This window comes from Gobio gobio (assembly GCF_949357685.1).
Source record: "Gobio gobio genome assembly, chromosome: 12".
In the NCBI taxonomy this organism is placed as follows: Eukaryota; Metazoa; Chordata; class Actinopteri; order Cypriniformes; family Gobionidae; genus Gobio; species Gobio gobio.
This window is the reverse complement of record NC_137105.1, coordinates 43,051,561-43,173,456: the sequence shown is the minus strand read 5'-3', so window position 1 is coordinate 43,173,456 and position 121,896 is coordinate 43,051,561. Positions and strand designations below refer to the sequence as shown.

At 39.1% G+C, this 121,896-nt stretch overlaps 2 protein-coding genes across 5 annotated transcripts; one reads left to right on the top strand and one right to left on the bottom strand.

The window, feature by feature from the left end:
- Positions 1 to 2,934: 2,934 nt before the first annotated feature.
- rtn1b (reticulon 1b) lies at positions 2,935 to 60,428 on the bottom strand. Of its 4 annotated transcripts, XM_079831385.1 has the most exons (9): positions 59,800 to 60,428; positions 41,317 to 42,048; positions 39,294 to 40,094; positions 9,386 to 9,593; positions 7,370 to 7,508; positions 6,257 to 6,326; positions 6,085 to 6,131; positions 5,925 to 5,983; positions 2,935 to 3,993 (listed from the first exon to the last, which is right to left on the bottom strand). In XM_079831385.1, the coding sequence occupies exons 1-9, from the start codon at positions 60,020 to 60,022 to the stop codon at positions 3,951 to 3,953; spliced, it is 2,322 nt and encodes a 773-aa protein (XP_079687511.1). In that variant the 5' UTR covers positions 60,023 to 60,428; the 3' UTR covers positions 2,935 to 3,950. The 4 variants fall into 4 exon arrangements, with proteins under 4 accessions (XP_079687511.1, XP_079687513.1, XP_079687514.1 ...); XM_079831387.1 differs by lacking the exons at positions 39,294 to 40,094; positions 41,317 to 42,048; positions 59,800 to 60,428 and adding an exon at positions 21,084 to 21,296; XM_079831388.1 differs by lacking the exons at positions 39,294 to 40,094; positions 41,317 to 42,048; positions 59,800 to 60,428 and adding an exon at positions 21,111 to 21,275.
- A 10,977-nt stretch (positions 60,429 to 71,405) lies between these two features.
- ppm1ab (protein phosphatase, Mg2+/Mn2+ dependent, 1Ab) lies at positions 71,406 to 82,201 on the top strand. The gene is made up of 3 exons (XM_079831002.1): positions 71,406 to 71,767; positions 72,201 to 73,073; positions 77,270 to 82,201. Exons 1-3 carry the CDS (start codon positions 71,642 to 71,644, stop codon positions 77,411 to 77,413), a joined length of 1,143 nt encoding a protein of 380 aa, XP_079687128.1. The 5' UTR covers positions 71,406 to 71,641; the 3' UTR covers positions 77,414 to 82,201.
- The last annotated feature ends 39,695 nt before the right edge of the window (positions 82,202 to 121,896 follow it).

Below are 121,896 nucleotides of genomic sequence, written 5' to 3'. Positions count from 1 at the left end.
TCCCCACACAGTGAACAGTGTGTGTGTGTGTGTGTGTGTGTGTGTGGGCATGTTTTTGTGAAATATCAGGACACAAATGTGTATAATGACATGGGTATGACACAGGTATTACAAAAAGAGGGTGAAATATGAGGACGTTCCCCATGTCCTCACTTTTCAAAATGCTTATAAATCATACAGAACAAGTATTTTTTCACAGAAAGTAAACTGCACAGTCTCCTGTGAGGGTTAGGTTTAGGGGCAGGGGCAGTGTAAGGGGATAGAAAATACGGTTTGTACAGTATAAAAACCATTACGCCTATGGAATGTCCTCACATTTCACAAAAACAAACATGTGTGTGTGTGTGGCAAGTCATGCCTGAGAGCGGATACAGATTCTGCTGTTGTCCAAGTTCATCCCACCTGTCCCTGGAGCGAAAATGTAGCATTTGGACAACAGGTACACTGGGCACACCCAACATTGCCCGCTGACAGATGGGAAGCTTCCTTATTCAAGAGAATGATCTCAAATCAGCATTCATTATTCATGTACTGTAACACAACAAACATCACTGACAGGTACACTTTTCACTTCCTGAGGCTATGCAATTGTTTTCTCCACTTCCTGTTAATGTTCTTAACACTTCTTAAACGTTTTGCACTTTCCCCAGTGTTAACGGCTGACCTGAATGAGGATGGCCCGCTCAATCCCTGCGTCCTACTGTGAAACTGTATGACTATAGCCTATACGTGAATACGCACACACACACACACACACAAACTTGTTTTTATATCCTTACATAGACTTTCCATCGACAGAGTGGTTTTTATACTGTACATACTGTATATTCTATCCCCTAAACCTACCCATCTCAGACATTTTGTTTTCTTTTTACATTTTCAAAAAACATCACTTGGTACGATTTATAAGTTTCCTCGTGGGGCCCAACCGAATGGTCAAAATGTTTTCATTTTACTATCTTTGTGGGAACATTTGGTCCTCACAATGTAGGTTAAACTTTCTGGGGACTCTCCATAGACGTAATGGTTTTTATACAAACTGTATATTCTATCCCCTTACACTAACCCTACCCCTAAACCTACCCATCACACAACACTTTATGCATTTTTACATTTTCAAAAGAACTCTGAATGATTTATAAGCTTTTGTACCCACCTAAATTTAGGTCCCCACAGTGACACGAGTCCCCATGAGTCTGTGTGCATTCAGGTTTAAGTCCCCACCGGGATAGAAAAACATGTCAACACACACACACACACACACACACACACACACACACACACACACACACACACACACACACACACACACACACACACACACACACACACACACACACACACACACACACACACACACACACACACACACACACACACACACACACACACACACACACACACACACACACACACACACACACACACACACACACACACACACACACACACACACACACACACACAGGTTTGTTTTGCTAAGTGAGGACATTCCATAGGCGTAATGGTTTTTATACTGTACAAACTGTACATTATATCTCCCTACACTACCCCTAAACCTACACTCTAAAAAAAAAAAAAGGTTCTATATGGCACTAAAAGAGGTTCTTCGTCGTAATCATAGAGAAACCACTTTTGGTGCTATATAGCACCATATCTTAACATGTTCTGTATATGGTAGCGGTGCTATATAGCATCTTAGCAAAAGAACCGCTGAAGAAGACACTTAAAAAACACTTAAAAAGTTTCCCCTATGATTACGAGCCAAGAACCAATTTTAGAGTCATATAGAACCTTTTCTTTTTATAGTGTATCCATCACAGAAAACATTCTGCATTTCTACATTTTCAATAAAACATTGTTTAGTATGTTTTTAAGCTATTTTAAATATAAGGACGTATGAAATGTCCTCATATTTCATGTTAACGTTGTAATACCAGTGTAATACCAATGTCATTATACAAATTTGTGTCCTCATAAATCCCAAAAACAAACAAAAACACACACACACACACACACACTTCACTGTGTGGGGACTCTCCATAGACGTAATGGTTTTTATACTGTACAAACTGTATATTCTCTCCCCTTACACTAACCCTTCTCCTAAACCTACCCATCACACAAAACGTTCTGCATTTTTACATTGTTCGCTTCATTTCACCGCGGAATCATTTGTAAACAAGACACAGGTCGAGACTGGATTTGCAGACAGATTGAGATTAAAACACAATGCTGTGCCTTTTATATTGGATCCGACAGGAATGGTGCAACACTTATGTGAGCAAAACATGTTTTTTTGACATGTGTTAGTATTACATTGTTACAGATTGTTTGATATCTACTGATTATGTTGCGGAAGTTTTGAACATGCTGATTCGTCTGCAGTGAAATTTCGCTGATGCACGTGCTTGCTTGGCTTGTGTGTGTAGGTGTGTGTGTGTTAGTGATGCGGATATATCCACCGATCGGGCGGGCCAAGTAATAAAAAATAACATTCATATTAATTGCGGGTGGATGAGAGATAAATAATAGTGTTTGTTTGATAAAGACATTTTGCGAACCCTGTGGGCGAATCATTCCTGTTGCCGTTTCCCCACATTGGAAGTTTTTCAAAAAATTCCCCACATGTACTGACGGGGGAGCCGAAACTCATTACTATGCAAAACTGTTATCCAATCATTCAGTTCTCAGTGTGGCACGCCCATAAAAACCGAGCGTTCCAGGAGAGAGGCTCAAAACCGGGGTAGAAAATAGCCTATTAGTTATTCATTTTGATGGTTTTGAATGTAAAAACCACGCAAACGTCATAAGCTGACCTCAGACAACAGTATAAAAAAATTAAAAAGCCAGTTCATGACCCCTTTAATGTCATTGGCATGATTGGTTAAGACAATATTTAAAGATAAAAGATGCTCCACGAAACATGAAAGTACATTTAAGAACATTTATTTTCGCATTCAGTATTGAGTACAGCTTAAGTGCAAATAGTTAAGAGTCAATGGCTAAAAGAATGAACAACACTTAACAGTACAAAGATTGACAGATTCTAGCTGGCAATCACTCACTGAAGCTTCCTTCTCCTCCCTCTCTTTTGTTTTATCATTTTCAGGGAAAAAAAAAAGATCAATGACAGCACCTAAAAACATGAATCTCAGTAGTGAAGTCCTACGAAAAAGAAACATACTGTAATGCTATAGTGAGCTGACCATATCTAATCAGAACATTGCTAAATAGTTGCGTTTGTGCCCAGATATCATGAACCTCAGCAGATCCATGCGTCTAGCTGACAATGACGATTACTGTATGTTAATCATGTTTACAGATATAGTGATGGAAGAGGAAAAGCCCCACCCAATGCCCTACACGCAAAAAAGCTTTTTTTTTTTTTTCTTTTTTCAAGAAGAGAGTGTCACTGGAGAGCAATAAAGCTGGAGAGATCCTTCACATACTACAGAGATTTTCAGCACTGCTGAGAAAGCACATAAACTTAAAGGATAAAAAGAGAATTCATCAGCACTTAAGACTCTTGACTTCATGCACTTTATGAGCAACACATACAAAAAAAATCACATCTAGTCTTTTTGCCGGATTTGAATAATATGTTTCATGGTTACTTCTACAATTCATCAAGTAGTTGTACTTCTGACTAGATCCTGAATTGAGAAAGAGCACGCTTTGCTTTTTTTTTTCCTTCTTTTTTTCTATGGTTACAAGGCAAGGATGGGACTTCTCCTGCACAGCTTTGTCATTGCTCTAGACGTCACAATGTGTACAAAGTAGAACTAAGTTCCAGTGATGTTTATTTGTTTCTGATGTGTGTGTGTGTGTGTGTGTGTGTGTGTGTGTGTGTGTGTACAAAGAGGAACCCTTTCTCATCATTCAGCACTCCCTGTAATGGGTCAGTCTGGGGCTCAGAACCTCCTCCAAAGGGGCCCTGTGGGGCCGATTCATTCAGCCTTTCGTTTGGCCCCAGGAATCTTCTCCTGGATCCTGTACAATCAAACACACACAATTATATTACTGTATATATTCAGTATGATTTATTTTAAGCCAATAAAAAATTTATTCAGCAAGGATGCATTAAATTGATCAAAAGTGACAGTAAGCTTATAATGTTTTTAAATAAATGCTAACACAAAAATATTAAGCAGTACAACTGTTTCCAACATTCATAAATATCAGAAATGTTTTCTGATCACCAAATCAGCATATTAGAATGTATTAAAATTAGGGCTGTCAAAAGATTAATCGCGATTAATCTCATCCAAAATAAAAGTTTGTGTTTACATAATATATGTGTGTGTACAGTGTATAATTATTATTTATATATAAAAATACACACAAGCATGTATATATTTAAGAAAAATGTATTATATTTATATTTAAATTATTTATATTTATATATAATATAAATTATATAAATGTATATACAGTATATATATGCAAATATTTCTTAAATATATACATGAATGTGTTTGTATTTATACATAATAATTATACAGAGTACACACAAATATATTATGTAAACACAAACTTTTATTTTGGATGTGATTAATCGCGATTAATCGTTTGACAGCCCTAATTAAAATATAATAAAATAGAAAAAACTACTTATAAATTGTAGTAATATAATCACAATATTACTGTCTTTTTTTGATCAAACAAATGCAGCATTTGTAGAGACTTTATTCAAATATTATATTATATTTAGTGCTGTAAATCGATTCAATTTTTTCCCTGTGATTAATCGTGATTAAAATAACTTACGTTTTCATAAGTTTTAATATATTTTATAATGTAATAATTTCACAGTTAATATCCAAAATAATGTAGAAAAAAAACATAAAGCCAGTATATTTTAAATACTTGTTAATGGCATCTTTTTATGAATGAAGGCCAGTATCACTGATATTAATACTGCTACTGATGTCTCTATGAAATTGATTTCCCCCCATAATTTTAAACATTAATTATAGCCATTCAACATTACAGTGTAATTGAAAGCTATACATTTTTTAATTAGGCTTCAAAATATAACAACTTTTAATTTAAGTGAACTTAAAACAATCCTCACATAAACCCATAATAAATGTCATATCTACCTGTGGCCTTCATACCTGTCTAACAGGTAGGAAATATACAGAAATTGAATAAAGTTACCAAACTAACACACAAAAAAGTTCCGGACAGCAGCTTTAACTATTATAACCCTGATAGTTATTAAATACTATGTGTCAAAAACCGTTCTTAGTCTTTCCTCCTGACTATGAATTAAATGGGAATGAAATTAAATACAGTTTGTGTAACCAAAAACGTATATATAATGCTTGACTTTTAATTATAAACAAGCTTGAAATACACAGTGACTCTTATTTTGAAATGCCTGCGCCTTACTATTGTAGTTGCAGGCTGCTCTTTCAAGTTCAGATGAGGGAGATAAAATATGCTTTGTTACAACTGTCTAAAACATATTACTATATAAACACCGTAAAGTAAACATTGTCATTATTCATCAGCATTATTTCATAAACAATTGCCTGGCATAAATGTGCGCTATTCTTTGATTGAACCGCCCGAAGCGTTGTTGCGTGAGCCTGAAGAAGCACAACAGCGCCGTGTTTTCCCGCGGTTAGATCAGCACGTTACAGCGTATTTAGGCCTTGTTTGCTGTACACCTTGTCACATATCAGCTTTTAGACATTGTTCTATTTTTTGTTATAAGTCAAAAATGACAAGGAGGCCGCTTCACGCAATACAAAGTCAATGGAGACTACGTATGTGTGTCACATAGATGATCATATAATGTAACGCTAGCCAAAAGATGATAGAAAAACACCTTGATTACGTGAAATATTGTTAATGCGCTTAACTGATTGATAAACTGTTAAATTGATATTATAATGTTTAAAGGGAGTACTTACTTTCCGACCACAGAGTTGACTTGGGTCCTTATTAGGTCCAGATACTGATCAATCTGTGCCTAGAGACAGAGAAAGATTTAAAAAAGTGAGTCATTGCAGTCATGGCGCTTATGAATTATACATGATGCTGTAGTCATGGTGACAAAAGTGCCCCTCTGACCTGGTATTTCTCGTAGACCACAGGCATCGAGAACATGGACACCACCACTGAAGCAAGGTAAATGTTAAAAGACAGAAGAGTGCATGATGAGTAAATGCATTCGTCATCAAAAAGCATACATTCATCCATATTTCAAATTACAAATACATATGGAACTGAAAAAACTGCTCACCCATAATAAGAAGAGTGAGACCATTGAAGAGGGCTCCCACATAGGTCAGCAACCACATCAGCACTGCAAACTTGAGGCAAACAAAACCACTAGCAGTTAACACACACACACACACACATCACATGGTTTATGATGTATTTATGTGGCAGTATTGTGACAAGCTGAACTAAAGCATTGTAGAAGTCACTGACAATCAAATATAGCAAGAATAAACCAATAAGTTAAAAAACTGCTCTAATGTCCTATAAACTAACTTTTGATTTACTTATACAAAATATTGTTCCTTCTAACTTGAAAATGTAAACTGAATATTCCTGAAATGCACATTTCTGTTTCATAAAAGTTTGGGGTCAGTAATATGTTTTTTTGTGAATAAAGTAATATATATATATATATATATATATATATATATATATATATATATATATATATATATATATATATATATATATATATATATATATATATATATATATATATATATATATATATATATATATATATATATATATATATATATATATTTTTTATGAGTTGGGAAGAAAAATTACATGTCAATGCCCTCGCAAAACGTTTACGCTCCCCCGAGAAACAAAACTCAAAAGTTTTGAGTGGGAATTCAGAAGCTTTGAAATGTATTTCTACCTCCCATATCATATTTATTTTCCATCCTCATGTCCCTTTAGGGGCTCCATAGTTTTCAACATTGATGATAATAAGAAATGTTTCTTAAACAGCAAATAAGCATATTCAAATGATTTCTGAAGGATCATGTGACACTGAAGGCTGTAGTAATTCAGCTCTGCCATCACAGAAATAAGTTACATTTTAAAATATATTCAAATAGTAAACATTTATTTTATTTTATACAAACATTTCACAATATTACTGTTTTTGCTGTATTTATTATTATTTTGATTCAAATAAGTGAGCATAAGAGACTTTTGAACGGTAGTGTACGGCCTGTTTATAAAAAAGTATTTACCTGATCACCTCAGATCATTTCTGTATTTTCCTATCAAGTATCAATTCAAGAAAAAAAGTCAAAGGTCTATCGAAACCTGTGATTTGAAGGGGATGACCTGGTGCATATTAAATTGAACGGATGTTCACCTTTAGTGAGTCCACCAGATCCTGCACCAGGAACAGTCTGCGCAGTTCTTTCAGTGAGCTGTTGATATAATACTGGACGTTTTCAGCATACTTCTGCATCTGATCATGGGAAAGTGACATCTCCACATCCAGATAAGTTCTGCATCCAGTAATAAAAGCATTGTTAGTAACTCAATGTTTGGCATTGATTGACACACACACACACACACACACACACACACACACACACACACACACACACACACACACACACACACACACACACACACACACACACACACACACACACACACACACACACTCCATAGACACAATTGCTGTGTCCCAATTCGCCTACTTATACTACGACCTAAAAGTATGTACTCTTTTTGTGAAGAAAAAGTACATACTTTGGAGTATGTAGCAGAAGAGTATGAAAGCTTTGGGATATACTACTTCGTCATCTACTCTGTCGCTTAGTTATTTGCATCCCGTCACCGTTTAAACTGCCCTGTCAATCATCGTCACAGTAGCCTGGATGCCAGCCGAACTTAGCCCCGCCCACAACATTTGAGGTCAGGAAGTTCGGTCTGGACTTGATCCGTTGTGGAGCAACTATGCTCGAACCAGAGCTGTTCGGACCAATCAAATTGTCAGGGCGGGCTTTATACGATGATGGACAGATGATAAACAGTAACGTAATCAAACACGTCACCAAAGAGCGTTTGGGTTGAATTGGTTTTAATCCTAAGCAGAGAACTTTACTCTATTTCTCTCAAAAATGATGATCGTGTTGGTAAGTACTCCGTGTATCCTTAAATTCTTTTTTACAACACCGGCAAAGATCGTTTACACTCATCTTCTTGTTCTACTTCTTCTTCCAGCGTGCGTGTAGTCGAGTTTTGTTTACAACTATGCGTTGCTCCGCTGCTCTGATTGGTTGTAGGTCTATCCAATTGAGTGCAGAGGCATTTTCTTTCCTGGTTCGGTTGAAACACGGCCCCATAATCACAGCCCAATGGAGCAGTATCAGACTCATATTCTGACTAGAACTGAGTATGACGACGTCAGGCTATCGTCACAGTTAAAATCCTCCACATCAATTTAATTTCCTACCATATCGGAGGGAAATGGAACACGTTGATCTATCATTCATGAGTCTTTAATGCAGAGACTCTCCTCATGTGTTTGCAGTTTAAATATAATGATGCATTTAAAAGTTAATGACCAAACATATCATTACAAAAGTTCTCAATGGTGCTGTAGGTGAAATATAATGTGGATAACATTGAATAAATATCTTTTAGTCAGGTTAGATACTGATAATTCACTCAAAACCCCTTTATCTAAACCTCTCTGCTTAACAATGGACTCGCACATCAGTCATGTTTGTAGTTTTTTAACACTTTTTATTTGCATTTGTAGTTCTAATCGAATCCAACTCGCAATGGGTTGTGGGCAATATCAAGGCTTTCCTGTAGCTCAAACAATAGAGCAATGGCGCTAGCAATGCCAAGGTCATGAGTTCGATTCCCAGGGAAAGCAAACAAAATGTAAAAAATGTGTACCTTGAATGCAATGTAAGTCGCTTTGGATAAAAGCGTCTGCCAAATGCATAAATGTAAATGTAAATATCAGCCGTTAGAGTGCGCGTAGATCTGCACTTCGAATTCTGACCGGAAATAGTAGACCATCCGGGTCTCTTTGGAATGCTCTTTTCAACATACTATGATATGGGACATACTAATTCTATTTTCGAATACTATTTTGGACGGAAAGTATGCGAATTGGGACGCAGCAAATAATTTTAATACTGTACTAACTATATATTCAGAACCCTAAACCAACCCATCACAGAAGACTTTCTGCATTTTTTCATTTTCAAAAAACATCACTTGATATGATTCCTAAATTGTTTCCTCATTTGAACCAAAAATGTCCCAACAAGGACAAGGATTTCAGATATTGCCATCTTTGTGGGGACATTTTGTCCCCATAACATAGGGTTTACCAGGACCACACACACACACAGCTTACTTGAAGGGATGTCCCTCATCTGTTTTCTGCACGGCCTGCAGCACGGACTTGTAGACTCTGAAGCTGATGGTGGCGGAGAGGGCAGCCAGGGCCAGATAGGCCACCACGCTGACCACGCTGAACTGCGTCAGGGAGAAAAGCAGCAGCAGAAAACTGCCAAACACCAGCCCACTCTGCTTCAGGTTACGCCAGTACAGCAACTCCATCGCTGGATAGGGAGACAGAGAGAGAAAGAAGTTCAGGTAGGGTCAAAATCATGTACATTTGGGATTGGTGGTGGTGGTTTACAGTATGCCACAAATCTGATTGTCATTGATCAGCATTTAAGACCTACGGTGATGTAACGACCAGTGAATCACTCTGCATCAGCGCTGAGTCAGTGATAACACCATTAAACATGATAACACAAACAGGGGAGTACTTTAAAAAGGCCTGGATTCAGTCTGCAGAATGAGACAGAAGGCCTGTGTCCAAATATGTGTATGTCCCTGCTTCACAATATGCAATACTGCATCTGCTTCAGAAGTGTGAAACAAGTGAACAATTCACTATCCCATAAGGCTACGGGAGCAGAGGAGATTAAAGTTCACCCAAAAATTACATTTCGGTCATCATTTACTCACCCTCATGTCGTTCCAAACCTGTATGACTTTCTTTCTTCAGGGGAGCACAAAAGAAGATATTTTGAAGAATGTTGGTAAAGAAACAGCTTTGGTGACCACTGACTTCCATTTTATGGACAAAAAAATGTTCCCTCTTTTGTTATGTTTCCCTGATGAAAGGAAGTCATACCGTTTTGGAATGACATGAAGCGTGAGTAAATGATGACACAATTTTTGTTTTTGGATGAAGTAAGATTTAAAATGTTGATGTAGGTACCAAGAAAGTTCTTTGTGGTTAAATTGTACTTTATTACATTTAATTTAAGTTATAATGTTTGACCTGTAATGTAACTTTACAGGTCAAATAATGTAGCCTGACAAGCCAGACCCACATCAAGATGTTGGGTGTGGGAACACACCATTGGCAGGGCTCAATCCGAGGGGTGGGATAAACAGTTATATTTCAAATTCCCTCTGCACCCAATAGAATAGCACAGGTGAAGTGGAGCTAGTTGATAGATTAAACTTTCGCCGTATCCGGTCGGCAAAACTCCTAACAAATCTTCCTTTCTTAAGAATGACTTCAGTGCCGTTCCTTGTTCTTTTCTCAAAGGAAAGCTTAACTCCAAGTCTTCCAGAGTCGCGGCCGATTCGAAAGACCGCTGTTCGCCAGCTTATTTGTTTACAAGTAGCAGAACTGTCGCAACTGTGACGTCATTATGTTAAGCCCGCCCACAGACTCTATACACGATGTGATTGGCCTGACTAGAGTTTGGTTTTTCCAGCTCACACGCCAATGGAGAGTTGCTAGACTACCCTGACTCCAAATTACATTTGCTGCCGCTAGGGTGCGTCTAGATTTTCTAGGTCACAAATAATGCAGTTTTATCAACAACAACAACAAAAAAATATGTAAGAGAATTATAATATTATAAGCTTCACATTTCTGTTGTTAAATCCTTGAAAAGGAATGTCATTGCAAGCATCTCACTGTAACCTCAATTTTTTTTCTTTTAAAGACGAGGGATGTCAAAATTATTATTACTATATTTTCAGCATTATACCACAAATGTTGATTGAGCTCAACTTGTATTGAACCTGTAATATTTCTTTAATCCCATTTTTCTCATGTTATTTATAAATGTTTTCAAATTCATTATGAAAGTAGTCAAGGTTTTTTTTTTTTATCAGTTACTGTCAGAGCAATGTCTTTCCATGTCCCTAACTGTCTCTGTGGCATTTTCGGCACAAATTCTCTGAAACACAAAATTCTGGCTAAGTGACAGCACGGTGGCCATGACAACAGACTGGAACCAGGTGCACAAATCTGGCTCTGCGTGGTGCCTCTATTCAAATGTTATATGTGATATATACTACATATGTGTCCATATTTAATCTCCTAGAGCAAATGTGACGGTAACGCTATAATTAATGTAAAGTTATATTGTCTGAAGCAGAATGTGTGAATGGTGAACTGTATACATGATAATGATCGTTTAAAAAGCAGGGTTTTAATGCAGCCCAATGACCTGAAATAACTGTACTAATTATGCTTAATAACAATGTTGGGGGTAACGCATTACAAGTAATGCAAGTTATGCAATCAGTAACTTTTTTTAAGTAACTAGTAAAGTATTATATAATAATATAATATAATGATAGTGTAACATATTACTTTTAAAAGTAACTTTGCCCAACACAGCTTAAGCCACATCTTATAATAAGTATAATAAAGTACTTACAAATCATTAACAAACTATTAGTTTATAGTTAATTAGTTACTATATTGTAGTCTCTACATTGTTAATACCGTATATCAAAAGGCTAATATACAAATAGTGAGTTCTTCATTAATATTCATTGTAATTAAGACAATTATTATTGCTTAATTAGCTTGTAGTAAAGGACGTATTAGACAGTATTATTTGTTTAATCTTTTTATGAATGAAGGCCAGTATCACTGATACTAATACAGTTACTGATGTCTCTATGAAAAAGATTTTTTTTTTTTTTAAATTGGAAGTGATTGGAACACTTGAATTCAATGATTTGGAGGGGTGCCCCAATACTTTTGGCATTATAGTGTGAGTATATATATATATATATATATATATATATAGTAACCGCATGTGGTCTCGAGGAGAGGCGCACTCGGCTTTTAACAGCGATGATGACGAGGCTTCATTTTATTCAGGTGCCACCAGTCCTTATTGTTTCAGCACCTCTCCTCTCTCTCACACCCACTCCAGTAAGGAACCTGGCAAAGGGTGGCGATTTAAGGGATGGGGTGGCGGTGATGAGAAGTATATTATCATACAACATATTTTATTATATATTAATATACAACCGTTTTTTTGGTTATTGAATCTAATTGGCTGAGAGCCTTTTCCAGCTGTCGGACATTCTCCCAGTATCAGCACTGGTACCGTTTCACCGTCTGTATCACTCCACTTGCGACGATTGCCATGGCGGTCCAGAAAATTCACTATATTATTTACAAATACTACTGTTATAGTGTCACAGAATAATATAGTTCAGGAGTTTTTAGGCAAGAATGTAGTTATTTAGACCTCAAATATGTGACTCGTATATAAACATAGCGTCTATTTTACCATTTGTTTAGCGTATATATTAGCACACTTTGATCTACGGCACTCGGCCTGCAAGCCGTGCTGATATACAGCCATATTGCACTGCTACTCGTGTGATATTGCTCATATACACATTGGTATATATATACACACTGGTATAAACATTGATATGTGGTAATATGGGGTTTCATTGATTTGCCATATGTGACCATGGACCACAAAACCAGTCATAAGTCGCACGGGTATATTTGTGGCAATAGCCAACAATATATTGTATGGGTCAAAATTATCGATTTTTCTTTTATGCCAAAAATCATTAGGATATTAAGTAAAGATGTTCCATGAAGATATTTCGTAAATTTCCTATTGTAAATATATATATAAAAATGTATTATTAGTAGTAATATGCATTGCTAAGGACTTTATTTGGACAACTTTAAAGGCGATTTTCTCAATATTTTTGCACCCTCAGATTCCAGATTTTCAAATAGCTGTATCTTGGCCAGATATTGTCCTATCCTAACAAACCAAACATCAATGTATTTTTTCAGCTTTCATATGATTGACCCTTATGACTGGTTTTGTGGTCCAGGGTTACATTGTCATTTTCATGCCAATAAAAAAAGTGTGGCAAAGGATTCTGTAAACAACCTGCTTTATAGTCACATAGCATCAATCCACTGATTTACCACACCCACTCCAAAGCTCTCCTCACTGACCTTTGTTTTACATCCAATTTAAGATGAAGCAAGACTGAACACAAGAGATTAAAAATTAAGCAGCTTATCTACTTTACAATTACAACCTAATGAGCAGTTCGCTCTAATCACAGGTATAGTGAGCTTCAAGGTCTAGACAGAGTCCTGTGATCATTTCCCTGGATGGGTGCCTGTCATCCTCAGTGCCAGAGCTGGAAAACTAGAGCATTATTTTGGGCTGTGCGAAGTTAGAGCTTCTCCTAAACTAGCTCTACGGATCTTCACAACAGCATCATGCTCAGTGGGATTCTTTGTTTGTGTTATTAAGGTGTGGCGGACACCTCTTTATGCAATATACACGGCCTCCTGCGTCATGTATAATTCATAAGCATATAATTCTACAGCTCATTATAGTTAATGATCAATATTCAGCCCTATTTTATGTATCAGAATGGAATAAGAAACATAGGTCTTGATTAAACCAACGCCGTGTATTTCCGCTCAATTTATTTTCAGGTAGAAATCAACAAACAATAGGACACTTGCTCAATTACGCCCACTCTTTCCCAACATGCAGCGACACATGCTTGTTTATGGGGTCATTACGGTGAGTTCTGTATAAAAATGTGTCAGCATGAAGTTGGCAGTTGAGCTCTGAGATGAAGGGAGCGCGGTCGCCACGGAAACTGGAGAGATGGGTGCAGTGGAGTGAGCAAGGATGCAGTTGCCATAGCGATGGAGCTGCCCCCCCCCCTCGTCTCACAGAGCGCTGCCTGCCAGACAGAGTAATAAGGTGCTGATGAAATGATGGGGGAGGGGAACAGGAGGAAACATGACAGACACACAAGCAAAGACCCTCTTGCTGAAACAGCCCATTGCTGACAACAACATGGCCCTCGTTCGTGCAAGACCTTTGCTTTTTATCCAGCTAAAGGACAACAGCTAACAACAGTCTGGTCCTTGGGGGCAAGAATGGCTAAATATAGCTATTGCTGTGTGACTGCACTGAAAATCTGTTTTTTTTCCCCCTTTTTTTTCATTGCTGTGCAGTATATACAATATTAAGACTTGTTTTCAGAGAATACACCCAGTAAACAGCATTGGCAAATTTACATTTTAACCATAAAGACGTGTAAATTTAATCAGGGTGTATGCTTAAAACTAATCTTAATATCTTACTCAATTTTGCTTCTCAAGTAAATTTATATTGTTTCATTGTAATTTTACAGGGAAAAAATGACTGTTTAAACATTATTATTTGATAGTGTGGTAAAAGTTAAATTACATAATCTCTTACCCGGTTTCGCTTCTCAAGTAACTTAATCTTAATTATGTTTAGGTATTTTGCTGAGAAAAGACAAATAAAATCAAAATAAATATATAAAAAATATGAGAAGAAATCTATTAAATGTATTGAATAAATTACATTTAGCTTCTTAAGTACATTTTGATTTAAAATGTTTAGATATTAAATACAGGATATTTAATATATAAACATTTTAACAATTTAATATCTAAACAGGACAGAGAGATTTAAAGGGGTCCTGAATTGAGAAATCAACTTTCCCTTGAACTTTTGATATATAAAAGGTCATGGTAATATAAGAATATCCTGTAAGTTTCCTAGCTGAAAACTTCTTTGTTAAGAAGATTTGCTTTTATAGTCACCAGGCCCAGGAAACGATCGATTTCAGAATATGCCATACCTTGACGTCATCGTGTGGTGAAACACCGCCTTAAAAGAAGAAGACCAACGCCTGATTCTGTAGCCCCATCCACCGACTCGTGCTTGACATGACATAGGACTACATAGAGCCAAATTGGATCGAACTTCTAAGCAGTAAACATACCGCATAAGCTTAATTCGGATTCCAATATTATGAATGCATGAATGAACTTTATTTTTAATGAATATCCAGCTCACGTGGGTAAGACATTGAGCGTTTGTTCCTTCATTTCACCACGGATTCGTTTGTAAACAAGAGACTGGATTTGTAGACAGGATGAGATTACATGAATGAATTAAGCAACACACTAATGTGAGTAAAAATGTGTTTTATATGTGATAGTATTGCATTGTTAAAGATCGTTTGATATCTATTGATTATGTGTACGTGTCTAACTGAACATAACTTATCACGCTGTCAAAGGCTTTGAGGTGCTGTTTGTTCAATGCGATTCGGGATCAGACTCGGACATGTATGGGCCAGGGCTCGCAAAGCCCAACGTCCCGGGGCTATGTGTTTTCCAGACGGGCTACCAAAACGTAAGTCCGGCCTGCCGACGGGCTATCTTAAATAGTGAAATAACATTCCTTTCTTGATGTGCGTTGTTCACTCTCTTGACTTGATATTTTAAGGAAAAATACAATTGCGGAAGTTTTGAACATGCTTATTTGTCTGACTCTGCAGTGAGGCGTGCGTGTGTGTGTGTGTGTGTGTGTGTGTGTGTGTGTGCAATTCACGGTTATATCCACCGATCGGGCAGGCCAAGTAATGAAAAAATAACATTCCAATCAATCGCGGGTGGATGAGAGTTAAATTATTGTGTTTGTTTGATAAACATATTTTGCGAGTCCTGTGGGCGAATGATCATTCCGGTTGCCATTTTCCCACACACTTTCAAAACAATTCCCACATGTACTGACAGAGGAGCTGAAGCTCATTAAATATGCAAATCTTATCCAATCCTAACCGTGGGCGTTTACTTCCAAATCTTCAGTGCGGCACACCCATAAAAACTGAGCGTTCCAGGAGAGAGCCTCAAAACCAGGGTAGAAAATAGCCTATTAGTTATTCAAAAATGTCACAAGTTGAACTGTATAAAATTTTTTTAAAAGCCAGTTCATGACATCTTTAATTTTTTTTTCAGTGTTGGAATTAAAAGATGGATATGGCTGAAAACACTTACAGGAACTTTATGAGAAATATGTGACCTTCATCCCCTAAAATTAAGTTTGAAATGTAGAAGGACAGTAATCTAAATCCAACTACAAAAAATGTTAAGCCTTTTTTAAAGATTTTTAATAATAATATTTAAAAATAATACTCAAAATTTAATTAATACTCAAATTCTTTATTTTACAGTGTCCTTGTTACACGTTACATGTACTTACCATAGTAATAACAGTAAATACATAAACACAACTAACCCTCAACCAAACCCTAATCCTACCCTAACCCTATAGTAAGTACATGTAGTTAATTATTATTACCCAGTACTTAAATATATAATTACACTGTAACAATAACACCTTAAAATAAAGTGTAACGTAAAATTCCATCAAATTGAATTGAATAATCCTTACATAATTTAACTGAATAATTGATTAATGATTTTTCAGTTATTCAATTAAATTAGGTAAGGACTATTCAATTCAATTTGCTGAAGTTAAATTGTAAATCTTAAAAAAAAAGGTGTGATCCAAATTAAACCACAGGTTCTAACAAACCGTCCTTGTATAAGTTATCAAAAATAGGACTACACACAAGAGAATGCTGTTTAACACAAACACTTTATGACTTATGTTATGTGGTTATATATTGCAAGCCTGAATGCAGATTAGATTGCATGCTCCATTGTAGAGACAGCCTGCATCTGACATCAGTGGATCATACTCTTACAACAAAGAGATCACTTCAGACAGCCTATGACTAACAATATTACACACTAGACACTAATCTGGATGACCGCAATCTTGGCATGGGACAAAGAGATGCAGAAAGACACCAGGCAAACAACATTTCTCTGCTAGCAATAACGAAACCTCTTTTAAAGAAGCGTCACATGGTGTGACATCCCAAACAGCCTCCAGATAAACATAAAAAAACACTTTTGGTAACACAGTGAAGGAAACAACGGATGCCACAATGAGACAGAAAGAGATTCAAAAGTCTGCAGTAATTAATGGCTCTGTTTAATCACTCCTCAGACTGGTTCATCTTACTGCCCTATATGGGACAGTATAAGTCTATAGGGCATATGTATACTCTTACAATTGTAATACTTGAGATATTAAGCAAACTTAGAGTTTAATATAAATATTCTTGCTTAAGCATATGCTGGATAGTATGATAAAACTCTGTATAAGGTTCTGTCCCAAATAGTGCTTTAAGCCCTTGCGGTCCTCCACCAAATCCACTTTGCTGACATTGCGCACAATGCGACACCAGGTAAGTGTTTTTTGCTAGTTTCAGCCTGACGCAGTTATCATTTTCTTGTCCAGTGCCACGTTGTTTAAATAGCAAATGCACTCGCGTCCATCTGTTCGCCCATGGGCGCGCTGGTCTGAAAACTAGGTGTGTTCAGGCGCATTGCTATTTTGAGGCAACTGAAAACGATGCGCCGTGGACCAACAAAAACCTGGTCTAAACTCAATAGCGCAGTGTTTTTTTGTGCTATTTAAAGGGCGCAATAGTAATATGCACCTATAGGCGGTTGCACAGTGCACGTGCTCTCTGCTTATTACACACACAGGGACGCGCAGCAGCACAAACATTTTTAAATATTAAAAATAAAAGGATTCCTCTCTGGAGAAGCGTTCAGTCTTTCTGCTTGCAAATTCCACCAGGTAAATAGCGAATCCGTGATGGCGAGAGCGCAACTGTCTTTTAAAGGGAATGGGAGATGAGACTCTGATTGGTTTAATGCACATTTTGCCCAAAACACACCCATGACTCATCAAGAGACTAGGGACAAAACTTTCAGAACATGCGCATGGCGCACCAACAGTTTTTTTACGTCGTAAAACTAGCAAAAGTGGATTCGGACACACCCTAAATGCACCTGCGCCATGCGCTTCAGACCATGCATTCAGATAGTTGAAATAGGGCCCATAATGCATATAGCTTATTGGGTAGCATCCTGCCTTAAACATTGAGGGCTCAAAGGCGGCACTCTTGAGCTCCTTCTGAAACCTAAAATGGTGGACTTAAAAGTCACCATGAAATAAAAATAGACAATTCTTGTTTTTTTAATTGAATATTGCAGTTATAATTTTTTTTATTTATGTGCCCTTAGTCTTTAATCAAAATAACTTCCTCTCCCTCTCTCAGCGACATCTCTTCTCTGAGGATGTTCACTGGCATGGGGACGTGACAACCTGTCACTCACATGACACCTCAATGATTCAACCATCCAATCAATTCCCAATAGACAAAATCAAGTCCCACCCTACAATTGTTTCTTGTTTGAGAAGCTGTTTCACTCAGATAAACGTCACAAAAGGGAAGAAAAGACTTTTGCAACTTCTGTTTCATGCCGACTTTAAAAATGTGCACTCAACGACCAAGTCCACAAGTGTACAAGTACACATCATTTTGTACACGGACATGAAAATGAAAATTGTCATCATTTACATGCCCTTATGTAAGTTCCAAACCTGGACTTTCTTTCTTCTGCAGAACATAAAGAAGATGTTTTGAAATTTTTTTTTTTTTGCCTATACAACTGGAAATTGTACAGTCAAAAACAGTCGAAACATTCTTCAAAATATCTTATTTTATGTTCAACAGAATAAAACCATACATGTTTGGAAATGACGTAAGGGTGAATAAATGAAGATAGAATTTTCATTTGAGTGAATTATCACTTTAAGCAGTGTTGCTAAGAGACAAAGCACAACACATATATCTTGGACAATGAGCTTCTATATTATTATGGGATCTTCTGACCCCCATAAACAACTTAAGAGTCAACAAAAACCATCTTTCACAAATGTAAGTACCACATTGATGCGCCTTGTAATTTTACCAAGCAAAATTAGGTTTGAAAAGGGGGGTGAATACGCAAAAATAGACCTTCGACCTACATAACATTGTCATTGTAGTGACTCCTAACAAAAATGGCTGCTATGTCCTGCAACATCATATTCTGATCACAAGAGGATATGGTTCCAGGATCTTTAAGATCATATGACACTGTGCTAAACCTGGCTGACAAATGCCTCTTATATCCTCTTTTAAATAACCACTAGTGTTTACCCCATCTTGAATTATAAGCTTGATATTTCCAGAGCAGCACTATAAATTCTTAATCAGAGATCAATTAATTTGACTGAACTGAAACACTAGAGGGTTTGAGTTTGCGGATGTATGAAAACATTCCAATCGTATCTGATCCAGTAGATAGGGTTCTACGTTTTTATTAATAAGAATAGTGCTATCTAACACATTTGGCAGTGTCAAGTGATCAAATCTGTTTTATGATTCACAGTTAATTGAAGAACTGGCAGAGATCATTTTGGACTAGTACCAAATGACCATCAAGGCGGTAACAGCCAATGTGGCCTCTCATGCCACAGTTTGGACTAAACTGCATACTTGGGAGAAGACTGTGAGACGAAACAGAAACTGCTGACGTAAGAGAAGCATGCACCTTTGCTGCGGTTTGTCTTTATAGCATTGAATCAATACCTGAATATTAGCAATCCCGAGTGAACAGGCAGGACCATAGAAAGAAACGGCAAGACCCTGTGCTGACGCATGCAGATAGATAGATAGATAGATAGATAGATAGATAGATAGATAGATAGATAGATAGATAGATAGATAGATAGATAGATAGATAGATAGATAGATAGATAGATAGATAGATAGATAGATAGATAGATAGATAGATAGATAGATAGATAGATAGATAGATAGATAGAGTTTGCAATCACTTTACTATAAAGTTAAATTCAATAACATTCGTTAATGCATTAGGTTTCATAAACTAGCAATGAAAAATACTTTTATATTGTGTATTAATCCAAATGTTCATTTCTACATACACTAATACTTTCATAAATGAACATTGAGCTACATTAATGAATGCTGTAATTGTTAGTTCATGATACCTAACATTCAATTCAACCTTATTTTAAAGTGAGTCAAAAAACTAAGTCAAATTCAAAGACAAGACTGAATGCCATTAATACTTAGATACTATCATAAAAAAAGTAAAATATTCATCAGAATAGACCTATTTGTGTTGATAAGCCCTTGAACTGTCAGCGATGCGAAATGCTCAATGTATAAATAGCCACTACCAGAGAAACCCTCCCTCTTAAATTGTTCTAGTTTTTTCCTCACGTTAGAGTCTCTCTAATGTGATAGTCTAGGTATTGGATTGATTAAAGGGATGGATGCATAGTTGTCTTCCAGAGGATAGTGAATGAATGGCAGCAATAACTCACTTTTAATATACACATAAAACACCTGCATATGTTTACTATTCTTGTACAGAACAAGCAATTTTCAGTATACATAGAAGGTTTTACATTTAGGCAACCACCACGAGCTATACATTCAGGTAGCCACACCCTATACCTCTCTCTTTCTTCTTTTCCTTATTTCGCTTTCAGGCTCCCTATGCAGCCTGAAGGCCTTTATGATCAACACAAGATCAGCCAAATGCAAAAAAAAATACACAAAGCATTTAACAGCTCTTTATGGAACTATCCGCATCCAAATACCCATCTGACCTCCAAATGAGGCATTCATGCACATCACGGGCAATTCATTCTAATCAAACACACCCAGAGTATATGAATTTGGTATGGAGCCACTAAATAAGGAGGGGGGAGAAGAAGGGCGTGCCCAGCTGTCTCAAACCCCACCGGTCTGCCGCACATATGGTGGTGGCCTCGATGCGGACAAAACGTGAAAGTGTGTCTGAGCATCTTCCAGAATCCCACATGCACCTCCCTCCCCCAAAAAGAATCCACCAGCCCTAATAAATCATCCGCTTTCTGTCCAGACATGCACATGCATCCTTGCATCCCGTGCACCCCCAGAACCCCATCCTCCACACGCACTCACAGTACCCTGGCACTTCCAGTTGCTCCAGAAACCTTCAGTCTTGGTCGAGTCTGCGGCTGCCATGGTGCTGGCCTGCATGCTAGGCTGGGTGAGGGGAAGGACTGCGAAACGCTTTCTGCTAACGCTACTGCTACAGCCTCTCCGCTCCTCGCTCCGAATCTGTTGTTATCCCTCTCTCTGTTTCTCTCTTGCTCACCGGTTCACACCAGTGCATGAATGACCCATAGGAGGAGGAGACAGAGAGGGGAGGGGAGGCAGGGATGGAGGAGAGGAGGACTGGGAGTTTATGGTGATAGTGCTGCCCACTGGTGGAGGAACTGATTTTGTTGAAGGCAGACATTTGGGGGAGGGGCAAAGCATGATGATTGACACCTTTAAAGTCGGCATAAAATGGAAGTTGCGATAGCCTTTTCTTTCTTATAGGACTGCATATGGGAAATATGGCTTTTCAAAAAAGATTTGATTTGTCCATCGGAAATTGACTGGATCATTGTGGTTTGCTATTGCTGTGATCTCATGTGAGTGACAGGTTGTCCCGCCCTCATGCCAGTAAACGCATCATCAGAGAAACATTTTGTTACAAGAGGGAGGAGAAGTTTTTTTGATTTAAGATTATGAGGGCATAATGTAAATGGATAAATCATTTACAATAAATACTGCAATATTCCATAAAAAAAGAATTGTCAATTTTGATTTCATTGTGCCTTTAAAAGGAAATCAAGATAAATGGAAGCTTTAGCGTAAGTTCTGCCAGGAAGACTTAATTGTCATGTCACTTTAATTTTATCTATCCAATCACATGCTAAATACCTGGGTATAAAAGATCGGTACTTACTCATGTCTGAGTTCGCAGATGCTGACGCTCCCATTCACTTGACGATCCGGGCGTTCCGTAGTGGTCGATCGCTGGTCCTACGATAACTAATAATGTGTTTACAGTGGCGTTCTAAGTCCATGTCAGCATTTCATCTGTTCAATGGGTTACCGCAGTAACAGACGCGAGTGCTTCACTAACAAGAGCAAGTCTCACGTCAGACTCAGATCAATCGCTTCATGAGGACTATCTGGGCATGTTATCAAAGACACGGCTGTGGTTTCATCACCATTCTGGCGACATCACTACATCAGCATTTATCACAGTGATATGCATATGGTTATGCATTCCGATGCCGATTGGGTGTAGTATATTATTTTTTTTTCAACTTTGTCGCAAGCATGTCTGTATAGAGCACACACATGCATCGTGTGAGACGCGCACAGGTGTTTGCCGGTCTGCTCGTGCAACGTGATCTCTCGTTGTGACTCGTTTGTGCCCATAGTGCTCGTAAATGATTCGCATGACACCGGTTACCGCTATAGATAGTATTTTGTTATAAAACTGAAACAGAACAGATATGCACAGCATATTTTGACTCTATCATTCTCCCTACGAATGCAAGGAAAATTAACACGGGTTTTAAAGCAACATGCACCCAATTAATCGGGGCTTCATGTTGAACTGAAGTTAAGCTGAAATCGCGATTGGGTTCAGTGTTATCAGATCATTAAAATTGAATTTAAAAACTATGCTGAGCAAATAAGCATATTTAGGTACAGCACCGACATCAGTGCTTTGATCCGGTCTGATTCAATGGCGTTAGATTCATCTTCCAAGTGTTGTGAGTTCGTCACATATGCAATTTAACTGTCACAACAAAGTTTCAAGCTTGAAGTGTTGGCTGTCATCCAGCAGAGTACATATTTTGCTCAAACATACGGGGCACCAAGCGTTGGACCGGCTTCCTTTCGTGATTCGATATGGCTTCCTTCCCTATGAGGAAGATCTGTAGCGTTCTGTGCTCATATAAAGGTGCTGTTTTATGTTCAATCTTCAGGTGCTACATGGAAAGCCTAATGAAATACTCATCCACCTATTCAAAGAAAAAACATCTCAAATTAATTTTCTAGAAATTAAACAAAAGTGTGCTTTGATGAACACAGAAAAACACATTTTGATGGTGAGAACAAGAAAATATATGTAATTCGCTGAATGGAAACATTTCGTTTTTTATACGTATTGTTGAAGGTTAACAATGTTTGCAAGATAAATGAGTTTAAATTATCTCCTTGATACATTCTTTGCATTATGATACTTTTTGATGTTGTGATGGTAATGACGTTTTGCAGTGCCAGTTGGCAAATGGATATAAAATACTCAAATTACATTTAAGCTCAGTCGTGGCCATTTTTATATCTTTACATCAAGCATGTAAACATTGTCTTGACATAATTTTAACAAAATTCAACCAAATTTCATTCATCAAAATGTAAGATGGCAAAATAGCCCCCAATTGAAGAATCACCCTTATATTTCTAGAAACTTAGAATTTGGTGTTATGTCTCCCTTGGTCTTCCGTGCTAGGACGCCATGGCTACATTCATGAATAAAACATATGTGTATCTCGCTTGTACTCTCAGCATCATATGTTGGGTAAGGTTTGCATACAAAACAAGGTTGACTTGATATTCGATAGCAGTACTAATTTAATTCCTTACTCAATCCGACCTGTTAACATAAGATTGCATCTAAATGGCAGCACGGGAATACAATTATTCAAATCTTTTATGAAAATAGTGAGCAGAGTGCACTCCTTTATAAACGCATGAAACTGCCAGATGCTTCAGTTCAGATAAACTCAGTGGAAACTGCTGTGGTCAATCTGACTACACCGAATCATGATCTATTGGATGTTCTACTATTCGTTGGTCAAACGTATGCACTGGAAGGCAGAATTAGCGGTTAGAATAAGCTCTGAACCATTCAATCCTGATTGTGTGTTTTGTGTAGCGCCTCCAATTGGGCATTGTATTCGAGTGCCCAACGGACATTACATTTATGCATTTGGCGGACGCTTTTGTCCGGGCACCTTGAGTTGCATTCAGGGTGCACATTTGGCGTTTTCGGGTCTTGCTTTTCCTGGGAATCGGGCCCGCGGCTCGGCGTTGCTGGTGCCATGCTCTACTGTTTGAGCTACAGAAAAGACATGCCTGTGATCAGTTACACTCACACTGAATTCTATCGTGACTAAAACAATATACAGGGGAGTAAATATAGCATTGACTGTTGCACAGTCTGCATATGCGTATTGATTTCTGGCTGCGCCGCAAACAGCGAGTTCTCTCGCAGTAAGTTTCTCTTCACTAAAGCTGGCACACACGGTGCGCTTATAGACATTGTGATTTGTTGCTTTTCAGACTGCGATCCTGATGCCACCCTGGGGGATCTCAGTGCATTTACAGCAGGCTGTATGTTAATCAGACGCACGAAGACGTGTCTGGAGTTTTACATCAACTAATTCACTAAATTATCATGGCGTTGGGGAACATGTCAAACTAATTATTAAAGACATCAGATTTTATTCTAGGAATTTTTAGGATTGCGATATTGTCTCATACTGCCAAACGTGGCTAAAATCACACAGTATTATCCTGGCTTAGGTATCAAATGAAGATTTCGCTTCGATCTCTTCCATAGGTTCGGTAGCGGTGTCGGTTCCTATATAGCTAGTTATGGTTTTATTAGCTAGTAAAGCTTAAACATATAAAACATAATTTTTCCTTTTGCAAGGGCATCGTCCGGTGTTCTCAATCACATGCGCATGTTATGTATTTGTCATGCTGTTCTGGTTTATTTTCTTTTGGGTGTTCTCTCAGCAGGTTGACGGTTAGATGGTGTTCTATCAAGATGTGAGCGGGAGCTACGCCCAGGGGTTTAGAATCCTCCTAACTGCAGATGGAAAGATGTGTGATCTCTAACTCGCCTGTGCATGGGCCATTCTTTCAGATTGGTGTTGCTACGAACATAGCTCAACGCGCAGAGTTGGCATCCTCTACTAAGGTCTCTCCTATCAAGAAGCATTTGAATGCAGGATTCCATGATGGTCAAGATGGTTTCTTCAGCAATGCTTAAACCATCAGGCATGTTCATTAAACTCTCCCATAATTCCAAAGGTAAAACTAGGATTACCTACTTGTCTTAACAAACATCAGGTACGTTCAAAGCTTTTAAGGTTGATCTTCCACTTACACCGATATTCCGATAGAAGCCATGTTTTATAAGCCTTTCGGCTTCATGTGTCCAGGGAAAATCACTTTAGAAACTAATCAGTTTGATTCTACTCTCGGTCTTTCCTGTTCTGATCGTCACTTCTCACCCAATTTCTTTACTCTTTTACTTAAGCATTCTAGAATGACTTTAAAGGTTCTGGTATCACATGAACAATTTCTAAGATGAAGAATAATTACTGTCCCTTCACTTCTAAGGTTAAATATCTTCACGTTCATCCTAAGACTTCTGACCACTCCCCCCTATTTTATCTAATGGAGCACCTCTCTCTAAGGCCTGGTTCAGACCCACTTTTATACTGACTTAAAAGCTGCAGTTTACCTCCTTCTCTTCATATCAGACTTTCTACAGCTACGACAGCGGAAATTCTAGGCCAGCATTTAAGCTACCGTGAAGATGATGTTCTTCTGCATTCAAGTCTTATATAAGACAGATTCTAAAATCATCCTTGAAGCTCAGCAAGCTCTCCAGTAATGGTTCTGGTAAATCCCTATGCAACTACTGGTGGTGGTGTTCCGGCCAATTCGGCTCGGTACGTTATGATAGCATGGTCTTTCTACTATATCAAAGATGGCGTGTGGCCCTGCGGCCTTGTCTCTGTGGTCTAGCAGACTGTGTGGCCCTGCGGCCTTGTCTCTGGAAAGAAAAAAAAAAAAAAAAAAAAAAAAAAAAAAAAAAAAAATAGAAATATATATATATAAAAACCTGTTACATTTATGCAGCAACAGATATGAATTGCTCATGTGTAGTACTCCTCTACAAATTATAACTTCAAGTTCTGTTTAATCATGAAGTGGCCTTTAGCCATCAGCAGGCGGCGTTCCATGTTCACGCTTAACATGTTAACTCTTATTCTTCTTCTTTGTAGGAACTCCAGGACACAAGACCGGTGGGTCTATTTTATTTACCTTTTTTCGTGTGGCCCTGCGGCCTTGTCTCTGTGGTCTAGCAGACCGTGTGGCCCTGCGGCCTTGTCTCTGTGGTCTATCAGGCCGTGTGGCCCGGCGGCCTTGTCTCTGTGGCCCTGCGGCCTTGTCTCTGTGGTCTAACAGACCGCGCGGCCCTGCGGCCTTGTTTCTGTGGTCTAGCAGACCGCGCGGCCCTGCGGCCTTGTCCTTGTGGCCCTGCGGCCTTGTCCTTGTGGCCCTGCGGCCTTGTCTCTGTGGTCTACCAGACCGTGTGGCCCGGCGGCCTTGTCTCTGTGGTCTATCAGGCCGTGTGGCCCGGCGGCCTTGTCTCTGTGGTCTAGCAGGCCGTGTGGCCCGGCGGCCTTGTCTCTGTGGCCCGGCGGCCTTGTCTCTGTGGCCCTGCGGCCTTGTCTCTGTGGTCTAACAGACCGCGCGGCCCTGCGGCCTTGTCTCTGTGGTCTAGCAGACCGCGCGGCCCTGCGGCCTTGTCTCTGTGGTCTACCAGACCGTGTGGCCCGGCGGCCTTGTCTCTGTGGTCTATCAGGCCGTGTGGCCCGGCGGCCTTGTCTCTGTGGTCTATCAGGCCGTGTGGCCCGGCGGCCTTGTCTCTGTGGCCCTGCGGCCTTGTCCTTGTGGCCCGGCGGCCTAGTCTCTGTGGTCTAACAGGCCGTGTGGCCCGGCGGCCTTGTCTCTGTGGTCTAACAGGCCGTGTGGCCCGGCGGCCTTGTCTCTGTGGCCCTGCGGCCTTGTCTCTGTGGCCCTGCGGCCTTGTCTCTGTGGTTCAGCAGTCCGTGCGGCCCTGCGGCCTTGTCTCTGTGGTCCAGCAGACCGTGCGGCCCTGCGGCCTTGTCTCTGTGTCTAGCAGTCCGTGCGGCCTGCGGCCTTGTCTCTGTGGTCTAGCAGTCCGTGCGGCCCTACGGCCTTGTCTCTGTGGTCTAGCAGTCCGTGCGGCCCTGCGGCCTTGTCTCTGTGGTCTAGCAGACCGTGCGGCCCTGCGGCCTTGTCTCTGTGGCCCTACGGCCTTGTCTCTGTGGTCTAACAGACCGTGTGGCCCGGCGGCCTCGTCTCTGTGGCCCTGCGGCCTCGTCTTTGTGGCCCTGCGGCCTTGTCTCTGTGGCCCTGCGGCCTTGTCTCTGTGGTCTAACAGACCGTGTGGCCCGGCGGCCTCGTCTCTGTGGTCTAATAGGCCGTGTGGCCCTGCGGCCTCGTCTCTGTGGCCCTGCGGCCTCGTCTTTGTGGCCCTGCGGCCTTGTCTTCGTGGCCCTGCGGCCTTGTCTCTGTGGTTATACATGTTTTATATATAAATATATATTATATAAAACAAAAATGGCCAAATGTACATTTATGCAGCAGCAGATATGAATTGCTCACGTGTAGTACTCATCTACAACTATAAATTCAAGTTCTGTTTAATCATGAAGCGGCCTTTAGCCATCAGCAGTTGGCGTTCCATGTTCACGCTTAACATGTTAACTCTTATTCTTCTTCTTTGTAGGAATCCCAGGATACAAGACCGGTGGGTCTATTTTTATTTTTCACCATTTTTGGGGGTAGGATAGGCTCCGTCCAGGTGGAAGTATTCTTCCACTTATTCTTGGGGGTCGGCTGCGCCTCTGCCTTCGTCTTCAGGCAGGATATGCAGAGTCCGGACCCTCAGATTGCGAGCTACGGACGGGGCCTATGCCAATATACTTTATTGCTTGCTGGGTTGTTAATAAATGGATAATTGTCACAGTATTTATTCTCCCGAGTCTTTCTGGCAGAAATGGAAGCTTTAGCGTAAGTTCTGCCAGGAAGACTTAATTGTCATGTCACTTTAATTTTATCTATCCAATCACATGCTAAATACCTGGGTATAAAAGATCGGTACTTACTCATGTCTGAGTTCGCAGATGCTGACGCTCCCATTCACCGCCATCCTCCCCACCACCTCCAAGTCAAATCCTTCCCTACATCCACCCCACCACCACCAGGATGGTCCCTTCCATACCTCACGTGGGGGTCGGCTGCGCCTCTGCCTTCGTCTTCAGGCAGGATATGCAGAGTCCGGACCCTCAGATTGCGAGCTACGGACGGGGCCTATGCCAATATACTTTATTGCTTGCTGGGTTGTTAATAAATGGATAATTGTCACAGTATTTATTCTCCCGAGTCTTTCTGGCAGAAATGCGGATTAAAATAAAACCTTGACTGTCCCTAGTCACCATTCGCTTTCAGGAGCAGCGTGAACGTTGCTAAACATCTATTTTTATGTTTTACGTAAGAAAGAAAATCATACAGGTTTGGAATGACGTAAGGGTGAATAAATGACTGTTATTTTTGCGTCACTGTTTTTTTAAGACCCAGCAGACAGTTGGGGGTGTTTGAAATATTTGTTTTCCTCTCTCTTTCTCATCTTCAGTCTTTTAGATGGGGGACTAATCCTAACTAATCCTCTTGAAAAGGTTAAAATCTGGTGGTAAACATTGCTGCACACTTATTTGGCTCATTCAGAGCAAAGGCTCATTCCGTATTCAATGCATCACCTCTGATGAATTTCACTCTAGACTGCTATAACAGTGAGTGTGTGTATTTGTGTGTGTGAGGAAGGAGACAAGCCTCATGAGATACGGAGAATGACTCAGCGCTCTCGGTTAAAGGAAACAGGATGAGCTCACAGGCAAGCGGACAGTCCTGTCCATTGGTCAGGGATGGTCTGGCCAAACAAGGCTGACTTGTGGTTTATATTTTATATACCTACAATGCAAAGTAAAGATTAATAAAAAAAAATTACAACATCACCAGGCTTGCCCACTAAAGCTGCTGTAATATACACTCACCTAAAGGATTATTAGGAACACAATATTTGCGTCATCTGAGGATTTTTTCCAGAAATAAAATGCATAATTCTCTCGTCTCAAGGGGATATGAGGGGGGAAAGTACCATAATTTAAATATACTACCGGGTTTCTACTGATACAAAGCTTAATGCTAAATTGCTGAAGTAACCCTTTAAGGTCTATAATCACCTAAAGGATTATTAGGAACACCATACTAATCCTGTGTTTGACCCCCTTTCGCCTTCAGAACTGCCTTAATTCTATGTGGCATTGATTCAACAAAGTGCTGAAAGCATTCTTTAGAAATGTTGGCCCATATTGATAGGATAGCATCTTGCAGTTGATGGAGATTTGTGGGATGCACATCCAGGGCACGAAGCTCCCGTTCCACCACATCCCAAAGATGCTCTATTGGGTTGAGATCTGGTGACTGTGGGGGCCATTTTAGTACAGTGAACTCATTGTCATGTTCAAGAAACCAATTTTAAATTATTCGAGCTTTGTGACATGGTGCATTATCCTGCTGGAAATAGCCATCAGAGGATGGGCATGGTGGTCATAAAGGGATGGACATGGTCAGAAACAATGCTCAGGTAGGCCGTGGCATTTAAACGATGCCCAATTGGCACTAAGGGCCCTAAAGTGTGCCAAGAAAACATCCCCCACACCATTACACCACCACCACCAGCCTGCACAGTGGTAACAAGGCATGATGGATCCATGTTCTCATTCTGTTTGCGCCAAATTCTGACTCTACCATCTGAATGTCTCAACAGAAATTGAGACTCATCAGACCAGGCAACATTTTTCCAGTCTTCAACTGTCCAATTTTGGTGAGCTTGTGCAAATTGTAGCCTCTTTTTCCTATTTGTAGTGGAGATGAGTGGTACCTGGTGGGGTCTTCTGCTGTTGTAGCCCATCCCCCTCAAGGTTGAGCGTGTTGTGGCTTCACAAATGCTTTGCTGCATACCTCGGTTGTAACAAGTGGTTATTTCAGTCAAAGTTGCTCTTCTATCAGCTTGAATCAGTCGGCCCATTCTCCTCTGACCTCTAGCATCAACAAGGCATTTTCGCCCACAGGACTGCCGCATACTGGATGTTTTTCCCTTTTCACACCATTCTTTGTAAACCTTAGAAATGGTTGTGCGTGAAAATCTCAGTAACTGAGCAGATTGTGAAATACTCAGACCGGTCCGTCTGGCACAAACAACCATGCCACGCTCAAAATTGCTTAAATCACCTTTCTTTCCCATTCTGACATTCAGTTTGGAGTTCAGGAGATTGTCTTGACCAGGACCACACCCCTAAATGCATTGAAGTAACTGCCATGTGATTGGTTGATTAGATAATTGTATTAATGAGAAATTGAACAGGTGTTCCTAATAATCCTTTAGGTGAGTGTATATATATATATATATATATTAAACAAAGTGATATTTTGAAATAGTACAATTTAAAATAACTTTTTTTATATTTGAATATATTTTTTAAGTAATTTATTCCTGTGATGGAATTTTCAGCATCATTACTCCAGTCTTCAGTGTCACATGATCCTTCAGAAATCATTCTAATTTGTTGATTTGGTGGTAAAGTAAAACATCTTATTATTATCAATGTTGAAAATGGTTGTGCATTATCTGTTCTATAATATTATTTCAAGATTCTTTAACGAATAGTGTTCCAAAAAAATTAAAAAGAGACCTGGAACCCAGCCAACACTAACCCTAACATTCCCCCTGAACCGAGCCAGTGCCAAAGGACCCAAAGCCAGAGCCCAGAGCCCAGAGCACATGCCAGCCAAGTCCAACTAGGTGATGAAGGTCCCTGTATCTGTCCAGGAGCTCAAGCCTGAGCCAGGGTTTGTTCCGGGGCCAGAACTTGCGCTCTCTATGTGTAGGGGAATATGAACCAGAACCCACTGCAGATCAGGAACCTGAACCTGCCAAGTCTGACCAAGTATTTGAGCTGGAAGTCACATCTATTGCTGACAGATTGTTGGTGGAAGTGGCTATTATAGAACAGAGGACCGACCATTATCCTACCCCAGAAGTCCGTTCCTCCTCCTGTGAACTCCTAGATTCCCTGATCCCAGGCCACTTTCAAGTCCTGTCTCAGCCTCAGGTCCCGCTCAGCCCCAAGTCCCCTTCGACGGCCAGTTCCAAGCCTCCCACTCCCTCCTCCTCTGCCAAGGCCATCCAGTTCTTCGGCCCCATCTCCGCTGGCTCCCCTCATCCCTCCAGCTCCTCCTTCACTGGCTCCACTTAGCATCTTGTATCCGCCTTGGGCTTTCAATTACCCAGCTCTGCCCTGGTGTTTCGATCCCGTAGCTTTACCTCAAGCCTACGAGCTCTGGACTCCGCCATGCTCTGCTTCACCTCAGTCGGTCAGGCTTCTGGTAACACCCTGTAATGTTAGGTTCATGTTTGTACTTTCTTTTTTTCTGCGTGTCCTTTGTTCCCACTCCTCATTTGATTGTCAGAGCGATTTATTATATCGTTTGATTTGATTCACCTGTTCCTTGTTTGCCCTTGAGTTACTTTGTATATAGCCCTCAGTTTGAGTTGTTCTTTGTCCGTTCTTGCATCCAGTGTTGCTTTAGTGTGTAGTGATTTTACAGTCTCCTTATTTCTCCTGTTCTCCTGCATGTGTTTTTAGTTTGAAGAATTAATGTCTGCTGCAATTAGATCCTGTCTAAATTACTCTCTTGCTGCAACCACCACCATGACAAATGGCTGGTAAAGTCATAAATAACAAATACCCTCCTTATTTTTCACATAAAAAATTAAATAAACCATTTAATATTAGCCATGAGCCATGTTTTTTTTATCTTAAAGTCTTAGCTATAAATCGCTTAATCATGGTCTCTGATTCTAGTCATGGTGGGATGACAGACTGTAATGAGACACTTCAGTGCACAGAGAACCTCCACCATGATCCCATATGTATGGATGGTAAGAGATAACAATTAATTTATCATGCAAAGGAACAGCACATCATTGCGAATTATGCATTATCTTTGACACGTCTAACTCAAAGGTTTAACATTTAACCTTTTGAGTATTATTGTACAAAAAAACAGAGTCCAAACAAAGGAAATTAGCTGATATGCCTCAGCTTCCAGTGAACTCATCACACATGAAATGCCAGGGGCATTTAAAAGATAAATAACTGAGAGACAGAATGAAGCATAAAAGAAACTAGAGGCACACATATAAATAACTGCTTATTTTTGCCATTTTAAATGTAATGATTAATGATCGGTTTACCTCAAATGTGGAATGACCTTGCAAGCCTTTACAGAGTGAATTGTAACTTGACCCCTCCAGTGAAATCGGTGTTAAAATAAAATGTTTGTTACAGAATGTAAGGGGAACAGCTGCTGTTAATGATATAACTTCATGAGGAAAATGTGATGAATGCAAAACCTGGTTAAAATCATAAGAGACTGCAGCAGTAAAGGAAACCAGGGAATGCAACACATCAAAGAATCCTGAAAGAAAGATGTACTGTTTTCAAATGGACAGAAAGATTTCTGAAGGATCATGTGACACTGAAAATTGAAGTAATGGCTGCTAAAAATTCAGCTTTGCCATCACGGGAATAAATTACATTTTAAAGTATGTTAAAATAGAAAATTGTAATCATCTTTGACAATATTACAGTTTTACTGTATTCTTGATTAAATAAATGCAGTCTTGGTGAGCATAAGAAACTTCTTTCAAAAACATAAAAAAAATCTTACAGACCCCAAACTTTTGAAAGGTACACATACAGGCCAGAAAACACATCAGTTTCATACACTATATTGCCAAAAGTTTTGGGACGCCTGCCTTTACATGCACATGAAATTTAATGACACCCCATTCTTAATCCGTAGGGTTTAATATGGAGTTGGCCCACCCTTTGCAGTTATAACAGTTTCAACTCTTCTGGGAAGGCCAGTCAAGTTCAACCACACCAAACTCGCTCATCCATGTCTTTATGGACCTTGCCTTGTGCACTGGTGCGCAGTCATGTAGGAACAGGAAGGGCCCATCCCCAAACTGTTCCCACAGATTTGGGAGCATGAAATTGTCTAACATGTCTTGGTATGCTAATGCATTAAGAGTTCCTTTCACTGGAACTAAGGGGCCAAGCCCAACCCCTGAAAAAAACCCCACACCATAACCCCCCTCCACCAAACTTTACACTTGGCACAATGCAGTCAGGAAAGTTTCGTTCTCCTGGCAACCGCCAAACCCAGACTCGTCCATCAGATTGCCAGACAGAGAAGCGTGATTGGCCACTCCTGACAACACGTCTCCACCGCTCTAGAGTCCAGTGGCGGCATGCTTTACACCACACGCTTTAAATGCATTGCACTTGGTGATGTAAGGCTTGGATGAGCTGCTCGGCCATGGAAACCCATTCCATAAAGCTCTCTATGCACTGTTCCTGAGCTAATCTGAAGGCCACATGAAGTTTGGAGGTCTGTAGCTATTGACTCTGCAGAAAGTTCTGCATGCCGCAGCATGCGCTGACCCCGCTCTGTGATTTTACTTGGCCTACCACTTCATGGCGGAGTTACTGTTGTTCCCAATTGCTGCCTCTCCTGAGAACGACCCATTCTTTCACAAATGTTTGTAAAAGCGTCTGAATGCCTAGATGCTTGATTTTATACACCTGTGGCCATGGAATTGATTGGAACACCTGAATTCAATGATTTAGTGGGGTGTCCCAATACTTTTGGCAATATAGTGTATTATAAAGATCAAAATCTATATTTTATACAAACAAAAATGATAATGCCGTCTCCACTCTGTGGGCCGACAGAGAGACAATGACTGCACATGGTAAACTGAGCCCTCTGCTGGAAGAAAGTAGCAGTGATATCCATCCTCAGTGTGTGTACATGCGGTTACAAGAGCCATCTCTTTTCTAGAGGCTTCTGTGAGACATTGAGCACAAGAGAGGAGGGGGAAAAGGGGGTGCGGTCAGACAGGCTGTGGCACCATACCTAATTTTCAGACCGCCATAGACACACATACAATGGTCTGTAGGCAACAACAGTAAAATCAGTCTGCTTTTACAAACAGTTCTCCATGATTAAGGGTGTTATAAAGAGGAATATATTGACTGAAAAGCATCATATGAAACATTGATAAGAATTGATTATAAGAAAAACATAACATTCGCGTTATGTTGAATTTCCAATTACATTAGCACTGCATGACAGGATTTAGAGCTGTCTGCCATCCACCGCGATACATATTATTTAACAATGTCCATCTAAAAAGAATGAAAGTCTGAACCCCAAATGAAACACATATGATAGTCTTTTTATCTCACTATAGGATCTGTGCAATGCCTTCTCCTCCCACTGCAGTGTGGCTATGTCACCACAAGACGGCAGCACTCACTGGTCAAAAACGTAGCAGACAGAAACTGACCTGAACCACATGGGGAGGCTTTGTTCTGAACTCTTCAAACAACAGTCCAGCTCAAAGCATTAATGACGTAATGACTTCAACAGACAAAAACAAATGACGTATCTTCATCCACTGCTTATTTTAAGACAAAACTAACATTGATCATTTAAAAATATATTTTTTGTTTAATAATTATAATGGTCGAATAATTATGTTAAAGGGGCACTTCAGTGCTGGGAAGATGAAAGTGTATTTAAACTGGGTTATTAATGTAGTAGAAATTTGAAATTATTTTTTAATTTGGTGCCTTCTAGACTGAGGAAAGACAGAAAATGTATTTTTGTCTCATGTGGATGAAAGACAACAACTCCCAGAATGCACTTGCTTCGCTGCCCTACGAGGCCACTCCCTACATTGTCGTTTTGATCTTCATAATAATAAAATAATTTCGTTCAGTTAGAGAATAAACACTACAATTAAAAACTGAACGTGTCTTTTCAATAAAGTGTGAGTGAGCCGAACGAAAGTCACGGCACAGACGCAGCAGGAGTCAGATTTCATTCATCACGAGAGCGAAGTAAGAGCTGAGCAGAGCTGAGGTAAGCGCGGCTGTCATTCTCAGCTCGTGTCCAGTCTGACGCGTTTTCAGATTGCATATGGAAGCTAAACTTTCATAGGAACTCATTGAAAAGTTGAAACACTCACTTTGCTCCGCACCGCTCCGTTATTAATGCCCGATCCGAGCGGCCGTGCGCATTTACATTCTGTGAGTGAGATCCAACCCCTATGGGCGGGTTGAAAACATGCAGAAATAGCTCCTTCTAGTGGCTGTAGTCTTTAGCCTCTGGCCAAATTTTTTTTTTCCAGAAATAAACTGCATAATTCTCTCGTCTCAGGGGGATATGAGGGGGGGAAAGTACAATAATTTGAATATACTACCGGGTTTCTACTGATACAAAGCTTAATGCTCAATCGCTGAAGTAACCCTTTAAGGTCTATAACTATATTTGTACATGTTTTTTTTTTTCAAGTGAAAAATACAGCAAAATAGTGATTAAGTCTATATACTGTAAACAAAGCCATTTCATTTTTTATGATTTAGATCCCTCACTACTGGGATGTGTTCCAAACACTGAAAGAATGAAAATGTTTTCAATAAAATTGTAGGTCAGACACAGGGAACTGTGTAAGAAATTTGTCTTGTAATATTTCATGTGCATGACCTTCTGGAGGTCTGGAGATTATTAGAAATATTATATCACACCGTGTTGTATTTCTCTGGACTGATGCTGTTGGATGACGAGAGATCTTAGTGAAAAAGCAGAATTGACACATGTGAAGTAAACAGTTGAGCAGGAAATGCCACATTAGAACTGTAGGGTCACACAAAAACTGTATCCTAAATTTAGAAATAATATCTCTCCCTTATTCAATCTTTTCCCCCCAATGTGAATACAGAAATGCTTCCCTTGCTAGATCAACACTAATTGCATTTACATGCTCAGTTTAATGGAGATAGAGTTTTTGTGTAGTTGAGTTCCAGGCTTCATCTGTCTGTATATACAATGAATATTGGAAGGATTAAATCCAAACCAACACCTCTGTCTTTCAGTGCATGCGCACAATGCTGTGGATAGTGGTAGATGCTGAGTGAACCTGAGCTACAGTCACATTATCTAGGTCTGTTAGTCCGTTGGACTTGTACGACTTAAGTTGGACTAAATAAATTATATGACATTTTAAATACACAAAGTATTGTTTGTCTGACTTAAATTAAACTTTAAAGTGCATGTAAACGTACTGATATCTGAGAGAACCTGCAAGTTAAATACCACAGTTAATGTATATGAGGTTAGGAAAATATTAGCTGTAAACTGTCAGCTGGCCTGTGCATGCCCAGGATTGACTGATTCCCAAGGGACTGAGGCATTGAAATGTGTTTTTTCCTGCTGTTAAAGCCAAAGGGAGTTTCCTCCAAACAGGGTGAGGCCAATAAGTGTGCGTCAGTTTTTTATTTTAATTTTAGTGTATCACAGACTTCTGGCCTTAAAGTGATACTCACCCAAAAATAAATTTTCATTTCATTTACTCACCCTCATGTCATTCCAAACCTGTATATCTTTCTTTCTTCATTGGAAGATGTTTTGAGAAATCGCATTTTTTGGTCCATACAGGGCTGTCGCTAGTGGGGTGAAATGTGATGACAAATCCTATGATTATTACCGAAATTCTTCAAAATATCTTCTTTTGTGCTCCACAGAAGAGAAAAAGTCATACAGGTTTGGAACGACATGAGGGTGAGTAAATGACAACAAGTTTTTTTTTTTTTTGGTGAACTATCTCATAAATTGAAAATGATTCGAATTTAAAGAGTAATTTGTGCAGTTTTATATTTAAAGAGGCCAAACACTCAAATTCTTACGTTTACATGCATTTTAAAAGATTTTTCTTTTTAAAATGTCATATAAGTGCTAATAAGGTGCAGTCACATTAGTAAAATGTTGTGGACAAAAAGGTCCATTGTATATTGTCAATAGTGTAGTGATGTATGGAGCACGGATCACAGAGAAGTTACTGTAAAAACAAGTGTTGGTCAATGCAGCAAATCCATGTGATTAGAATTGTAATGACATGAACATTTGCTGAACGACAATAAATGTGACCGCACATTAGGGATGTGGCGGTGAGGAAATTTTCCCTACCGTTAATCGAAGTGTGACAACACCGGTAATCAAGGCCGTAACGGTGTCTTGAACATTGGGGGGACCAAAATACTTGTGAAGTAGTCCATTTAAGCTATTTGCAAATAATATTTTGTTTCAAAATATGCACACATCCACTCTTGTGTCTAATCTGCCAAAAACGCAAAATGTTTCTCGTCTCGTCACATTAAGTTACGTTATGCATGACATGTGTAACCCCTCCTGTTTCAACCACCCGCTCCAAGTGGGACTCGAACCCGGGTCCGCCAGAATGAGAATCGGATGCTCTAACAAGGAGGCTAAGGCTGCATCCCTCTAGTGTCAGTCGCTAGAGCATCTCTTGAGATCAGAGGAGTGAAGTTCACTCGCACAGCAACTACTAGCTGGCCTCCGTTACACATGGACCATGTAAATGATAGAATTTTCAATTAAAAATTGTGAAATTCCATTAAAGAAAAGTTGAGTAGTTTGCATCACTGTATATTATTGTGGGTAGCTGAACATAACTATCGTGAAACATTTGTCAAATATTAAATGTTTAGCTACTTACATCTTATTATGCACTTTTAAGTATTACAGTTTAAAGGGATAGTTCACTCAAAAATGAAAATTCTGTCATCATTTACTCACCCTCGAGTTGTTCCAAACCTGTACGTGTTTATTTTTAAGAATGTTTGTAACCAAGCAGATAGAGCAACCATTGACTACCATAGTAGGGAAAAAAATACTATGGTAGTCAATGGTTGTTCTATCTGCTTTGTTACAAACATTCTTCAAAATATCGTCTTTTGTGTTCAGCAGAACAAAGAAACTCATACAGGTTTGGAACAACTCGAGGGTGAGTAAATGATGACAGAATTTTCACTTTTGGGGAACTATCCCTTTAAAATCTAAAGCATTGCGTTGGAATTTGCACTGGTCTTTGGTGAACATTAAGCCCCGCCTTCTTTGATCTGATTGGGTATAATTTTAACATTGACGAGCGTTGTTAGACCACTGAGGCAGTAATTTAATTGTAGTGTCTTAAAGCAGCACAAGGTAACTTTTCAACCTTCATAATATATTTTCAAGACTCTTGTGATGATACATCGACTTACAATAGGTTGAATGACACGTCTGCCATAGCCTGACGGGGTCTGTATCGTTTTTAATCGTACTTTTAAACTTCGGGTTTCGGGTAGTAACCCGAGAACAAAAAGAACTACAAAATTCGACTGCTTTACGACATATACGTCACTTCCACCACCACCCCCACTTCCTTAAATTCGGACGTGCGAGCCCAACTATCGTTTGTTTGCCGGATGTTATAGTCATGGCCGAAGCAGCACAGAAAAATAAGAAAGCAAAGGTTTTGTCGGAGGAAAGCAAAAAGAGGAAACGAGAAAGTGATCGGATTAAAGGCAGGACGAGGATCAACATTGGGCCAGCGTTTGCTCGTTGGTGTGAGCTGAAGGAGGAGGAGGGGTGCCTGTAAATACGTACATAAGACGTACAAAATCATATTTTAGGATACCTAACATGTCTGTGATTATTTGTTTATTTGTCTTGCCTCAAGCTATAATGCAAATCGATTTTTCAAATTTGCAGATTCATCTATGGTAGATTGATATTGTAATATTGACGATATATGGTTATTACCTACTACTCAAACATTGAATTGAAGTATAATATAGATTCTGTAAAAACGGTAACCAATAGACTAGGCTACTATAATGACACTGGCTTGTAAACGTGAGCATCGCGATCATTTGGCGTTTAAAAAAAAATTAAACCCATGAAATGATATTCATATGACATGCTGAAACATATGCCACTGTACCTGGGATGAAGACATTTCACACGCGACGCAAGCAGAACACCTGCATGTGAACTCCTGCAGTGTTCAGGGCTATCATAGTTGTCATGTCAACAAATGCACGTGCGATGCATCCCCTGATGTAGGATGACAGAGTTTACGACAGTAGTAGAGGACAATACTGTTTCCCAACTGTAGGGGGACCCCGAGAGCAAAAACTACCTAGTGCTGCTTTAATTGCTTTTAATTGTAGTGTCTTATATCTAACTGAAGTATATGATTTGTATTATTATATAAATTGAAAACAGACAAATATTCAATTACACATTGTGCCACATATACTCTGACAGACAGAAGAAGATTCAACTATGCAAAAGACCCTCTGTAGCTCAATTGTAACTAGACGAAAATGCAATATAGTGACCGTCAGAACTTGTGTCTTGAGGTGACCATTAGTGTTTGGGGAACATGTGTTTACCTTTCTCCCTGGATAGACCCTGGAAGACGGCAGGTGGTACAGTTGTTCTCCCAGAGCCCCTGCGGCCTTGACTGGACCGCCTTCTTTCTTTCTGGTGCACCTCCCCAGCAGGATGCTCCACCTTCAGCTCTGGCAGGCTCGGGCTGGGGGTTATGCTGCTGGATTTAGGCTTCTCATCCATGGTGGAAGTCTTCTCTTTAGGAGCACTGGTTGGGGCCGGAGCGGTCGGAGGAGGTGTAGTGGGAATCATAATGGGTTCTTTAGTTGCAGAAGTCAGGGTTGTGGGTTTTTTGACCAGCTGTGGGGTCTCCTTGAAGCCCTTTGTTGAGTCGTGGGTCAATCTTTTGGGACTTTCCTCACCGCAGGACTCCAGAGCCAGTTCACTGTCCAGCTCTGCTTCACGCTCCTCCCTCAAAATGCTGTACTGCATAGCAGGGCTTGGGGCAAACGCAGGAGTAGAAGACAGGACAGGCGCTGTAGAAGGTACTGTGGTCGATGGAGAGGTGCTGGGACTCTTACTTAAGCTCATGTAGCCAGAGCTGGGAGCTCGTGGACTAGGCTCTTCAGACACCAGCTCAATCTCAGAGTCGCCAGATTCTGCGCTGCTACCCTCGACATCATGCGTGGAAGGGGGCAAGGTGGGTTTTGGGGGAGAAGTCTTCATTTCCATTGGGGAATTGTCTTGCCTGTAAGCTGGTTGAGAGGGTGAGGTGGGTGGCGCTTGAGACTTGTCTTGGAAGGAGCTCATTATTTTAGTTTCACCAGTCATGATGTTTGGATCCGATGGCGAGTCAGACGGTTCTATAAAGAAAGAGAGGGAGAGAGAAAGGAGAGGGAGGGTTTTTAAGGTGTGTCTTGTGGCCATCTGCTCTGCCAAGGCACTCAACAGTTTAAGCATATGTGTGATACATTGTTAAAGAGGTGTAATGTACAGCCAGTAAAGCCAATGAACCACTGCTCAGACTATATTTGGGTGTTTCTTCAAATGTAGGTACCGCTACTCAAGCCTGACTATAGGGATGTCACCTTGAGGAAATTTTCACACCGGTAAATAAACTTGCAACAACACAGATATTAGTGATAACACAGGGAAAGGGGGTGGATATATTGTATATAATTTGCGCGGATCTAGTAGCTACTATCAATAGGCAGGGTCTTGAAATCGCTTTCGAAAAAGCAATACATTCAATGAGGCGGCGGTACACAATTGACGATGTGTTTTCTTGGTGCGAAGCTCCACCTAAGAAGACTTCTTCAAAATGGACTGTGGTAGTGCTGAATCGTTCAAGCTCAGTGCTGTGCTGAATCGTTAGGGATTGTAATACCTAGTCCTAGTAAACAAATGGAATGTGCGCCTGCTTTTCACTTTCGCTTTCAAACTCATGATCATGTATACTCTGTTTATAGGGAGCGACCGTACTGACCACACATTTTACAAAAGAAGATATTTGTCAAGCAACAAATCCTCCGCCATCGTCTTTTCAGTCATCTATCCTTACTCTCATCACGTGATAAGTGAAATCGGACTCCTTCTGCACTATGCTGGGACTCGTGCTATATGGAGCAGAGCAGACACTTTCAGTTTTTAATTGTCCAACTGAACTAAATGGTTTTGATTTCTATAAAAAAGCAAAGCGACAGTGGGGCGAGTCATGTAAATGAATGAATCCGTGGTGAGCATAAACAAATCTTACTAACCCCAATCTTTTGAACAGTAGTGTACTCTGAAAACATTATCATTGGGCCTCACTGATATTTCCTTTCTGGCGTGTACTTTTTCATAAGGTTTGGAACCGTTTTTGCTACATTTTCTGTAGGATCAGTTGGATTTGATGTTATACAGTTGCTCATTTGTCTATCACTATAGATAAAAGCGAAACTAAATGAACACATTTAAATGTATGAAAGTTCCCACACTGACAAATACACCTACACAGGACCATAAGGTCAGCTAGCAGAGGAATTAAATATTGTGTAGTGGAGACATTGCAGTGAAGTGCTTGTGTGGGATGATGATGCTTACCTGTAGGGGGTGAAGATGACTCAGGGCTTTCATCCTCTGGCTCTGAGAGGGTGACGGTGGGCACTCCCTCCAGCCCCAGACTCAGGATATTCTCCTTCTCTGACCCTGTAAATGTGGGGCTGTGCTGGACCGTGGTGGGCGATAGAGATGTAGGTGGCGTTTCTGTCAGGGTGATCTTTACTGGACTGGCACTGCTGCCAGTACCTGGAGACCTATAGGGCTGATAATCAGACAGTTCTTCATCAGATGGTTCCTCCACGTAAGGGAAGGTCTGAGATTCCAGAACTGCTGCAGAACCAATGTCCTCCACATCCACTTCTACCGGTGAAGGGCTCTTCTCCAGTTTAGTGTACTGGGCGGGATCTGAGAGGCCGCTCATCCTCCAGTCCTCCAGGGGGCGCTGTGAGCTACAGGAGTCCTCTTTACGGCTGATGTCCATGTAGTTGTAAGAAGAGTCAAAAGCTTTCTCAGAGTCATGTATCTTGTGAGAGCTGTCAGTCGGGTCTGCACTGGATTTTATCTCGATGCCGGAGTCCGAGGTCAACGTTAGGGAATGGGATCCAGAAATTAAGTCATCAGTATGGGATGTATGTTTGTCATCAGATCTGCCTAGGCTGCCAGAGAAGTAGGAGGTGTCCTTATTTGAGACATAGCTTTGATTGGACAAGAGGAAGGTGTACAGTTCATCCCCGTCATCAGTGGACTTAATCTGGAAGTTTGAATAGGATTTATCTGCATGAGAGAAGAAGAAGAGGATGAGCAAGCATTTTACATAACTTATTTTAACATACTTGGAGCAAACCATGTTTAAAAAATGATTCTGTCAAATCTAGTACAAAAAAAATTGTCTAACGCAAAATTTTGCGAAAGAACACAAAAGCATTACAACAGATTTTTTCCCTCTCACCTCATTATTTTTCATCACCATGTAAAGGATAGGTTGTTATCCAATTTTAGTTTTTATATATCATTTCCTTTTATATGTTTTGCATTTGTCTCAAAAACAATGGATTATTTTCATATTTTGATTTGTTTAAATCTATATTTTATGTTTCTATTATACTTCATTGTACTGTTCTGTTGTTTACACAATTGTATTATTATATTGTTAAATAAATGCAGAATCCTAAATCCTCTATCTAGCATAATGTTCATCACAAAGCTTCTTACATCAAGTGACCTCGGGGTGAATTTGACTGTGTGCATTGTGTTGTTTGTGAAATTCAAATGTTATAAAGAGAATGAGTGTGTTTCAGGTAGTCATTTTGATGTTCTCCAGAAGGCTTTAGTGGGGTGTGGCAGTGACGGCACCATCGCAACCCCCTTCCACACCAACTGTCCTTGTCTCTAAGTCCTTCTCATCACATTGGCTGCTCTTCGCTTTCTTTCTGTCCTTCTCTCTATTATTGTGGCTATTTGTGGCAGATGACAGTTTTTCAGTTCAATGTTTATCTGAAGGTCGACTGTAGAGGTATCACATAAGGGCAGAATAAGTATACACGCGCGCACACACACACACACACACACACACACACACACACACACACACACACACACACACACACACACACACACACACACACACACACACACACACACACACACACACACACACACACACACACACACACACACACACACACACACACATTTACATTTTAAAACCAGTGTAATACCCATGTCATTATACAAATTTGTGTCCTCATAAATCATATAAACAAGCTCGCACACACACACACACACACACACACACACACACACACACACACACACACACACACACACACACACACACACACACACACACACACACACACACACACACACACACTCACACATTGGTGCATCTATCATTATGAGGACATTCCATAGGCGTTATACTGTACAAACTGTATATTTTATCCCCCTACTACACCAACCATCACAGAAAACTACATTTTTCATAAAACAATGTTTAGTTTTAAGCCATTTTTATTACGTGGCCTCATGAAATTGTCCTCATAAACCATGTTTACGTTGTAATACCAGTGTAATATCAATGACATTATACAAATTTGTGTCCTCATATATCATATAAACAAGCAAGCACACACACACACACACACAAATATAAATATTTTGTCCCCTTACCCTAAACCTACTAATCACAGAAAACATTCTGTATTTTTACATATTCAAAAAACATGGATTTCTCTGTTTTTCTCATGGGGACCAAAAATGAAGAATTTCAGATATTGCCATCTTTACGGGGACACACACACTGCAATATTTCAACCAGGGATCAGAAAATCAGTCTACAAAACAAGAAGGAATATACAGTGAATATACAGTTTAAATATACAAAAACAGAGGATCTCCAATATGTTACTTTCTGTGTAATGTTTTCATTGTTAAAATACAGCATATCACCCTTCCTATCACAGTTTAATGTGCAGAGACAAGGGTCAGAAATGATCCAAGCTTGAGTCAAAAACGAAAACGTTTGCTACTGACAGTGCTGAACGTTCCAGACATTTAAGATGTGCGAGCAGAAATGTCTCTGTAATGTTTTATCTGTTATATAAAATGTTTTATAATATGTATAATATTATTCATAATATTATATTCTAACAAATATTTTTGCTGTTCCAGCAATCTGTGCCTATTAATCGGCAAAACCTCAAGATATCCCTTTGAAGGTTAACTTAATGAAGGTTAACTTAAAGGGATAGTTCACCTAGTTTAACTTAAGGGCGAGTAAATGATGACAGAATTTTCATTTTTGTGTGAACTAATTTTTGTGTTAAAAATAATGTCATATTATACATTGAGTTATCTGTCTTTCAAAGCGTGTGCATTAGCAACACAATCATTGAATCTGATCATGCTATAAGTGAATGGATGAATGAACAGATGGAGAGGAGGAGAGCGGTGAGAAGATGGATTGATTATCAGGTGTCTGTATTATTACTAGGGGTGCACCGATCCGACTTTTTCAGTCCCGATACCGATACCGATGCCTGGGCTTTGTGTATCTGTCGATACCCGATACCGATCCGATACTATTGTTGAATTAATAATAAACTGTATATCTTCCACCTTATACCTTCCTTGAAGAGACTAAAGGCACCAGACTTTACTAACTAAACATAACTAAGACAAAATAACAGATGAATGTAAAGTGTTGAATTCTTATTTATTTAAAAAACAATTGTGCTTTCAAATCTAAAATAGAATGTAATCAAACTTCTTTAAATAAATAAAATGTAGCAGTGGAAACAAAAAACAGTCAAACATACAATAGTAATCTGACAGTTACCAAACATTTTTTACACTACAGATCATTGTTTTGGTATATAATCATATCAATATTAAAAAGTAGCATTACAAATTAACAAATAGTCTTAATTTTATGCCATATGCAATTTAATAAAAATGATCAGCTAGCTAATAACAACTTTGTTCTGGTTTCACCTCACTCCTGTCTAAATGATTGTAGGCTAGGCCTATTTATTTTACTACACATTGTCAACAGAAATAAGCTGAAATACTGTTGATAATTAAAAATAATTCTTACTACCCACTCTTGCTAAAATGGGTAAGCACTTGTGTTCTCATTTCAGATGCGTTCTGAGTAAATTAATAAACTGATTCATGAGTTCAGTGTTGGACAGATCAGTTGTTCTAACCAGTCGTTAAAATGATTCTGTTCAAATGAGTCATTAGGTCACGAATCGGACATTAGCAGACACGTTGTGTGTGAATCCCGTCTGTAAGAACATCGCGAAAGATGTCAACACAAAGAAAACACTTCATAACTGAATAAAATTTGTCTCCCGTTTATTGAAAGTATGCTTTATGTCAGCTGGTAAGAGAAGAGGCAATGTTTTTTGAGCGCAATTCACAACCAGCGATATTTCAAGGACAAATTTGTCCGAATGTGTCACGTGCAACATGGTTTCGGTCTTCCGACCTTTTGATTTGGATTAATATGTGAAATATGAGAGAGCTAACGCTGATTATTTTGAAGACCCAGAGAGCGCGCGCGGGGGAGGAGCTCTCTGATCGGTCTCTCTGTCACTCAGTCACGAGCGCAGCATCTGTTCTACATCACTCGTAAATCACAATAACTCATCAAATTAGGCTTTGGCGGCCGTCAAAAAATGTTCAATGCAGGAAAAACCCTGACTTTGCAGTAATACCACCTCCCCTCGAAACATTTAAGTTACTTTGCAGACATTGCGAACTAGTTCGCGTGGCAAGCGTGAAATATCTCCTCCACACAGCCGAGTCTCTTCTAGCATGCGACACACGTGAAGCTGACGAATGACGTCGGTTCTGCTGCGACGGAAAAAAACACCTGGATCGGCTTGTGGATCTGTTCATTTTTCCGATCCCCGATCCAGCTATTTTGTCAGTATCGCGGCCGATATCCGATCCTAATATCGGATCGGTGCACCCCTAATTATTACAATTTTTAACATTTCACTTGTTTAGTTTTATATTTTTATATTTTTTAATTTCAGTCTCATTTCAGCTCAGTTTCAGTTGTTAGTTTTGAAAATGAAATTTTCACTTCATTAAGTTTAGTTTTCCTTATTACAGAACCACAAAATCTGCCTGTGATGAAAATACACATTATAACAGCATCACACTTAAATATCAATCAATACGTGAATTACCTTGGAAATTTAGTTAAAAAAAACATATTTATTTTAGATAACAATATATTCCGGGATCATGTTTGTTTCCCTCTACACTACAGACTGAGGATAATTCCATGACTTGTGTAAACATGTCGCTAACATGACCCCACTCCATCAGAGATCCTGTGCCTCTGTCTCTGCACTGCCCTACATTCACTGGGCAAAATTACTCCACTGGGACTCTATTTTTAACCATCAGTAGCTAAGAAGTGTGAAGATCTATGAAAAAAAAAGTGCAGAGAGAAGAGAGCCACTGATTCTTAAAAAAACAAAAACCACACTCACACCCCTATGTATCACATTGACAAGCAACACACCAACTGAACTGATAACCTTAACACAACCTGCAAACTATATAACGACAGGATCATCTCAGCAACTGTCACAGAAATGTTTCTGTATGTAAGGGCCGATCAGTGTTCACACCACACAATCCTTCAGCCCACACCTCTCACCCTCAACAGTGTGCAAGCCATGACTCATCCTCTCAAAAACACTGATAGCGAGAACACACGGTGGCCTTAAGTGCTGATCTTTCATTAGAGTCCCTGTTACTAAAATGTTTCACCTACACAAAGACAATGCTTGGATTGAAAACATGCATATAAAATGTGTTGCTCCTAGCAAACCCCATTACACTGGTAGTTCTCTAACTTGTATATAACTCAAGCATTCAAGTGTTTCTTTGTTCTAAACTAGACATTTACTACAGAGTTTTCCATTGTGGTCCTCTGATGAGAGCGGATTTAATCCTTTAAAACACTCCATGAAATGGTTTTTTGTGGCATTTGTCCACGTCTGTTAGCTTTAACTCCATCTATATGATACAATACACTACCATTCAGAAGTAAAGGTCGGTAACATTATTTAATGTTTATTTTTTCATATCCAATGCTTGCAAAAGCTGCATTTATTTTGTCAAAGATACAGTAAAAAAACAGTAATATAGAGAAATAATATTACAATTGAACTGTTTTCTATTTTTAAAATGTCATTTAGTGATGTCAAAGCTGAATTTTCAGCATCATTACTCCAGTATTCAGTGTCACATGATCCTTTAGAAATCATTCAAAAAATGTATGAATGTTGAAAACAGTTAAAAAAGAAAGCTGCATTCAAGCCATTTTAACGGGGTCTTTACTAAGACAACGGCAATACATAGGCTACATTTGGATGCTAATATATTTTTCTTTCTTGGCCATTACAAAATGTCTAAATGGTCACATCCTGGCTCAAAGTGTGAGTGAATGGGTGTATGTGTTTATTAGGACTACTGTGGTATTATTGGAACAGGTGGAACAGGTTCTGACAGGTTGTTAAGTAAGAGTCTGGGATTAGCTATGATGCTAACACTAATGCATGAAAGCTAATCACTCCTCTGTTTAAACCCAAAGAACTTAGTGGGGAATTAGCAGGATCCACAGCGCAAGTTAATAAATAGATCTAAGACTTACAGCTTCGGACTTAACTGTACTACTCAAATAACATTTCACTGCCCAGTGTTGCATATATCTAATGGATTAACTTAGAGGACAAAGAAAAACGTAGGCTAAACATGTCAATAAATGCTAAGAGCAGGGCTACTGACATATGGTGGCATATATTATGGAAACATAATAAGAAACATAATCTTGTTGTAGTAAAGGACTCTTGGGAAAAACTCATATGGGTATGTGTATCAAGTTGTTTAATATACCTAATGCTAATTTACAAGAGGAGCTTAAATGCTTTAGTAAAAATACTTAATCTGTTCTTCAAATCTTCAAGAAATCTTCAATTTTTTTATAAAACAAAATTATATATAGAAATACATATATACATATAGTCTATACATATATTTAAATACATACAAGTTTCAAAAGAAATAACATTATACAAGTAGCCTATATATTATAAGTAGAGATGCACCGAATCAAAAGGGTGCGGAAAAAAGTGTCCAACTGCAACTTATACTGTGTGTGTGTAAAGAGAATGTCTCATATTGAATTCAGGGCAAGTTAACACGACAATAGTGGACAATAGACAATTAAATGATTGATTAGACAATGAATCACCCATAGTTCAAGCCAGGGTTTCCAGGTTTGCAGTTTTTCCCTACACTAAACATTAATTGTAGCGCACCTTTCAACCAATAATCGCAAATAGCACTGTGCTTTGTAACTTCTAAAAAGAAACAAGCGTCATCTTTCAAATGCTGAATGTCCATTTTATCACGAAATTCAAACTTAAAATGCAGTTTTGAAGCTCCTAAATGTGACGTGACAGATCGCTGTAGTGCCTCAGTTCAAGTGGCAGCGCGAGTCATCTCTTCCACTTTAATACAAGTTATATCTTGAAAAACAGGCATGAAAATCAAAAGGTATGTTGATACACCTTACCGAAATCCGTATCATGACTCATGTAATCACTCAATCAGTGTTTCGACCGCGGAATGATATCAATAAAACAGCTTGTAAACAATAGGTCACTTAACATTGTATTTAACTTACCTCAGGAAACCTTACTTACTGGTAATTATATATGTAGCCTAGGCTTGAATACATTTGTCATGAAGACAAGTGTTTATGAAAAATACCTTATATGTGCAATTGAGTTGTACAGACATTTCATTGTTTTATTTTGGTATAATTAGCATATTATATCTGAAAATGAATGGCAGCTTAACATAATACCTGTTGTTAATTGCAACCAATATTATTGTGTACCAAATGAGAGGGTTCTTTGTAAAGTGTGCAGCATTATTTGGGAGAGGTTTCTTTTCCATAAGAAAAATCAAACTATCGGTATCAGCCGATATCATTCTGAATAATCGGCTATTGGTATCAGCTGAGGAATTTAGTATCGGTGTATCTCTAATTATAAGTATATTTTAGTTTATCATGTATATTTTATGCTTGACAGTAATTTCAGAAATGCAATTTTAGTCCTATTGTCTGTATTTTAAAGACAATACAAGTAATTATGAAATTACATACAAAGATGTACTTAAAGGGATAGTTCACCCAAAAACTAAATTTGTATGTTTATCTGCTTACCCCCCAGGGCATCCAAGATGTAGGTGTCTTTGTTTCTTCAGTAGAACACAAATTAAGATTTTTAACTCCAACCGTTGCAGTTTGATAGTCGTATAATGCATGTCAATGGGGATATTTTAGAGTATGAGAGCAATGAGAGTAAAAACACATAGACATACGAATCCTTATTAAACCATGCGGCTCGTGGCAACACATTGATGTCTTAAGACACGAAACGATCGGTTTCTGCGAGAAACTGAACAGTATTTATGTTATTTTTTTTACCTCTAATTAGACAAATGTCATCTAGTATTCCCAGCGCCATAACTTCCGGCGAATATGGTCAAAATACTGGCGCGATCAAAGATATTTATGTATAATCTATGTATATATCTATGATTGCGCCGGTATTTTGCATGTATTTTGACCTTATTCGCAGGAAGTGATGGCGCGGGGACGGCTGATGCAGAGCCATAGAAAAAAAATGGACATTTAAATATGGATATTTTTCTTACACAAACGCATCGATTCGCTTCAGAAGGCCTTTATTAACAGTTTTTTGACGGACAGATGCATTTTTTATGGACTTCAGAAACAGAGCAACTATTACTGCTTTTATAATGCTTGGATTAGCCAGAACATTTTTAATATAACTCAGATTTTATTAGTCTGAAAAAATAATGTCATATACACCTCGGATTACTTGAGGGTGAGTAAATCATGAGCTAATTTTCATTTTTGGGTGAACTATCCCTTTAAGTCCTAATTATTTTTTTATTTTAAATCACTAAAGTTCAGCTAATTGTATTTACATAACATTCAGTTCACACTAAAGTATAATCTTAGAATTATATTTCAGTAATAAGTAAGTAATAACTCTTTTACAAGTATGCTAAAGTGTACTTCTTTTTCACAAGGGCCTCCTAGCTGCTAAAAGACAGCACACTTTCAGGTAACGTATACATGAGTCAAAATCTGGGTTATAATGGAACAACAAAAACAGATTTTTCACTATTATTTACAATAGGATTTTCATTTTCATTGGTTTAAATAAAATACTTTTGTTTTAAAAGACAATAAAATCAACTTTGTGCATCAAAACCACTGCTTTCCTGGTAAAAAAAAAAAACGAACTTAAAGGGGCTATATGCGTTTTTCTGAAATTTAAACTCGCGACTGACACCTGTGGCCAAAAAACAGAACTGCTCTTGTTTTCTGCTCGCTCTCGCAGCGGTGGTGACGTCACATCCGCAGACAGCGCGGGAAAAGACGACCCGCCAGAAAATAGGAAAAATAGGATACAGGCTTATAGGTGCACCCACTGTGAGCGGACAAGGTGTCAGTATGCTCATCAGGAGATGTTTGAGTCATAAATGGTCAAATAAAAAGGCTATTGTTACGTTTATTTTGGGGAAAAAGTTGCATATAGCCCCTTTAATTTTCAAAAGTCAATGAACAATACACTGAATGTATTTTTGAAAAGCCAAACATGTCAGTCTCTGAGTAACATGTAATTTATTAAGCCATAAACTCCGTAAAGTAATTATAATGACCTACACAAAAGGCATTTCAAATGTCTCCAGAACATTTTATAATTACCCAAAAACTAAAAAATAGGTTCACCTCGTCCATTATCACAGCCATCAAAAACTTAGGCTGGATGACGGTTGGAATACTAGAACTAAAAACACAGACATAACATCAATCACTTGGTGGCTAAGGAAAAAAATATTATTACCTTATGATCCATCTGTTTTCAAATCCACATCATATCATTCAATACACTGCAAAAAATACTTTTCTTATTTAGTTTTTTTTTTCTTGTTTCCAGTCCCATATCTAAAAATTCTTAAATCGAGATGTCTTTGATAAGTAAAATGCCATGACACTATCCCAAAAAGAAACAAGATTATTTTAGGGTTCAATTCTCGCTATTAACTAGTTGCTTATTAGCATGCTCATTAGGATATTGGCTGTTTATTAGTACTTATAAAGCACATATTAATACCTTATTCTGCATGAACTTATTCTACATCCCTTAATCCTATCCAATACCTAAACTTAAACACAACAAAAACTACCTTACTATTAACAGTGAATTAGGAGTTTATTGAGGCAAAAGTCGTAGTTAATAGTGAATATGTGTTCTCCATACTAACCGATATTTCTTTTGTGGTGGGCGGAACTATTGTCCTGCCTGACATTTGGCAAGAAGTGAATTTCTCTTTCCCTGAGCTGTGCAGTTCTGACAGCTTAGAAAGATCAGTACATTGTGAGGACTTCCTTCCTGCGGGGTTATTTCTGGTCAGCGCCAGCCAGGTCTATCTTCACAGGAAGACACTGATGAAGCGACACTGTAAAATTTCCTCAATAAACATAAGTGTATAATAAACAAAAAGGGACTGGGAGAGAAGTAATGACAGGGGTTGTTTCAAAGGAACATAATTATCCCCCACAATTACATCAGGATGCCACTGACAGGTTTGTGGCACGTGATAAGGATTTGGAGCTAACTTCAGTCCCTCCAGGGACACTTTCACATAATTACTCTACGTGTATGGGTGTATAAATGCACCGGATTTACTTCTACATCAGAACAGATACAGATGGTTGTGATGATGGCAGCAATTGGAGGTGCTTCTCTTGAACCTAAAAGTAAAATGCTGATGTCTGCCGGAATAATGGGATTAGAGTATAAATTTGTACATGTAAAAAAGTTGTTTGTGGACGAACTTAATATTTAAGGAACAATGTAGTACATTACCTAAAATTTAATGCAAAATATAGGCTAGTGACCATGGTTTGAAAAATAAGCAGATTCTCAAGTCCACTGAAAAATAAGCCAAACCATTTTCTGAGAGAGTTGTAAGCTTAACCATTACTTTCTCTGCATCATTGTGGTCGATTACCAATAGGGCGAAAAAATATATATATTTTTATTAATCTTTTTTTATTTATTTTTTATTAAATGTGGTCAATTAGACATTGATTCTCAAAAGTCACAAATCAATCTTTTTCCGTATTTATTAGGGATGTTCGATTCCAGGTTTTTTGGAGTCGACCACTATAGGAGTCTATGGAATCGACTCCTCGACTACTTTACATCAAAACAGGGTCAGAAATAAGACAAAATTGCAGTTGTTACACACTTAAATTTAGCGATGACTTGATAAGTGGCTATCAACGATTCTACCTAGCTGTTGCCGATACCTAATTTTACAGAGGAAATAGTCACGAAAAAAGCTGTTGTCGAGTGATGGCGCTAAACGCACATGATCATTGTCTTAAAAGTTGAGTTAAAGATACTAAATACTGTGTACACTTATTGGTGTGTTTCTTCTTGATGTGAGTTTCTTATGATTTATGGTTAGTTTGAACCATGGAAAACCAAATCTAGAATTATTGCATCAATTAAACTAAAGCTTATTAGGCATAGAAAGCCTATGTATAATTACAAACTAATGTCGCTGTGACTGTTTTCTATTACTAAAGTAAGCTACAGTAGGTAGGATAAATATGTGTGACAAAGTTTCTGCGACAGCTCTCTAACGCGGCACTACGTCAGTGTCTGAATTCCTCGCTTCATTTCATTCACTTCTTGCTTATAGTGCACGCAACTGCCATGCACTTTATAGGGATTAGAGAATCAATAAACAGGTGAGTGATTTCGGACACAGTAACAGTCGCCACAGACAGTCGATTCCTGTGCTGTAGTCGACCCCGACTCTGGGGCTAATTCAGAGTCGAGGAATCGACTCTTTTGGAGTCGACTCCCCATCACTAGTATTTATTTCCGCAAACACTGAACATTAGGAGCCCAATTTTAACAATCTAAGTGCTAATGGTATGAGTGTAACAAGAGTCCACTGAAAGCGAGTTGTAGTGAACCCAAATGCCGTCTATTTACAAGGTGATAAACAGAATCCAATGATGAATTTGACTTGAACAGACGTGACTTGAAACATAAACAGACTTGACTAGAAACATGAACAGACTTGAATAGAAACAAAAGACTTGGCTTGACTTAACCTAAACTTGACTTGACCTAAACTAGAAAAAACACAAACTCACCAACAACGGGTTACAACATCAATACTAGACAAAGACCATGAACAAACATGAGGGCTTAAATACACTGAGACTAAATGACAAGACAAGGGACATCTGTGAGCAATGAACCAATGACAACATGACACAAGAACACATAAGGGCATGGGAATCACATGACAAGACCAGGAAGGACATGGCAGTGAACAAAGCAAACTAAGAACACCCTGTGACAATGAGGCAAAAAATAAATTTCTTGCTCAGTATTTTATATATATATTTTTTAATTATTATTATTATTATTTTTCTTCATGTTTTAAGCATAACACAGCCATTTTGCTACTCAACTAAACGTTCCTTGTTGAGATGCTGTTTAGACATATATTTTCCTCTAAAACAAAAGACACGTTAACATAAATTAATCTGAACAGTTTGGAGCAGTTTAGAGTAAAATGTTTTCAATTTAATACTATAAAATAAAACTGAATCCCTTAATAGAATATCAGCATATCATAGATAGAATATAAACGCTTTTTAAAATCATGACAAGTGCTGAGTCACAGTGCTAATGCGGTGCATGTGTTACCACAAAAGAAAAATAGATTCTTTTAATCTTGTTATAGTTCTTAGTACGTTTTGATGTTTATGTGATATTCCACAACCAACAACACTTTCTGTATGTGTGTGAAGAAGAAAGTGAACTTGCATCCCAGTTTCCCTAATGAATCACGACTCACTGAAGTGAAGACATAAAAAAAAAATGAACTGCCTGTCTGTGGAACAAAACTCAAAGGCTTTCTGATTCAGGCACAGTGAACCACAGTGGGGTCTCTCCAGTACATAACCTATACATGATATATAATTGCTAATTTTATGTCCTAAGTCAAATAGTGTTGCTAGTAACCCAAACATGCAAGGCACTCTAGCACAGAAGCAAACTATCAGGTTTGTATATGTTCTTGGTGAAACACATTAGGATTATTGCATTGCAAGCAAACTTTAACAAGTATTTTAAATCTGACTGTATTATGAGTCGCAAAAAATACTCGAAAGGCAAATGCTAGATGAAAAACCTTGTTTTTAGTATTATACTGGTATTAATCAAGTTTTTTAAATTAATCTTAGTTGAGATATTGACAGTATAAAAACCCTCTGACTCTCAAAAATAGGACAGATTCACATTAAATGCATTCTGTCAAAGGTTACGTTTCACGTCTGTCCACTTAATTATTCATGTACAAAAAAATGCATGGATAAACTAACTAACCTAAAATGGTCTTATCAACAGTCAACAATTACAATGTGATCTCACCCAAACAGTCAGATTAAGTTCATGTTAAACAGGTTAACAATGCACTCAAAGTGTGATCAAATGACTCCTTATCAAAAGGGAAAGTATCGCATCCTCTAAGAGTCAGTATTGTGGATCAATAAGCACTGGGTTGGGCTGTCATTCAGCTAATGAGAGATTCAGTCTGAAAAGAGGATTTTACCACAAGACTGATTTTCATCCACTTGTCAATGTCAATCTGGTGATTCAGACACATGTTGTGTGACTCACGATGCATCTATAAATAAACGCACATCGCTTAAGATACTAATTTAAGTTCATTTATCAGTAATTTAGTTCATAGTAAGTGTTTACACATGTTAGGAGAATTAGGAGAAGCAAGAAACCTCACTGAACACTGAATGTATTGCAAAGTGACAAATGTTCCTTTTGTTTGGTTAAACAAATTAAGAGCTATAAGACTGCAGTTAAAGCACTTTTATTGCTCCTGTATTATGTTACGATTTGATTTATTCTTTCCCATTTCCCATTACCATTTCCTCTTGAGCTCACTGTAATATAGCTCATAATTAGGTTATTTGTGTTACCTAATGATGACCTCCCCATCTTTCTGTGATACCCACAAGAAAGACTTACATAATCTCACTCTCACTCAGCAGTCTACAGCATTACGATCAAACAGAGAAAGAAAGACTTGTCTAAAACTAAAATCGAAAAAGAAAACATCTTCAGTTTCATAACAAAGGACCTGAAAATGGGAGCAAAGGAAAGTATCCAACTGAATATAGTATTACCATTGCTTATGTCTTATATTTTCATCTGGTTGTAAAGAAATGGAGCTACAATCTATTTTATCTTAGTATAAAAAAACAAAACAATCTGTGAATTGCCCTGTCTTCCCTTCATTTCTCTATTACCTAGTAGCATAATGTCATATAACAATCCAAGCCTGTGAGATGTTCAAATAGCAATGTCAAGTATTGATCTAGGATTGATAAAGGACCTATAAAGGTTACTGTGTCTGGTCTAAAAAGCAGCTGAGACACAATGGAATAATAACAAGAGACAAAAAAAGAGAAAGAGAGTGAGATATACAACACCTCACAAACACGGTACACAGGTAAATATGTCTCATTCATGACTTAATTTTAAAAACAGTTACAGGTATAGATTTCTGGAGACAACCAGAGGCCTCGGTTTTGTGATATTGGATGAATATGGTATATTTTGTGAATAAATTATTGATGTTGTGGGGACAAAATGTGGTTCTCCTCGAGGAACAGCTTATAAATCATACTAATTTATGTTTTATGAAAATGTAAAAACGCAGAATGTTTTCTGCAAGGGTTAGGTTTGGGGTAAGATTATGGTTAGGGGATAGAAAATAAACTTTGTACAGTACAAAAATCATGTCCGTGAAGAGTCGTCATAAAACCTGCTCAGGAAGTGCCACCTGTGCAAAAAGTCTTTTTTTCAAGTTAAAACATGTTTGCTTCATGAATGGTGTGAGGCTTTACTGAGCTCCAAACATACTACCATGCAAATATAGTGTTGGTTTAGCATATGTAAATAATAAGGTACGAGAGGCTGTGCTGTATCGTGAAGTCACGGCTGAAAGGCTTTGTTAGGGCTTTGTTAGATGCGAACAACGTCCCCAATACAAATATTAAAACCAAAAAATATGTATCAATGCAACTTTCAAGAAGTAAAATCACTAAAAGCCTTCCTTCCACTGGAAAAAATAGTCCCTGACCCTGAACAGCAACAGAAGTTATATTATTACGCCTCTAGATGGTGGCAAAGACTGTCTTTATGAGTGAGTCGGTCAGTAGCGAAGACTTTTATATTGAAAAGGACTGAAACTTGTGAACAAGGAGGAGTTCTGACAAATGCTTTGACTAGCCTGTCAGTGTCAGGGCTTAACTTAACTACAGGGGTACATTTGAAACACCTCAAATAACTTGCGTCTGCAACAAGTCTGATATGTGATATTTGCTTCGCACATGCGTATTAGTGCCCTCTTCGATTGTGGGAAATTTGAAGTACATTCGCTTCTCCAGTCCGAAGATATCGGCGAAAGTTTTTTTCTAAGGTAAGTTTTTCATTTCACCACGTCCCTTCCACATTGAATAGCTTCTCTTCCTTACATGACTGTTACTGTGCGTTCACACTGGATGCGAATAAATTGCGCTATTCGCGCGAAGTTGAACGCTTGAACATTTTGAGTTTACTCGCTTCATTCGCGCGTGACATTCACTGCACAACAGATGCGAATTTGTGTCATGGGAGGGGCTTCTGCCAGGCGGTTCGTCTCGTTGAGAAATGGCTGACATAGGCTGTGTTTACACGTCTTTTTTGTTCAAATACTACTGTTAATGTGTGACAAAACGTAGTTTTAAGACTTTTTCAGGCGAAATGTAGTTGTTTAAAGCTCAAATCTGTGGTTTATTTATAAAAAGAGTGCCTATTTGAACATTTTATCTGGCGCTTTCGGAGTTGTGAGATCCAGGCGATCAGCGGCGATCAGCGCTCATTAACCCCGGCGAGAGCAGCCTTTCCTCGGCCAGTCCTTCAGACATTTGACGCTGGCTCTGATGTCTGTGGTGTCTCAAGCTATAATTCGTCTTAAGTAACGGGCGATCTTTGGTCTTATGGATCTATAATTTGTTCCCTGGCAAATCGTTTAGGCTGAGGGCAAAGTGAAGTTTCATTACTTTTTTTATTTTTAGGCTATTTAACTTTACGTTATCATTGTAGCTGACTAGCACTGACTTTGAATGTTTGACTGAATATTTTGCTTTATTTCCTGTATAGCTTATTATACCTTTTACTTATACTTTTGTATTATTGATCATACATAAACTTGCATTTAACAAAAAGAGACTGGTTGTGTTTCATGTCATTTAATGTTATCACAGTGATAATCATAAGCACACTTGTCTGAACAGATATTAATATATGATTAATATAAACCATATGATTTTCTCCTCATTGTTGTCACTACTAGAGCAAGCTCCTGATTGGTTAACGCGGCGCGATTATCTGCCGAAGTTCAGACTTTTCAACCATTCAATCACCATTCGCGAATCGCGCCGCAGAATGTCTATTTTGTCTTTACATTGACTTAACATGCAAATCACTCGCGCAGAACGCTTCATTCGCGTCCGGTGTGAACGCACCATTAAAGTTAACTTATATTTTCATAAACCTTAATATGTGCTCTAAAAACTGATGTATTGCATGACTTTGTGTCATGCAAGGTCATCATAAAAATCTAGAGAAATGTTCAAGGTGGTCAGCGGGGTACAGTTGAGACACATTGAGCAACATGAGTTATTATGTTTTATTAATATGTTTATTGTTATTGAAAGGTGATTCTGAAAATCCACTGCCGCTTCAATATAATTATATATACTACTTAAATTCACAATCAAAGCCTTAATCAATATTTATCTTTCTTTCTATATTATTATAATGTTTTTTTAATGACTCTTTCCAGTTTTGATTTTGATGAATCAATAGGACCAATGATTGTTTCTTCCTTTATATTTTCTAAAGTTTGTATTTGGTCTCTGAGTGGTGACCGAGGGTCTGTCCTAGGGATGTGTGATGTTTTGCCAAAACGCTTGATTTCAGAACATGTTGTCGTGTGTATGGATTTTGGAGGCATCACACACCTCTAACTTGACAGGAGTGCTGTAACAGTGATTGCTCATTTAGCCCAGCTTCCAGAGATGAAATATGGATTTGTCTTTCATATAATTTTATATGAAACCCTAAAGAATTTAATTTATATGGCCTGTACTATTGTTTGTACCTCTCACTGAGAGAAAGCACATATTATCAGGATGTTTTGGGAAACTTTTTCTTGCTCAACCAACTCCAACCTTGGAGATACCAAGTATCTGTGTATGTGCGCTATATTCCGTGTTACAGATCAGTATTGGAGGTGGATTACAGGCATCCTAAGAGATGGGTGGACATGTTGTTCTGGGCAAGCTGGCGCCTGCTCCAGAATCTGGAAGGCCATTACGTGCCTAAATCCGGGGTGAAAGCATCAACAAGTGTACACGTGAATCTGATTAACTGACGATGTGTGGAAATGTATAACTGTTGAGAAATTGTATGATAGGCTGGTAGAGGAAGCGTGACCTACGAACACCTTGTGAGACCTGAAGCTGGCTTCTGCTGATGAAGCTGCAATAAATTGCACTCCTGACTCTTGGTCTTCATTTTTCACTATTGGTTTTACTGTTACTCAACTTTTCAACTGTTACTATTAAAATGATGAACTAAAATTAAATATTGTGGCTCTACTTTGCCATTACTGTACAATGTTTTACAAATTAACTAATTTTAACTAAACAAATAATCAAATACAATACTGAATGGAAATTAAAACAGTTGAATTTTCATTTTTAAAGGTATTTTACATGTGCAATTAATTGGTTAGTCAGCTTTACAGCATTACGGATGGGTGTCTCAACTGTACCTGGGTACTGTTCCAACTGTTGGAACAAAAAAGCTTCTTGTGTTTATGAGCTAATTGTGGCAAATATGACCTACTTATTGATGTTAATAATTATTAATATTTTAGTAGACAAGTAAAGGAAATTCTTTTCAGTTCCTAGTTTTGGTGTGATAACAGAAAAAGCAAAAAGTGTACAAACTGGACCTGGCCTACAACCCCATAACTATTAAAGAGACAAGATATCGTCTGATTTTTTATTATGAGCATAGGACTTACCTGAAGGAAAATGCCATATCTAAATGCAGGTAATACACATATCAATTGAGAGCAAACATTATGTTTACGTTGCTAAGAGTGGTTGCTAAGGGTGTTGTGTAGTGATACATAATCAGAATCAAGGACTGGAACAAACACTTATGAAAACACTTATGAAACAAAGAATTATTACCTTCAAAGGCTCGTGAGAATTAAATCAATTAACACTGACTGGTTGTTCATAAGACAACTTGTTAAAGATGGGTACACATCATTACCATTACATTAAAAAAATCACTACACATACACATAATTTTATTATAGTCCGTGATATTTCGTGTATTATGCATTTTATTAGATTGTCTGTGTAGCCTATGTGTAAACACACCTTTCAAAATAAATACATGTTCTATTTAGCCTATTTGTTATTTGTGATCTGCTTAAATTTGAAATGATGATCTCATCATTTAGTAACAGAGGGCTGTATATGCAATAAGAATAATATTTTCTCAAAATGTTATATCTCAAAAGTGCTAAAACAATCGACAACAGTTACATTCCTTAATGTACAACCTCATTTTAGCAAAACATCTCATCCACTCCATACAAAGCGATAAGGTATCTGCTACCTGATAGCAAGGCCCCGGTCGACAGAGAAGTTAAGCTCTAAGGTTGTTCAAAGCATTGCATAAATGATTGTGTAGATCGAAATCCCATTACCTGTGGAAGCAGTCTCCATGACAACAGGGAGCGGTTGCCGGTCGCTTTCGGGATGGCTGGAAAACTGTTTCCCTTCACTTGACTCGTCCTCCCAGTCTCTCATCTGCCTCTCCTCTCCCAAGTCATCACGCCGGGCGTTAGTGGTACTCCCAAAGCGATCAATCTCCTCAAAATCCCCCCCGCACCAGCTTCCCTCCGAACCTGCCTCCGGCTTCTCTGACATTTTTGAGCGCTCGTCTGTGTGCGATGCTTTTCAGAGAGACGCGGTCACAGACGGAAGAGAATCAGCCTAAACACTGTTCAACTCCTCGGATCTATCAGAAGTGATCTGGCAGAGGCTCGCGCTGCTGAAAATGGCTTGTTTAGTTGAGTGTTTCGGCGCTGACGTCACCGTGCCTCGAGCTCATAAGTGTGGCACAGTATTTAAACACACAGCTGGAAATGGGCATAAAATAAGGCTTTCGACACCTGGTAATAAATTAAGATGTGGAATTGTTCGAATCTTTTGAGCGAATAAGATTCAATTTCAAATAATTTTAAGTAAAAATATTGTGAGGCGACGCAACAACGTCTAAATTGGCTAAGTGGACCTGAGGGTTGCCGTTGTGTCCTAAAAGTTACATTCGACTGGTATTGCGTAGTCATGGGTCTTGTTAATTTTTTAAGGAAATAGTGTCATCTAGTGGTTTCAGAGATATTGTGCAGGAGGGGTATAATATTATAGTTGGGTAGTTTTAAAGGGAAAGTTCACCCCAAAATTTAAATTCTGTCATAATTTTCTCACAAGTTATTCCAAACTGAATTTCTTTGTTCTGCTGAACACAAAGGAAGATATTTGGAAGAATGTTTGTAACCAAGCAAATCTTGGCAGACATTGACTGTGTCCGAAAACCTAGGCAGCTGACTTGTTGCCTCGTTGCCTTATCAGACAATGGCTTGTAAGGCAGCGTTTGTGCATGAAGGCACCTCACAAAATAATTTCAGACAGACTTCTTAGGCAGTGTAACTGTTTACAGGAAAATAGAGAGAGCTTTGGTGAGAACTAAACAAATTTTAATTACTACATTAGTAATTTCTTGCTAGAAATTACATCAGAAGTGGAAAATGTTGGTAAAAAAACATTTACATTTACACACAAACTGACCAGCAAACGCAACTTTCGGACGCCATCTTTTTCCCCCCAGCTCAACTGTCACAGAATGGAACACACAGGATTGTGGGATATCAAAGGCAGCGAAGGATACATATATGCTGCCTTCAAAAATCGATCAGATGAAGGTATCTCAGGAGGCATGAATTGAAGCTAACATTAGATTCGGACATGCTTTGATGCCTTCTTACCTTGAAATTTGTCCTCCGAAGGCAGCATTTTCAGGTTTTGGACGCAGCCATTGACTACCATACTAATATTCTACAGGATATTCTAGTCTGGTCACAATTGAATGGAATGCTAGGATAGAAGAAACAACAGCAACAATAGCATACTCTTGGCCCTTCAGTCAGTCCAGCATGCAAATGAGAAGTGGATGCTGTTTTTTGTTGTTGTTTTTTTGAGAATCAGATAACTGCTTTCTTTTCACTTTCCCTCATGTCATTAAATGCCAGTGAAAAAATAAATAAATAAAAACTATTCATGACCCTGACTAGATTTACCTGACCACTTGACAGTCTATGTATGGATCTGTCTTCAAATTATGGAAAAATCCTTTGCATCTGAACTATAAGCGGAAACTAGAACATATAATAATGTTGCATAATTCTATTTTATATTGACATGATTTTTTCATTTATCCATAATGATTCACTATAGATATCTGTTTTCTCTGTCACAATTAGCAGAGTTATTTAATTCAGTATTGGCATAAGACAAATGTATATACCGATCAGGCGTAACATTATGACCACTGACAGGTGAAGTGAATAACACTGATGATCTCTTCATCACGGCACCTGTTAGTGGGTGGGATATATTAGGCAGCAAGTGAACATTTTATCCCCAAAGGTGATGTGTTAGAAGCAGAAAAAATTAGCAAGCATAAGGATTTGAGCGAGTTTGACAAGGGCCAAATTGTGATGGCTAGACGACTGGGTCAGAGCATCTCCAAAACTGCAGCTCTCGTAGGGTTCCCGGTCTGCAGTGTTCAGTATCCACTGCAGTGGTCCAAGGAAGGAACAGTGGTGAACCGGCGACAGGGTCATGGCTCATTGATGGACATGGGGAGCGAAGTCTGGCCCGTGTGGTCCGATCAAACAGACGAGCTACTGTAGCTCAAACTGCTTAAGACGTTAATGCTGGTTCTGATAGAAAGGTGTCAGAATACACAGTGCATCGCAGTCAGGGTGCCTATGCTGACCCCTGTCCACCGCCGAAAGTGCACATGAGTGTGGGCAGTGGCACGTGAGCATCAGAACCGGACCATGGAGCAATGGAAGAAGATGGCTTGGTCTGATGAATCATGTTTTCTAATACATCATGTGGATACCTGGGTGGGGAGCACATGACACCAGGATGTACTATAGGAAGAAGGCCCATGTATATACTGTATATTTAAAAACACTGGGTCTAACTAACACTAAAGGCATTGCATTTAGTAGTTGCCATCACATTGTCACCAGGTGGCATCAGCAACCCTTTGAAATAAAAACATGACAAGGTGGACTATTCATTTTTTGACCATTTTATTTATGTATTATGCCTTTCACATAATTTATTAATAGAAAGTTTATTATCATACATAGTTATACTTTTGTTGTTCAATGTAATTAATAATCACTTTTATATATATAGGCCCAGACACACACATTTAGTAGTTTCCATCACATTGTCACTAGGTGGCATCATCTACCCTTTAAAATAAAAACATGACAAGGTGGATTATTAAATACATGGAGCCTATACCAGTATAGTCAAAATAATAATTAGTGAAAATAGATGAATTTGTACAATTTAACTAATGTACAATGTTATTTATAGTTAATCATGCACAAATGCATTGACAAAAATACTGCATCTGTCATATATTTAATAAACACAAATAGCACTTAATAATATGGGAAGGTAAGCCATATGCATCTGTAATAATTACACTTTCATTTTCAATAATAAGTGCACTTTAATTTTTCTGCATTAGTGGGCTGCCTGTGGAAACTGCAGTGTGAGGAGTCAAGCCCTCTGATTTGCTCACCATTCTGATTATGCAGCCTTACATCAGTCGGAGCAGATGGACAATCAAGTGAGAGAGTACTAAATTAATTCACATATGCATGCCTGCACATATGCAGACTCAAGCTGAACATATCACTGAGCTACTGCTTTCCACTAATTTAAATTCAATTTGCATAAAGAGCATGAATAGTTCATCAGTTGCAGCAGTCCTCCATTTCTCTTGCACTTATTCCTCTTCTTCAGTGTTTTCTGTGCATGGATCATGAGCCTAATGTGAACGTTTATATCTATACGTTATGTATATAGAATAACCAGAGAGGAAGAGTGAACAGACACAGTACACAGTGCATATAATCTCTGCAATTTACAATTAAAACATCACAAAGTCAGCATTCCAGTGGAGGATATTATACAGGCAAAGTATAAAGTAGACCGGATCCAGAATTGTTTATCTGTTTGCGTTCAAGCTTTGCTATAAAATAACAATATGGTGTTTCACTGGTTCAGCAAAAGTGACAAGATATTAATTTGATAAAACTCTGATAGATTTCATTATATTTATCAATACCGACTTCTCAAAAGGGATGAAACACACTCCTCTTGATGTTCAAGTGGGAATTTGTGTTGTTTCAAAAATATGATTTTTCAACATAGCAACCATAAATTCTTGATATTTTTAGTCTTATATAATGGAAAGTTTCAAATCATAAAGAGGAACATTCTCAAGATTATAATTGGTATATTTATTAAACATTTTATACATTTAATTTTTGTGCATTTGTTTTCACTTCTGTGGTCTAAACTACAGACTTCAAATGCATTTATTAAAATATAAAATAATTTAATATCCAATTTTACATAACATTAAAATGTACCCTATACAAAATTGAGTTGGTTCATGAAAGACAGATTGTCTTTAGCAATCATTCTATCAGAGAAAGATAAGTAATAGCGGAAGTAAATAAAGACAAAGAACAAAAGGAGTTAATCCACAGAATTTATTGTCTTGTTGTTATCATCTTTACAGAGAAATAAACTGTCTGCTGCTGTCAACAGCAAGGTCAGCCGCCACTGCTCAAAGCATAGCTCATCAAAACTCTCTGTGTCAGATTAGAATTACAGCAAATAAGCAAGTGTAAAAATTAGGCCATGGATTTGTGTGTACCATTTCACTCGGACCATATTACAGAGAGGAGCTCAGTCAGTATTGATAATCCACAGTGTCTTTAGATTGTAATCTGTTGTTGGAATTAAGGACACTGGAAAGGACTCTTACACAGGAATAAGATCAAAAATGAACTTATGTCATTAAGTCTACTAGATTTAATATTGTAGTTGTTCATTTGGGTGATGTCCATTTGGTCTCGCCACAACAAAAAGAGCTTAGATGTCTCCTTTTGTTGTTTAAAACACATTTTGGAGCAAAAAAGAGGGGTCATGTGAAGATTGAATATGGAACATTAATCTCTAATCTTAATGTTAGTTTTGCAATAGCAAAACACTTTAAAATAATTGTTTTGGCGTTTTTTAACCACTGATCATCTTGATTTTAGTGATAAAAAATTTGTTTTTTTAATAAAATAAAGCATCTAATGTTGATCCTATACAGACAGGAATTGTTTGTTGTGAATTTTGGAGAGGACAGACAATTCAATAACAATAAATAATCATACATAATACGAAAACATTATAACTTCATATCTACAATGCAAAAGTAGTCATGAGACACATAAAGTGTAATTTTCTTTGTTGAACAAAAATAACAGTATTTTTAATGAAAGCTTTTCAGTGTGCAAACCGACAGCAATGTGACTCCTTTGTCCTTGAGAAAAGGTGGAGAGGAGAAAAGATGAAAGGGGGAGATTGACAATAACATTTCAATTACGGCTTGGCAAAGAACATGGCAACATCACAGGTGCAGTTTTCATGATCTAAATGAAAAGCAGAGCTTGGAAGCACAAGACTCACCAGACATAAAGAGATAAAGTTGGTAAAATATTGTATCATGTTATTGAATGTACTGAAAAATGACTTCAGTATTAATATTACTGTAATATTGCAGTGCTCGTATTCTTGCTAAACCCAGCTAACAGGGAACGTTCTCAGAACTTTGGCTAACGTTCTGCCAACATTCAACATTCTTCTAACGCTAATAGAATGTTTGTTCGAAGTTATCTGGTCTTTAATAACATACTCAAAACCGTATCACATGACATTCATCTAACATTTTTTGAATGTGTTTGAAAATGTGTTCAAAAATATTCCATAATGTTTACAAAATTATCAAATGTGACCCTGAACCACAAAACCATAAGTCATAAGTCGCACGGGTATATTTGTGGCAATAGCCAAAAATACAATGTTTGGGTCAAAATTATTTCTTTTAATAGATTTTTCTTTGATGCCAAACATCATTAGGATATTAAGTAAAGATCATGTTCCATGAAGATATTTTGTAAATTTCCTACCGTAAATAATAAAAAATGTATTATTTGTAGTAATATGCATTTCTAAGGACTTCATTTGGACAACTTTAAAGGCGATTTTCTCAATATTTCTATTTTTTTGCACCCTCAGATTCCAGATTTTCAAATAGTTGTATCTCGGCCAAAAAATGTACCCTTATGACTGGTATTGTGGTCCAGGGTCACGATTGGAATGTTCCCATAACCAAGAAAAAAGGTTTTTAAAGCATTTAAAACACTAGGGCTCGGTTTCACAAACTGGGTTTAGACTAAGCCTGGATTTCAATTAGCCTTGGTTCAATTAGGGCATTTAAGTAGCTTTATTTTAAAAGAGCCCTAAAAAAACTGAACTGGTGTGCATCTTGAGTCAAAACAATGGCACTGACACACAGTATTTTAAGATATCTCAGTGCAAGTTGCTTTCAGTTAAAACAGCTCAAACATGCATTTTAGTCTGGGACTAGCTTAAGCCTTTGTCTGTGAAACCAGGGGTAGATGATTTGAACGTTAAGAAAACGGAGGTAATAGACCAATTTGGAGTCGACGTCACTGTTATGCCATATTCTTTTTTAGGGCTATCTCACAATTTTGACTTTTTTCTTGCATTTCTTGCAAAAAGTCAGAATTGGGTGATATAAACCTAGCCTGGCTCCGCCTTCCTATGTACTTCCGATGAATTTTCATTTTCCTTCAGTACTCCGTCTGGGATTGCGGTATATTCTCTGGTTTTCTCCGGTCAAATTTTAACCGGTCCAATCAGAGGGAGTGGCTGAGAATGATGACGTTGATGTTGTGCGCTAGTTTGAGATGACAAACGTCACGACCAAACGTTAGCGGTTGGTTATGGCAGATCCAGAGTGGCTCTGGGCAGATCCAATAGTTTTAAACTTCAACAGAGTACCCGCCTTCAAGGAAGTTAACGCTTGTCAATTGAGAATGGCCAGACTCTCTGGTAGGACCAGGCTAACATAAACCTGCAATTCTGAAAGGAAAATGACAAAATATAGAGTTTATATCTTGCAATTCTGATATTTCTTCTTAGAATTGTGAAATATAAACTTGGAAATGCAAGAAAAAACATAAACTCAAAGTCACCTTTTTATTGTTTTATTAAGTGGCTTCCATAGAGTGCTAGTGCAGAACTGTCCCTTTTTGCCACCAGGTAGACTCCGCCCACAAAACACGCCATCGATGTTTGCAAACACCCAAATGGTCTAAACTCACCTAAAGGATTATTAGGAACACCATACTAATACTGTGTTTGACCCCCTTTCGCCTTCAGAACTGCCTTAATTCTACGTGGCATTGGTTCAACAAGGTGCTGAAAGCATTCTTTAGAAATATTGGCCCACATTGATAGGATAGCATCTTGCAGTTGATGGAGATTTGTGGGATGCCACCACATCCCAAAGATGCTCTATTGGGTTGAGATCTGGTGACTGTGGGGGCCATTTTAGTACAGTGAACTCATTGTCATATTCAAGAAACCAATTTGAAATGATTCGAGCTTTGTGACATGGAGCATTATCCTGCTGGAAGTAGCCATCAGAGGATGGGTACATGGTGGTCATAAAGGGATGGACATGGTCAGAAACAATGCTCAGGTAGGCCGTGGCATTTAAACGATGCCTAATTGGCACTAAGGGGCCTAAAGTGTGCAAAGAAAACATCCCCCACACCATTACACCACCACCACCAGCCTGCACAGTGGTAACATGGCATGATGGATCCATATTCTCAATCTGTTTACGCCAAATTCTGACTCTACCATCTGAATGTCTCAACAGAAATCGAGACTCATCAGACCATTTTGGTGAGCTCGTGCAAATTGTAGCCTTTTATGCAACCGCCTAAAGGTTATGCGTGTTGTGGCTTTACAAATGCTTTGCTGCATACCTCGGTTGTAACGAGTGGTTATTTCAGTCAAAGTTGCTTTTCTATCAGCTTGAATCAGTCGGCCCATTCTCCTCTGACCTCTAGCATCAACAAGGCATTTTCGCCCACAGGACTGCCGCATACTGGATGTTTTTCCCTTTTCACACCATTCTTTGTAAACCCTAGTAATGGTTGTCCGTGAAAATCCCAGTAACTGAGCAGATTGTGAAATACTCAGACCGGCCCGTCTGGCACCAACAACCATGCCACGCTCAAAATTGCTTAAATCACCTTTCTTTCCCATTCTGACATTCAGTTTGGAGTTCAGGAGATTGTCTTGACCAGGACCACACCCCTAAATGTATTGAAGCAACTGCCATGTGATTGGTTGATTAGATAATTGCATTAATGAGAAATTGAACAGGTGTTCCTAATAATCCTTTAGGTGAGTGTATATGTTTCATTGAGTTAAAGGTGCTGTATGTAAGAATGACAGCTAGTGTTTGAAATGGGTACTGCAGTCCAAATTCAAAATATTGTTTGCCTCGCCCCCTCCTCCTCAGACTCAACGCTCACACAAGCAACCGGAACGAGCACAAATGAAAATAGAAGGAGAGGAGACTTACACGCTGTACATTAGTTGATTTTTCCACATTTTAATGTGCTTCCGTTCATAGAGATTTTTAGATGGGTGCCGAGGCTTTTTAGGTCGGGTAGAATCTGCGATCTATGAACCAGTTTGATTGCTGGCTTCCATGACAGCAATACGCTGTTTTCCGTAAACTGGCAACCTGTGGTGTCGGAATACTATTGGGTAAACTGGCCACGATATTTCGCACAGACCAAAACAAAAACAGACATTCTGACATTTCAAAGTAAAATAACTGGCTGTAGCATTGTTTTTCAGAGAAAAATATCTGCAAACAAATTATTTTATGCTTTAGTACAGTCAAAAACTTCCATACAGCACCTTTAATCTGTATTGCATGTTTCAAATAAAGCATTGGCCTCTCTGCAACATACAGTAACAACTAATGGAATACTATGACGAATCCAGAGAAATAAACATATTTTTCCCTACTTTACATGGGTGCTGAATGCACGAGGACATAAAATGAGGGTCATTGTGAAACGGGTTTCACTGGGTTTCTCCTGTTTGCTTCAACCATGCTTTCTTTCGTTTCCCTGTTTTATGATCTCCTGAGACAAAAGAGTGATGACAGTAAACTGACTCGCTTGGTTGGCCTTACACATTGCCACTTTCATGGCAGCTGTTGTTGTTATTGTTTTAGACAACACTGTCCAAATACAAAGTCTGGAATTTGGAAAGAGGGTAGCGTTGCTGTGGCACATAATTTGCTCTGGATACCTCACCTGTGGTTGCGATTTGGCTGGCAGTCTGACAATTCATCCATCCCTTCCTCTGTCATTCATGACAATTCAAATGACATTCAAATCAACAACACACTGCCATTCTGTACATAACCTTCATACTTGTTTCATATCTGACATGTTTCAAATGGCATTTTTATAGTTCATTCCAGTGGATCTTACACCTGGTAGGTCGCAACCCAAAAATGTGTTGCAGCAGGTCTGTTCTGATAAAATGCAGCTAATTAAGATAACAAAAAAATAGATGTTTGTGCAGTGAATTATCGGCTGCCAAGAGCATGACACATTTACAATTTCAATGGAGGTTTAGAAACCAAATTTTCTCCTGTTCAGCCAATATTATGTTCATAATTTTGCATACCACTGGCTTATTACCGTCAAATTAATTACGATTCTAAGTGCATTTTGTGTCACTTTGACAATTTTGGTACTGTGTTGGGTCAACCACTTGATATTCAATGTAAAAAAAAGGGTCCTGAAGAAAAACCCGTTCTATCTCTACAGCCATAAAACATTTCAGCATAACTGTTTATATATACACTGCAGTGGAAAGGCCTGGCAATAGCTTAAGGGCCATATTTGTTTTGATATGTATTAAAAACAGTGCAATTCAGCACCGTGCCAATCTAGCTGGAGGTTCCCTCATTCAGGTCTAATGCATTTGGATATTTAGAGCGTGGAGCTACTTACCCTAAGTGCACACCGCATTATGAGCAACACACTTAAGTCAGCCAGCAGACAGCACTGTAAGAAGCTTTTAATTTGGATTTGGAGGCCTGTATGAATTATTTACCCTCAGTCATCATGAGCATTACAGTGGCTCCAGTCTTGTATATACCATGATACAAAAGCATGACGACACTTAAAGACAATATGACTATACATTCTGTGGAATAAGATTCCCTAAAACATGTCCTTTTCTATTGCTCTTGGACATGCCATTAACAGCTTGATTTCAGATGTGGATATTCTATTGTAGCTCTATTAACTGATGCCTATGTAAAAATGTTATTGATTATGACATGTGCTCACTCAATGCACCTTAAATGACCTGTCCTGAATAGCCAAAGTGCAATATCATTTCTGTTCAAATTCAAAACATTGTAGGCCTATATGTAGCCTAGACACTGTACACAGCACCAAGAATACATCTGAATAAAAGCACAATGTTCAGCTAAAAAAGAAAAAAGAGGCCAGAAGTCTCACAGGAAATAGCCTTCTTTTTTTAGCTGCAACACAAATAGCACAAAAAAGAGACAAATTGTGCTATTTGTGTTGCAGCTAAAAAAAGAAGGCTATTTCCTGTGAGACTTCTGATTTATTAGCCTAGCCGCTATAGGTAGCCTAAATAGAAAAATAACAAAGTGCAGTAAAATTGTTTGCGCTACAAACCAGTGAGTTGATTACGATAATGAATTAAAATAATATAACAAATACCAGTTTGCGATCACCTATCAAGCAGGATAATTAGCTGTTTTGTAGCAACAGCTAAGCCTTTCACAACCAGGATAGAATGTCCTCACCTGCCCTTGTGTTAAAAAGGTGGATAACACTTGAATGGTGTGGGTGTGAATAAAGGCCTTCTGAAGCGAAGCGATGCGTTTGTGTAAGAAAAATATCCATATTTAAGTCTTTACAAACTGTAATCTCTAACTTCCGCTAACTGTCGTACGCATGTTCACGAGAAACTGACGTTCCAGCGTATAGGACCCTCCAGTGAGAATATGCTAGTTTTAGCGAGACCCAATTTTTGTTTTGCTCTATCCTCGGCGCTTTCACTTTCGTCATAAAAAATGGCAGTCTCCCGTGCACGCGCGTACAGAGCCCCGTACATGACATGCAGTAAAAAACTAGTAGGCTAAATCGTGCGCACAATTTACTATTTCGTTCCCTCGATTTATAAAGCGTGCGCACGTTTTACTAATTCGTTCCCTCGATTTGCTAAATCATGCGTATGATTTATAAATTGAGGGAAAGAATTAGTAAATCGTGTGCCCGATTTAGCCATTTGAGGGAACGAATTAGTAAAACGTGCGCACGATTTATAAATAGAGGGAACGAAATAGTAAATCGTGCGCATGATTTATAAATCGAGGGAACGAAATAGTAACTAGTGCGAACGGTTTACTTTTTTTTCTTGCATGTCATGTGCGGGGCTCCGTACGTGTGTACGACAGTTAGCGGAAATTAAAGATTACAGTTTGTAAAGTTTATAGATCGATATTTTTCTTGGGCTACACAAACGCATCGCTTCGCTTCAAAAGGCCTTTATTCACAATGTACTATTGGCTAATTTTCATTTTTGGGTGAACTATCCTATTGTATTATATTATAAATATTATATATGAGCTAATAAGGTTAGCTACATGGTCATACAATTCAATGCCTTTTTGACTTTGAGACTTCTGACAAATGACAAATCTATTTTTTCATCATACAGTTCATAGGTTGTCAAATTTAATTTATCTCTATTAGTTAACGGCGCTATAGATTTACACGACAATGTGCTTGTTTGTATAAACATATAAAGACGATATTTAAGCATCTGCAGAAAAACTACTAAGCACATTTAAATGGACAGCAAGAGTTTCCCTTGTAACGGTCTCCCATTCTCATCAATGGATCTATTTCCAGCCCTCAATTGCGTGGCAGTGATGATGTAATAGCGAAAGCGGAACGCGCACTATCCGCAGCAGCATCCGGGTTCCGAACAAACCCATCCGCGCGGAGAGAGAGATGTTCTGAGCGAGAGGCTCCTGTAGCCCCCCCTCGGGAAAACAAAAACACCGGAGCCAGAAATGCCCCACCGCCCAGCTGCGGACAGCCTTAACAGGCTCATATGATGAGTTTCTTATGGTTATAATTTTTTATTATTCTTATTTTCGGAATCGCTCTCTGGCCGTTTTGACGTTAGTTTGCAGGCTAATTGGCTAGCCATCGATTGATGTGTGTTGTGGCTGTGAGCGCAGCGCTGTTTGCTATCCGGCCCAATATACTGACATTAAGGCTCTTACCCGCGGCTTTTGTGCCTCGGTGTTTCTTCATCCAGCAAAGCGCACGAAGAAACTGGGTAAGTGATATTATGGCACTCTGACGTACATAAAATGTAGGAGTTAGCCTCTTAATGCTATCTGGGCGTGCAGCAGTTTGCATATGCTGATAGGGGCAGTGGCTTCCTCAGTAAACACATCTCAGTTGTTTTATACAGGTTTGTTAATTTTGCTGCGTTGGCGTCTGAACGGATTATAAAAAGAAGTTTAAATGTAAACAAACGCCGGTTTGTAGGCAAATAAGTTTACTGCATTGATGTGATGATATAAACATTTACCTAAACAGTACTTGCTACTGGAAGCTTGCTGCACCTGTGGCTTATCGTATAAATTGTCATGCCATATCCATCACATGTTTGAACATGTCATTTTTTGTGTGTTTTGTATAAACGAGAGGCACTGTCATAATGAAGCACCTTTGACTCACTTGTTTTCTGGTTCTGTTTGTGTTAGAGCAACATAAGAAGAATGGGTTCGTTCTTAGACAAGCCAAAGATGGAGAAGCACAATGCTCACGGGGAGGGGAACAGCCTCCGCTATGGACTCGGCAGTATGCAGGGATGGCGTGTGGAGATGGAGGACGCACACACGGCTGTGATTGGGCTGCCTTATGGCCTCAGCCTGTGGTCCTTTTTCGCTGTTTATGATGGGCACGCAGGCTCTCAGGTGGCTCGTTACTGCTGTGAGCATCTGCTGGAACATATTACCAGCAACCCAGACTTTAGGCGGGGGTGCTTCGGAGGTGCGGATTTAGTTGGTGCCGAGCCCTCTGTGGAGAGTGTGAAGTGTGGGATCCGCACAGGCTTCCTGCAAATCGACGAGCACATGCGGGCCATGTCCGAACGCAAGCACGGGGCGGACCGCAGTGGCTCCACGGCGGTGGGTGTGATGATTTCCCCTCATCACTTCTATTTCATCAACTGCGGTGACTCCAGAGCCTTGCTGAGCCGCAAGGGTCGCGTTCACTTCTTCACCCAGGACCACAAGCCGAGTAACCCTCTGGAAAAGGAGAGAATCCAGAACGCAGGCGGTTCTGTTATGATCCAGAGGGTCAACGGCTCCCTCGCCGTCTCCCGTGCTCTCGGCGACTTCGACTATAAGTGCGTGCATGGGAAAGGCCCCACTGAGCAGCTGGTGTCCCCGGAGCCAGAAGTGTATGAGATCGAGCGCTCTGAGGCTGAGGATGAATTTGTGGTGCTGGCCTGCGATGGTATTTGGGACGTCATGGCCAACGAAGAACTGTGTGATTTCGTGCGCTCACGCTTGGAAGTGACAGACGACCTGGAGAGAGTGTGTAATGAGATTGTGGACACCTGTTTGTACAAGGTAAGTTGGATTTTTACCTGCATCTATTAAAGGATTAGTTCACTTCAGAATGATAATTTACTCACCCCCATCTCATCCAAGATGTTCATGTCTTTCTTTCTTCAGTGGAAAAGAAATTAAGTTTTTTGAGGAAAACATTCCAGGATTTTTCTCCATATTATAGACTTCCATGGCAACCAAAATGTTGAAGGTCCAAATCAATGCAGTTTCAAAGCGCTTCGATGGGCTTCAGAGACTCTGCGTGATCCCAGATGAGGAATGGGGTCTTTATCTAGCAAAACAATCGGTCATTTTCACTTAAAAAAAAAAATTTAATATACTTTTTAACCTAAATTGTTCATCTTGTGCTGCTCTGTGAGGTGCTAAGGATTGCACAATCATGTCGGAAAGGTCTTGGTAGACGTAGGCAGAAGTACTGCCCCCGTGTTTACAAAGCGCACGTGTGCGAAGACTAATGGTGCGTTCACACTGGACGCGATTCGCGCAAGTGATATACATGTTAAGTCAATGCAGAGACGCGAAATGGCATTCTGCGGCGTGAAGGACGCGAATTGAGCGTTTTGAATGCGCGAATCGCTCAAGTTGAAAAATCTGAACTTTGACGGATATTTCGCGCCGAGTTAACCAATCAGGAGCTTGCTCTAGTAGTGACAACAATGAGGAGAAAATCTGTATATTAATATCTGGTTCAGACAATATGATTATCACTGTGATAACATTAAATGACATGAAACACAACCCAGTCTCTTTTTGTTAAATGCAAGTTTATGTATGATCAATAATACAAGAGTATAAGTAATGTATAACAAGCTATACATGAAATAAAGCAAACAATTCAGTCAAACATTCAAAGTCAGTGCTAGTAGGCTAACGTTACAACTGCAACGTACAGTTATAGCCTAAAAATATAAAATAATGAAACTTATCTTTTCCCTCAGCCTAAACGATTTGCCAGGGAACAAATTATAGATCCATGAGACCAAAGATCGGCCGTTACAAGACGAATTATAGCTCGAGACACCACAGAGACATCAGAGCCAGCGGCAGACGGCAGAAGGACTAGCCAAGGAAAGGTTGCCCTCGCCGGCTTTGACGAGCGCTGAGCGCCGCTGTCCGCTGGAGCTCACAACTCCGAAAACGGCAGATAAAATGTTAAAATAGGCACTCTTTATATAAATAAACCACAGATTTGAGCTTTAAACAACTACATTATCGACTGAAAAAGTCTTAAAACTACGTTTTGTCACACATTAACAGTAGATTTTGACCAAAAAAAGACATGTAAACACAGCCCATGTCAGCCATTTCTCAACGAGCCGGCTGGCAGAAGCCCCGCCCATGACGCGAATTCTTGTCTGTTGTGCAGTGAATGTCACGCGCGATTTGCGCGAATTTCACGCGCGATTGAAGCGAGTAAACACAAAATGTTCAAGCGTCCACCTTCGCGCGATTAGGGTTGGGAATCGTGAGAAATTTTCCGGTTCCGGTTCCGGTTTCGGTTCCGCCTAACGATTCCGGTTCCGATTCCGGTTCCATTAAAATTATTACACAAATAGTGGTAAAGGAAAAAGGCACAATACGCAACTCAAACAATCCATTTTGTGTTTATTACTTGCTCTAAAATTAATTTACAGGTTGGCAATGTCAAAAAAGTCCTGTACTGTACATATATTACAGTACTAATTAAGCCATTCTTGCAACACATTGTTTTTCAAATGAACACCTCTGAAATTGTCTTATTACATTTTATCTCTCTGTCTCTGAATAAAACCAAGTTATAAATTATATTTATTAGTTATATTTATTAATTAGTTGTATATTAATTTAATAGTAATTCAGTTATTCAGTGAACTTGTAAATAATAAATTGCAATTCAGCATTACAAAGGTAATTGTGCCTAAACGCTTACCTAAACCATGGTGACTCAACGGTTGACATACATATATATATATATATATAGGCCTTACACTATAAATCTGGTATAAGCCCTGAGGCACTCTGTGTTGTAGCAAATGTTTTGTCAAATTGCTAGTGCAGCCTCCTTTGCATGTTATTAACTTTTCACATTTTGCTTCATTATCATTCATTCTTTGGAAATGAATCCATACTTGTGACTTTCTCTTCGCCATGCTGGTGGTCAACGAGAAAATATCTGACGCAAAACCGTAAATGTGTAGCGCGAGGGCTTTCAGGCTGAACTGCTGCACTCCTGGAAGCGGCAGGCAACGTAATTAATATTCATGAGGAGGTGAGCCAGGGTTGCCAGGTTTTCACAACAAAACCCGCACAATTGCACAATCGCTTCAACCCGCGGACATGAAACACAGCCCGCGGCAACAGTGGAAAACGGGAAAGCGGGAAAACCACGGACTTGGCAACACTGGCTGTCACTCGCTATGAAAGGATACGCTTCCAGCGCTTCGCACACACATTGCACCAGAACCGTTTTCGGAACCGAAACTTAGGAATTTCGCGCGGTTCTGGTATTTTTCAAAAATCAGTTTCGGTTCTGAATAAGAACCGGTTCTCGGTTCCCAACCCTACGCGCGATTAGCGTCCGGTGTGGACGCCACATAATACAAACGCCCTTTAGCAAAAAAAAAGTTAAAACAACGATGTTGGACAATTTTGAAGTTGAAGATGGAGTGTTTTTTGGTAAAGGCTGTTTGTATTAGTCCTCGCACGTTCGCTTGGGGTGGTACTTCCGCCTACGTCTTGCGTGACCTTTACGACGTGATTGCACAATTCTTTGCACATCGCAGAGCAGCGCAAGAGGAGCAATATAGGTTAAAAAGTATATTAATTAAAAAAAATTTTTTTTACATGACCGGTTGTTTTGCTAGATAAGACCCTCTGAAGCCTTTCGATGCGCTTCAACATTTTGGTTGCTATGAAAGTCTGATAGGGAGAAAAATGCTGGAATGTTTTCCTCAAAAAACTTTTCTTTTCGACTGAAGAAAGAAAGACATGAACACCTTGGATGAGATGGGCGTGGGAAAAATATCAGGAAAAGGTTTTTTTTTTTTTTTTTTTTTTTTTTTTTTTTTTTTTTCTCTCTCTCTCTCGTTCATCTTCGGAACACAAATTAAGATATTTTTTTTTTAAATCCGATGGCTCAGTGAGGCCTCCATAGAGACCAAAGCAATTTACACTCTCAAGATCCATTAATGTACTAAAAATATATTTTAATCAGTCCAATGTGAGTACAGTGGTTTAATATTAATATTATAAAGCGACGATAATATTTTTGGTGCGCCAAAAAAAACGAAATAATGACTTGTATAGTGATAACCGATTTAAAAAAACTGCTGCATGAAGCTTTGGAGCGTATCGAATCAGCGGCTCGGAGCACCAAAGTCACGTGATTTCAGCAGTTTGGTGGTTTGACACGCGATCCGAATCATGATTCATAACGGTTCGAATTTTCATGAATCTGTGTTTTTAAATCGGTTATCACTATATAAGTAGGTTTTTTTTTTTTTTTTTTCGCACCTAAAATAGGATCGTCTCTTTATAATATTAATATTTAACCACTGTACTCACATGGACGGAAACGGAAGCGTGTTCGCTTGACGAGTGAAAACCAATGAGGTTCATTCTCATTTGTTACTCAGAACGTTTGAGCTTCCGCAAAAACCAATGAGGTTCATAATATATGAGGAACCTCATTGGTTATATAATATAATATAAGTGCTGTCAAATCGATTAATCGCATCCAAAATAAAGGTTTGTTTACATAAAATATGTGTATATTGTGTATAATTATGTATATTTGAGTACACACACATACATGTATATATTTAAGAAATATTTGCATGTATATAATGTACGGTATGTTAATATAATTTATATTATATACAAATATAAATATTTTATATATGAATATAACAATTTTTTCTTAAATGTATACATGCATGTGTGTGTATTTTATTTATGTATATATATATATATATAATATAATATATAAATATAAATATATATATATATCATTTAATAATTATACACAGTACACACATATATTATTTAAACACACTTTTATTTGGAACACGATTAATCGATTTGACAGAACTAAGGATCTATAATATGTGTAAACTCGTGTCACATGTATTCAAAGTGTAAGGAAAATGCTATTATTACTTGACATTTTTAAAGTCATCTAACTTGATTGTTCCTTGTTTTTGCTTGTTTATCAACAGGGTAGTCGAGACAACATGAGTGTGGTGCTGGTATGTTTTCCTGGTGCCCCAAAAGTCAACCCAGAAGCCGTGAAGCGAGAGGCTGAGCTAGATAAGTACCTGCAGAACAGAGAGGGCGGAGCATGTAAAAAGGCGAATAAATAAAATGTATTGCAAAGACGGAAGAGAGAGAGAGTTATAGAAAGTGAGCATTCTTACTTAATTAGGTGAGTTTGTTAGATGGCAGTTTACGCTTGCCACTTAAATATACGTTACAGTTAACGTAAAGTTTCCAATTAACGAATCCCCATATTGGAGAGGAAAGACTCACTGGTACTGTATTAGCACAGTTAGGACTATTCAGGATCAATTTGACCAGAGAGAAACACAACAGTGTGAATTTGAGCTTGTCTTGATAATTAGAGGCCTTTGATTATTTATTGCCAATATTGAAAAGCACTCACACAATTTAGCCGTAGCCTGTAGCTTTACCAGAGGTTTTATTGTGGTGCATCTAAACATCCTCCGCTCCAGTGCGTATTACACGTCTGTATTGGCGTATTATTAGCTACTAAGTGATGGTAAGTGCAATTGTAGATTAGGAAAAAGGAATGACAAAACCCAACATTTGGTTCTGCACTTTGTCATTAAACGCTGCTATGCTTAAAGGCATCTTCTATTAATAAGAGAGAGACCAAATTTGAGATCTCAGTTAGAATACAGTATGTTTACGTGTTCGAACAGAATTAATACAAAGTGTAGTTTTGCGTTCTATTTGTGACGGTTTGTTCTTCGGATAGTTGTATTCATCCTCTCGTACGAGCATGTGTTTCAGTCTGGCACCCGTTTCATTTGCATCTTTCTGAAAAGGCGTTCTAGATGAGAGTGAATGTCAGGCCTCCACTGCTGATTACCTGCAATTGTAGCTGACACTCCTGCACATGGCCTGATGGTGCAGTTCTGTGTCTACAGCGGTGGCCATGAGCATTTTAATCTGCATGATTCCTGTTCTGTAATATGGAACATTGTTGCCTTAGTCCTAATTTACAGCGACTACCTTGATTAGAATCGATAGGTAGGTTAGCACTTGGTACCCAACTCCAACTGCTTGGAAGAGTAATACTAAATCCAATGGACACATGGTACTGAACGCATGCACAGTACCGATAGCACGATACGTTGTGTACACCTCCTGCATGTACGCTACATTAAGAAAAAAAAACAGGGAAAGATCTTATTTAGAGTTAAGTTAGTCTGACTGAAGTTTTATACTTTGTACAGTATACATTTGTAACCCCTGAGGACCAGCTTCCGTGTGAACCGAACATAGTATTTGAAAGATTATGTCGATGTTTTACAATCCTCTCCGAGTTGTTTACTAATTGTTGCCTCAAAGTGACACTTTGTCAATCCTCTGGTTTGTCTTTATAACTATTAAGACAAAATTATGTAGTTTAATTATGTTGGAAATTTTAGGTCCATAGTGTGGTATTAAGCCCGTCAGCACTTTCCGATATGTAGTTCCTTGTTGGTACAATGGTTTAATATTTATAGTACAATAATGGTAAAACCCTACAAGATTTATCTTTCTTTTTCTGTACCTACGATCGTGCAAAGGTTTCATTTAATGTTGTTGAACCCCTTGGACTTGTCCTAACATGGTGCGACGCATCAAGAATTCGGCCCCGTCCACACAGAGACACGTTTAGCATGCGTAAAAATTTTGTATCGTACCAGCGTTCATGTGGATCCGCCGTTTTGGGAGCCTGAAAACGATATTTTTTGAAACCGGGTCCCAGAGTGGATAAATCTGAAACCGACACCCTTGCGTTTTCGTGTATACTGCCAATCCATATATTTTGTGAAACGGTGATGTCGTCACACCACGTCCCACGTTTCTTGAGACGAGGGGAAAAAAAGATTGGATAGGGAAAGCTCTGGCTTCGTGTGGATGTGGTCTAAAACACCAAGCAATTTGTCCATCCTTTAAAATCGAAAATGTTTTCATCATTTACTCAACCTGATGTTGTTCCAAGCTCATAGAAACTTGTTTAACGTGTTGGATCTGATTGAGTTTGATAAGAGAAAAATTGTAAAACATTTCAAAAATTTGGAGTAAATGATGACAATTCTCTTTTTTTGGTAGAACTAAAAAGGGTAGGGATGCACTGATATTAAAAATTTGTCCGATACCGATAATTCTTTATATATGAAAACCGATATATTGGTCGCTAAATCAAAATTTTATATAATTTGAGAGCCTGATAACAAAAACAAAAGTCTCACCACTAAAGGCCATGTCCCAAGCATACAATTATAATGTTCGCATTGTAATTTTATGTAGCCTATATGACTGCAAGTAGGGCTGTGCGATATTGAAGAAAAATTCGATATTCGATATGCGATACGAAATTGCTTTAAGTGTGTAAAATCTATTTCTTTCCCCAACTGATATCATTCACTTAAAGCATAACCCCGACTGTGTTTACATGAATATTCATCAAGACAGCCATTGTGACACAACTGTGTGTGTATTTGACAGTTCGAGTGTGTAACAAGACACGAAAAAAAGAACGGCTTGTGCGCAAGTTTCGGTGTGTGAGTCAGACAGCGCGAGACTGCAAGGAGTTGTTTTTCGCAAGTTATTGCGTTTAATAACTCTTTTTAACGTCAAGCAAGTCACATAAGTAACAGTCATGTGCTCAGTCTATTCTCTGCTATATTGATCAACCTAAAATGTACACTTTTCACAGCGTTGAAGTAGTCTATTAAAATCATTCAGATATTGCGTGCCCTTGCGATATGCATATTGCGACATGTACATTTGCGATATTTCGGTAATTTCGATGTATTGCGCAGCCCTACTGCACAGGTTGCACTTAAATGTATTTTCCTTTTTGTGGTGATTTCCATCATATTTCGGGGAATTCAAAACCATCATGGTGTCTCAGCTGAAGATATCGTCCAAATGTTCTTATTGGGCCGATAATGATAACATTAAAATGGACATTTATCGGCCGATGCCGATATATTGCGCATCCCTACAACACAATCAATCACAAAACTCAGCCAATCAGAACATTTCCCACCGTTTACTCTCTCGCTTTGTCATAGAATATGTTCTGATTCTGCCTTCCTCAACCCGTTTCTCCTCATCGGTGGTTGATGTTTAATATACATGAACTAGATATACTTGAGTAGTAGTCAGTCTAGTGAAGTTTGAGCGTGGACGAGGCGACCGGCACAGAAAAAGTACCACGCTTTTGACCAATTGTAGTGTTTTATCACTTCGCACCTGGTTAGGACACGGAATAAGAACAGAAACCGAACTGGATTGGTTAAGGATGGGGTGTTCTTTTATCTTCTCTAAATTTCCCCTTAGAGCCGAACGATCCCAAATGTTTTGAGCATGACTTTATGTATTACCAGATTATATATTTAAGCTTTTAAGATGTTTTTAACTGAATGAAAAAACATAGTGTGCCTGCTCTGAGAGAACTCTTGAGATTTAAATGATTGTAGGTCATTCCTGTACCATATCCATTTCATTTAGCCTGGTTTGCTGTTGTATCCTCCTCACTGTTTGACATGGCTTGACACACCTGCCGATAATCCACTTTATTAAATTAGCCTTAATTATTTTCTTCCATAATAGCACATCTGAGATCTCTATGCTTTGATGAGACATGTCACGTGTTTATATACCTACAAAGAGTGACTAGAGGTCCTTCTGGGAGAGCTTTTAATTGTGCCTACGAGTGAGTCTATGGCCAGCTGTAGCATTTAAATGAACTTTCTAAGTCTTTTGAGGTGGTTTTGTTTGTTTGTTTTGTAGCATTATAGTCCAGTCCAGCCCACTCATGCATGATTTAAGCATAATTGCATTGGTTGGCCCCTTCCAAAAAGTGCCATGCGAGTGATTCAAACCATTCACCTGAGATTATCGCAAAGCACAACCCAAACCCCCAATGAGTCAAAAATTGGGTGTGGGACTCTTAGTGGAAATATTGCCTTACTGAAAAACAAAGCAGGCGTTAAATGGGTCATAAAGTATTGTAAAAGACATTGCCTTGATTTCTAACACTGTAGCACCATGAAATTGAGATGTAGTTGACATTTTCTTTCCCTATACAAGACTGTCCTTCTACAAAGTTCATTGGATTTTCAGTGCAGCAACCAACTGCGAATAAAGTAGGCCTTTGTAACACAGGATCATTTCCAAATGTATATTCTGGAGTGTTAATCTAGGGCAAACAGAGCCCGCTCATTGTCTTATATTTGCGCTGTGTTGTGCTGTTGGTCCCTGTGTGTCACTTCTGTCTTTACCTCTCAGGTCCAAACTGACAAGCAACAGAGGACACTATTTATTTGAATTATTTATTGTCTTTATAGTATTTTACCTCTTTTGAATGATACTGTCCATGCATTCCATTTTATTTAGCCAAATAAGCACTACTAATGCAATGAAAAGCTTATATTCTTTTTTTCCTTGTATTTATTGTTCTACATCCGTGTCATAAGTAGTCCATGTGAACTGAAAGTTATGGCAGTTAAAAATGCATCATGTCTTGGGTTCATCTACACAAAGTAGTTTCTTCTCATGATGTTCACGCTTTTCACTATTCTGTCAGAGAATCGGTCCAAGGTTGACGGTGTGTAAGGGTTACAATCTATGATCGGTCCTTTCTTAACCCAGCAGACTGTTTGTGTCTGTGTTTGTTCAATTTTACCTCTCAGAAGGTAACCGTTTTATAAAGCTCATTTTGAAAGATTTTTCAAATACAATTTCATAGAAAAGTATTTCAATATTAGAGGGTGAGCACCCAGTATTTTCTTTCTTTAGTTTTTATTTTTGTACATTAGCACCCGGGTATTAGCAATGTAGACAAACTGTGATCTTGTCATTCTTGGCTGTCAAAGATGATTCAAATAAAATTATTTACGGAAACCCTGAATTTGTGTTTTTATTTATTTATTTATTTTTTTTATTCCGAGAAATCTGTTATTCAGTTAAATTGTATGAAAATGAATGTGTGGTAACCATGTTTTTAGTAAATTTGCTTTAACATACTGTTTTTAATGGGAAAAAATGCGGCCGGTCTGAGGGGTAATGGACGTGTGAAATGATCTGTCACTCTCAGTCCAAATCTGTACATTATTCTTACATTCTAAGGATTTTTTGGTGAAAATTATAGTTAAAAAAAAGGCAGCTGTGACTTGCCAGAACTTAAAATTAAGTAGCAACATTTTAAGTTTTACAGACTTAAATTTACAGTAAAAATTTTATATTTGATTAACTGAAAGTCTTAATGAACCAATTTTTTTAAATCTTTTTTTTAAATATAATTTTCTGACAGCCATCTTTAAAACATGGGTGGTAAAGAGAGCCACATGATGAATCAAAATTAATCATAAGTAAATACAGGTAAATACAAAGTTCTGTCATGATACTCTAGATGGTGCATGCATGTCCTTAACTCAATCTGTTTGCTATCACATCATTCTCTATAGGACACAGCTGATTGGTTCCTGCTGTATCAGTAGCCAATGAGCTCGCTGCTCAACCCTCCACCTTCCCCAGCTCCACCTGTATAGATCTGCTTCCGGTAATTCATGTATGCTTTATTGTACGGCAGCAGCATGTCTTACTTGCTCATTATTTGCCGTCCTTCGGATGAGACGTTAAACCGAGGTGGTCATTAAAAATCCCAGGATGTCCTTCGATAAAGAGTAGGGGTGTAACCCTGGCATCCTGGCCAAATTTGCCCATTGGCCTCTGTCCATCATGGCCTCCTAATCATCCCCATATATACCGATTGGCTTCATCACTCTGTCTCCTCTCCACCAATAAGATGGTGTGTGGTGGGCGTTCTGGCGCAATATGGCTGCCGTCGCATCATCCAGGTGGATGCTACACATTGGTGGTGGTTGAGGATATTCCCCCTTCCATGTAAAGCTCTTTGAGTGCCTAGAAAAGATAAATGTAACAAATTATGAATTAATTATTATAATTATAGCAGCGTGTCGTGTATGTATTGGCAGTAGTAAATCCCGTACTTGCTCTGCAGCAGCAGCGCAGCAGATCTATTCCACCAAAATCAAACATCAACATTATCCATTACCATGTCAAACTCTCTGGGAGTTGTCATGACAGAAATACTAATATATAGAAGCCACACTAATACAAAACACCACCAACAACACTAAACTAATGCAATAAACATTTAACCACAAGATGTAACATAAACCCTAATGTACATCCATACAGTAGAGTGGGGGGCAGTGATGATGTCAAATCCCGGAAGACTAATTGGCCACTGGTTCCACCGAGATTTTACTATGGGGTTTTTCATTTTATGAGTAAAATAAGGTCTGTGGTAAACATAACTTGATGATACTTGAACGTTTTGCTCTACAGCGTAAATTACACCCATATTGAAAATGTGGATTTTGAAGCAGTTATTTTTATTTAAAAAAACGTATAAGTAACTGGATAAGAATGTGTGCAGTTTACATTGTAGAACAAAACGTCTCAAGTTATGTTTACCATTTATGTTAATTAGTCTTACAGTTTTTGATGTCATTCCTGCCCCACTCCATTATATGTTTTATTATAAGAATTTTGTTCTTTTTTACTCAAAAAACTGTACATTTAACAGTATTTGTAAGTGCATTTTTAAGAAAATTTGGGTAACAGTTTATTTTACAGTGTCCTTGCTACATGTGTAAGGGATAATCCATGGCTAGCTGTGCATTAAAGGACGACGTGTTTTTTTATTTTTATTTTAATGCACAACGTGAAGGCAAAGAACGCCCAACGGGAAACGGAGTTACGAGCCGTCAATTTTACCCTTCCGGTCAAATATTGTGCTGCAAACATCAATAACAGCTTTAAAGGGTTAGTTCACCCAAAAATAAAAATTCTGTCATTAATTACTTACCCTCAAGTCGTTCTACACCCGTGAGACCTCCGTTCATCTTCGGAACACAAATGAAGATATTTTAGTTGAAATCCGATGGCTCAGAAAGGCCTCCATTGGCACAATGCACTTTACACTCTCAAGACCCTTAAAAGGTACTAAAGACGTCGTTACAAAGTCCATCTCACTACAGTGGTTCTACAATAACTTTATGAAGCGACGAGAATAGTTTTAGTGCGCAAAAAAAACATAAATAACGACTTATATAGTGATGACCGATTTCAAAACACTGCATCATGAAGCTTCGAAGCGTTACGAATCAGTGAGTCGATTCAGCGGTTTGGAGCGCCAAAGTCACGTGATTTCAGCAGTTTGCCGGTTTGACACGCGATCCGAATCATGATTCGACTCGCTGATTCATAACGCTTCGAAGCTTCATGATGCCTTGTTTTGAAAACGGTCATCACTATATAAGTCGTTATTTAGGGGGTTTTTTGCGCACAAAAACTATTCTCGTCGCTTCATAAAGTTATTGTAGAACCACTATAGTGAGATGGACTTTGTAATGACGTCTTTAGTACCTTTTATGGGTCTTGAGAGTGTTAAGTACATTGTGCCAATGGAGGCCTTTCTGAGCCATCGGATTTACACTAAAATATCTTTATTTGTGTTCTGAAGATGAATGGAGGTCTTATGGGTGTGGAACGACATGAGGGTAAGTAATTCATGACAGGTGATTTTTGGGTGAACTAACCCTTTAAGTTGTCAATGTTGGCAAATGACCACGGTATAAGTTACATGTACTTACCATAGTAATAACAGTAAATGATGCATAATTACATGCAACTAACTCTCAACCCTACCCTAACCCTATAGTAAGTACATGTTGTTAATTATTAATCAGTACTTAAACATATAATTACACTGTAACACTGACACCTTAAAGTGTAACCAAAAATTGCCTCATGAAATGTTTCATTAGATGTAGTTTTTCACCATGAGTAAGGGAACTTACCATTAACCAATGAATAGGTTTTGAATGTAGCATTGTTACAGTCTTTTACCATTAAATTTACAATCATTTCCAAGTCCAACAAAATCTGAATGAAAAACATGCTTTATTTTAGGCAGAGGGTATGAGTCATGAAAGACATTTCATAGGCTTCCTGCAACGATGAAGCAGTGACTCACATATTGGCCTCTGTTGTTTGTTGCACTCTTCAGTCAGTATCTCTTCAGCTTACTCATAGTTAAATGTATTGCTTGCAGTATAAGTGCTGAAATAATGTCTGTAGTGGCTGTGATTGAGTACTGCAGTGCATGAATAACTCAGAACCCCTTTCTACTGGAGGACTGTTTGGGTGACTCACAGGTCTTTTGTGTGTGGCATGTATCCATGTCTTAAGTAACTCTACCATGTTTATATGTGAAGACTCTTCCCTTTTATATTAGATGTAATGTTTCTGTTCTCCTCTATACCTGTCTCATTCCCTCTGCATACTCTCTTCCCCTCAAAATACTGCCCTCACTGAATTATTGATATCAAAGCTCTCATGTTCTCTCTGTTGATAAAATAGTGGGTTTAACTTAACATGTACTCAAAGTGAGCTATTATGCTATTTTTACTAGCTAAATGTGAAAATATCAGCTCCTATGAAATAAATGCTGTCTGTGATGAAGTATTTTGGCTATAACACTTATTAATCACATAATCACACTAAAAGAACATTGACACATTAAGTTTTTATTGTTGTGCCAAGAAATGCATTCAAAAATAAAAGGTAAGTACATAAACTGTTCAATGGTCTGGGTTCAGTACGCCTTTTAATTAAAGGAACACGCTGACTTTTTGGAGCTTAAGCTTATTCGCCAAATCCCCCAGAGTTAGACAAGTCCATACACACCATTCTCATCTCCATGTGTGCCATAACTCTGTATGACGCACCCACTGCTAGCCTAGCTTTGCACAAAGACTGGAGGTAAACGGCTCCAGCTAGCCTACTGCTCAATAAGTGACTAAATAACGCCAACATTTTCCTATTAACATGTTGTGATGTGTATAGTTACATCGTGTACTAAGACCGACAGAAAATGAAAAGTTGTGATTTTCTAGACCAGGGGCGGACTGGCCATCTGGTGTACCGGGCGTTTTCCCGGTGGGCCGCTGGACAATGTGGGCCGGCCCGTTACTACGTAAATATATATGAAAAATAAATTATAGTAAAACTACATAGCCTATATCCTTCAATCAGCCCAGACGAATGGCCCACGCAGCCCACTTGAGGCAAAACTCTAATCTATAACCTGCTCAGTCCCAGTGCCTCAGTGGTGTAAAAGCGCTCGTCAATGTCAAAATGTTTGCGATATCCAATCAAATTGAAGGAGGCGGGATTTACTGTGCACAGCAGCCGATAGGGTGACCACCCGTCCCGCTTTGCGTTGTACTGCACAGCATTTTCACCCCTTGTCCCGCATGTCGCATATTGAGAAAATGTCCCGCATTTTCATCAGTCTGTTGGTTTTCCCTCCTATGGAAGCTGCCAATGGTAGCCCCATCCGCACATATGGAACGAGGTACGTCGAATTATGTTTCGGAGGACAGCAGTTCGGCTGGGACTTTGTTTCTGCAAAGGTTGCCGTCCCCCTCCTCGGCGCAGATTTTTTGTGTGCACATGGACTGTTGGTGGATGTAAAAAAACGTTGTTTGATTAACGCTGTCACGTTTTGCTCTTATACATGCACGCTCAGTGGGGCCGACTTTATGCGGCTGTCTACCATGCTTTCAGTTTCTGATGATTTCCACCGTCTACTTGTCAGTTTCCCAGCCCTCACTCAGCCCACTTTCTCTGCATCTGCCGTGAAGCATGGTGTGGAGCATCATCTCATCACTACTGGTCCACCCGTCTACGCCCGCGCTCGGCGCCTCGACCCAACCAAGTTCACCGTTGCAAAGGCTGAGTTTGCAAACATGGAACGCCTGGGCATAGTCCACCGATCCGACAGTCCGTGGGCTTCACCCCTCCACATCGTCCCCAAACCTGGCGGCGGCTGGCGGCCGTGTGGCGACTACAGGCGGCTTAATGAGGCAACGGCACCCGACCGATACCCAGTCCCAAACATACAGGATTTTTCAGCACACCTGGCGGGCAAGGTGATTTTTTCCAAAGTTGACCTCGTCCGGGGATATCATCAGGTGCCGGTACGACCACTGGACATTCCCAAAACGGCAGTGATCACACCGTTTGGTCTATTTGAGTTCCTGCGCATGCCGTTTGGCCTTAAAAACGGCGCCCAATCTTTTTAACGCCTCATGGACTCTGTGTTGCGGGACCTACCATTCCTTTTCGTGTACTTGGATGACATCTTAGTAGCAAGCACATCCAAGTCTCAGCACCTGGCGCACCTCCGAACCCTTTTTGAGCGGCTTAGCCAGCATGGTTTAATTGTCAACCCCGCTAAGTGCCAGTTCGGTCTCTCCACCATTGACTTCCTAGGACACAGAGTCACTAAGGACGGTGCAGTCCCTCTCCCATCAAAGGTGGAGGTGGTCACGCAGTTCCCACGCCCGCTCACTGTCAAATCCCTGCAGGAGTTCCTCGGCATGGTTAATTTTTACCACCGCTTCATCCCTAGAGCCGCTCAGCTCATGCAGCCCTTGCACGAGGCCTTGAAAGGTAAACCCAAGCACGCTGTGGACTGGACTGAGAGTAGAGACAGGGCTTTTGCTGCCACTAAGGCAGCCCTAGCGAACGCCACCATGCTGGCGCATCCTTCTCCTACAGCCCCCATCGCCATCACCTCTGATGCCTCGGATTACGCTGTTGGTGCGGTCTATGAGCAGTGGGTAAGCGGGGCCTGGCAACCGCTGGCTTTCTTTATCCGTCAGCTACGCCCCTGTGAGCGGAAGTACAGCACTTTCGACCGGGAGCTTCTGGGTCTCTACCTCGCCATCAGACATTTTCGTTCCCTGCTGGAAGGCCGGCATTTCACTGCTTTTGTGGACCACAAGCCGCTGACTTTTGCCATGGCCAAGGTAGCTGAGCCGTGGTCCGCTCGCCAGCAACGTCATCTGTCCTACATTTCAGAGTTCACCACGGACTTGCAGCACATTGCTGGTAAGAACAACTGCGTGGCGGACTGCCTATCACGGGCTGTGGCAGGGGCCGTCCACCTTGGTTTGGATTACAACAGCATGGCAGCGACTCAGACCACAGACCCGGGAGTGCAAGTCCTGAGGACCTCGACTACAGGGCAGCAGATCGAGGACGTGGTTTTTGGTGAGGCCGGCACCACACTCCTGTGTGAAGTCTCCACAGGTAGTCCACGGCCGGTCGTACCCTCGGGATGGAGACGACAAGTTTTTGATGCCATCCATGGTCTCTCCCACCCAGGTTCGAAAGCCTCACAGAGACTGGTTGCAGCAAAGTTTGTTTGGCATGGCCTCAAGAAGGACGTTAGGGACTGGGCTAACACTTGTGTTGAGTGCCAACGGGCCAAAGTACACCGCCACACTAAAGCCCCGTTAGAGTCGTTCTCAGTACCAGAGAGACGTTTTGACCATGTAAACGTGGACCTGGTCGGTCCTCTGCCGTCATCTCACGGTTTCACATATCTGTTAACCATGGTTGACAGGACCACCCGCTGGCCTGAGGCTGTGCCACTGACGTCAGTGGCGTCTGTCGAGATGACACGGGCATTTATTGGCACCTGGGTTGCCCGTTTTGGCACTCCTTCAGACATATCCTCTGACCGAGGCGCACAGTTTACGTCTGAGCTGTGGGATGCTGTCGCACAGAGCCTCGGAGTGAAACTCCACCGCACGACCGCATATCACCCGCAGGCTAACGGACTCTGTGAACGTTTTCATAGGTCGATGAAGGCTGCCCTGCGTGCCAGCCTCAAAGACAGCAACTGGGTCGACAAGCTCCCGTGGGTGATGCTGGGCATCAGGACTGCGCCAAAGGAGGACCTTCAGTACTCATCCGCATAGCTTGTTTATGGACAGCCGCTGCGAGTACCAGGGGATTTTGTTCCTAACACCACGGATCCTTGGTCTGCTAGTCTCCAGCGGTCTACTTTACTGGACAATGCAAGGCTTTTCGCACCTGTTCCTACTTCCCGGCACGGCCTCCCTCGGTCACACATCCCCGCTGGACTTCAGACGGCTGACTATGTTTTCATTCGCCATGATGCCCACAGGGGACCGCTACGCCCGCCCTACGAGGGCCCATTCTGGGTTCTGGAGATGGGGGGTAAACATTTTGTGGTGGACAGGGGCGGCAAACCGGAGCGACTCTCCATCGACCGCCTCAAACCGGCTCACTTGGACGTGGCGAGGCCCATTGATCTGGCCCAGCCCCCTCGACGCGGACGGCCTCCTGCTCTGCCCCCACCCCTTGCTCCTTTCCCTCCCAAGCCTCCCACACTCCATGCCCCACACTTGTGTCATGACAAGACACCGGCTGCAGAGGGGTCTCCCCGGCCCCCGATACAGCGCAGCCGTTGTGGCCGTTTGATACGCCCACCTCCCCGTTGACTGTTTGGTTCTTCTCCTGATATGGTGAATTCTGGGGGGACGTATGTAGTGAATGTGGCTTACATAATTCACCTTTGAGGTTAAACGTAGTTCTATACACTGTTCTATACACTGCTGTATAAATGCAGCACTTTGTTAGCGTGTTTGTTCATGACTGTTCAGGGACCGCAGTCCCTTTAAATGTGCTTAACGCGCGTTGATGTGGGACGCTTGTCAGCACCATTTTGATTCTGAGTTTTCTGCTTCACAAAATAAATGAGACACGCGCTGGTGTACTCAATGCGAGTAATTGTCGCTTGTTATTTACTGCAATTTCCACATGTATATATATATTGTGACCTGTAGAGTGTTCACTCAAACCCAGAGTTCATGAAAACACCTTGAGATGCATAAAAATACTATAGGGATGCACAATGTATATGTACCATACTGTTTATATGTACCATTATCAGTCAGTATTGAATATTTAATAGTGTTTTTTTCCCCCATTTTTACATTTACGTTATCTTTAAACATCTTTAGTAAATAGATGATCTCAATTCAGCGCTGTTTGTGCTGAGATAAAGATAATAGTGGGAGAGAAAGGAACGTACAGACGGACTCCTGGCCTTGCTCCTGTTGTCTGACCTTCCAGAGACCAGTTATGCAGTGATTTATAGCCAGAGACTGAATAATAAATGAACAACTGACTACCTTTAGACCTCCCTATTCATGTTGCAACCTCCGACATCATCTGTTGGTTAATAATGCAGCACATTGTGACCGACTGAATCATTTAAACTTTCACCCTCTTACTGAAACACGGTGATATTAATCTATAGACAACATAGTTAGGAATCCTGCCTATCTAAGTCTTCCTGATGTCCCTATGGTATTTCATGCTTTCTGAATGGGACTTTGTGTGTGGTGTGCAGCATGAATGTAGGGTATAGGCACCTGTTTTTATTTCCTCTTAAAAAGGTCTGAATTGAATCAGTGGATGGTCTCCTTCATAAACCTGTGGATGAATGTATTACTGTGAAATGTTTCTGCCGAGGTTGGATGTACTCCTCACTCTTAGAAAAAGGTTCAGTGGGTTTCTATATCTAACCCTAGGGTTCTTGACTCAATTTTAAAGCCAAAAGGAGAGATGTCTGTAAGGAGAGATGTCTTAAATGATTGAATAATATTTTCATGTCATAATGGATCACTTTGTGGCTGAGTTGCTGTTGTTCCCAATTGCTTCCACTTTGTTATTATCCCACTAACAGTTGACTGTGGAATATTTAGTAGTGAGGAAATTTCACAAATGGACTTATTGCAGAGGTGGCAACCTATCACGGTACCACACTTGAATTCACTGAGCTCCTGAGAGCAACCTATTCTTTCACAAATGTTTGTAGAAGCATCTGCATGCCTAGGTGCTTGATTTTATACACCTATGGCCATGGAAGTGATTGGAACACCTGAATTCAGAAGATACTTAACACGTTTCACAGAAGACAAATTAAGCACAATTTACCTTGATGTTCAATTTCAAAAAGTTTTCACCCCCGGCTCTTAATGCATCGTGTTTCCTTCTGGAGCATCAGTGAATGTTTGAACTTTTTTTAATAGTTGTGTTTGAGTCCCTCAATTGTCCTCAGTGTCAAAAGAAAAGATGGCTCTCAAAATCATACAGTCACTGCTGGAAACGGTGAGTTTCAAGAACAACTATCACAAAACAAAAAAAAACATCTGTGGATCATCCAGGTAACAAGAGTATTAAGAATCAAGGGTTCATAAACTTTTGAACTGCTGGACCATTTTTATAAATTCAGCTTTTTTTTTGTCTTGTGGAGTATATGTAAACATATTTTAGGTAAAATGTCGTATCCAGGACAGTAATAAATAAACATATATACATTTTTATGATCCCTCATATTTTGTTCACGATTCACATTTTCACAGATTTGCAAGGGGTTCACAAACTTTTGTTACTTTTAGTCTAAGCATAAACTTATTTTTTTTTACAAAATTTTTACTTCCACAGAACTCTTCCTAGAGTTATACTAACATTGATCAGCAACTGTTAGCTGCCTCTTCAGATTTATTGAGTGCTGGTCAGTTCAGAGCATCATAGGAATCATACTGCATCTGTTTGCTGACCCTTTTGCTTTGAGGATCAAAGGAGGTGTCTCTAGCACAGAGAACAGAAATAGAAACAGCTTTGCTTTGAATGTGTGTGGGAGATGTACACATCTGTTTGAGGCTTAATACTGCATACAGCCTTTAGTTGAAATGATTTTTTATTATAGTAATGAGAAAATAAGTAATATACGTCATAAATAATAATTTAGTTAAAATGATTGTTTATTATTAATTGCATTCGCTTGTACAAGTAAATGTGGAATAGAGAAACTATTTGTGTATGTGCGTCTGTGTAATATTAATTCCCTGCAGGTGTACTGGGTCGGTACTTCCACGTACGTCACGCGTGACCTTTCCGGCGTGATGACGTCATACGCCGTGAATAATCACAACACTGAAGTCGAGCATTCGTGGTTAAAAAGTATATATATATATATATTTTTTTTTTCTTGAAAATGACAGATCGTTTCACTAGATAAGACCCTACTCCTCAGCTGGGATAGTGCAGAGCCCTTTGAAGCGCTTTGAAACTGCACTGATTTAGACCTTCAACCGTTGGTTGCCATTGAAGTCAATGGAGTACATTATATGGAGGAAAATCCTCAAATGTTTTCCTGAAAAAACTTAATTTCTTTTCAACTAAAGAAAAAAAGACATGAACATCTTGGATGAGATGGGGGTGAGTAAATGATCAGGAAATTTTCATTTTGAAGTGAACTAATCCTTTAATATCAACCGTATTTGGCATTGTCTGTTGAATTGCAGACCAAAGATTGTTTTGGCGTGCTCTGTCCCTCATTTGGCTGTCTGTATAGGGCCTTCCTTTTTTTTTTGGATCCCAGCGAAGCTTTGGTTTAATGTCTGACACTGGGGAGCAAGTATCAGTCAATCAGCAATCAGTGTCCTTTAACATAATGGTTTTATCTGACAAGCAAATTTTCAGCATTGCATGCGCTGCCAAGATTCATATATATATATTCATATATACCCAAAGCACCAGCTCCGAACCAGGAAAAGTGGTTCTTTGGGCTATTGACTTCCTCATTATTGGATTGATTAAACACTTTAAAGTGTAATTAATGACCATTAATTATAATTTATGTAGAACTAAAAATAATAATAATAATGATCAGTTTTTTTCTAGAATACATTGTGCAGTTTCTAAGAAAATATTCCTGGATTGTGTGATCATTCCTGCTTTGATATTTTTGCCATGATATGTAGGGGACTGGTATAAAGTATTGGTCAGAAAAGGTAAGTTTATCATACAGTGTTTATCAGTATTTCACATGATTATACACAGTTCACAGTTTTTATTTATTTTGGAACAAATTTAATATTTAGCAAATATGCATTAAACTGATCAAAAGTGACAGTAAATACTTTCTTCATCAATAAATCCAGTTAAGTTTTTTTTTTTTACTGTTTTTTTGGTCAAATAAATTAATCCTTGGTGAGCATAAGAGACTTCTTTCAAAAACAGTAAAAATGGTCTTACGAGACCTCAAAATATGGTAAGTATTATGGTAAAAAGTGATCCATTTTTAAAGTCACCATGAAATCAAAGTGAACAAATTTTTTTTTTTTTTTTTTTTTTTTTTTTTTTATACACAGAATGTTTCAGTGTTTATTATAAATGATTTATCCATTTTTATTCTCATGCACTCGTAATCTTTAATCAAAAACTTTAACCTCCCCTCCCCCTCCAAGCAACATCTGTTCTCTTCATATCCTCTAAATATCCACCAAAACTGACTGCAAACTGCCATTCAGATCTGCCTCCATTTAGTTAGCAACGGCCAACTTTCTACGATCCAATCAATTCACGAAGGACAAAACCAAATCCCGCCCTACATTTCACTCAGATGTATGTCTATCTATACTATTGCAACTTTGGTTTCATGCCAACTTTAACCTAGTTATTGTTCTTGTCACAAAATACGGCTACCAAATTAGTATAGTATTAGCCATTTTTGCACCAATCTTCAACCCTAACATATTTTGAATGGAAATTAAAATTAATTTAAAAAATATAACAAATTGTGCATTTAATCAGCTTAACAACATTTCTTTGTTTTGATGCTAAAGTGTTTGTTATTATCTTAAAGGCACAATATGCAATTTTCGCCGCTAGAGGTCGGTTATTCAAAAGGCGTAGCTTGATGATGCATTGATTTCGCAGAATCATGGGAATTGTCGTCTTCACTTCTACAGCCGGTGGAAAGGAATCCGACAGGACTTGGGTAGGAACATGATACTTGCGGTAAATCAAGAAAACAAGATTTAAACAATAAGACTAACTGTGTTGAGCTATAAGAATGATTAGTTTTCTGTCAATAAATGAATCCAAACAGTTGCTCACCTGTCTAATAAAATGCATAATATATTAAAGTGTCTTTGGTTTCCATGTTTTTTTTTTCTTCAGAAATGAAGGGTAACGCGGGTATGATGTCACTGATACACCACTGATACAAAAAAAGGTGCTATATGGCACTAAAAGTGGTTCTTGGTCGTAATCATAGGGGAACCACTTTTGGTGCCATATAGCACCATATCTTAAAGGGGGGGGTGAAATGCTGTTTCATACATAGTGAGCTTTTTACACTGTTGAAGACTTGGATTCCCATCCTAAACATGGACAAAGTTTAAAAAAAAAAAAATTAGACGTTTGATGGAGTTTCTGAAAGTTTTTTTTGAGTATGGGTATATGTGACGTCAGATGGGGCGGAATGTCCTTGTACAGGCCGTACGGGCTCTTCTCCCGGAAGGGCGGGCGCGCGCGCGACTAGCGAGAGAGCAAGCCGGCTGCGCTGCAGTCACAGGACTGCAATCAACAATGTCACCAAAGCAAGACAACACTGCACAGCCTCCCAAAGAACCCAGCGTTAATGGGACAGTGGATGGAGTTTGTTTTTCCGGAGCAGGAGTTGTGCAAGTGTTTGTTTGTTCCCTGAATTTCGGCGACGATGGTTTATAAACAAGGTACAGTTCAACTCCGGATTTGTAGCTTGCCTAATGCTGAAAGATGGAGCAGTCCCAGCAATTAAGGTTCACGGTCGTGTGTTGGTAGCAGGCGGTGAGTCAAAATGCTTCAAATGTCACCCCCCCTTTAACATGTTCTGTATATGGTAGCAATGCTATATAGCACCTCAATCATACCCCTTTTCTACCAAAATGAAGCGGGTGCTAGTTCAGAGTGTCGGTTCGGAGTTGGTTCGAATGACGAGCCTTCTAAGAACCGGTTTGCCTTTCCAAATGCGAGAGCCGCCACAGAGCCAGGTCTTACGTTACTGTATCCGTCTCATCTTTCTCAGCAACGCTATAGCGAGGCAGCAGGAAACACAAACACTGAGACACACCAGGCTTGTTCGAGATGCATCAACGCTGCGCAGACTGATCCGCGTATGATATCAAAATACTGCATGAGCGACTCAAAAGCATAAGGAGTCGTATGCTCTCACTGTACTTTGATGTCATACGGCAATCGGCCTGCACAGCACCGATGCATCTCGAACAAGCAGCTATTAGCTCCATTAAGTTAGCTGCTATTTAAAAAATGGCGGTCACAAGTTTGTGTTGGTCTTGTTGGTCACGGTAACCCCACCCCCAGCCCCTGACACAAGCGGTTCTTACTTCTAGACCAGCAATGTTTTTTGGTGCTACTTAAGAACCACTTTTCCTGGTGCTTTGGGTGTGGAAAGACAAAGAACCGATTTGAAACTAGGCTCTGGCTCCGAACCAGCACCAGCACTGCCTTGGTGGAAAAGGGGTAAAAGAGGTTCCCCTATGATTACGAGCCAAGTACCACTTATAGTGCCATATAGCACCATTTGTAGGCGACACACATACACGGTCCATGTCCTGGTTAAAATGGCTTATTTCTCTGGATTTAACCATTCTTGGGAACATATGGGATAAGTACACAAGTCAACAAAATATATAACATTGTTCTAGTGGATTTTCTATATGTTAATCCAAAAATCTTACATATTGTCCCTTTAATATTTTGTTTTCCCAGTGGCAACTATTCTTAATTTACAATATTAAAACCTGACTGCAAAGGTTGAATATCAATGAGTTTTATAAGAGCTAATATTGTTTGGATCCTTACTTTCACTTCTGCCTGGTGTCTCCTGTCATGTTTTATCAGCACAGAGCCAACTGGACACCCAAACAAAACTGTAACTGTTTAAACTCTTTAGACATTGGTGACCTTCCATTATTCCTAATTTGCTGTGTATAATATGTAAATGGGGCCCCTGGGTGTGGTGATGTTCTCTAAAGACCCCTTTGTTTTCGGTATCACTAATGAGGATAAGATCATCAGGGCTCGCAACCACGCGGATCAGCTGACCTGGCCGTGCCTGTCTAATTACAGCATTAGCAGCTTCACCGATCGCTCATGCATGATACGCAGTGCTATCTGGAGTTCTGAGCTCCTAGGCAGCCATATGGCGGCCTAGTGAGGGGTGGTAAGCTCGACTTGGCACTCCCCTGGAGCGATCGGAGAGAGAGAGAGAGAGAGAGAGAGAGAGAGAGCATGTAACCGTGCAAAAAAACTTGCACAAACACATCTGGTGGCGCTGAAGAATGTGAACAGGCCTTGAGATTTTATTACTGCAGATCGCCTTAGATTTTCATATAATGGGGATCTGATTATTTGTCAGATATAACATACATAATACATAATACAATAATATGAATTGAATAAATTACTGTAGGCTACATATTTATTGCATTTATTTTTCATTTATGAATTTACTTTACAGCATTTTAGCCTATAACATAGGCAGAAATACATATTTCTCCTCCCATAGACAGCAGGAACTGTCAGACTGCACTATCATCTACTCTGGCTAGAGGGCGCCAGAGATTTTCTCATCCTTGAACGGCCTTTATGTTTTCACCTCGGCTTCTGCTTGTTAAATTGCCACTTGCCTTTCTCTTTGTCACTATTCCGATTTATTTTACTTTCTCCTTGACATGTAAAAGTGTTTTATTTTACGATACCCTCTGGAGTAGCCTACAATTGAGAACAAAACCACGTTTTGTCTTCTCTCTTTCGTTTTTGTTCATGCAGAACAAAAAACCTGCTGGTGTGATTCAATATAGGTGCGTTTTATGTACTTGTATAGATATGTTCAGCCTTAACATAAAAAGCGTAGGCCTACTAGTCAAGACTGCTACAATAGTACTTCAATGCCTTCTATTCAAATAAGCTATTTCACACAAGAGTCAGATGACTGACTGTAACCTGCACACTTAGACAGGGTGCAGTCAATAAAATCGTGTCATATTTACATTTCACATAAAGCATAAATACAATATATATCTAGATATTACATTACTGTTTTTGCTGGAGGTAACATTGAGATTGAGAGGGAAAGACACAAATTAGATTAGTTAAGGCTAGCACTCTCATTACGCTGAGCTGCTGTTTAAGAGAGTGGGCGAGAGAGGCTAATGCGTTATAATTGATGTTTACTCTACACTGTTGCTGTTATATACAGGCCACATAGGTCCTTCATTAGTTGCAGTGCATTTTTGGGAAAATGGAAGTTGAGATTCCCTTATCCATATATTGGATCTATGGAATGGCACTTTTGAATACAACGTTCTTCAGGAGAGAGCTTAGCAATTTTTTATTCACTGCAATGGTATACTATGCTGTACCATTACTTATCCATTGTCTGGTTTAGTCCCTTAAATGTCTGTATAACCAAACTACATTCAACCCTTTTAATCATATTTCCCCCAGCTTAATATGTACATATGGTAGGCTACTTTTTTTCTGAACTCTGTATAAAATATGTCAGTAGTACTTTTTATCCTTTGAACTCAAATATATACAGAATTTTGTTGTGAATAAGGTTAAATGCAGAGTGAATCCCGTAAAAAAAAAAAAGACGTTGTCACTGACGAATTGGGATCTTCCCTGAGAGCCCAATCACCTTTGAGAGTAAACAAAACAAGCCAGGTATATAAGGAAGCGTGCAGCTATTATTAATTTAAGCCTGAGAGCTGAGCGTTTCGTTTGATTCAGTTCCTTAATCAACGCTTTCCAAAGCTCTCCAGAGAGTGTTGGTGTGATGGCGCGTCAGCGGTGGTCGCTGTTGAAAAGAGCCTTTCCTCTGCATCTATTGCAGCTAAAAGAGCATTGTGCGCACTGCAATCTTTCAATAGTCTTGCAGGCTGTGCAGCGACCATTTCCCTGTGTGCTTCAGCACTAAAAAGAGCTGTTCCCTAAAAGAGCAAGCACAGATGTGAAGTTGTCTTTTTCAAGATGACATACCAACCGTGTGTTTCTGTATGCGGCCTTTACCTGTCTCCGTCTGAGAGTCACGATTGCTGCCTCACGTGTCTGAGGCGAAAGCACACTTAGGTAGCATTTGTGGATGAGTTATGTACCCACTGCGGGAAGATGACCATCGTGGTGCTGTGGCCGAGACTCGAGTACCTCGAAAGAGGTGGAGTACCCTTTGCTATTCCCCAATCTAGTCTCTCTGCCCAGCAGAAAGCTACTTTGGTTAATACACGTTCGGATCACAGTGGGGTCAATCCCGCTGGGTCAATCCCCGTGGCCCCACCCCCACTCCTCTAGTGTATCACAAGCTGTGGATCTTCTGGGTGAGATTGCTGATCCTTCTCATGGGGGACTCAGCATCTAGTTCTGGATTTGACGGAGGATCAGATGTCGATCGCTGGATCAGAGGGTTGAATACCTCTGGGAATGAAAATTCTGTTGCGCGGCCCCCTTTGTTGAGAGTAGCGTTGTTCGAGTCTTCAACCATGTCCTGAGCGCTCAAGGCTGGATGATTGGCATCTCAGGGCGGGGCATGCTGAACAGCAGCATCCTGCTCCAGTGCCTTTCTTCCCAGAGGTGCATGAGGTTGTCATGGAAGGCACCTTTTTCTGCCCGAAACCAGACCAGCGCCTGGGGTATCCCCCAGGTGGAGTTGCGATGCAGATATGCCCGCAAAGTGCTGCTGCTTGTAAGTTCTCGTCCGTGCTTACAGCCAAGGAGGGGGCCGGTTTCTCCAGTCGATAGGAGGTCAAGGTTTTACAGCCCTTACCTCATTGTACCCAAGAAAGGTGGTGGTTTACGGCAGATCTTGGATCTGTGTGTCTTGAATTGGGCCCTTCACAAGCTTCCATTCAAGATGCTAACGTCCCCAAGATTGATTTGCAGCGATCGATTGCATACTTTCATGTCTCGATTCTCCCTCGACACAGACCGTTCCTACGTTTTGAGTTCGAAGGACAGGCATATGAGTACAAGCTCCTCCCCTTCGGGCTGTCCCTGCCAGCTCGTGTCTTCATGAAGGTTGCAGAGGACCTATCCCCTGTGAGGAAGAGCGGTGTTCGCATTCTCAACTACCCACTTGCGATAGCAGTTGTGTGAACGCAGGGACTTGCTCAAGCACCTCAGCCATCTGGGGCTTTGGGTCAACTGGGAAAAGAGCAAGCTCTCCCTCGTGCAGAGAATCTCTTTTCTCAGTATGGAGTTGGACTCGGTCAACGAATGAGCCATCTCAGTCAATGCTGAACTGCCTGAATTCATTCAAGGGCAGGAAGGCGGTTCCACTGAAACTGTTTAGGAGGCTCCTGGGGCATATGGCATCTGCAGTCCCGTCGTTCGGGTTGCTTCATATGAGTGCGCTTCAGCACTGGTTACATGGCCGAGTCCTGATATGGGCATGGCTCAGCGGCACAAACCGGGTGGCAATCACACCAGCCTGTCGACAAACCTTCAGCCTGTGGTCAGACCTTGCTTTACTACGTGCAGGACTTCCTCTAGAACAAGTGTCCAGGCATGTTGTTGTTTAAAAAGATGCTCGGTACCATGTTCAACGGGCATGTAGCCTCAGGCTCCGGGACAGGACCTCGACTGCAGTGGCACATCAACTGCCTCGAGTTGCTAGCAGTACACCTTGCAATGTGCCACTTGAAATCACTGCTACAGGGCAAGCATGTGCTGGTCTGGTCAGATAACTCTGAGCTCGCTTCACGCCATTCACATCCTGGGGCGAGCTCAATCGTGAAGCCGAGGAGTTCTCATGACAGCCCACACTCCCTGGGAGAATGGAGACTCCACCCCCAGCTGATTTAGAGATGCTTCGGAGCTGCACAGGTAGACCTGCTTGCCTGTCCAGACAAGTCCCGCTGCCAGTTGTTGTACTCCCTGACCGAGGGGACCCTCTGCACGGATGAGCTGGCACACAGCTGGCCCCGGGGCCCATGCAAGTATGCATTTCCCCCAGTGAGCCTTCTCGCACAGACACTGTGCAAGAACAGGGAGGACAGCCTCGTGACAGCCCCTCCCTCCTAAACAAAGCACTCAAGTCGCTTCATAAAATTGAAGTTAATGCACTGGGTTAAGTCACATGGATTATTTTTTATGATGTCTTTACTACCTTTCTGGTGCTTGAAAGTGGTAGTTGCGTAGGCTGTCAATGGAAAGACAGAAAGCTCTCAGATTTAATTTGAAAGATTTTCATTTGTGTTCCGAAGAAGAATGAAAGCCTTACAGGTTTTGAACGACTTGAGAGTAATTAATGTCAGAATTTTCATTTGAAAATCATTTCATTTGAGTGAACTAACCCTTTAACCAGTAGTACACTATATGGGTTTTTCCAAGATGCCATGTAGGCTGACAGGAGCAACCACCGGTAAGAGAAAAGTTTGCATCGATAGATACATACTTTTTCTCTTTGAAAAGAGACACATCTGATATAGGCCTACTTTTAAACACATTATAAATATCTAGGCTACTTGTTTATATCGGTTTATAACCACTACTGGATTTAAGGTAGGCTTAATGCTTTTGTCACTTCCATAAATAATCAAACTCAAAATAAGATTGAAGGGGCATAACACACACAGTTTACATGTTAATATTGAGTACCTAAAGAGTAATATTGCATCCTTCATATGTCCGAAGAGTCTTTAGTTTTATCAAATTTATAAAAGACAGATACACTGTACTGATTCTTTCCGAAAACAGCCGAGCTCCTGGAGGCGTGCAGTGGGCGGAGCGAAAGAATCTCGAGCACACACACACTCCCTGGATAAATTTCGATTCACTATACGTTCGTGTTGTTGACGTTATATGCACTTGCGCGTGCCGATTGCTTACAAAACAGACATTTGCTGCAGTTTCACTCACGGCCTGCGGCTTCGATTCATGACCAGGAACAAACAAACACACTCCGTTGCTGCTCCGGAAAAACAAACTGCATTAACACCTGAGATGCAGGTGAAATTCCTGCATTAACTACCTGAGATGGTAATATTTAAGATGACAAACAACAACAGAACTTTTTAAACAAATCACAATTATTCATTAAAATCCCCTAGTTCCAGAGGGGGACCCTTGAATATTGTCGTTTGACAATGAGGGGACTGGAGTCAAAAAAGTTGAGTATGACTGCTCTGCACCTACAAATAAATCATATATACATATCTAAAGAGTTCCAGAGCAGATATTTTCTAACTCTGCAGAGATGAGCAGACTTCTTTTGAATCTTTGCATTCGGTTCATTCCATTAGATGAAATCAAATTTCTTTTTTTCTCCTTAAATTCAATTACCCACATCAACCAACCCTTGTGCTATGGCAGCACCTCCAACTGCTTAGAAAAGTCAAAGTTTGGTGGGATGATCCTCCCCTGCACCGCACTCTTTAAAACCAGCCATATCAGCCTTACTGGAGCTGCATGTGTTGTTTAGCCCATGTCATCATGCTCTGTTTATCTCGCTGAGGCCATTAAGTGTGACTAACGCGGCCATGCAGCAGTTAGCCTGCTCCACCCCGAGGCCCAGGGATCTGATGTCAGCCCTCTCTCCTGCAGTTTACTTCCAGTCTTGGGATACATTATATCATTTTAATGGAGGATGGGATGGATGTGTGTGCGTTGTGTACATTGTCATTTGCCTATGTATAATCTTGTGAGTCCAGTCCACTGCCCTTATGATTGACAGTCAACTGGCACCCCACCTCCAAGTCAAACGTTATCAAGGACAAATTCAAGGTCAACAATGAACATTTTATGATTGCACCCAAATATGACCTTTTACGCCAGTTGACTTGCAGTGCATGCTTGCTCTGCTCAGCAAAACGTGTATGTATATCCACATGGAATGTCTTCAAGACGGTCAAACTGTAGCTGGTGGGGATCGTTGCCTCTTTCTCTACTTCTGCTAATGTTTCTCTTTTACAGGCATTTTCTATGCAACTGCCACATCCCAGCCTGCGGCTTCACCCAGATTGTTTAAATTGCCCAGTTCATATCTGATGTCAGTTGACCTCATTTTGCTTAGCAGAAACATAGGCTGCATTTCTCACAGTCTAGCACTGCGGTCTTCGCTCTGATCGGTTACATTCACTTCGGCTTCCTCCGCTCATGATTTGTCTATTTAATATTTGACTGTGGGCTAGCAACAGCTATTGTTCCGGATGATGGCCCCTGTTACACGTGGCTGAATGAAGTCAAGCACGTTGACGTCAGTTATTTGTCTCTTTCTAGTTTTCCTGTGAATTAATTTGACGAAATATTCCTGTCAGGAAGCCGTTGTGTCTGTGCAATGGTTCGGGTACCTCTCGCTGATGATAACAGAGGCTTCTGCTGCGATACTTGCTGGGTAAAAGAGCTTGCTCCATGTTTCCCCCGAGTCACCGGGGTGCCATTAAGAGTCCTCCTCACGCATGAGAGAGAGAGAGCGGCTTGCGTAACATGCGGCAGAGCTGCAATGCAGGCAGCTGACAAGGGCAGTTTGTCCACGCTCCACTGAACCACAGCTGCGGTCCATCTGGAGCTGGGCTGGCATTGTCTGCTCTGCCCGCATGGGCCCGCTTGAGCCGGGCTGTGACTGACAGACCACGGAAGGGTTAAAGGCCGCCTTATTGAGCATGCTGACGAGCTGGAGATGAGCAACAAATATTGCTGTTAGCTGCAGGTCCTACTGAGTAACATTCCACAGGGCACATAACATGTTCACATTCTTTTAGAGGGTCTGAAAGACCCTAAGTCATTTTCAATCAGGTTTTTGTCTCAATCCATTTATTTATTTAAAAAAATGACTGGAATACATTTTTAATATGATGAGCATGTTTTTAAATATCTGAATTAAAATTAATTTTGATATTTTTGGGGGGTATAATGTAAAAACAAATGTTAGCTGTTCGAATAGCATAATGAAGAAAGTAGAATAGTTGAAAGGATTAAAATTCTTAAAAAGAAAACCTTATTAAGTGGCATAATCTTTTATTACTATTTCTTTAAAAAGTCAAGTAGTGAGACATTGTTGAAAAAATATTATTAATATTAATAATAATAAGTCATTTGGTGCAACCAACATGGAAAAGACATGCAATCGAAATTATTTCATGACTGTGTCAAAAGGAAAATATGTTATGTATTTTTACTCTTATACACGTGACATTTGTATGGTTGTTAAATACAAATCTTTGTTAAAATAATTTAAAATAAAATGTACCTTTATCTTTTTCTGAAGCCAAATAAAGCCTATCACGTCCATCTCTTTCACCATCACGACCATTCAGTCTATAGACCAGAGCTTACCTTTTATATATTTCTGAATTTATTCTGCCATTCGTATTATTTTCTATAGAATTCATCCATAAAAGGTGAAAATTTGGTCACGCTTCCCTTCTGCAGAATGCACATTATTGACCCCCCAGTGTCAAAGCAATTCTGCATTAAACATTGCTCTGGTGTGTTTCCTGCTCCTGCTTTCCACCCCTTTGGCATGAACTCAATACTGATTGGTTCCAGTTAAATGCACAGTCTGAGGTGCAAACACTCATGAGTGCTCCTCACACTGCACAAACTCTCTACTTACGTTTGTACGGGCTAACCACTTCCAAATAAAAAAGCACAACAAAAAAATCTATTTTTTCAATTTGTGATTCCTTTTTAATGAAAATAACAATAGTACAAAAAAAGAAGTAATTTTAAAGTTTTGTAATACAAGTAGGCTAAGTGACCCACCAAACTCACTCATACAGGTCTCTTCTCTTGGGCATTAGCCTGTGGGTTAGAAATATGTCTGACTGAACATGACTCGCACATAAATAATTTTGTTGAGTTGAGGTGGTTCGAGTTCCTAAAAAAAAAAAAAAAAAAAAAACAATCCTTAGAGAACCGTAATATGAAATTTGAGTTCAGACAGCCTGGTGTTCCTCCAATTTTGCGAACATTTTATAGGCTATATAGCGTCTTTAGTAGGCTCAATGTTTGAAAAAACCCTTCATCCACTCAAAATAGTCAAGCATGCTGAAATAAATGTAGGCTATTAATTATTTCAGGTGTTTTTCGAATAAATAGCATACCTGCTATCGATTGTTACACAAACAGTTTCTATTTAATTATTACACTGCCTTCTGGAATAGCCTACCTGATTTTGCATTCAGCGGTCTGATATTTCCTAATATTCACCATCATCATGGCAACGCTTTGTATCAATCCGCTCATCTGGAAATCGGTGCTATTTTCGTCTTGCGTATCACTACGCAGAAACTTTTGTTTGGTATGTTGTGTATAATGTGAAAATTCATTGTAATCTCAGTCTTTGTAAATCTTTCAATTATGACTACCTTTTTGTTAATGTTTAACAAATATTTATTAAAAAAATATTGTTACAGAGATGACTAAATGAAGGAGAAAAAAAAAAACCCTCACCTTAACTCTCCTTAAAATACACCTGCCTCCATTTTGAGTCTCACTTATTAAAGGTTGTGAAATTAACTAAGAGGTCTTCAGTAGCTATAAGAGTATTGTAATATTGTTTCAGTAGCTATTCTTATTGTTGATAGGCCGACTGTTTTGTAGGACGCTATGGACATTTTTTCTCTTAGCAGAAACTTTAAAGTCACCGTGAATTCAAAATTGACAATTCTATTTTTTATGGAATATTGCAGTTGATTACACTCTAAAAAAAAAGGTTCTATATTGCACCAAAAATGGTTCTTGGCTCGTAATCATAGGGGAACCTTTTTTAGTGCTATATAGCACCAATTTTGGTTCTTCTGCGGTTCTTCAGAGGTTCTTCACCGGTTATTTGACTAAGGTGCTATATAGCACCTCTAAAGAATCGCTGAAGAACCACTTAAGCACCAAAATTGGTGCTATATAGCACTAAAAAAGGTTCCCCTATGATTACGAGCCAAGAACCATTTTTGGTGCCATAGAACCTTTTTTTTTTTTAGAGTGTATAAATGTTTTTTGTGTAGCAAACTACAAACATCCCACAATCCAATCAATTCCCATTGGACAAAATCAAGTCCCGCCCTACATTTTTTCTTGTTCGAGGATACCGGTAAGAAAAGACTTATCAACTTCTGTTTCATGTCGACTTTAAGATACAGGTAAGATTATAAGAATAATTTCAACCCAAATTATATTTTTTATGACCACGTTTACTTTATAGTTGTGTGACATATGTTGTTGCTTTGTTTCAAGACAATCATCAACAGATAGGCTACATGATAAATATACATTATCCTTGAATTGGACAATGTCACTGGATTCTTTTGGTTGAGTTTGAATGCTGTCCTTGTCAAAATGTGACTCTGAGTGGAAAATTGCATGCCACTTCATTTCTTTCTTTTCTTTATGTATCATGCAGCATAATTGATTTCTGTTGGAATCTGGCTTTTACTTGCAATCAATTCTTTTGAACAATTAGATTGTCCCTGCCATTCCACTGGTGTTTGTTTTTTTCAAAAGCCGATTCCCCCTCCCAACCTTCATAAATATAAACATATCAGTACTGCAAGTACAAAGTCTTTGTTCCGTGGTTGTATTGAAAGTTCCGGTTCAACAGAGATATATTTTCTCTCAAGGCCCTAAAAAAAGTTTTCAGAACTTTTATTTTGTTCCTTTCTTTAGATGTGAGGGAATATGTGACAAAAGCAGTGATGTTTAAACGGCTAAACTCTGAAACACACAAAGATGACACTGTAGTCAACGAACAATGATATTGATTTATTATTTTTTATTTATTTGATATCAATTTATGTACCTGTCTGTGGCGTTATTGTCCACAATTTCAAAGTTGGCCTACACACACACACACACACACACACACACACACACACACGTTTGTTTTGCTAAGTGATGACATTCCATAGGCGTACTGGTTTTTATACTGTACAAACTGTACATTCTGTCCCCCTACACTACCCCTACCCCTAAAGGAAACATTCTGCATTTTTTAATTTTTAATAAAACATTGTTTAGTATGTTTTTAAAGCTGTTTTAAATATGTCCTCATATTACGTCGTAATACCTGTGTCATTATACAATTTGTGTTCTCATAAATCACAAAAACACACACACACACACACACACATATACATTTATAATAGACCAGGACACAGCTGTGCAAGAGTGTGTCCCCATTCAGTGTTGTTCTGAAAAAAAGAAGAAGAAAAAAAACACTGTTTGGAAGCAAAATCCATGGCGAATGTTCCATTAAAACCTCAATGGGAGTTAAAGTGACTGGCTGATTGGACAGACTCTTGCTGCATTTGTTAAAAAAAAAAAAATCACTGCTATTTTGGCAAAGGTCACCGTAAGCATTAATGAGATACATTTAAAAAAAAAAGTAAAATTTGAACAATAACTTTTTTTTCAATCCCTTTTCATGGGTGACTAAATAACCAAAATTAATGTGATGTGATTCCTTTCATGTTGGTGCAGCAAGGTCAGTAATGTTTCCTACCTTTTCTATTCTGCACCATATATTGGAGGAGACTCAAATATTTGCCTCAGCTTTGATTCTTACACACTCTGTGACCTTGGATGTACAAATAAACCAAATTGCCATGATCTTATTTAATACACATGACTGACATTGACGACTGTATATAATATACCCAAATACATTAGCGATTGAAGTAATATTTTGTATAATTGTATTATTTTATACATTTTTATTTAATTATTTTTTAATAATATTTGATTGTATATTTAGTTTGCTATTTTAGTATATTGTCTGTAAAATTATTTTATGAATGTAAATTTATCAGATTTCAGAACAAATGCAGTACTTTTAATTAGTCTGAAAATCAATTAGATCAACAAAACATATAACACTGGCCTTGTGGTTTTTGGATATTTTACTGAAAAAAATTACAAAGTGCACCTTTAAATGCAGTAATGCATCATTCAACAGAGCATTAACACTAAGTTCAATGACATCAATAGGTCTAATATTGTTTTAACTGTCATTGGTTGTCACTATTTGATTGCAAAATGTTTTCATTTTGAATTTGATTTCAATTTCAGCCACTGGAATGAAATGAATTGGTTGCCTATTTTGAGAATGGCAAAGGCCTTCCTTCACTTTGTAATAGGAAAAGTAATAATAGTCTATTGAATACTCACACATACTTCCACCTAATTTGATTTGAGCTAGTTTTGCAATCCAGTTTCTTAGAAAAAGGGCATCTAATGATTTCCCCACAAACAAAACGTTTAAACCTGCACAAATACATCTTTTATAGAATAGGTAACCCTCAACCTGTTTCATAGAGACATCAAGTCAGTAGGCTACTGTGAAGGCAAAGCCCCCCTAACACGAGTTCCTCTGCACCTGTTCCCTTACACACACACACACACACACACACACACACACACACAAACCTCCTCTGCACCTGCTTCTCATGTGTTGTGGCCATCATGATGATTCCGGTGGTGTAGCAGAAAAACTCTTCACTCCATGATTGGGGAAAAGGGGTTGGTGGGTGGGCTTGACTTCTGCAGCTGGTCAGTTACTCTTCAGTGAAGGGCAGGAAGACAGACAAAGAGCTGAGCTGCCTCAAACAGCCAAACAAATCAACAGCATCCTTTGAATTCTCCTGTAGAACAATACAAACTGGAAGTCTTCGCTAAAGCATAACGTTTTCACTGACCATTTTATTCACCCTTGGTTTTTAAGAACTTCCTGTCCTCCTTTTTTAAATCATGAAAAAGGTGTATGACACTCCTCTGACAAAACCCTTTGCCATAAAAACAGTTATTAGGCTCTGCTGTGAGTTTCAATTTGACAAAATGACACTAGTATGACTGAATCTGACAGAACTATGGATTTAAAAAAAAATAAAGAGAGACACAATGTCCTTTATCTGAGTAGAAAATTGAGTAAAAACTTCAACAACAACAACAACAAAAAATGACCTGCAAAGAAAAAACAAAAAGCTGCTATAGTGAAATCATCTATGCTTTAAAGCCACAATATGTCTTTTTTCATCACTAGAGGTCAATTATTCAAAACAAAGGCGTAGCTTGATGACGCCTTGATTTTGCTGACTTTTTTATTATGCCGCAGACGACCACTTCCTCTTCCTCCGCTCATGCGTACAAAGCGCTGTTTTATCATATTAGATACATTGAGTGTGTTGAAAGTTATGTTATAATGCTACTCGTTCGCTCGGCGGCTATAATGAGATACTTGTTGTGCACTGCAATAAGCTTGATCGATATTAGGCATGGTAAAACATGGTACTCACGGTAAATCAAGAAAACGAGATTTAAACAATAAGAAATGTGTTGAGCTATATAACAATGATTTGTTTTCTGTCGATGAATGGATCCAAACAGTTGCTCACCTGTCTAATAAAGCAAAAATATCAAAGCGTCTTTGGTGTTTCCATGGTTTCTACAAAATTGAGGGTAACGCAGGTATGATGTCATAGATAGGCGACACACGGACACGGTCTGTGTCCTGGTGAAAATGGCTTATTTCTCTGGATTTAAACATGTAAGTACACAAGTCAAGAGCTGACTAATAAAACAAAAATGACTAATAAAAAAAAATGGCAGTAGATTCACAGCAAAGAATTCTCACGTGGATTCTCACATGAACCTTGTTTCGCATCATCTGTCATATACTGTATCTGTTTCGGGGTCTGGTTGTCTCATAGGAAAGGTGTGAATTTTCCATAAATTATATACTCATATACTTTAATTGTCATAAATGTATGCAATATTTTTTTCAAAAACAATGGTTTGATATTTTGAAAGTTATCTTTGGTAACACTTTTTTTTAGGGTTCAATTCTCGCTATTAACTAGTTGCTTATTGGCATGCATATTACTAGGATATTGGCTGTTTATTAGCACTTATGATGCGCATATTAATGCCTTATTCAGCATCCCTTTATCCTACCCAATACCTAAACTTAAAGGGTTAGTTCACCCAAAAATGAAAATTCTGTCATTTAATTACTCTCCTTCAAGTTGTTCCAAACCCAGAAGACCTTCGTTCATCTTCGGAACATAAATTAAGATACTTTTGATGAAATCCGAGAGCGCTCTGACCCCTCCATAGACAGCTATTTAATTACCCCTTTCAAGGCCTAGAAAGGTAGTAAAGACATTGTTAATATTTGTCCATGTGACTCCAGTGGTTCAACCTTAATTTTATGAAGCGACAAGAATTTTGTGTGCAAAAAGCAAACAAAATTATTCAACAATTATAATAAATAAACAGTACAACGCTTCCAAGTTCTACGGCAGAACGACAGCTCACCATTGGCTAGCTCCTGCTCCAGCATCACATGCATGCGTTGTTGTGTGTTGTGCTAACATGAACAGCGTCGGCCAATGGTAAGCCACTTTGACATAGAACCTGGAAGCGTTGCATCAAAAAAATCTTAATATCTTAATTACTGAACTAACCCTTTAAATGCTACAAAACTATACCTTACTAACAATTAATAAGCAGTAAGAAGAGTTTATTGAGGCAAAAGTCATAGTTCATAGCGCATATGTATTTCCCATACTAAAGTCTTACCTTATCTTTTATATTAGTTGAAATGTCCATTATCATTTTTGTAGTCAACATTTCAAGGTGTATGCCTATACAGAAATTGATTAGAAATTCACTTGAATAAAAAGTGTGACATCTCACCTCAGTCGTTTATGCTGATGAAAAAACTTGTAAAGACCAAACCAACTATAACAAAAAGCATTCAGTTGCCTTATAATTGGCACTGTACAACATTAAAACAACTTTCACCTTTGATAACTATTGAATATTTAATGGAATAGTTCACTCATATGGAATTTGTCATCAGTCTGACCACACATTCTTTTCTTTTTTTTGTGTGCGTGACAAAAATAAGACCTTAAGCAGATTGTCCTAGTACTGGAATAAGCTTGGACATTCTGCGTAAGATCCTTTTGTGTTTCATGGAAGAAAAGAATAATAATATGGACCGTATTGGCAAGTGAAAGCTAATACCACCCAGACACTTCCTACGAAAGTTGGTCCCTCAAAGTGCTCTCAAGCTGAGTGAGCGAGGCCACAGAGAGGTGAAGAATCACTCTGAATAAGCTCAGAGTTCACTGGCTGAGAATGAAGGTGAACCAATCAAGAGCTCTTCATAATGCTTGCATTGGAGTGTGATGCCCACAGTGTCAAAGTAAATTGTATATTTCAGTTATTTTTCCTACAGAAAACTCGGTGAAATGTCGTTCAAACATTCAACATATCACAGAGAACCCGTTTCCAAATGAAAGGATTGATGAAGGTTCTAAACTTTTCCAAGACACCTTCAATTTTTTGTTGATTTCTGTTGACTATTCGCCATCAACACAAATCCAAAAACATCTTTTGATGCTGGCTTCATGTGACCGAATATAAATGTATACCACTATGAGCGACATTCACACATGCAAAATTTTCTGTGTCTCAGATGTAATTCAGACACTGGCCTGTGGGTACTGACGTTTTGAGTGGTGAAAACACTCTTAAGAGGCCACTTGAAAGCCTTGGAGGTCATGCCCTCCCTGCCTGGCATCTGGTAACCTTGTCAGATAAGATCACCAGCATGGAGGACTTCATCTTTAATTGGTGTCAGCTTAGAGTCTCTGCAGCCGAGAGACACATCGAGGAGCTTTGGGAGGACAGCAAGTCTTCATGACCTTTTTTCAAACCACTATTGAGGGCATCCGTGACTGGGCCTTCCTTCCTTGAATTTTCCTTGGATGATGAGTGCCTGCGCTTTGTCAAATCATTACAAAATTTAAGGTGACATGAATTGTGAATTGCCTGGAAACTCACCTCCATGTTGTGTTGGAAAACTCAAGCTCATTATTTCAAGACAGATAATTTAGACACAAATAGGCAACAATCCCAAGATACAAAAACACCCCATTTTGTTGATAAATTGTATAAAAGTATTGTTGCCTGTGCAAGAAGTCCTCACACCAACAACGTCTGATTTTGATATTGACAGTAGATGGGTCATTCACAGGAAACACTGCCATTAATGCGTCATGTGTTTCCAAATGACTTACAATTAATACACATTAACAGGACACTGCAGCATTCAGTGCTAAAGGGAACAAAAATGTTATTATATTTAAAAAATGGTAACACTTTAGGGTTCAGTTCTCGCTATTAACTAGTTGCGTATTAGCATGCATATTACTAGGATATTGGCCATTTATTAGCACTTATAAAGCACATATTAAAGGGATAGTTCACCAAAAATGAAAATTAGCCCATGATTTACTCACTCTCAAGTCATCCGAGGTGTATATGACATTCTTCTTTCAGAAGAATATAATCTGAGTTATATTAAAAATATTCTGGCTAATGCAAGCATTATAATGGCAGTAATAGTTGCTCGGTTTTTGAAGTCCATAAAAAATGCATCCGTCTGTCAAATAACTGCTCCACGCGGCTCCGGGGGGTTAATAAAGGCCTTCTGAAGCGAATCGATGCGTTTGTGTAAGAAAAATATCCATATTTAAAAATGTATTTCATTTTTTTCTATGGCTCTGCATCAGCCGTGCCTGTGCCATCACTTTCGGCGAATACGGTCAAAATACATGCAAAATACAGGCGCGATCATACTGTAGATATATACATAGATTCCTCATTAGTGCCTGCGCAGATCGGTCGAATGAGGCATCTACCTACGCGCTATTTTGACCTTATTCGCCGGAAGTTATGGCGCTGGGAATACTAGATGGCATTCGTCTGATAAGAGGTAAAACAAATAACAAATACTGTTTGGTTTCTCGCAGAAACTGATCGTTTCTCGTCTTAAGACATCAATGTGTTGCCACGAGCCGCATGGTTTAATATTGATTCGTATGTCTTTGTTTTTACTCTCATTGCTCTCATACTCTAAAATATCCCCATTGACATGCATTATACCAGTGGTTCTCAAACCTGTCCTGGGGACCCCTCACCAGTGCACATTTTGTATGTCTCCCTCATCTAACACACCATATTCAAGTCTTGCAGTCTCTACTAATGAGCTGATGATTTGAATCAGGTGTGTTAGATGAGGAAGACATGCAAAATGTGCAGTGGTGAGGGGTCCCCAGGACAGGTTTGAGAACCACTGCCTTATACGACTATCACACTGCAACGGTTGGAGTTAAAAATCGTCATTTGTGTTCTACTGAAGAAACAAAGGAGACACCTACATCTTGGATGCCCTGGGGGTAAGCAGACTAGGGCTGAAACGATTAGTCGACAATGTCAACAATAAAAAAATTCCGACAAATATCTTTGTTGTCGAGTGGTCGTTTGATCTCATGTGACCTAATGTAAGGGCCTGCAATATCGCAATTTGACAGCTACGCCGTTGTAGCGCTAGAGTGTAATGCAGCCCTTACAAATGTTGCGGTAGAAGAAAACAGCGCGAATGACGGAGTGCAAACAAATCTGAACTAGCAAGATGTGGGAAAGTTTCACAAAACTTCAAACTAAGGCTGCGTCTCAATCAGCTCCCTAGATCAGTAGTCAGGGCACTGATCAGAGAGTTAGCCCATTGACTCATCCTGATCAGTGCCCTGACTACTGAACCAGAAGCTGATTGAGATGTGCAAGGCGAAACGTTTCACGGGAGAACAACGTGCATGTTGGAGCACTTAGTGTGACAAGCACGCCAGGCTCCACCCTTCACCCAGTGAGAAGGTCTGGGACTCAGCCCATCATCAACTTTAGCGGGCCCTTCGCAGACGCAGGATGACAGCTGACCTTCGCCGTTCAGAAGCCCCCACGTTCCAGGTTGGGCAGAAGGTCTGGCTGTCAACCCGGGACATCAGACTGCCCTGCAGTGCAAGAAGTTAAGTCCCAGATTCGTTGGCCCCTTCACCATCCTGCAGCAGATCAACCCCGTCACGTATAAACTCCAACTCCCACCTCAGTACCGGATTCACCCCACATTCCATGTGTCACAACTGAAACCACATCACCCCTCTGTTTCTGTTTCCCCAGAGCCTGGCGTTACCCCGGAGCCCCCTCCTCTGCTTCTCCTAGAAGACGGCGCGGCATACCAGGTCCAGGAGATCTTGGACTCCTGGCGTAGTGGTGGTCAGCTCCAGTATCTCGTCGACTGGGAGGGGTACGGCCCAGAGGAGCGATCATGGGTACCCAGGCACGACATCCTAGACCCGAACCTACTTGAGACCTTCCACTCTTCTCGTCCAGACAGACCAGCGGCTCGGGGTAGAGGTCGGGGTCCTCGGCCCTCAGGAGATGGGGGGGGGGGGGGGGTTGGGTAATGTCACAAGCACGCCAAGCTCCACCCTCTCCCAGACGCAACGCTCAGTCACCCAAATACTGATCACACACACCTGCACGTCATTATCACTGCAATCACCACCTGCACTTAAGCCCCACACATTCACTCAGTCACTGTCCGGTCTCGTTTGCACATGCTCACGCTACTGCTTGCTTCCACGGACTCACCTGTGTTACCTACCTGTTCTCCCAAGTCTCCTGAGTGTCTCCTCTTCTCATCTCCTGGCTCCCTGTCTCCATCGCTCCATCGTCCTGTTCTCCAAGTCTACCTACAATCAAGAAAGTACAGTATCACCCATTGCCATCACCATTCTACTGGACTCACACTTCTGATACTCACCACATCTGCTCACTTCCTGGTTCTGCTTAATAAACTCTGTTTACCTCTGCCATCTGTTCTCCTTGTCACCTCTGTTTGTAACAATTAAAGAGGAAACAACTAATAGCGGTCAATCTCTTTATTAGAGAATGCAATACTACTAATAATTGTAATAATATTAACAATAATAATATAAATTACAGTAATGTGATGATTTATTTAACATAGAATAAAGTTTGATCGAGCTTGGAGTCAGGACTGTTTTTATTATTATAACATTATTAGGTATCATAGTCTCATCACTTGCCTGTATTTTGTTTCATATGCATGAAGACTTACAAAAGGCGATGTTAGGAAGAATATTATGTCAGTTACTTTTTCATATTGTTAATTAAAATATGAATGTGAATATGTCAGCTCAATTGTCATGTAAGACAATATTATGTATTTTTGTCTGCAATGTAATTTGCAGATTAATATTTTTACCATTCTTTGTGTCCTGAAGTAAATGTCCTCTTTTTCTGTTTCAATTCTAAGAAAAACAGTGGGGCCTATTATTGTTTTACAAATGAAGCTCTTAATACTGCTGCCAAGAGATATTTACATTCAAACATCAAATTTTTTTTTGTCTGTAATGCAGCTAATTTTTGTTTATTATTATTATTTATTTTTTCAATTGAAAGAGAATAGAATATTTAAACAATACTTAGAGAGCATTTGTGTGTGATTTGAGTTCTGAGAACTTGGCTCAAAGTTAATTAAAACAACCATTTCAAAAGCTGAAGTGACTTTCTTTTTTATATATTATAGTTAGAATATGTATAACTCAAATGTTTTAACTAATTGAAAAATCTGAATAATCGTTAAAAATGTACTGATTAGTCGTTGATGCCAACAACAATAATTGATTAATCGATCTAATAACCATTAGATTAATCGATTATTAAAATAATCGTTTGTTGCAGCCCTAAAGCAGATAAACATAATTTTGTTTTTGGGTGAACTATCCCTTTAATGCCTTATTGTGCATGACCTTAAATTACATCCCTTAATCATACCCAATACCTGTCAGGATATACACACTGAACAAGGTTAGTGAGATCCAAACACGTTATTAGGGAACACAGGGCAGAGAATGGAGTGATGCGCTTGAATAATGGAGAGAGATGGCAGATGAATAACAGTCTTGATGGTTGTCTTACAGAAGATATATGGTACGGTGGCCCAGTAGTGCACAACACAACAAAATATAAAAAGCAAACATAAGTTCACAACACAAAGAAAAAGCCACAACACAAATAAATCAAGCCACAACACAACGTAAACAAGCCACAACATAACGGAAACAAGCCACAACACAACGAAAAAGCCACAACACAACAGAAATGCTCCCAACCACTCGGGGGCACTCGGAGCTTGGTAAAGTTGCCACTGTTCTATAGAGTCGGCAAACTTACAAATAAATCAATTAGTTTTAACAGCATGTAGGCTAACCATTGTTTATCGATATGAAATATAAATTTAAAATCACCCTCACGCTCCCTTAGCGCTGTGGCAGCGGGTCAAAGCATTCTCGAATATAAATATGCAGCTATTATGCACATAGGTGCATGATTTTGAATTGATATTTCATGTCGATATACAACTGCACACTTAAAACTGATCGTAGTGTTTAAATATTTGTAAGAGTGGCGAATCTATAGAACAATGCAAGGAAAACAAACTTTACCGCACTCAGAGAGTCCCCTTGTGGTCGGGAGCATTTCCGTTGTGTTGTGGCTATTTCGTTGTGTTGTGGATTTTTCATTGTGTTGTGGCTTGATTTCGTTGTGTTGTGGATTTTTCGTTGTGTTGTGGGTTGATTTTGTTGTGTTGTGGGTTGATTTTGTTGTGTTTCGGCTTGATTTCGTTGTGTTGTGGCTTTATTTCGTTGTGTTGTGGCTTCATTTCGTTGTGTTGTGGCTTCATTTCGTTGTGTTGTGAACTTATGTATGCTTTTTAAATTTCATTGTGTTGTGCACTACTAGGCCACCGTAGTACGGAGATGGAGAAACGGACACCTCAGCTGCCGAGATGACAGGTAAGTAACGAAAGCCAACACACTGGGATGAAGTCGCAGAGAGACAGGAACACACTCTGGGAAAACCAAGGAGATCAGGTAAGTGAGTCTTTTCTAGTTCAAGGCCAATCAGCTCCCTAGTTCAGTAGTCAGGGCACTGATCAGGGAGTCGGCCATTTTAAGGCTGTCTCAATTGCAGAATCCTTCCAGTGCACTGAAATATTTGCTTTTGAACAAATGCTTAGTTAATGTAGTTCACTTACACAAGAGTTCTAGTAACTAAAAAAAGAACTGTAGAGAGTACTTGATATTTACTTTAGATTTACTCTTGACTTCGTAAAGCAACCATTGCTGTTACCATTGTTGTGTTTTGCATGCTGAATGTTGAAGTCTGTGTCTGTGACTCAAGCATGGTCAACTGCAAGATATTGTTAGAAATAGAGGGATATCAACCCGGTTAGAAGTTTCAAATGTGTTTATGATGTAAGTGTTAGCAATAAAATTGTAAATGATCATTATACAATATAAAGGGAAAATATTACATGGCTTAATTTTAAACGGTGACCTTAATTTCTGACTAAATACGAACTATAGTTAATTATTCAGTCAGAAGCTATAGGTCAACTTTTAAAACCAAATAACTGATTTCTTGTTGCATCGCTGCATAGGAACAGAACAGAGTTATAATATGCATATTCCAAGAGGCCAACCAAATTGAAATGGGATAATAATAATGGGTGCAATGGGATAGTGAAGTGTGAATAGTACAGATTACTAGATTTTTACAATTTAGTTAAGACATTAAGTAAAATTAACTAAAAAGTGTTAGTTAGAATCAATGGGTTCTACAGTGTAAATACCTTTAATGATGTTGTTCAATGAGGACGTTGTCACGTTGCCGGAAATAGAGTCATCAGTGTCCCAATGTGTAGTGAGCCAGCGTCTTTTACTGTCCTTACCAGTGCCCCAACTCGTGTACACACTGATTCACGAGCTCAGGACCTAGGGAACTGAATTAGTCACACCCTATATAGTGTGCTGCTGATGAGGTGATTGATGACAGGTGCGGGTGATCTTGATCAGTATTCTGGTGACAGGGTTTGCTGTGTGGTGGAAGTGAGAAAGCCTGGCTGATCTGTGACAATGCCTAAACTTAAACACTACAAAAACTACCTTACTAAGTATTAATAAGCAGTAAATTCAGAGTTTATTGAGGCAAAGGTCGTAGTTAATTGTTAATGTGTTATACTAAATACTAATACTAACCCTCTAAAGTGTTACCAACACTATGTAAAAGCATGATATTCTATAAAAAGCAATCAAGGCAAAATAAAAAATATATATATCTACAAACATTTAACATTTAAAGATGATGATGAATTCAGCCACGCATGTTTGCTGATATTCATTTCAAACAAACAAACAAACCTTTAACAATACAAATCATATTTTTTTTAATCATATTATTTAGGTAACACTTTAATATGGGGAATGCATATTCATTTTTGACAATGACTTCTTCCTCAATAAACCCCTAACTTTCTGCTTATTAATAGTTAGTAAGGTAGTTTTTGCAGTGTTTAAGTTTGTGTATTGGGTATTTTATTTTATTTATAAATAAATGTGATATTAAAATGTAATATTCATGCCCCTTATTTAATATTCAACCTCTTTATACTGTTGAAATCCCTCCTCTTTAACATTATGCTTTCATCTTTTTGACATAATTTTAAAAGAGTGACATTCTTTTTTACAAACAGAGGAATGTTTCTTTTACATTTTTTAAAGTAATATTTCATTATCATTACACCTCCCTTATGAAATTCAACTCTGTTTTGGAAGAAAAAAAATCGAACTCATTTTTCACATATATATAATTTTTCTTTTTTCTTTTTCTTTTTTATTGTAAATGGTTGGCGAAAGCCATTATTAGACAGCTTTTCACCTAAAAAGAAGAAAAAAGGTCACCTTTTTTATTTTTGAGTTGACGTCTGGGAAATAACATTGCACCAAACCATACTTACATTAAAAATGATTGTGCTTTTTATTTGATTTTTTTGCCAAAAATTGATTTAAAGTTCAGCAGTAACCTAAATTATTATTTTTTAAAATGTTGGCATAAGTGGCACTATCTAATGAGAATGACCTAAATATTTATTGTCATTGCAATTACCATTAAATATGAAAGGAAACCATATAAAAGGAAACCTTTAATATACGTAAAAAAATATACATTTATGCATTCAGTATTGTAAGCTCAAAGTTATAACCAGTGGGTCACATATGGTTTCATTTATGTGTACTCCAAAGCACAGCAAAAAGAAGCACACATTTCAATCTCAGTATGATCAGGGACACACAGGGCTTGAGGAAAACCAGAGCAATAATAGATTTCTCAATCTCGTCATTGTTCCCCGAGGTCTTCTTTTTCGCTGCTCTTGCTTTGAAAACGCTTGGTGCTTATTTCCCCTTTTACAACTCAAGTTGTTTAATCTAGAAAGCACAGATAGCATGTCGTCAGAAGCATGCTAAAAATAAACATTTAATACGAGTAAAATGATTATTTAGGAGCCCGATATGTACAGTATCTATGCGGTTTACTGTACATTTTCCGAATGATTCCTTATTGCACTCCCACATGTTTGCCACCCTCCTGTTTGTTTCTTTTTACAGCGCATGACCCTGCATGTACCCACAGAAGAAGGAGACAAAGGGAAGAGACGGACTGATGGAGGTGAGGGGAGAATGGTCACCAAGGTGATTCTGAAATTCAAAAGCAGTGAAAACAAGTTGACCTTTTGGGGGGGATTTGAATGTCTCTATTGTGGCACCCCGGGTGGGACCTCTGATGGCAAATGCCCTGCAATTTGCCTGTGTAGAAGTCTGAATTGCAGCTTTTCTGATGACAGAAACCGTCTTGTATTTTGCTGCGTTAACAACATACTATGCCAAACATTCAGTCTCCCCAAATGTTGTTAAGCTTTCAGGTACTTGTTTCCCCTATACACTCTTAAAACGAAATGCTTAATATTGGCATTTATATAGGCTCTTTAGATTATTAAAATGTTCACACTAAAAAATAAAGGGTTTTCCATCAGTGAAGAGTTTTTAAAAGAACCCTTTTTTCTTTGTGTGAACAACAAGTTCTGTATGGAACCATAGATGCCAATAAAGAGCCTTTATTTTTAAGAATCGAAAGGTTCTTTGGGGAAGCAAAATTGCTTCTTCTATGGCAATGCTGCGAAAACCTCCGTTGGGAACCTTTATTTTTAAGAGTGTACGTGAAGAGCAGAGCCAATATGTTGTTTATCTTTGAGCTTTCTATGCAAACGTTCATATTTCTATGCAACTGGCTACTTAAAGACGTGTCTAATAGTGGTGCACATGTGCAAGAGCCCAGCGCTTTTCTGTTCTCATTGTGCAGACACTTGAAGAGGTGCTCGGAGTTGTTCCAGGCGCAATCTCAATATTTGCCCACTCTACCCAGCAGGAATGCTTTCTCCTCATTACTTGGTGACAAAGTGCTGGCTTTAACAAGCATCCTTCTGCCCCTCCTCGGCATTTAGAGCCCCCACCCACAAAAAAAGAACATCATTTTAATTATGCAGTCAATCACAATTAGAAGCAAATGTTTTCCCTGTTGGGCCTGCCCCTCTTTTCAGGGCTTTGTGCCTTGCCCCTTTGTGCTCCGGGAGAAAGGCCTCAGCGGTCAATGGGGTGGCTGAGTGGTTGTGTGTGAGGTGGAGGCTCGCGTCCCTCAGCGCACCTCGGAACGTGCTTTGTCGGGGTAAGGGGAAGCAGGAGGCGAGGGGAGGAGGTGGAGTACATCCGTAGCACATTTGCTGAATTAAGGAGCACAGTGGGAAGACTTTGGAAGAGAGGCTGAGGGAACGAGGGGGGTGTTGATGGAAGACTTGTTGCTAGGTGACTAACAACCGTTGCGTGTCCGTCTTTTTCTTCTCCTTTATGCGTTGTTCAATTCTCCGTTCTGCTCCCAGATAGTCAGATTGCTTTTTTCCCCCCTCTTCCTTACCGTATCCTGTCCTTATACTGTGCCACTTACTCTGAAATAAAGACTTGAAAAATGTCTTGCGCTATTTGTGCCTATAGAGTGATTCTCAAAAAGCTATTGAACAAAAACTCTATACAGCCAACTAATAGAACACAATATTTCAGCACAACGAAGCACCAAACACTGTATGCTTATTGTTTTCTAATGTTGTCATAATATACACTGTATCCTACTTGTTATATATATATATATATATATATATATATTTTTTTTTTTTTTTTTTTTTTTTTGCGTTCATTGTTGTCATCACAAAATGTCTAATTTTTTTGGGCCCAAAAATTCTTTAGTCTAAAGTTGAAATACAGACCGCTGCACAACACTGTATATTTGTAAAATCATTATTTCAATTTATTGAAGTTATAATATTATGCTTTTCACTTTCTATGTACTATTTTCTAAAATATTTTGTCCATTTCTGATCATTCTTATATTATTCTGTAAAAATTTAATTATTCTGCGAGAAACCGAACAGTATTTATGTGGTTTTTTTTACCTCTTATCAGACGAACGTCATCTAGTATTCCCAGCGCCATAACTTCTGGCGAATAAGGTCAAAATACTGGCGTGATCAAATATATATATATACTGTATATATATATATATATATATATATATATATATATATATATATATATATATATATATATATATATATATATATATATATATATATATATATATATATATATATATATATGTAGATCATTCGACCGATCCGCACAGGCTCTAATGAGGAATCTATTTATATATCTATGATTGTGCCGGTATTTTGCATGTATTTTGACCTTATTCGCCGGAAGTGATGGCGCGGGGACGGCTGATGCAGAGCCATAGAAAAGAATGAAATACATTTTTAAATATGGATATTTTTCTCACACAAATGCATCGATTCGCTTCAGAAGGCCTTTATTAACACCCCGGAGCCGCGTGGAGCAGTTATTTGACGGACAGATGCATTTTTTTATGGACTTCGAAAACAGAGTAACTATTACTGCTATTATAATGCTTGGATTGGCCAGAACATTTTTAATATAACTCAGATTATTCGTCTGAAAAAATAATATCATATACACCTCGGATGACTTGAGGGTGAGTAAATCATGAGCTAATTTTCATTTTTGGGTGAACTATCCCTTTAACATTAGTTTACTACATTAATTAATATGAACTAATAATGAACTGCACTTATAAAGCATCTATTTATCTTTGTTAATGTTAATTTCAACATTTTCAAATACTTTATTAAAATCTTGCACTGTGAACTAACATGAACAACGTCTGTGTTTTTATTAACTAACAAAGATGAACAAATACAGTAACAAATTATCTGCTCATGGTTAGTTCATGTTAGTATACATTAACTAATGCTAACTAATGAAACCTTATTGTAAAGTGTTACCAATTATATATATATATATATATATATATATATATATACAGTATATACAATCAAATATTTATTAAATATATACATGAAGGAGTGTGTATATTTATATATATATATATATATATATATATATATATATATATATATATATATATATATATATATATATATATATATATATATATATATATATATATATATATATATATATATATATATATATATATACACAAGTGATTTTGCACAGCACTGAAAATCTGGTATCTTGAAAATCTGATGATGTTAAGGTTTAATACAGTCAGATTAAACAAGGGTTGATGTTAAAGTCTCTGCACGATTAAAAATGAATGCTTACCTTTTGTATTCTTTGATTGCAAATCTGTCATTGAGTTCTGATTAAAGGTCATATGCTAAACTAAAGCAATTACCAGCTCTCATTTTCCAGCACATTTTGCTGAACATGATTTTTGACATCTGATTATAAGTCATCCCTCCTTACCCTGAAAAAAAGAAACAGCTTCTGTTGTTGCTAGTTGGATGACATCACAGTCTTCGGTGTGGAGCCGTCTCCGAGCTCATGGCATGATATCACAATCTTAAGGCTTGCATTGTTTGAGGTCTCAGAGCAACACTGTCATATACAGAGCACCAATTCTACCCAGTCCACTCGGCACT

Bases quoted from the DNA above. Each gene is read 5' to 3' on its own strand.
- rtn1b (XM_079831385.1), bottom strand. From the start codon at position 60,022: ATGTCAGAGAAGCCGGAGGCAGGTTCGGAGGGAAGCTGGTGCGGGGGG. The intron at 6,327-7,369 runs GTGAACATCCGT...GTTTGCCTCAAG, and splicing joins ATCTGGTGGACTCACTAAAG to TTTGCAGTGCTGATGTGGTT. The intron at 6,132-6,256 runs GTGAGCAGTTTT...ACCTTGCTTCAG, and splicing joins TCTCACTCTTCTTATTATGG to TGGTGGTGTCCATGTTCTCG.
- ppm1ab (XM_079831002.1), top strand. From the start codon at position 71,642: ATGTGTGTTGTGGCTGTGAGCGCAGCGCTGTTTGCTATCCGGCCCAAT. The intron at 71,768-72,200 runs GTAAGTGATATT...TGTTTGTGTTAG, and splicing joins AAAGCGCACGAAGAAACTGG to AGCAACATAAGAAGAATGGG. The intron at 73,074-77,269 runs GTAAGTTGGATT...GTTTATCAACAG, and splicing joins TGGACACCTGTTTGTACAAG to GGTAGTCGAGACAACATGAG.